This window comes from Suncus etruscus, chromosome 1 (genome assembly GCF_024139225.1).
Source record: "Suncus etruscus isolate mSunEtr1 chromosome 1, mSunEtr1.pri.cur, whole genome shotgun sequence".
NCBI classification, from domain to species: domain Eukaryota; kingdom Metazoa; phylum Chordata; class Mammalia; order Eulipotyphla; family Soricidae; genus Suncus; species Suncus etruscus.
Genome location: NC_064848.1, coordinates 199,048,626 through 199,192,804, shown reverse-complemented (window position 1 = coordinate 199,192,804; position 144,179 = coordinate 199,048,626). Strand labels below are relative to the sequence as shown.

General features: G+C 37.5%; 1 protein-coding gene and 3 non-coding genes across 4 annotated transcripts; 2 read left to right on the top strand and 2 right to left on the bottom strand.

Moving 5' to 3' along the window:
* Window positions 1-27,989: 27,989 nt before the first annotated feature.
* LOC125995477 (U4 spliceosomal RNA) lies at window positions 27,990-28,135 on the bottom strand. The gene has a single exon (XR_007491001.1). It is a non-coding gene; the product is annotated as a U4 spliceosomal RNA (small nuclear RNA).
* Window positions 28,136-43,244: 15,109 nt separating this feature from the next.
* On the top strand, window positions 43,245-123,547 carry ABCA5 (ATP binding cassette subfamily A member 5). Its single transcript, XM_049772794.1, has 39 exons — window positions 43,245-43,268; window positions 53,849-53,965; window positions 56,334-56,538; window positions 59,062-59,223; window positions 61,034-61,122; window positions 62,218-62,447; window positions 64,137-64,278; window positions 66,061-66,249; window positions 68,087-68,234; window positions 68,897-69,065; window positions 69,948-70,006; window positions 76,646-76,756; window positions 77,661-77,836; window positions 78,275-78,394; window positions 79,847-79,985; window positions 82,239-82,329; window positions 82,521-82,660; window positions 83,902-84,021; window positions 87,071-87,272; window positions 90,394-90,563; window positions 94,106-94,233; window positions 94,649-94,786; window positions 103,321-103,434; window positions 105,102-105,272; window positions 107,538-107,651; window positions 108,025-108,159; window positions 109,521-109,592; window positions 110,866-110,957; window positions 114,442-114,568; window positions 114,848-114,962; window positions 115,221-115,312; window positions 116,760-116,935; window positions 117,646-117,721; window positions 117,903-117,997; window positions 119,274-119,393; window positions 120,597-120,746; window positions 121,109-121,188; window positions 122,271-122,326; window positions 123,256-123,547. Exons 2-39 carry the CDS (start codon window positions 53,864-53,866, stop codon window positions 123,361-123,363), a joined length of 4,923 nt encoding a protein of 1,640 aa, XP_049628751.1. The 5' UTR covers window positions 43,245-43,268; window positions 53,849-53,863; the 3' UTR covers window positions 123,364-123,547.
* LOC126031310 (small nucleolar RNA SNORA51) lies at window positions 96,636-96,768 on the bottom strand. The gene has a single exon (XR_007503275.1). It is a non-coding gene; the product is annotated as a small nucleolar RNA SNORA51 (small nucleolar RNA).
* Window positions 123,548-139,950: 16,403 nt separating the features above from the next.
* On the top strand, window positions 139,951-140,080 carry LOC126030862 (small nucleolar RNA SNORA22). Its single transcript, XR_007503196.1, has one exon. It is a non-coding gene; the product is annotated as a small nucleolar RNA SNORA22 (small nucleolar RNA).
* The last annotated feature ends 4,099 nt before the right edge of the window (window positions 140,081-144,179 follow it).

Here is a 144,179-nt window from a genome sequence, read left to right as displayed (position 1 = left end):
TTAGTTCAGAAAATTCTTGAAGGCTGTACTTTAAAATAATACTAGAGCCTGTGTATATATATGTATATATACATATAAGCAAGGTCTTTATATACATATAAAAGCCCATTTTCAGGTCTGAAGCTATAGTACAGAAGGGAGGGCATTTTTCTTGCATGTAGCCAATCTGAATTCAATCACCATCACCCCATATAGTCTCCTAAGCCTCTAAACCTCCCTGGGGGATCCCCAAATGCAGAACCTGAAGTAAGCCGTGAGCACTGCCGAATGTACTCAATCCCACCTCTCTCTCTCTCTCTCTCTCTCTCTCTCTCTCTCTCTCTCTCTCTCTCTCTCTCTCTCTCTCTCTCTCTCTCTCATACACACACACACACACACACACACACACACAGGGCCTACATTTTTCTATGAGGGCCAGGGGGATCCCCAAATGCAGAACCTGAAGTAAGCCTTGAGCACTGCTGAATGTACTCAATCCCACCCCACCCCCCTCTCACACACACACACACACACACACACACACACACACACACACGGCCTACATTCTTCTATGAGGGCCAATGTGATAACCTTATATTGCTTAATTGCACAAATAGCACTTTCAGCTTATAATTATAAATATAGGAACCATATTCATATATGACTCAGGTATCAGGACCCACTCAAGGCCCTGATTCAATCCCAGGTACTGTGAGCTGACTCCAAACACTGCCAAGTTGTGACCTTCTCAACACAATATAAAAAAGAATGAGTATATTCTCTTATTTTTTACTGATATGAGTATTTCTTGGTTCAATAAATATTCAAATGGACAGTCTATGGAAAGACAGCATCAAGTGACACTCTCTTTTTTGGGGTGGGGGATCACACCTGCTGGCGTTCAGGATTACTCCTGACTCTGTGCTCAGAAATTGCTCCTGGTAGGCACGGGGGACTATATGAGATGCCAGGATTCCAACCACCCACCGTCCATCCTGGATTGGCTGCTTGCAAGACCAACGCCCTACTGCTATGCTATCTGTCTGGCCCAGACATTCTCCTCTTTAAGATGTCAAAGCATTTCTTTGCTTGGCTCAGAAAGTATAGGGGTAAGGCATTCGCCTTTCATGTGAGCTGACCCAAGTTAAGTTCTGGAGCTTGCCAGGAATGCTCCCTGAGCCAGGAGTGAGCCCTGAGCATCACCAAGTGTGACCTCCAAAGTCTAAACTACTCCATACACTATTCTCTGCTTTAAAAATACAGTATTAAAAATAATTTTAAATAGACATACATTAATACTTCTTTGTAAATTTGAATGTGACTAACATTTAACACTGATAGCTAATCTTTTTTATCTTTTTCCAATTAAAAATAAATTCATCTTGGGGCCAGAGAGATAGCATGGAGGTAAGGCATTTGCCTTGCATGCAGAAGGATGGTGGTTCAAATCCCGGCATCCCATATGGTCCCCCGAGCCTGCCAGGAGCAATTTCTGAGGGTTGAGCCAGGAGTAACCCCTGAGCTTGCCGGGTGTGACCCCCCAAAAAACAAAAAACAATAAATTCATCTTCAAATTAAGTGTATTTCTATGAAAATATCAGTATATGAATATATAAATATATCAATTATATATAAATATATATCTACACACTCAGATCCTTTCATTAGAGTTACAGTCATTTACTAATTAGGCTACTAAAATGAAAAGGCAGATAATTTCTACAGGCTTATTGGCAAGAGGAGAAAATCCTAGTAAACCCTTGGTCATCTTACTCAGATTGGAATTACCAATACAATGGCAAGCAAACAGAGTCCATAGCTTCCTGGTATAAGAAATAACTCGAGACATTTGCTATGAATAGAGTGCCTAGTTCTTTTCTTTGTCTGGATCCAATCAATGCTTCTTGTCTTAGTCCAGAAGAATTCACTCTGGCCTTAATAGAACATTTCCTCTGTGATCAAAGTAGCAATCAATCAGTCACTTCAGCACTGGAGAAATATTATTTAACTCTTGCATGACTTAAAAGCTGGATGGAGCACATCTGGTGAGCAGGCTCAAGAACTGCAATTTCTCTTTGGAACAGAGCTTGCCTGACATAAAAATCACTTGTTCTGGGGCTGGAAGCAATAGCACAGCAGGTAGAGTTTGATCCCTGGCATCTCCTGAGCCTGCCAAGAGTATTTTCTGAGCACAGAATAAAGTTTGAGTGCCACCAGGTATGCCCCTACCCCCAAATCACTTATTCTACTGATATCAGATGATTTTTAAAACATAACAAAATTTTCTGGGGCCAGAGAAATAATACAGTGTGTAGGATGCTTATCTGATAGGCAGCCAACCCAAATGTGATCTCTAGCATCTCATATGTCCCCTCGTATGATCAACAGAAGTAATCTGTGAGTGCAGAGTTCACTTTTGAGTATGGCCTCAAAACCAAAACTGAAACCAAAACCAAGCAAAACTCCAAAACATGGTAATAAAATTTTCTTTTCAGGTATCAGGTATCTTTGCATTTGAAACAATCAGAAACATAGAATGAACTTTTGTGAGATTTTTTTCAGTCTTTGCACATCACTGCACCTGTACATTAATTGGCTTCTTTCCACCACCCCAAATAAACTTTAATTAAAAAAATTTTGGGGAGTCACACCCAGTAGTACTCAGAGTTACTTCTGGCTCTGCACTTAGAAATCGCTCCTGGCAGGCACAGGGGACCATATGGGATGCCTGATTCAAACCACTGTCTGTCCTGGAACAAATGTGTGCAAGGCAAACGCCCTACTGCCCTATCTTTCTGGACCCCACCCCCAATGAATTTTAGATATCACAATTTGAACATGATTTTGAAAATTTGATGCCTTTAAGAATATTATCATGGGGCCGGAGAGATATCATGGAGGTAGGGCATTTGCCTTGCATGCAGAAGGATGGTAGTTTGAATCCTGGCATCCCATATGGTTCCCCCGACCTGCCAGGAGCAATTTATGAGCATAGATCCAGGAGTGATTCCTTCCTGCTGCCAGGTGTGACCGAAAAGCAAACAAACAAAAGAATACTATTAGGAAAATTACAAAGTTTACAATTTTACAACCTCCTTGCATGTAGGAGATCATGCAACTTATTTTCCCAAAGCTTTCCTTTCTTTACCACACATCTTTATTGTAACATAATTGGCACATACCGTTGTGTATTTTTATTGTGTTGATTTGTTATATTTATAAATTGTAAAATGATTTACCACCATATCACCAAAACAATTTGCCGCTAGCAAATCGCTCCATTTCTTATGCTTAAGTTTTTCTCTACAATATTGCAAACATTTAAGGCAGGGGTATTCCTGGTAGGATGGTAGTTTTCCATTTACCATAAAAATTTGGGTAACCAAAGCACCATATTCTTTGGTTTTCTTTCATATGAAATAAGGCTGATAATGCTTATAAACTTCTAGAATAGTTATGACAATTATAATTTTAAGACAGAGAAACATCATACCACTATGTATAAATTAAATACATTAGAAACATAAATTAACTCCATATTTTTGAGATCATGTTGAAGTCTTTTGGATCCTACTACATAATAAGAAAGTTAGAACTAAGGAAAAGAGAAAAGGAAGAAGCTATGTCACAAAGTTAAAACTCATTCCAGTGGACCCAAAACTTGATCTGCTTGTTACTTACTCTACAAGAAATAAGTCTTGACTTCTCTGGAATCCACAAGTTGAAAATCCATCTTTGCAAAAGATCAATCCATCTTGGTCATGACATTGAAATGTATGGATTTTAAAATAATTTTCCAGTGTGATGATAAAATAGACAAGAAAAAAACAAGTGAGGACAGGGATGTGGAGAAAAGGGAAACCTAATGCGTAATTGGTGAAATGTTAATTGGTACAGTCACTGGAAAACCAGTATGGAGATAGTCAAAATAATTTTTGTTTGTTTTCCAGCCACACCCAACTGGGCTCAGGGCTCAAGGATCATGCTTGATAGTTTTCAGTGCTGCTAGTGTTTGAGGAATGATATGCAATGTTCTGGATCAGAACTGAGATAGCCGCACTAAAAAAGTAAGTACCCTAGCTGCTGTACTATGCTGTACATGTGATCATGTCCACAAAATAACTTAAAAAAAAAAAGAGCAAACATAGTCCCAAGAAACAGGCAGATAGACAGACCAGCAGTAAAGTCTTGTGACTCAGAAGGATCATTTTCACCCTAGGTCACTGTGCTCCAAGAAGAGCATGTCTGTTTCACTCTGCTTTGCTCTACAGCCATGTATTTTTCTAGTCAATGAGCCCCACTGCAATATAAAAAAGTCCACACACTGCAAAGGTCACAATCAGAAAACAACACAGAACCCTACCATGTTTAACCCCTAAAGATGTTAGTTTTGAAGACCCAGCTAGTATTAGCCATCCAGCCTTTCCAATAGGACTTTAGAGAGGAAACGTTGAGGATGTTCTAGGAACTCAAGGTAACCATGTAATGGACAGCCATTAAGACTAAGAGGATGGGGCCTGGAGGTGGCGCTAGAGGTAAGGTGCCTATCTTGCTTGTGCTAGCCTTGGATGGACCACGGTTCAATCCCCCCGTGTCCCATATGGTCCCCCAAGCCAGGAGCGACTTCTGAGCGCATAGCCAGGAGTAACCCCTGAGCGTCACCGGGTGTGGCTCAAAAAAAAAAAAAAAAAAAGACTAAGAGGATATGACTGTAGAAATGAGAAAACTTCAAATAGAAATGACAGAACTGAAAAACTTGGTAGGCAAAATACAAAGCTTATTGGAATGGGACTGGAAAGACAGCACAGTGGTAGGGCATTTGCCTTGCACGTAGCTGATTCAGGACAGATGGTGGTTTGAATCTCAGCATCCCATATAGTCGCCTGTGCCTGCCAGAAGTGATTTCTGAGTGCAGAGCCAGGAATCACCAAAACAAAACAAAACAAAAAGAACAAATAAAAATACAAATAAAAAAACACGAACTCACTGAAAGGCCTTATCTGCCATAATAATAGCTGCTGAGGACAGAATTGGTCAACTTGAAGATGAGGTGCATAACACTAAACATAACTAAAGATGGAAAAAAATCCTCAAAGTAAATGAATAGAAAAAATATAATAAAGAGTCGCTATATGGTATAACTATTCAATTTCTTGGACTATAGCTGAAGAATCTATCTCAAAAAAGAATCTGTACCACCATGTTGATTACAGCAAAAGGCAAATAAGAAAACAACCTAAGTGTTTCAAGAAAATTATATTTGTGGGGAGGACAGAGATAGCATGGATGTAGGGCATTTACCTTGCATGCAGAAGGATGGTGGTTCGAATCCCGGCATCCCATATAGTCCCCTGATTTCTGAGCATAGAGCCAGGAGTAACCCCTGAGCGCCACCGGGTGTGACCCTAAAAAAGCAAACAAACAAAAAAGAAAATGATATATGTGGGGTTGGAGCAATGGCACAGTGGTAGGGCGTTTGCCCTACACATGGCCAATTCAGGATGGACCTTGGTTCTATCCCCGGGCATCCCATATGGTCCCTCAAGCCGGGAGCGAGTTCTAAGCGCATAGCCAGGAGCAATCCTGAGTGTCACCAGGTGTGGCCCATGAAAACAAAAAAACAAAGAAAAAGAAAATGATATATGTATATAATATATATACACATGACTGGGAATATTTAATGTTTTAATATTTCATTATACATGTAAATAATATTAGTAAGATATTAAAACAATTGTAATAATTGTGTTTTATTTCATTCCTATAATTTAGATTTTAATAGCTTATGCCTTTTATAAATTAGTTAACTTTTAACTTTGAGATTGTGGGAAGCCACAACCAGCAGGACTCAAAAACGACTACTGGCTCAACGCTTGGATGTTATCTTTGGAAGTTCTCAGAGAACTGTATGGTGCTATTGCTTGAACCAAGGCCTTCTGCATGTAAAGCATGTGGTCCATCTCAAAGGAATCATTTTTCTCTTTTTCTTTCTTCTTTTTTCCATTTCATTTTATTTGTATAATTTATAAAAACTTATAAAATCCGGGGCCGGAGAGATAGCATGGAGGTAAGGCATTTGCCTTTCATGCAGGAGGTCATCGGTTCGAATCCCGGCATCCCATATGGTCCCCCGTGCCTGCCAGGAACAATTTCTGAGCCTGGAGCCAGGAATAATCTCTGAGCACTGCCGGGTGTGACCCAAAAACCACAAAAAAAAAAAAAAAAACTTATAAAATCCATGATCGCAAATATATATTAACTTTATCACTCACATTATGGTTAATTGCATCTTTCATCATTTTATTGATATTAAATCATCACTCTACTTATTCATAATTTAATATTCAAATACTATTGCATAAAATTATTTATGTTTTGTATAGGGACTTCATAAAAAGGGCTGGAGGCTATTCCTATGGATTCTCAGTCAACTTGGGATGTTGAATCTGAAGGTTCATGGATTCCATGCTAGTCTGGTCATGTGAAGCCAAGGATACATGAGACAATTGGAAGTGCTTAGGGGTCTCCAGAACTGCATCCTGAAATTCTCATGGGACCATCTGCTACAAGGGACAAAACAGTTCTCAGCTGCATGGAAGACATGTACAATAACCCCTGTACAAACTCACCACATGTAGTTTTCTTTGTAGAATCTCTCAAAGTACTCATTCTTATGATCTTTCCCATCGCATTACTTACATTTCAACTTCAATTATTAATTAACTCCCAAACACTGAAGATGACTTTGCCTAAGCATTCCCTTTATCGCTAACCAGTTCATGGGAAAAATTTCTAGACTCACTTCACCTTCCACATTTTCCAAAAATTGGCCTTGGTCATTACTGCTTGAGCTATCATCATCTGTCATTGCAGTAGTTCAATGTATCTATCTGATTTTGGAGGGGAGTCATAACTGGCAGTGCTCAGGTTTATTCCTGGCCCTGTGCTCAGGAGTCATTTCTGGAAGCTTCTGGAAATTATATGTACCAGGGATCAAATTTGGATAATTCTGGACAAGGTAAATACCTTATCCACTGTACTATCACTCCAGCCTCTGTCTCCCTGATTTTTCTGTCTCCTAGACAATTTTCAACCCAGCAAACTAGAGTATCTGGTTTAGGTAGACAGTCAACGAGTGCATGTTTCTGCTTCAAGATTCTCCAGAGGTTCCCTTCTAGGAGTTAAAACAAAAAGGAGTAAAATGAGTTGAATTCTATTGAAATACTTCTAACAGACACGACATTCTTCTTGATTTTTGAGAACAGAATGGAATTAATGGCATCTAAATTTCTACCTGTGATGCTCTCAAAAAGTATTGATTCAAATATTAGTTAATCATATTGTACTGTACCTAAAGTATGAAACTTTGCACTCTAAAAACAGAGCTTTGAAGGTCGCTTCCTCAGTAGACCATTGTCCTAGGTAGAATGATCTATCTGGTCATTCACATAGTACATGCCATACATACCACTGGCAGTTTGTTGTGACTTAGGTATTCCAAATTGACTTGGAATTGTAAATTTCCTATTGAACTAGAAATCTCTGTCCAACATCTCCAGGGAACATGGTGATAGCTCATCTAGGTACATTGGCTCTGTGAAGTTGCATACAGTTTTGTAGAATTTATTTTTAGTATAGATACTAATAAACGTAGGTATGCAGTTACTTTCTTTCAGCCAAACTTATAAGGTAATCAGTTTAATTGGGTTGTATAATTTTGAAGACTATGGTATCTTATTATTATTTTTTTTTTGTGGTTTTTGGGTCACACCCGGCAGTGCTCAGGGGTTATTCCTGGCTTCAGGCTCAGAAATTGCTCCTGGCAGGCACGGGGGACCATATGGGATGCCGGGATTCAAACCGATGACCTCCTGCATGAAGGGTAAACGCCTTACCTACATGCTATCTCTCCGGCCCCAGACTATGGTATCTTGAATGAGAACATGTCAACAAAACTTTTGGCAACTACCCAGAGGTCATGGCTATCAGAACATATCTGAATATGTTGCTAATGTAACTACCAAGACCTTTCCTAACAGAAAGCTGGAGAGGCAATGCTCTTTGTTCCAGACTTGCTTTCACATACTCAGCATAGTAGGCAAAACAACAACAACAACAAACAGCCTCGCTGGTCTTGACTAAATGAAGCTATTTTCAGTTTCATATCCCAGTTCATCTACATTCTGAGATGTAGAGGATGGTATGACTAAGTTTTGAGATAATTTCTATGCAAATTATTGAAATTCATTCCAGCCTTCATTTACAACCTGTCTCTTGTGTTGACATGCCAGGAAATTATAAACCACCACATCAAAAATTATAGAAAAAGGTTTTCTGGGAAAGTTATATATTTAGAGAGGAAATGTGGGTATGTGTTTACCCGAAACAAGTGCTTTTGAAATAGGACAATTTAAACAGCAGCCCTGTTATTGAAGAGATTCAGATTTTTTAAAAAGCCAAATGATGAATTTAACTAAGGAATTTATAATTTTGTATTAAATCAATATGACAGGGTCAGTTGCATTCAATGGAATTAACACATATTAATTGTATATATATAACATGTAATTACATAGTTTATATGGAAATTCTTATGCAACTTGAATAAAGCATTTTACGTCTAGTGCAGTATCATCTGCTTTTTACATGGAATGCAGTATCATCTAAGCTGTATATAAAAAGTATAGATTTTCGTCTTGATTCATTATGTTGACCTGTCTTCCAACTCTTTTTTTTTTGTGTGTGTGTGGTTTTGGGTCACACCCCGCAGTGCTCAGGGGTTACTCCTGGCTCCATTCTCAGAAATTGCTCCTGGCAGGTACGGGGGACCATATGGGACGCCGGGATTCGAACCGATGACCTTCTGTATGAAAGGAAAACGCCTTACCTCCACGCTATCTCTGCCCCCCCCTTTTTTTTTTGTTTTTTGGGTCACACCCAGCAATGTGACAATGCTCGGGTTACTCCTAGCTCTATGCTCAGAAATTGCTCCTGGCAGGCTCAAGGAACCATATGGGATGCTAGGATTTGAACCACTGATCTTCTGCATGCAAGGCAAATGCCCTACCTCCATGCTATCTCTCCGGCCCCTTTTAAGCTCCTTTTTTTTAAAATTTTTTTATTTTTAAGTACGAGAACAATGATGCAAAGAGGACAAAGTAAAGTTACAGTGAAAGAACAATCGCCCATAAACAGAGTTCAAGGAAGAAATCCCCTTGCTGATGACTAAATATTGAACTTACAGTCAAAAAATCATTAAGAAAAATAAGGCAGAACCCATGTACAATTACTTTGTCCACAAGTCCCTAGATTGTAGGACATTATAAAATTTCTTAGCAGTACACAAAGCAACCTAAAGCCATGAGATTTATGTGACTCCTTAACTTTGTAAGCTCCTTTTTAAGGAGAGAGCAATGGTGGCCAGAAGCCTGAGCACCTGGACCTGGCACACAAGAATGTGGCCAATCTTGATACCATGGAGACTTGCTTTTCTCAAAACATATAAGGCTACACAAAGGGGAAGTTCACCTGGAACATTGCTACTGAGGCCTGTGTCAGCCAAGGTATCCCATAAATAATGGGATTACCTCCACCTACCCTTACAGATTCTGCCTGCCCTCTGAACTGCAGGTGCCCTAAGACTGGAAGGTCCCTGGTCCAAAGGTCTGCGAGCAAGTGACTGCAGGACTAACTGCTTGGAAGCCAACATAGATACACACACACACACACACACACACACACACACACACACACACACACACACACACTGCTGTGTCCCCTGCCCTGGTGCAGATTAAGGAGGTCAGGACAAGACTGGGTCAAAAACTGAATTCTGGCTTAGAGGAGGATTTAGATTAGTGCATAACCAGCCACCTCTGTGCTGTTAAATTATTTTGTGTTGAATAAATTCATAGCCAGAAAGTATTCAAAGAGATATATGAATAGTAAAAATGATTTTATTTGATGTAATTATATTTTAATAATTATAATGATTTCTATTTTTATTAGTTTAACAATATTTCTTTTGGGGGGCTTAACACCTGGTGGTGTCCAGGGGTTACTCCTAGCTCTGAGCTCAGAAACTGCTCGTGGCAGGCTAGGGGAACCATATGAGGTACTGGAGATTAAACCTGGGTCAGATGTGTGCAAGGTAAAGCTCCTACCTGCTGTGCTATTGCTCTAGCCTTAATTCAACAATATTTACTTTCTCTTAAATTAGATCATTCAAAAATATACCAATTTCAATTCTTATTTATTTCAGGTTTATATTCATATTGCTGTATTACCTTTTAATTTTAGTATTATTTTTATTTGTTCCTTTTTTTTTTTTTTTTAGTTTTTGAGGAACATCTGGCAATGCTCAGATAGATCTAACTTGGTTCTGGCAGTGCTTAGAGGACCATATGAGATGCCAGATATCAAACCCAGAATAACTGTGTATAAGGCAAGAGCCCTCCAGCAGTACAATCTTTCCAGCCCCTGCTAGTATATTTTAAATAAAAATTTCTGAATTTTTATTGTTTTAAATAATATTTTGCTTTGAATATTTTGTCATTCATATTTGGAGTTAACAGTTGAATAATAAAATTAATGATTTAATTTACATTTCATAGATAAAAACATTGAAGCTACATTGTTTGTTTGGGGTCATATGATTATAATTAATATTTAGAGGGACAGTCTCCTTTATACGTATACTTACAGTTATACTCATTTTGATATATCTTAAATTCTAAATGGATAATTCTTTTTAAACTGTATCTTATATTTTGTTTCAAAAATTGTATGTATTTTTACATGTAAATAAATTAAAAAGTTAATTATATGAAAAGTTCATGTTCATCTATTTTTAACTTTACATGATATACATACATTCTATAATTTATGAAAAAAGTAAGGGTGAGAAGAGAAAAATATTTTTTAATAAAATCTTCATTTAAGCACCATGATTTTAAGCATGATTGTAGTTGGGTTTTAGTCATAAACAGAACACCCCCCTTCACCAGTGCAACATTCCCACCACCAATGTCCCCTCTTCCTTCTTCCCAACCTCTGCTTGTATTCAAAACAGGCATTCTACTTCTCTCACTCATCAAAATTGTTATGACAGTTTGTTAGTGTAGTTATTTCCCTAACTGCACTCACTTTTCTTTGTGGTGAACATCATATTGTGAGCCGGTCCTTCTGGCCTTTATTTCTATTGTCTCTGGGTATTATTACAATAATGTCCTTAATTTTCTTAAACCCATAGATGAGTGAGACTATTCTGTATCCATTTCTATCCTTCTGACTTATTTTCACTCAGCATAATAAATTCCATGTACATCCATGTATAGGAGAATTTCATGACTTCATCTCTCCTGACAGCTGCATAATATTCCATTGTGTATATGTACCACAGTTTCTTTAGCCATTCATCTGTTGAAGGGCATCTTGGTTGTTTCCAGAATCTGGCTAATGTAAATAGCACTGCAATGAATATAGGTGTGAGGAGGAATTTTTTAATTGTATTTTTGTGTTCCTAGGGTATATCCCTAGGAGTGGTATAGCTGGATCATATGGGACCTCAATTTCCAGTTTTTTGAGGAATCTCCATATTGTTATCAAATATGTTTTCCAATGTTTCTAGTATGTTTTCTTTGCTTTCTTTTTTGTTTTGGGGTCACACCTGGCAGTGCTCAGGGGTTACTCCTGGCTCTACACTCAGAAATTATTCCTGGCAGGCTCAGGAGGACCATATGGGAATCTGGGATTCAAATCATCATCCTTCTTTGTGCAAGGCAAATGCTATCTCTCTGGCCCCTCCAATATGTTTTCTATATTGTTTTCCAATAAAGGAAAATATATTTAATTAAAAAATATGAATAGGCTTATAAAAGTATAAAAGTATGTTTTATGTTGAAAAGGGAATGCTGGCTTTATGTTTAAAACATTATAGATAATGCTAAAGTTTATGCATTCATAAATAAGATATTTTAATTAAAATTTTTGAATAAAAATAGAATAGACATAGTAAGAATACAAATGAAATCAATATATGAAAAAATAATTTATTATTGAAAAAGTTTAAAAACTTCTAGCAGGCTAGGAATAGTCTTCTTTCAATTATAAGTGCCATAAGCAAACACCATGATGAACAGTTAAGTGCTGGGAAGTTTATCTTGTCTTTTAAACAAACTCCAATAATATTTCTCAAGGCTATAAATTCCCCAAGCTGTTGACTGTTCATGAAGTTTTGCACTGTTAATATCTAGACGATATTTTAACTGGGTTGAGTATTCTTAGAAAAGTGTTCATTCAATTGGGCTTTTTTTTTTCTTCAAATGCAGCATTCTTTTCTGACTTATAAAGCCTCAGTGCTGCTGTGAATCTTATGGTAGTTCCTTTACATATGAGTTCTTTTTCTGATCTTGCTGTTTCCAGTATTTAAATCTTGTCATTCTGAGCCAAGTACATCTTGAAGTTATCCTATGGATCTTTTTTTTTTTTTTTTTTCAGAAAGCCTTCGGGCCTATTGAATCTGAGCACCTACATTCATTGATTCTGAGAAATACTTATCTCTGATTTCTTTAGTAGTTTTCACTGAGTTCGTCTTTCTTTTCTTTAGAGAATCCAGTGATTATTAGATTTTTCTTATTATCAATATTTATATTGATCCTATAGTTCTTTGGTATGCTGTTCATTTCTTTTCAGGCTGTTTTCTTTTTCTTTTTCTTTCTTTCTTTTTTTTTTTCTATAGGTTTCCTGCATTTTGTTTTGGACTCCACAGATTTTTTGCTTATATGCTGTTATGCTATTCACACCTACTATTGAGGTGTGTGTGTGTGTGTGTGTGTGTGTGTGTGTGTGTGAGAGAGAGAGAGAGAGAGAGAGAGACAGAGACAGAAACAGAGAGAGACAGAGAGAGAGACAGAGAGAGTGTGAATATTGCCTCTTATACTCTTCATTTTTGTCATGTCTGATTGTCGTTTTTTAAATTTTTGGCATCATACTTTCTTGTACTTTGCCAACGACCTAGTTCATCATATCTTTGAGGCCATGAGACATCCTCAACATGGTGTCACTGAAGTCATACTCTGAGAGTTTATAGAGCTGATTGGTATTGAGCTTTTTGTGTTCTCTTTTTCCCACTCATTGAGCATGGTGGGTTTCCATATAGCTCCTCCATGTGTCTGTGTTACTCTGGGACGGGGGGTATTTATAGTTCTCTCCTATGAGAACTCTCCTGAGGAATTGGCCTGCATGTTGCTCTTTTCCTTCTCTGTGCATATTCACCCAGTGACAGGAGGCATAAGTGTGTGCAGTGTGAAGTGTAATGAATAGAGCTGCCCTGCGGTGGCATCCGTGGCTATGTGACTCAAGTTATAAGCAATGGTGAATGTGATTATGAGTGTGAAGGTGAATGTTGGTTTGGAAGGTTTTGTGAGCAAGCTGAAAGTCTGAGATGCTGAGATGATGAAGGTAAGGTCATGTATTTTTTACTAAAGCCAAGTTGCAGTATTTATTTTAAAATGTCACCATTAATACAATACCTTTGGTAAGGTCTTTGTTACAGAATGTACTGATTTTTTTATTGAACCTATAAAAATGACTGTGTTTTTGTAAAAATTGATGAAGTTCAGTAAGAGTTTCTGACTTCTGAGATTATAATAAAAATTATATATTTTAGAATGTACAATGTAAAATTCATTGTTGACTGCAGATAACTTAAGAATAAACATAATGAACTGTCTTATATATCCAGAAAAGGAAGCATTAAGAAGGGTCCAAACAAATACTTACAATAAAATTTTCTCTTGTTCTTCTTTTCCTTCCTGGATTTTGATCTAATAAATTAAATAGGCTATATCCCTCTGGATTGAAATTTCTGAAAAATTGGGGCTGGGGAGATATTCTAGGCGGGAAGAAGGTGCATGGCTTGCTTTTGAGCAATTGAGTTTTGACCACTGGAACTGAATAGGGCCCCAATGATTTACTATGCTCAGGAATTACTCCTGAGCATAAAGCCAGAAATATTGCCAGAGTCCCATTAGAGAGGCCCAACAGCCTCTTCTTCTACACCACATAGTACACTCAAGACTTCTGAAAATTCATAGTTCACTCACAGGCATAAAAAGAAAATTGCGGGGCCCGGAGAGATAGCACAGTGGTGTTTGCCTTGCAAGCAGCCTATCCAGGACCAAAGGTGATTGGTTCGAATCGTGGTGTCCCATATGGTCCCCCGTGCCTGCCAGGAGCTATATCTGAGCCAGGAGTAACCCCTGAGCACCACCAGGTGTGGCCACTCTCCCCAAAAATTGCTTGAATTCGTAAGTCCAGAAGCCTTTATCCAAAAGTTTAATCATTGAAGTTTCATTAGTTTGAAAAATACAAGTAAAATTCTTTTCCATAGAATTGAGATGGTTCTTTTTGTTGTTTTCTTTATTAGTAGAGGTAATTGAGTCTCACTCAACTATGCTTAGATCTTGTTCCTGTTCCCCTGGATCATATGATGTGTTAGGGATTGAACTGGGTTTGACTAGATGCAAATCAAGTAGCTTAATTCCTATACTATCTCTACAGCACCAGTTCTTCTTTTCTTTTTTGTGGAGACAAATACTCTGGCTTTAAATTAATTATAGAAATTTTAAAAATCATTAGAGTAGCCCAAAATTAGCTGCATCTCATAGACTTAATAACAATCTCCTTAATATATTACTTAATGTCTCACCATTAATATCAGTATGAAAGATACTAAATTGATCACTCAGAAAGATTCAAATATCTATTTCATATTATTTTGGGGGGATGTGCACTACATCTGGTAGCATTTAGATGCTATTGCCAACCTAGTGTTCATGGAGTTGTTTCTTGCAGGGCTCAGTGGACCAGGTGTGCAAGGGATCAAAATTAAGGTTCTTATATGGGACCATATTCTCCTGCCCATGGAGCTATCTCCTTGGCTTTTAATTCATAAGAATTTTGATCATGGGGGATGTAGAGATAGAACAGCAGATAGGACATCTGCCTTTCAGCCAGCCAGCCTGGGTTCTATCTTGAGCATCACATATTGTCTCTTAATTCCAGCAGGAATTTTCCCTGAGCATAGATCCAAGCATAAGCCAACTACATGTGGTCCCCAAACTAAAAGCAACAATTTTTTTTCAACTTTTTTTTTTTTTTTTTGGTTTTTCGGGCCACACCCGTTTGATACTCAGGGGTTACTCCTGTTGAACCGCGGTTTGTTCCTTGGCTAGCACTTGCAAGGCAGAACCTTACCTCTAGCACCACCTCGCCGGCCCCAAAAGCAACAATTTTTAAAAGAAATTTTGTCAACAGTATTCACCTTAAGGGTAAACGAGGATGGTCATCTAGGGAATTAAAAATCTCAGGGACTTCCCATGAGGCATTTGATTTCTGAAATGTTTACCATTAATTATATTTGCTTATAAATTAGATTGAGGCCAGGCTGTGTATAATTTATAATTTAATGAATATCCCCATGTAACCTTTATTGCTGTAACACATCAAAGTTAACCTAATTATTTTTAGCTTATCTCCTTGAAAGAGAAATGAACACACTTTTTATTAGTCTTTTCTAAGACTTTCTATGAAATATAACTGATAATTTTAGTATGAAAGCTACCCTACATTTTCCCCCTATAGTTTATCCTCAGTTGGGGAAGGCAAAAGGAACATTTGGGACTTGATTTACATAGGACAATGAGTTGTGCTTGTTTGGGAAATTACCTGATTCTAAGAGGCAATAGAATATTTAAAAATAAGCCTAGACAAAAAGATGACAATCTAAGAACCAGCAAGTGGATTCTCTTCATGCATGGGACATGCCAGTATATTAATTTTGAGCTTCTCATCCAGGAATATAATATTGCTTATGCTATTTTATTTTATTTTTGTTTTGGGGACACATCTGGTAGTGTTCAGGGGTTACTCCTAGCTCTGCACTCAGAAATCACAACTGGCAGGCTCAGGGGACCATAAGGGATGTTGGGGATTGAACCTAGGTCATCCATGTGCAAGGCAAATGCCCTACTTGTACTATCATTCCAGTCCCAAGACTGGCTATTTTAAAAGGAAAATGGGGCCAAGAGATAGCACAATAGGTTGGAGAATGTGCTTTGCATGCAGGTGGCCTAGGGTCTGTCCCCAGGACCAAATGGACCCCTGAACACTGACGATGTAAACATTGAGCACTAATCCAGTAGAAGTCTCCACATCAATAAACAAATAATTACATACAATAAGTAAAGATATAAAATATAAACACTTGAAATAGCAATATTTTAAAGAATCCCAGCTCTTTCCTAATAGCAATTTTTCTCTTTTTCCTAAGTAATCCATGTTATCAAAATTTGAGATGAAGCAAAGAAAATGGTTCTGATAAAACATAGCTTTTTCATATTGGCAGATGACACATAAAACACACAATCAAAGTAGATGGTTATAGGTGAAGTACTCAGCAGGAAACCAAGGGAACCAAATTTTGCTGTTGTTTGGAACATTTTAAAGCTTTTATTGAGACTTAGCTATTTTAAATCAAGGTAACTACATTCACTTTGTGTTTAATTATGTTCTTTCAAATTCTGGAACAAACTGACATTTTAGGATAGTAGTTCTCTCTTGGGTTTCAGTGAGGTCAATATTATGCCTGCACAATAATAACAGGCTGGTGTTAATGTGTTCACCACTGCAGGCTTCAAATCAATGAATAATTTTTCAATTTCCCAATTCCCAATCCATTAATAGATATAATTCACATTGACCAAAGCTCTTTGGAAGACCTACTAGACTAGATCCTAAAATGTAACGTGATTCTGAGTCACAAGACCAAAGATTGCTGTTTTAAAAATAAAAAGACCCTTTCCTGGAAAAAAAAAAAAGTACATTATATTTCTCTGTCACTTGGTATAGCCTCAAACTGCTATGATGAACTTTTATTAAAAGGGGCTGACTTATATTTCATAAATTATAGCAGGGAGTAAGAAATAAAGAACGATGATGCACACAAGCTCATTTTAGCAAACACATGAGGCACATGAATGTTCATAGTATGACTTTCGACAACTGCCCTCCCTGCTTTGGACTGAGGTTCTGTGTCTGTTGGGGTTTGGAGTTCTTGAAATCCTAACCCAATAGGACATTGATGGATGGTAGGGTCTTTGGGAGGGTTATGAAGGTAGAGTCCTAATAAATGGAATTGGTTCTGTTATCCTAGAGACAGAATCTCTGTCTGTCTGTCTGTCTGTCTGTCTGTCACTGTTCAACATAGGGGAGAAAATGATCATCTATGAACCACAAAGCAGTTTCCCAACACTGTGATTTTTGGATTTCTAGTCTCTAGAGCTCTATGAAATAATAATTGTTTAAGTAATAATAGTTGTTTAAGCCACTCATTCTATGGAACCTTTTATTTTTTTAAATGTTTTAATTTTTGGTTTTAGGGTCACACCTGGTGATGCACAGGGATTACTCCTGGCTATGTGCTCAGAAACCACTCCTGGCTCAGGGGACCATATGGGACACCAGGGATCGAATCCAGGTCTGTCCTGGGTCAGCTGTATACAAAGCAAACTCTCTACCACTGTGCTATTGCTTTGACCCCTCTATGGTACCTTTAAAACAACAATTCTTTCATTTGTTAGCCTTTAACTTTTTTTTTTGGGGGGGGGGTCACACCCAGCAGCGCTCAGGGGTTACTCCTGGCTCCATGCTCAGAAATCGCCCCTGGCAGGCACAGGGAACCATATGGGATGCCGGGATTCAAACCACCATCCTTCTGCATGAAAGGCAAACGCCTTACCTCCATGCTATCTCTCGGGCCCCAAGACTTTAACATTTTTATAATTTTGTTTATTTAAAGAAAATGCATCACATAGTTGACATAGTTGATCATAATATACTTGTTTCCAGATAAGTGAAAGCAGAGTTATTGAAAAATTGAAAAGAAAAAAATAAAATGCAAGAGAAGTGAAAGAAAGAATAGAAAGAACAAAGACAAAGTACCATGCAAGATTATTTGTGAAAATTACTGTACCACCAATGAAGTCACTAATATAATGACAGAAAGTTTATTAAGTTCTTGTTATATGTCTGGTCCGTTAAATTGGGGTGTTACTTTAAGGATGGCGGCATCAAACAAATGAACTTGTCCAGAAATTTAAAGCTACAATATTATAAATTTTAGGGGCATATACTCCGCTGCAGGGCCTCCTGGAAGTAGACCCTGTTTGAATATGGTGACTACTTGTCTGTTTGTTTTATTTTGTTTTGTTTTGTTTTGCTTTTTGGCCACACCTGGTGATGCTCAGGGGTTACTTCTGGCTATTTACTCAGAAATTGCTTCTGGCTTGGGGATCATATGGGATGCTGAGGGATTGAACTGTGGTCCGTCCTAGGCTAGCACATGCAAGGCAGATGCCTTACTCCCTGTGCCACTGCTCTGGCTCCTGTCTGTTTTTATTTTTTAAACATACTTCTACAAACGTGTCTTAAATTTCTCTCTCTCTCTCTCTCTCTCTCTCTCTCTCTCTCTCTCTCTCTGTGTGTGTGTGTGTGTGTGTGTGTGTGTGTGTGTGTGTGTAAGGGGGTAGTTTCTGGGAACCAAGAGTGCTCGCTTAGTGCTCAAGGGATCACTCCAGATGATACTTGCATGTATGTGAGAAATTGAACCTGGACCTCTTGTATGTGAAACATGCACTCAGGCCACTGAGCTATCTCTCTTGTCCTTTACAACATTTAAAAATAACTATCCACACAAAACATTTAAAATATAGTGATTAATTTTACTTAAAGCTGTAGCATACAGAATAGAAGGTAAAGTCATTATGAACTGAATATTAGTTCACCTCTGGAATAATCCTATAGTTCAGTGTGATAGTCCAGTCCAATAGAGTGAATGGACATTTCCCAAAAGGAAAATAGATAAGAATCAATGTCAGCAGTGAGAATTTGTATTTGGGTAGTCCCAGTGTAGTTCTGGGAATGTGATGACTTTGCCTCAATTGTGACATATCATTATATTGAAAAAGTCCCATTCTTAGTTCTAAAGCTCCATTTAGGAATCCCCTATTAAAGAAAACAAAGGAAAAAAGGTTATATTTTCCATCATTTTATTTACACCATTTTTGTATTTATAGAAAGGAAGAGCTGGGGCTGGAGAGATAGTACAGCTAGGAGAGTTCTTGCCTTGCACATAACTGACCTGATTTAACCTCTGGCACTCTAGAAGATCCCCTGACTACTACCAGGAATGATCTCTGAGCATAGAGTCAGGAATAAGCTCTGAGCACCACTGGGTGTGACCCTAAAATAAACCAACAAAAACCAAAATTAAAAAAGAAAGAAGAGTTAAGAAAGGGAAAGCTAAGAAAACCATTGCAATTGCAAAGGTTGCAAACCATGTCTTGGTGAGAACAAGTCAGAAGGGTTGGAGAGAAAGTATAGGAGTAAGGTGTTTACCTTGCACATGACTCAGTGAAGTTTGATCTCTGGCATCATCTAGCACTGCCAGGAGTGATCCAAGAGTACTTCCACATGTGGCCCCAGATCAAAAAAAATCAGAGTTGTGCTACAGACTCCCTTAAAAAGAGTTTCTTGACCTATTTTGCATAGAAAATGCCATTTTATTTTGTTTTAGAAAGCAGTAATAGGAGCTGGAATGATAGCACAGTGGTGGGGTGTTTGCCATGCATGTGACCAACCCAGAAAGGAACTGGGTTTGATCCCCAGCATCCCATCTGGTCCCTGAGCCTGCCAGGAGTGATTTCTAAGCCCAGAGCCAGGAGTAACTCACGAGCACTGTCGGGTGTGGTCCAAAACCAAAACCAAAAAAAAAAAAAAAAAAAGCAAGGCAATAATACAGATAAATTGCTATAGAAAAACAATGAACTCCTCTTTAATAACTTTGTCCAAGGCTTTTAAATAAAGCCTTGCTGGTAGAGCCCTCCCCACCCCTGGCCTGCTCTCCACATGATCATGCTTTGTTTACCACAATTTCCTCTCCTTCATAATAAAACAGAAATCAGTGCCTCAGGAGATAGGATGGAATCAGGAACGAAGCTCCACGTTCCCTTCTCCTTTTATTCTAGGAACATTGCTCCAAGGGCAAATAATGCCTAAGCTAAAATGAACCAGTAAATGGGAACAGTCATAGGCCAATTTTCACCACTGACAATCACCTTGAGGACAGATTCATGACATTGTGACTTTCTGTCTGAGTCACCTTTCCATTCTTATTCCATTCAGCCGGACTTTACAGCACAGTGTGTGCTGTTTTCCTAACTTTACCCTGAGTTGGCACCAAGTGAGTGGAAATGAAAAGCTCCTCGCGTCAATCTGTCTTGCCTCAGAACCTTCTCAAGTGTGTCCCCCATTTTAGCTAGACAAGGTCAGTTCAGACCTACTGGGTCTTCTTGAAGTGGGAAGTTGATTGGATTTCTGGGAAAGAGGTACCCACAGAGTTGATAATGGAACAAAGCGAAGAGAAAATTAAAATCCTCTGTGCTGGCCAACTGGGCCAAAGAGGCAATCCAATTTGAACCAAAAGATATTTCAAAAGTCACCCTTGATAGGCTTTTGTTTTATGGGAAACTCAGACAGAAACACCCTCAATCCACAAAGTGTTTCTTATAGACTTTAAATTTAGAACTTAATGTTATTTTTACAGCATCTAAGTTGGTTTTCTACTCCTAAAAATAATTTTTAAAAAACCCACATCAAACCACCGACTTGAGGAATTGGAATGATCATTTGAGCAGAGTGATGAGTGGGTAGAGTATGGCATAAAAATACCAGTTCTTCATATAGAAAAATGTTATTCCTCAGGGGGAAAAATATATCTTGTGAGTCTAAAATAAATCATTTCAGTGATGCTTGTTTTGTTCAGTTCAGAAGTTCACCTATGGTGATTCAAGTTCCTTATGCATGCAATATTTTTTATATTGAACAAAAGGGATGTAATTAAGTGGCTATATCATACTGGGAATCAAAATTAGTTTTTTAAAAGTTTTTAATTTCATTTTTCCTCTGTTCCCATTGTTGTGTGGAAATGCTGGCATTTTTTTTTAAATTAAAGTGACATTGCATTATAATGAAAATATTTTGCCTGCCTTATAGACCAATGTTATTTATTTATACTGAGATTTCTTATAATTGAATGGCTGCTGGAAAATCAAGGTACATAGTCTCAATGAAGACTTTTAAATTTATCTTTCCCCTAGGAATTGTTAGATTGAGTACTTTTTTAAAAGTCTTGTGTGGAAGTTAAAGATTTAATACTTTTAGAAAATCATATCGTATCTCATCTTTCTGTTAGCATCAATCCCTATGATAAATAGTGTAGCCCAGAAAAGATAGAGCAATTCTGTGTGACTATTTCTTCAGTCTAGTTCTAGAGAGTTAAGTATTGCCCCACAGAGGAAATTCTGGCCTGATAGAATAATATAGAGATTATGGTGCTTGCATTACATTCCACTGAATTCAGTTCGATTTAGAGCACTGCAGATAGTTCTTGGAGCACAGCTAGGAGTGATCCCTGAACAGAATAAGTCTTAGAGCACTGCTAAGCATAACCCAAAGTTTCTCCCCTCACAAATAAAAAACAAAGAAGAGAAGAAAAGACAAAGAATTATCTCTAATAATAGAGAAACAAAGCAAGTCTGTCTTGAATAAGATAGGCCATATGAAGACTGTCTTAAATAATAGTTTAGACTTTTTTGTTCACTTTTGTTTTGGGGCCACATCCAGTGGCAGCTCAGGGGTTATTCCTGGCTCTGCATTTAGAAATAGCTCCTGGTAGGCTATGGGATGCTGAAGATCAAATCCTGGTCTACCCCAGGTTAGCAGCGTGCAAGGAAAATACCCTATTGCTGTGCTATCACTCCGGCCCAATTTAGACAAATTTGAACAAATTAGAGGTTCTCTTGTTCTAATCTAAAGAGAATAATCTGTACTGTGATATTTTTTAAATCATCTAACTCATAATAGCCCAATGACTTAGTTATTATTTCCACGTAATAGATGAAGAAATTGAGATTGAATGATGCTAAATGACTGTCAAAAGCTCTTTAGTCAGTTTCACTTTTTATTATTTATTTATTTTTGTTTTTTTGGGTCACACCTGGCAGCTCTCAGGGGTTACTCCTGGCTCTATGCTCAGAAATTGCTCCTGGGCCCGGAGAGATAGCACAGCGGCGTTTGCCTTGCAAGCAGCCCATCCAGGACCAAAGGTGGTTGGTTCAAATCCTGGTGTCCCATATGGTCCCCTGTGCCTGCCAGGAGCTATTTCTGAGCAGACAGCCAGGAGTAACCCTGAGCACTACAGGGTGTGACCCCAAAAAAACAAACAAACAAAAAAAAAGAAATCGCTCCTGGCAGACTCAAGGGGGAGACCATATGGGATGCCAGGATTTGAACCATCGTCCTTCTGCATGCAAGGCAAATGCCTTACCTCCATGCTATCTCTCCAGCCCCTGGCCCCAGTTTCACATTTTAATATAGTGGTACTCTAGCTTTATTTCCAAGTTGAAGGCCATAGGATTCTTCATTGCATGGCTGTCACCATTTCTGGGCCAAAAGCTGATTTAATTCCAAAGCACTTGCTAATGGATTGTTTTCAAATTATCCAAAAGACTACTATTATGAATCATCACTTAGGAACCCGAGAGAAGTATAGTCGGGAGGGTGTTTGCTTTATAAACGGCCATCCTGGGTAGATCTTCAGCATCCTATAAAGTCTTTTGAGTTTATCAGGAGTAATTATTTCTTTTTATTTATTTATTTTTTTTATTTTATTTTGGGCCACACCCAGTGATGCTCAGGGGTTACTTCTGGCTATGCACTCAGAAATCTCTCCTGGATTGGGGGACCATATGGGGCTACAGGGGATTGAACCATGGTCCGTCCTGGGTCAGCCGCGTGCAAGACAAAAACACCCTACCATTGCACTAATCACTCCGTCCCCTACCAATAGTAATTTCTAAGCATAGACCCAGGAGTAACCTTTAAGTGCCACAGGTTGTACCCCTCCCAAAATACCCAAAAGAAATAAAGAAAAAAAATCAATTCTATTTTTGATTCTCAAAATTTTTGATGAAACATATCTGGAGAGAGAGAGAGAGAGAGAGAGAGAGAGAGAGAGAGAGAGAGAGAGAGAGAGAGAGAGAGAGTATAGGAATAATGCAGCTATCTGCTCTGCATGAGTCTGATCCCAATTTAGTATCCAGAATTATCTGGTCCCCTGACCACCACAAGGTGCAACGCTGGTGGGTCCCAAGTGCAACTGTGGTAGTTCAGGTAATCCCTGACACCACAGAGTCCCCAAATCACCACCTTCTTCAGTCCTCACACCAACCCACTGGCCAAATTGTCAGGGAATTATTTTGGTTTTTCTGGAATGGTCATACCCGGTGGTGCTTAGGATTAACTCCTGGCTCTGCACTCAGGATCCTTTCTGTTGGGGCTCATATGTGAGGCTGGGGATCAACCCTTGGTCATCCACAGGGTAAGTTTTTAGGGTAAATGTTTTACCCACTGTGTTATCGCTCTGACAAGTTGGCAGAAAATGGATGGAAATTGGCAGAAAATGCTTGGCCCTTCCAAGAACCACATGGGAAGCAAAAAGAAATTCTTTAAAAGAAGTTCTTTTAAATTTTGACAATGATTTTTATGAATATTGTCATTCCAATCAACTCCATAAATAATAGGGTGCTAAATATTTCAGAAAATATGAGGATGACAAACAGGATGACTTAAGAGAAAAATGATATAATACAGAGATTAAGAAACCTTCATTAATAGTCATAAGGCAGAAGAGCCTGAAGTGCTAGAAAGACACATGTAGCATTAAAATAATGCTGGAGTCAGAGGAATCACAAAAGTTAGAGCCTTTGCCTTGCAAACATACACTTATTATGTATACAAATCCCCAGTGTCCCACATGTACATATAAATCCCCAGGGTTCCACACATACCCAGTGGGATCCTGGCAGGTCTACAATTCAAGTCTGGCAACCCTGCTGTCTGCAGTCCCTGGCACTGCAAGAAATGTCTGACTGCACCATTGCTAGATATGCATGAGCACCAAAAATAGGGACTTAATCACCAGTGAGTACTGTACCTAAAGAATCGTGTGAATCAGACACAGACAGAAAACCCAGCCTCTGGGAGACATGGTTTCAAATACCACCATGACACCCAGCAAGGACATTATGATAAGAGGAGCTCCTCCACCACGATTGTATGCCCCAGCCAGCAGGCATGCAAGCAACACAATAAAAGGAGTGCAGGGGCCAGAGAGATAGTACAGCAAGGAAAGGGTTTGCCTTGCCTGCAGCTGACCCCGGTTCGATCCCTGGCAAAGAAGTGTACATATTGGTGAGTACCACAACTGAGTGTTGCAATCTAATGTGTAAACTCTGGGTGAGGACAAGAGCTGAAAATGCGTGAGGACCACAGCCAATCTCCTGTGTGCAATTCCCCCAGCGGTATCAATGACAACCATCACAAAGGGAGGCGGGAAGGAAAAAGAATTAAATAGGAGGAGACAAGTTTTATTGATCATTAAGCGGGTTGCTTGCTCCTTCAAAGAATGAAAGGGAATTGGTAGAGAGCATTTTCTAGTGGCAAAGCCTTTGTGGGAGGGATGCTCGTAGATGCCTGTCTTGCAAGGTGACTGGGGTTTCTGAAAGTCACTAGGGCGAAGTGTTGAAAGAGACGTGGCACCTCCTTTCGGTTGGGGGCGGCATCCACACAAGCGTAGGTGAGGACAGGGGTGATGAGAGAAAGCCACAAGTCAGCCAATTTGCCCTATTACTATAATTAGATCAACAGTATTGATCAAAGGCAAAACTAAAAGGAAAAATAAAGAGAAGTAAGAGGGCTGGAGAGATAGCACAGCGGTAGGGCATTTGCCTTGCACACAGCAGACCCAGGATGGACGGTGGTTCTAATCCCAGCATCCCATATGCCCCCCTGTGCTTGCCAGGATCGATTTCTGAGCACAAAGCCAGGAGTAACCCCTGAGCGTCGCTGGATGTGACCCAAAAACCAAAACCAAAACCAAAAAAGTGGGCATGGTATAGAACAAGAGGAACAGAATTTATTTATTTATTTATTTATTTATTTATTTATTTATTTATTTATTTATTTATTTATTTTTCTTTTTTTTAACGTAATTTTTATTTTGATCATAGTGGCTTACATATTGTTGACAATAATATTTTAGGTACATATTTACATAAAATCAGGGGGGATTCCCATCACCGGTTTGTCTTCCCTACTCCTCCGTTTTTGTCCTACCTCCCATATCCTCTTCCCTCACCCCCAGGGCTGCTAGAATATGTGGTCCCCTCTGTACCTCTCCTCTTACTTCGTAGTCTTACACCTGTTTGGTCCTGATGCCTCCTTTATTTCCCCCTCTAATTGGGGGCAGGACTAGCTAGTTCAAGTTATGTGGTTTTGTTTGAAGAGGAGAAAAATAAACTGGGGTAAAAGTCTAAGATGCCGGAAATAAGCAGAATTCTTCTAGAGGCTCTCGTCATCGGTTTGAGAGATGAAGGAGAAAAAGAAGGTGAAACACTCCACCCCTACGAAATGAAGTGTCAAATATCTATTAAGAAGTCCAACAATAACGCTAAGCACCACAAAAACAGAACAAAACAAACAAACAAACAACCAAAAAACAAACAAACAAACAAACAAAAAAACGCCGTGGTCTTGAGATAGGCCCATGAAGAGGGAAAAGAAGGGGCCAGAGAGATCACATGTAAGACTGTGGTTACAAAGTTGTTCATGATACAGTTCTTTCTTTCTTTTTTCTTTTCTTTTCTTTTCTTTTTTTTTTTTTTAGTTATAAAGTTGTTCATGATTGAGTTATGGCCGGGACACTGTCCACACCCTTCAACAATGCATTTTTCTCCAACAATGTACCCCAGTTTCCTTCCAGTCCCCCCATGCCTGCCTCTGGCTCTGGGCAGACATATTCTCTCTCTCTGTCTCTCTCTCTCTCTCTGTCTCTCTCTCTGTCTCTATCTCTCTCTCTGCCTCTCTCTGTTTCTCTGTCTCTGTCTCTCTGTCTCTCTGTTTCTCTGTCTCTGTCTCTGTCTCTCTCTTACCTTTTTAGATGGGGTATCATGCTTATCCCTTTATTTCCTTTCAGCACCCAGTTTTTGTTTAGAGTGATCATTTCCAATTCTCAGTGTCCTAGTGGTCCCTTCTCTGCCATAACTACATTCTCCGAGATTTGTGGCAAGCTATCTACCCTGGACTGGTCCTCTTGGCCCTCATCCTATTGTTGATGAGTATATTTTTAGAGATTTAATTACATTTTCTTACTTTCCTGTGTATCTTAAAAGGGAAAGGCATTTTGTTTGTTTATTTGTTTGTTTTGAGGGTAGGATGAATGGTAGACCTTGGCTATGCTAAGTGTTACTCCTGAGTTACTCCCTATGTTTAGAGATTATTTTTGTTTGTTTGTTTGTTTTTGGGCCACACCCGGTGACACTCAAGGGTTACTCCTGGCTATGTGCTCAGAAATTGCTCCTGGCTTGGAGGACCATACTAGATGCTGGGGGTTCAAACCACTGTCCGTCCTAGGTTAGAGCTCTCAAGGCAGACACCTTACCTCTTGCACCAACGCTCCAACCCCAAGGGACCACTTTTGATGAGGCTCAGGGGATCATATATACAGTGTTGTTTGCCTAGTTTATTTATTTACTTACTGGGGAAGTTTTTTGGGTCACATCCAGAATTGCTCAGGTTTTATTCCTACTGGGGCTCAGGGAACAATTGTGGTACTAGGGATTGAACCCAATTCTGCTTGGTGAAAGGTACATTGTATTACCCACTGTCCATCTTTTTGGCCTGCTAACTTTATTATTATTATTATTATTATTATTATTATTATTATTATTATTTTCCTTTGGTTTTGGGGTCACACCCGGCGGTGCTCAGGGGTTACTCCTGGCTGTCTGCTCAGAAATAGCTCCTAGCAGGCACAGGGGACCATATGGGACAGCAGGATTTGAACCAACCACCTTTGGTTCTGGATCAGCTGCTTGCAAGGCAAACGCCGCTGTGCTATCTCTCCGGGCCCTAACTTTATTTTTTTAAGGTATGTATAGGAACTAAGATCACTTAACATTTGTTTTGGAATTTCAGAACTCGTCTGTGATCCTCTTATTGGTCGGTTTCATTTGCTTCCAGCATTTTGTCTCTCAGGCATAAAAGTACCATCTAGTGGCAATAGAAGGTAACCACAGGAATAAAATCCTCCACGTGGACTTGTTTATATTTCTCTTTTCCACTCTAGTCTTTGAAATATATGACATTTGATGATGACAGGATCATAATTACAATATAAGAAAGCCACATTCTAACTACATAGGGTAATTAGTTTCAAACAACATTGCTTGGTCATTGGCTTAAGAGAATGTGGGTCTGATGAAAAGGTACATAGACGACCAACTTATTAACTAACTGTGAAGCATTTGAATGTAAACATCAGCACTTTATCAAGACGTTGTACAATCATTGGCAGAGTGAAGACTGCAACCAGAATCCTGAGAAGCTCGACCACAAAGCTGAGGTTTGTTGTAAGCTACCCTAGAGATATGCAGAATTAAATGGTGGCATTTGAAGACAGACCAAATCATCTGATGATGGAAGAGTGCTGTTAAGTGGTAGTTTGAAATGAATTTTGAAGCAAAATCTTTTTGACTTTGGAGGGAGGAGGGAGAGGGAGAGAGAGAGAGAGAGAGAGAGAGAGAGAGAGAGAGAGAGAGAGAGAGAGAGAGAGAGGTAACGAGGAAAGTTGAGGTAAACAGAGTAAAGGTAAAAAAAAAAAACAACTCCAGGTAACACTTTGATACCAGAATCTTCTTTCTCTTTTGCCTTTCTTCTCTAATTAGTCTTTAGATGTTAATAGGCAGGATTTCCTCTCAACAATGTTTCCTTGACCTTCCAGGTCAGGATTACATGAATTATTGATGTCTTCCACTGACTGCCAGCCTCTTAATGTTCCTGACCACACTCCACCGACAATTTCATTTAGTTTGCAGTCTGCATTACAGCTGAAAATCTTTGGGGAAAAGTTTTCAATTAGCAATAATTGTGCCTCAGATAAACCTCATTGACTCCGATATTGCCACTATGCAAAGTTATAGCTGAAATTCCTTCATCGGTGGTGGTAACATGCCTGCTTCCTTTACCATCTTGGTTGTATTGTAATGTAAAATAGGCACACCACAAATATTATCTGTTGAATGAGGGCATTGAGCACCGCGGAGAATAAGTGAGATGGAATTGTGCAAGGAAAAAAATACTGAAAGTTAGTCATAGTACAGTGTAATTGAACAAAGAAATATTTGGGGGAAGATGACATAGAAGACGACTTTTTTTTTTTAGCTTTGTATGTAGTTTTCATAAAAGGGCCATTTATTTTTAATAACTGATTTTTTTTAAGCTATACCTGGCAATGCTCAAGGCTTACATCTGTCTGTGCACCCAGAAATCGCTTCAGGCAGGCTGGGGGACTATAGGAAATGCCGGAGATCTAACCTGGGTCCGTCCCAGGTCAGCTGCATCCAAGGCAAATGCCCTACTGCTGTGCTATTACTTCAGCCCCATATGTGAGAATTTTTAGCATTCAGAATACTTGGTTTCTCTCTACCTTGGGGAAAAAAATGTAGTCAGAGTTCACTCTGTCATTGTGATGATTACATAAGAAACTATAAAAAAATACCAATGATATGTAAGAATACTCTGTGGTTAATGATTGATTTTTTTTTATTATTTCACCTGTCTCATAAAGTCCTTGAAGCAAGTCAGAGAATTAAAGAAAGCAGTTCTTTTTCAATCTTATTTAAAAAACATTAGAAAAGTGGTGATTATACAAGGCTAACTAAGCAAATGCAATTAAGGAGCACAATTATTAAGTTTCTGAACTCTCACAGCTACACTATAATTCATTGTCCTTTCTAAGGCACCAAAGCAGAGAAGGAATGTAAGGACATTTGTTTGCTACATAATCTCAGGGTTACACTGCAGGCAATGACTGTAAGTTGTAATCAATGCGTTATTTTCCTACTATGGCTATAAAGACTATATATAGTCATGCACTTAAGGACTTTTAAAAATCCACACTCAGGAGGCTGGAGAGATAGCACAGTGGGTAGGGCACTCATTTCTTTCACAGCGAAGATTTGATTCCTGAGGCCTCAGAGTTGGGCTAGGAGTGACTTCTGAGCACAGAGTCAGGAATAAGCCCTGGGCATAGACAAGTGCAAGGCAGAAGATAGTGTAAGGGACAATGAGTTTGCCAGGCATGTAGCTTATCTAGTTTCAATTGCCCATAGTTCATATGATCCCCTGAACACTGCCAAAAGTGATTCCTGAGTGGAGAAGCCCTGAGCACTGCTGAGTGTGGCTCAAAAACCATAAATAAATGAATAATATTCATTTATTGTCTTGTAGGCTTAGAAGTCCAACTACAGAACTACTTATTCTTGTTGGCAGGACTGTGTTTTTATTTTTTATTTTTGGAAGGTCCTAGGGGAAGAAGCTTGTTTAGTTGCCTCCTGCAGTTTCTAAGGCTTCCTGTACTGGCAGCAAAGGTGGCCTGACCCCTTCTCACATTTGGTCATTCATCAGAATCCTCTTCTGCTTTTATTCATTCATTATATTTGTAAATATATATATTTTTTGTTTGTTTTTGTTTTGTTTTAGGACCACACCTGTCTGTGATTGAATGCTTATGCTCAGCTCTGCAAGGATCACTTCTGAGAGGCTTGAGGGAGCACTTGGGGTGCCTGTGATGGAACTCAGATTCTTTTTGTTTGTTTGTTTGTTTGTTTTGATCACACCTGGCAGCGCCCAGGGGTTACTCCTGGCTCTATGCTCAGAAATTGCTCCTGGCAGGCTCAGGGAACCATATGGGATGCCGGGATTCGATCCACCATACTTCTGCATGCAAGGCGAACACTTCACCTCCATGCTATCTCTCCGGCCCCGGAACTTAGATTTTTAAGGCAAACATCTTACTTACCCTCTGTATTATTTCTCTGGCTTCCTCCGATTTTTATTTGTTTGTTTGTTTGATTGGTTTTGGGCCTCACTCAGAGGCGCTCAAAGGTTACTACTAGCTCTACGCTCAGAAATCGCTTCTAACAGGCTCAGGGGACCATAGGGATGCTGGGAATCGAACCCGGGTTGGTCCTGGATCAGCCGCATGCAAGGCAAATGCCTACCATTGTGCTATCGTTCCTACCCCACTTTTCTCCGATTTTAAAGGTCTTCCTGATGACCATGAATGCATCTGCTTATCCAGGATAGTTTTCCTATTTTAGGTTTGCTGCTGAATAAATTTGATTGACTGCTTTTTCCATATAAGGGAACAAATGTATTTGCAAGTTGCAGGCACCAGGATGTACAGTTTTTCCTGTACAGGACATTATTCTGCCTATTCCCAGAGAACAGTAAATTTGCACAAGCAAGGAATCCCCAAAATGAAAGGAAAGGGGAGGTGCTTGTGTTTCAAAGGGAACACAATGTTAACAATAATACACAGAGCCAGTTACCTGATATATATGTATATATTATTCATTCCCATTGATTTTTGAAAGACAGGGCCACCACCAGATATTTCATTCCAAGACCAAGCCAGAATCTGTCCTATTTTCTGTTCTTCTCCAATATTTTTGGTCTTCTATTTTGACCAAATGGAATTATCACATATTTTGCTTACATTTTATCTCTATCAATGTGTACTTGAATCTAGTTTCATGGTTCTGTTCTCTATAGCTTTTTGTTTCACTAGAATGATTTTGATGTTTTCATTTATCTAACTTAGGGTGAATATACATAACATTTTTGCATATTTCTCTACTTAGCACAAGGTTTACATAGTCACAGTTGAAATTATACTAACCCCTTTAATATAGCATCATCCACAAATATAAAGCATTGAACTTAGTATTTTGTTTAAATTAATTTCTATTATGCCCTTATACTTATATGCTATAAAGATAGCACAAAAACAGAGATGGAATATGACTTTGTTTAGACTGAGTCATAATAACCACCAACTAAATGTCCGAAAACTGATTAATTTAGTTGTGTATTTAGAATTTTACTTTTCTATTTTCAACTCTGTCTACCTAAATTTTTTCCTTCCAATTAGTAATGATTTTATTGTATTATTCTTTTCTAGATTAATCTTTTGTTTGTTTTGGCCACACCCTGAGGTGCTCATAGGTTACTCCTCTCTCTATGTTCAAACATCACTCCTAGCTGGCTTGGGGACCATAGAGAATGTTGGGGATCAAATCCGGTTGGTCACATGCAAGGCAAGTGCCCTACCTGCTGCACTGTCCTTTCAACCAGATTTTTTAAATCTTTTTCAAACATTTTTAGATCCTGACCTTTATAGAACCTAGCTTGCAGAAATCGAAATACCTTTTCATAATTTTTTAAAGCAGCGTTCAACCTTTTATTTTTTTAATTTCTCTGAATTTACCAGCAAAGGAATTGGTTTTAGGTTACTAGTCAAACAGCTGTGGATTGTCCTTTGTGCCTGGAAACTTGAGCTTTATTTGCCTCAGAAGGTATTTGTTTCCTATCACTCATCTTTCTCAAGTTTCAGTTCCTGATAGACATTGGTATTTTATCTTTACCCCTTTGTAATCCAATTTTCATAAGTATGCAACATGGATGCTTCATTTTTCATACTGAAGGTTAAAAAATCAGATTGAGTTAAAAAATGTCTCTCGATTAGCTTTTACGTGATTCACTTTGGAAACGTTATGATTTTGCATTTATGGAAACCTATGCAGATTATTTCTCTGTGCTCTCTGATATAGGCTCTCCTCTGGCTAAATGAGCTTCAACTTTTTTTTTTCAGTTTGTTTTAATTTTTTAATAATATCTTTATTTAAGCACCTTGATTACAGACATGATTAAAGTTGGGGTTCAGTCATATAAAGAACACCCCCCCTTCAATGGTGCAACTTTCCCATCACCAATGCCCCCAATCTCCCTTCTCTACCTACCCCCCACCTGTATTTGAGGGATGCATTCTACTTCTCTTACTCAGTAACATTGTCACCATTGTGTCAGTGTAGTTATTTCTCTAACTGCACTCACCACTCTTTGTAGTGAGCTTCATATCATGAGCCAGTCCTTCTAGACCTCATCTCTATTGTCTCTGGGAATTATTAGAATGATGTTTTTTTTATTTTTCTTAAAACCCATAGATGAGTGATACTATTCTGTGTCTATCTCTCTCCCTCTGACTTATTTCACTCAGCATAATAGATTCCATGTACATCCACGTGTAGGAAAATTTCATGACTTCATCTTTCCTGACAACTGCATAATATTCCATTGTGTATATGTACCACAGTTTCTTTAGCCATTCATCTGTTGAAGGGTATCTTGGTTGTTTCCAGAGTGGCTATTGTATATAGCTGCTATATACCGTATTTTCCGGCATATAAGACGACTTTTGAAATGAAAAAATGTCAGCCGAAAATCGGGGTCGTCTTATATGCCGAGTATATCCTGAAAAACATTTTGATATGTCACTAAACAAAAATCGTCTGGATATTGCCATCAAACGAATTTCCAACTCGATCCTGCACCAATCACTGCCAGGCTGCTCAGACCGCCTCTCTAACTCAGCCAATCCAAGCAGGCTTTTGATGCATGCAAATTAGACAATGTTCTGGACCCGAATCAACACTGTCAAAAGCCTGTTCAGATCAGCCAGAGTCAGAGAGGAAGTCTGACAGTAGAACCTCGGAACCTTTGCTTGTTGTGATTGGCTCACTGTGGTATATACAGTTGCAGCACAGGAACGTTCTGTCTTATACAGTGAATATAGGCCTAACCCTATGTTTTAACTGTAAAATTAGGGGGTCGTCTTATACGCCGGAAAATACGGTATATGTATATGGATATACATGTATATATGTATGTATATATATATATGTATAGCTGTAATGAATATAGGTATAAAGAAGGGATTTTTGAATTGTATTTTTGTGTGTCTAGGGTATATCCCTAGGAGTAGTATAGCTGGTTCATATGGGAGCTGAATTTTTAGGTTTTGAGCAATCTCCGTATTGTTTTCCATAAAGGCTGGACTAGACTGCATTCCAACCAGCAGTGAACATACCCAAACACTGATTGTTCTTATTCTTTGTGATGTGTGCTGATCTCTCTTGCACGAGATGGTACCTCATAGTTGTTTTGATTTACATCTCTCTGATGATTAGTGATGTGGGGCATTTTTTATGTGCCTTTTGGCCATTTGTATTTCTTCTTTGAGAAATAGTCTGTTCATTTCTTCTCCTCATATTTTGATGGGGTTAGATGTTTTTTTTTTCTTGTTAAGTCTGTCAGTACCTTGTATATTTTCGATATTGGCCCCTTATCTGATGGCTATTGGGTGAATAGTTTTCCAAAGCTATAGTCATTAAAACAGCGTGGTACTGGAATAAAGACAGACCTTCCAATCAGTGGACTAGACTTGAGTATTCAGAGAATGTTCCCCAGACATACAATCAATTAATTTTTGATAAAGGGGCAAGAAATGCAAAATGGAGCAAGGAAAGCCTCTTTAACAAATGGTATTGGCACAACCTGTCAGCTACTTGCAAAAAACAAAAACAAACAAACAAAAAAACCCAAACTCAGACCTTCATCTAACACCATGGACAAAGGTCAAATACAAATGGATTAAAGACCTTGCTATCAAGCCCCAAACCATAAGGTATATAGAACAACATGTAGGTAAAAGACTCCATGACATTGAGACTAAAGGCATCTTCAAGGAGGAAACATCACTCTCCAAACAAGTGGAAGTGGAGATAAACAGATGGGATTATATTAAGCTAAGAAGCTTCTGCACCTCAAAGGAAATAGGATACAAAAGCAACCCATAGAATGGGAGAAACTAAACTATTCAACTTTTCTTGAGCTTACTGGATAGTTACCATTTTAACACCTGATTTCTTGAAGAAATTTTAGAATTTGGACCATGCATCCTAACAGTAGAATGAATATCTTCTTCCATTTAAGTTTTATGGTTCTTTCATTTGTTTCCTTTTAGAATAAGGGTTAGTTTCTTTTCTTAGCTCATCTTCAAAGTTAGAGCTTTGCTCGGAATACCAGGCACTTGATAAAAAAAAACTATTGGTTAGTTGGGTTTCTGTTTTATTTTTTCAGTGTGCTCATGTGGTTCACAACCATTTTTTTGCTACTGCTTTATAGTTGCAAATGCTAGTTTACCATCCCTGCAGCCAGGCAGCACGTCAGTAACTCTCCACCACTGTCCTCTCTTCCTTCCTTCCTTTCCTGTTTGGTTGCCACAGTTTGTGTTCTTTTGGCACCATCTCAAGCTTAGTTTCCACTGGGGACTATCTTATCCCTTGCTGTGTTACTTTATATTCTACAGATGAGGGAGCTCATTGGGTGATTGCTGTTTTCCTTCAACTCTGTCCTGGTTGCAGTAAGATGTATGATTTCATCTTTTCTTATAGCTGAGTAGAATTCCAATATGTATATACATGCATGTAAATATATTTCCAATATTCTATTCATCCGTTAGGCATGTGGGTTGTTTTCAGACCTTTGCTATTTTAACTAATGTATATGTGAATATAGGTGTGTGTGTGTGTGTGTGTGTGTGTGTGTGTGTGTGTCCTTGTACTTTAACATGTTAGTGTTCCTGGGGTAGAGGTCCAGAAGGAAATCACTGGAAGTTCTTTTCTTTTTTTTTATTTTGTTTTGGTGGGCTACACCCTGCAGTGTTTAGCATTTACCCCTATGGTGATTAGGGGAACAAATGGGACACTGGCATCAAACCTGGGTTGGTCTCATGCTAAGCAAGCCTTGAAAGTTTTATTTTTAGATTTCCAATGAATCTTTCAAGGACTGGGTTGTACACCGTTTAAATCAGTAGTAAATGAGGGTCTCTTTTTCGTGTGTGTGTGTGTATGTGTGTGTGTGTATGTGTGAGTTGTGGTGCCTTTTCACCCGAACTCTGATGAAGATCTCTTTTTCACTATATCACAACAACACAAGTTTTTCCCCCTTTTTTTACACATCAACTATTGTCATTTTGATTTAAATTTACCTGATATCAGTGATGACAGTTTTTCACCCATCTGATGCTCATTTTCTTTGAATAAGTGGCTATTCTCCTAGTTCCCATTTATAAATGTCCTTATTTATTTTTCGTATAGAGTTTTGTAAATAATTTACTTATCTTGGAGACTAGTTCATTGTCTAATTATGGTATGTGAACTTTTTCTTTTATTTAGCTGAGTGTTTTATTTTAAATTTGGGGGCATCTTTTTTTCCCCCAGTGTTCAGAAGCTTCTGAGTTTAAGCAGTCCTATTTGTTTATTTTTTGCTTTTGTTTTCTTTTTCAGTGGAATCTTCTTGAAGAATCAGTAACCAAGAGAATTATACTCATGTTTTTTCTCATAGATTTATGGATAAATTTTTGATACCAAGCCTTTGTGCATGGCATACATGTGTGATAGGGATCTATTTTTGTTTCTGTCTGGGGTGGGTGCAGGTTAGCCAGTCTTTCCAGTATGGTTTGTTAAAGAGATTATCCTTGCTTCCCTTCATGGGCTTATCATTTTTTGTTGTAGTACCTATATATCTGAGGCTTTATCTTTGTACTCTCAATTCTATTTCATTGATCAGAGTCTATCTTATAGTGCCAAACAGTTTTGATAATTATAGCAGTATAGTATAGTTTTAAGTCTGGAAGGTAACATCCCTCATATAATTTTTCTCAGAAGTGCTCAGGTTATTCTAGGAATAGTTGGTTGAGATTTTAAATGTCAAAAGTGGCAGAATATTTCTTTTTTGTTTTATTTGGAGAGGCACAAATCAAGCATCTAGTACTGAACTTATTTTAGTGTGATAAGTAGAGTAGTAATGGCAGTCGTAAAATTGAAATCGAAGAAACTAACTTTAGAAGTCATCTTCTTCTCGAACCCTCCACCAATTACTAATCATTTATAGAATCCGGTTAGGAATAATCTCAACTACATTTGAGATGGTAGTTTGCTATTCTACTGTTAAAAATTTGAAATTTACTCTGTATTTTATCAGAGCTCTATTTATGTTTTACCTTGTTCAAAAATAGAGCAATTTGTCATTTAAACACTGAATTTAGAAGCCATACCACTTCTTTTGGTACTGTTTCTTAGCTTGTAGAAATGGTAAGTGCTTTAAAAATAATCATGGGGGTTGAGACACTGTACAAAATTAAGGTACTTGCTAAGTAACCACAGCTGCAAATTTAACCCTGATTCAAATACAGACACCACATGTAGCTCCCCCAGCTGGAGTTTTTATCTTCCCAAGACCTAAAAGAAAGACCCTTTGGGGTTAGGCATATTAAAAGACTGTTTTGAAGCCTGCAGTTAAAAGTATGACCGAATGCTTCCTGGGAAAGGCCACCTTGCTCTAATCTAAATCTAGATGAAAAATTACTATCCCATTCTCCAGATATGCAATTAGTCTTTGATAAAGGGGCAAGAAATGCAAAATGGAAGAACAAAAGCCTCTTCAACAAGTGTTGCTGGGACAACTGGTCAGCCACATGCAAAAAAGTGAACTTGGACTCCATCTAACACAAAGGTCAAATCCAAATGGATTAAAGACCTTGATATCAGACCCAGAACCATAACATACATAGAATAGAAGAACACATGGTAAAACACTCCATGACATTGAGACTAAAGAAATATTTAAGGAGGAAATACCACTGTTCAAACAAGTGGAAGCAGAGATAAACAAATGGGACTATATTAAACAGCAAAGCTTTTGCACCTCAAAGGAAACAGTGACTAGGATACAAAGGCTACCCACAAAATGGGAGAAACTATTCACCCAAGACCCATCAAACAAGGGCCTGATAACTAAGAAATACAAAGTACTGACAGAACTTAACAGGAAAAAATTCTAACCCTATCAAAAAATGAGAAGAAATGAACAAGCAAAGAAGAAATACAAATGGCCAAAAAGTATGTAAAAAAGGTTCCACATCACTAATCACCAGGGAAATGCAAATCAAAACAACAATGCAGTACCATCTCATGCCACAGAGACTGGCACACATCACAAAAAACAAGAACAATCAGTGATGGAGTGGATGTGGGGAGAAAGGAACTCCTGTCTAGTCCAGGCTTTATAGAAAACAATATGAAGATTCCTCAAAAAAAAAAACAAACAAAAATTGAGATCCCATATGATTCAGTTATACCACTCCTAGGGATATACCCTAAGAACACAAAAACACAATAAAAAATGCCTTCTGCACACCTATATTCATTGCAGCGCTATATACAATAGCCAGAAGCTCTACAACAGATGAGTGGCTAAAGAAACTGTGGTACATATGCACAATGGAATACTATGCAGCTGTCAGGAAAAAGGAAATTTTCCCATACATGGATGGACATGGAAACTATTATGTTGAATGAAATAAGTCAGAGGGAGAGAGATAGATACAGAATAGTCTCACTTATTTTTGGAATTTAAGAAAAATAAAAGGCAATAATAATAATAATAATAATAATAATAATAATAATAATAATAATAATAATACCCACAGAAAATAGAGATGAGGGCTGGAGGGACCAGCTCACAATATGAGGCTTACCACAAAGAGTGGTGAGTGCAGTTTGAGAAATAACTACACTACAACTAGCATGACAATGGTAGTGAGTGAGAGAAATAAAATGCCTGGGGAGGAGGGGGATCGGGGGACATTGGTGGTGAGAATGTTGTACTGGTGAAGGGGGTGTTTTTTTTCTATAATTGAAACCCAACACAAACATGTTTGTAATCATGGTGCTTAAATAAAGATATCATAAAAAAAAAGTTACTATCCTAGTTCTTACGGCATCTATGCAAAATAATAGCTACTTATACTAAAGACAAATGTAGAGAGAAAAACAGGCTTTATTTCAAGGGCATGAATGTCCAGATGGAAATGAAGTTGGTGATGTATGTCGGATACCAGTTGAGTTTACAAGCAGGCAGCTTATCATGGGGTGGGATAGCAGAGCATGAACTCATGAGGATTCAAACTATCTGGGAGCAACTTTGGAGAGATTACTTTGTTAAGTGCGGGATACTTATACTATGCTCCAGCCAATCAGATTAGAGGTTAGAGGAAAGTAAGGTGTGAGCTCTGTGTGTTTAGTTATATCCAGCATTTCCTGATATGACTCAGGAGCACAAAGCCAAGAGTGCTGGGCATGCCAAAAAACTATACGGTCAATTAATTGATTGAAAAAATTGGGATATGCGAGGCCAGTGAGGTGGCGCTCGAGGTAAGATGTCTGCCTTGCAAGCGCTAGCCAAGGAAAGACCGCGATTCGATCCCCCAGCGTCCCATATGGTCCCCCCAAGCCAGGGGCGATTTCTGAGTTCTTAGCCAGGAGTAACCCATGAGCATCAAATGGGTGTGGCCTGAAAAAACAAAAATAAAAAACCAAAAAAAAAAAAAAAAAAAGAAAAAAAAAAGAAAAAATTGGGATATGGGGGCTGGAGAGATCGATAGCACAGTGGTAGGGCATTTGCCTTGCATGTGGCTGACCTGGGATAGACCTGGGTTAGATTCCCAGCATCCTATATGGTCCCCCAGACCTTCCAGGAGCAATTTCTGAGTGCAGAGCCAGGAGTAACCCTTGAGCACCACCAGGAATGGTCCAAAAACAAAAAATCAAACAAAAAAAGGGCATATGTCATTTCCAATGTATTGACAATCTATCAAATAAAGCACCAATCTTACATTAAATTTATCCTAACAATTTATCTCCTATTTTACCTCTTACTCTTTGTTGTTGTTTTTTGTTTTGAGCTACACCCAGCAGTACTCAGGTGTTACTCCTGATTCTATGCTCAGAAATCAATCATTTTGATTGCCATCATTACTGGCAGGATTGGGGGATCATATGGGATGCTGGGGATGAAACTCAGTGAATTCAGGTGGGGCACATGCAAGGCAAATAGCTATTGTTCCAGCCCATTTATCTCTTACTTTTAAGATAACACAAGGACTTCATTAAATAAGGCCCAAGTTTCTAGTAAGAAAAAAAGAATAACCACCACCACCACCACAACAAACCCAACATAAGTAGAATCCATTATTCTCCAGCAGGAGGCTAGGGCGTTGGTTGGTTTGAGGCAGAAAATGTAGATGGCCTACATTAAATATTAAAAACTTTATATTAATTTCTGTCAAGATTTCTGTTTACTATTTCTTATTCAGCTAGACAACTTATTAAACCTGTCTGTAACGCCTGTGATCTATGTATTCCCAGATGATTTATTGTCTAAAAATCTATTAATGAGATATGGGGATTTGGGTTGCCACCATGACAACAGCCAGGCAATGAGCGGCTTGTTTGCTATTTCCTAGATACAGAAGCTCAGAAAGAAAGATCTGCCCCGCAGCTGCTTCTTTAGTTCTGTGAACTAGTAACTATGGAAATGTGGATTGAGATAGAGTGGTGAAATAATATACAAGGTACAAGCAGTTTGATAAGTAGCTCTCTCATGACAGACAGCCAAACATGTCAAGGCCAAAACATTTCCTTGTAATAGTCTTTTATTTTTTTAATTAAAATATATTCTTTAGGATGCTTCTTCTCCAAACAGTGTTATCACCATTATTTTGTCCTCGATCCATAAAGAGAAGGTAGTGTCTTCTCTTTCTTTCATTTGGTAGATTTTGCTGAGTGACTGGTGATATTTTATGGGAAAATAATGATGGTGTTTGCACACTCCACTACATGTGTGTCTCGTCAGTAGATTTATCAGCATTTACTATACAACCAGATGCATAAAACCTGGCCCTTTATATTAATGTCAGAAAAAAAGTATTTTGGGGTGTGTGGGGGAATTACACCTGGCAGTGATCATAACTCAGTCCTGGCTCTATGCTCAAGGGTCACTCCTGGTAATACTAAAGGAAATGTCAGGAATTGAACCCAGGTGAACTGTACGCCATGCATGTACCTTACCTCCTATACTATCTCTCTAAAAAGTAAAATATCTTAATTCCAGATACTTCCAATTTAATTTAAAACAATAACAGTACATAAGTAAAATGATATGAGCCAGAAGGCAATAGGGAGGGCTATGAGATTTTTTTTTTTTCCTGAAGTAAGGAAAGTTTTAGAGAAGAATTGGTTTGGGGTATGTTCTCTTGAAGCAAGAGAGGAAACCTAAGGAGAAAGAAGAGCAAACCCTACAAGGATAAGGAACTCAGAAAAAAAAGTCCAGAATAGAGGAAGAAATGACTGAACTCCTGAGGTTAAAGCAAATTAGATTTACTATAAGTAGTATTGTACAGTTTGGGCAAATGCATATTTCGGTAGCACATTTTTTGTTTGTTTGGGGGCCACACCCAGTGATGCACATGGCTTACTTTTTGTTTTTGTTTTTGTTTTTTTTGGGGGGGCCACACCCGGCGGTGCTCAGGGGTTACTCCTGGCTGTCTGCTCAGAAATAGCTTCTGGCAGGCACGGGGACCATATAGGACACCGGGATTCGAACCAACCACCTTTGGTTCTGGATCGGCTGCTTGTAAGGCAAATGCTGCTGTGCTATCTTTCCGGGCCCACATGGCTTACTTTTGGCTCTGCAATCTGGAGTCAGTCCTGGCAATACCGTATGGGACACAGGAGATTGAGCCAGAGTCAACAGCATGCAAGACATTCGCCATACCCTCTATTGCTCCAGCCTCCAGTAATACATTTTTTACCAAGTTTATTTAGCCATAACTTCCTTTTGTTTGCTTGTCTTTAGATTCTCTATCACAAAGGATGCATTCTTCTGAATTTACAACTAAAATGTTCTAGATATTTCAAACAAGAGCAAACAATCCAGTTAAATTATCTGCCTTCTTTAATTTTCTGGGGTATGTATGCATGTATGTATAGACATACATATTTATTTATATGTATTTTGGGCCACACCAAGTGGTGCTCAGGTATTACTCCAGGCTCTGTGCTCAGAAAATTGCTCCTGGCAGGCTAGGTGGATCACATGGGATGCTGGGGATTGAACTGGGGTCAGCAGCATGCAAGGCAAATGCCTTACTTACTATGCTATTGATCTGGTCCTTATATCTCCAGAATTTAGAAAGCAGAAAGAATTTTTGGGAAATTTAATTTAAGTTTCTCAAAACCAAGAACAGGTTTGAAAAAATCAAAACTATAATGCATACAGGTTTTATAGAATTTAAATTCTTTCTATTAATTAAAAATCTCCTTATGCAGGATCAAACCTAAACATAGACTGCTAAATGTCATCACCAGCAATAAAAAAGTCTTCAAATTGTTAAATTACCAAACCAAAAAATTGTGCAAGGTGCAAAGAAATTGTGCAGACTATAGGAAAATCTGCTAAGCTAGGGTCATGAGTTTTGTGAATTTGTTTTGGGGTCCCATGTTTGATACTTGGAAGAATAAAGTGCTGAGGATAGAAATAGAATCCCCCCGGTTACGACATGCAAATCTTTTCTAGCCCATTGGATCTTTTCTCACTCCTGCTTTAGATTACTTAGGGGGTAATAAACACAGATAGATATGCATATATATACTATATATTTTAAGCAAAATTAATTGCTGGATAAATAGCTATGGAACAAAGTCCTCTACAGGGGCCCTATCTCAGGCTATTGAAAAGTCAGGATCCATCCCATCTCCACTCTCATGAGGAATGTCCAGAAGTCTCAGATCTGTCTCTGATGTAAGAAAGCAGTCATGAAAATGAGGATACCACCCAACTGGCTGTGGCAGGTAGCAGAAAGGGAGGTGGAGTGAATGAAAATGCAGATTCCCTAAGAGAGGATCTTTCAAACCCCAAGAATCAGCAAGAAACACATTCCTAAAAGTAGACATGGTGCCGGTAGGGTGCTTGCCTTGCACACTGCCAATTCTGGTTCAATTCCTGGGTGCAGTCAGGGGTAAGCCTTGAGCACTGCTAGGTGTGGCCCAAACACGAAAGAAGAAAGGAAGAAAGGGAGGAAGGAAGAAAGGAAGGAAGGTAGGAAGGGAGAAAGGGAGGGAGGGAAGGAAAAAGGAAAGGAGGGAAGGAGGGAGGAAGGGAAGAAGCAGAGAAGGAAGGAGGAAGGGAGGGAAGGTAAAAGGAAGGGAAGAAAGGAGGAAGGAAGGGAAGGAAGGAGGGAGGGAGAAAGGAAAAGAGGGAGGGAGGAAGGAACGCAGGGAAGGAAGGAGGAAGGGAGGAAATGAAGAGGAAGGAAGGTAAGGAAGGAGGAAGGAAGGGAGGGAGGAAGGAAAGAGTGAAGGAAGAAAGAAAAGATAGGAAGGAAGAACAAAAGATAGGAAGAAAGAATATAAATAAAAAGGAAGAAAGAAAGAGGGAGAGATAAAGAAAGATAAAGGAAGGAAGAAGGAAGAAAAGAGAAAGGAAGATAGAAAGAGGGAGAGAAAGGAAAAAGGAAGGAAGAAAAGAAAGACGTGAAGAAAGGAAGATAGAACGAGGGAGAAGAAAGAAAAGAAAAAAGAAGGAAAGAAAAAAGAGAAGGAAGAAAGAGAATAAAGACAAAGAAAGAAAGAAGGAGAAAAAAGAAAGAAAAAGCAAGCAAGCAAGCAAGCAAAAAAGATTTAACTACAAGTAGCTGTGACAGGTGATGCAGAGGAGCAGGTCGTGGGCAAGATCGCACCCCTGCCGCAAACCCTGCCGCTTCCTAGCGCTGCGACCCCGTTGTTTTTGCCCTGGCTTTGGAGGGAGAGCGACGCGACATCTCTCTGGAGAAGGCAGATAGATCCCCGGTGCCCAGGCAGGCAGGCAGGCAGGCAGGCAGGCCGTCCCCTGGGGCGGGAGGGCGGGCAGGCTGGCAGGCTGGGAGGGCAGCGGGGCTGGCGCGGGCACGCGCTCACTCCCTCCGCCCCGCCCCTTTATGGCCCCGCCCCTTCCTAACCCCGCCCCCAAGGCGCTCCCGCCGCCTCTGGCGCCAGGAGCACGTTCGCGAACGGCGGGAGCGCGCGCGCTCTCCCGCGGCCTCGGCGCCCCGCCCACCATCTCAGGTGCCTTCCGCGCGCGACTTCCGGCGCTCGCCGCGCGCTCCCGAGCCTCGCGGGCGCGCTGCCAAGCCTGCGCCGACGGAGCGGAGCCGAGCGGCGGGAGCGCGCACGCGCGGGGCCGCGCCTTCTCCCAGCTTCAGCTGCTCCGCCTGCAGCCTACGGGGCATGCAGACAAGACAAGAGCAGCGCTGCGGCTGCGGCCCAGAGGTGAGGGGGCCCCCCAAAAAAGACAGCGGCTTTGGAGGGAGGCTGAGATCCGAGGGGGATCTCAGAAGGGGGTGCAAGAGAAGCTGCAGGTGGTGGCCGCAGAGGAAAAGTGGGGGTGCATCGAGTAGGGGGCGGGGCCTGGGGTGGAGATGGTGGTTTTCAGGGTCTCAGATATTGGGGTGCAAGGTCTCGGAGGGTGCAGGGCCTGCCTGGAAAGCTTCCTCGGGTGGGGAGGTAGGTGACAGCCCTGGGGGGGCCTCTGATCCTCCTGGGTGCACGCGCGATGCACCCCGAATATGGGGGTGCAGAGGTGGGGGGACCCCAATTATGCGTGTTGGTGGGTGATGTGGAACGCGTTTGATTGTTGGGGACCCCCCCTGGGACATCGATCGAGGGGAAGGCAGACAAGCACCGGGGGGCTCCTTTTTTCCACCTTCCCATCCTGCCATTTATTCTCCAGGGGAAAGTGGGGTTCGGGCTCTTTCTTGGTTAAGGGGCTGCTGAGTTTGGGTGCAAGGAAAATGCGCAGATCTCATGACATGAAAAAAAATTTTTTTTTGGGGGGGTGTTTGTTTGATGCTGGTCGGGTTTGTGAAATGCAAAGAAAAGCAGCTCCAAGAGGGACAATATTTAATATTTTTTTAGCAGAAGGCTTTGGAGGATTTTTTTTTTGGCTAGGGGATTTTGGGGGTGATCCCTGGAGAAATCAGGGTCTGGGAGGTGATGTGGCCCCCCCAGCTCCTGGCCTTTGCCTTCTTGCAGAAACTCTTATGGGGAGGCCACTGGAGCTGGGTCTGGCTCTGGGTTTCTTCTTTCCAGCTTCACCCCCAAACCGCTGCCTTCTCAGCTGAAAGGAAGGTGCTTTGCTTCCCCCAGTCAGAGGTGGGAAAGTGGGTCGCTGCTGAGGTTAAGTAACGCCTGCGGGGCTCCCCTGGCCAAGAAGGGGCGAGCTGCGAGTTCTAGCAAGGATGCTTGTGTGTCTTGTCTGTATGTGTGTCTGTCTGTGAGTGTGTGCAGAGACTGGCATGACAACTTTTTTTTTTTTAGGAAAGGAGAACTCGGTGCAGGGGAACATGGTTAGGTCTGGAGGGGAGGGGGTGCATTGGAGACACACACCCTGCAAAGGAGGTATCAGTCCTTGAAATCATGCGGCCTGAGTAGTGATCTTCCTTCATCCCAGGAGTAGGAGTAGCGCAGAGGGTCTTGCATGGGGTTAAAAGCTAAACTATTAATCTATTGCATGTTTTTTTTAATGCCCTCTACATGCCAGAGGCTATGTGTATGCTAAGTGTACTAGTGTGCTAAGTATATCCATCTCTCTCTCTCTCTCTCTCTCTCTCTCTCTCTCTCTCTCTCTCTCTCTCTCTCTCTCTCTCTCTCTCTCTCTCTCTCATTATGTTTGGTGCATAAACCCCGCAGTAAATGTGAAAAGGAAGGCCCCTTTTCTCTTCTCCTTCCTCCTTGAAGCAGAAGGGCTCAGTAAACTTTGTCCTATAAAATGCCAAGTAATACATGTTTTAGGTTTTGCAGACCATATGGTCTCCCTTCCTAAATTCCGCCGCTGGTATGCAAAAACAGTCACAGATTAAGATTACACAAGAAAGCATGAGTAAGGCTGTGTTTTAATAACACTTTATAGACATGGAATTTGAATTTCATGTACTCTTTTTACATTCCACAAAATGTATGCTATTCATAAGGTCTGAGTGGCAGCACAGCGGAAGGGCGTTTGCCTTGCATGTGGCTGGCCTAGGACAAATGCGGGTTTGATCCCCAGCATCCCATATGGTCCCCAGAGCCATGAGTGGGGTTTCTGAGCACAGAGCCAGGAGTAACCCCTGAACGCTGCTGGGTGTGGCTCAAAACAAACAGACAAACAAACAAACCAAGGATATTAGGGGCCAGAGTGATGGGGTGATGCAAGCTATAGGGCATTTGCCTTGTACAGGGCTAACTTTGGGCAGACTGCGATTCAATCCCCTGGTGTCCCATATGGTCCCCCAAGCCAGGAGCGATTTCTGAGTGCATAGCCTACCCTGAGCATCACTGGGTGTGGCCCAAAACCCCCCCAAAAAAGGGGGGGATAGTATTCTTAAGGGGGATTGCCATTTGAAAAATGTAAAACACTATTTTATTTCTATTTACTTATTTCTTTTATTATTCTAGTTATTTCTAGCAACTCTATCAAACAGACTGTGGGTAGATTTTTAGACTACACTTTCTGCAAGTCTTTGCGAAGACTCTTGGTAAGTCTTGGTAAAGAAATTTTCACAAAGATAAGGTTGATTGTGGTCTGTGCTATGATAGTAAAGAAGCAGAGAGAGATATATAAAGCTATATTTCAGGTCAAGGAGCTTATGGTCAAGTTCAAGAACTAGGCAAGTGAGCAAACCAATAGTTATTTCACCTATACAATTACTATTAATCTGTTGGCTAGAGATGTGGAAAGAAGAAATAGTAGTTGATAGTTTTGCTTGGATAGACTAGAAACAATCTTTTCTTTTTGTTTGCTTAAGAGCCATATCTGGAAGAACTCAGGGCCGAATCCTGGCTCTGCACCCAGGAATTACTTCTGGTGGGCTTTGGGCACTAAATAGGGTGTTGGGGATCCAATCTGGGTCAGCTACCTGCAAGGCAAACAAATACTTTACCACTATACTATCGTTCTGGCTTTAGAAATAATCTCTGACAGTCATTGACAGCAGTGTCCACACTGAGGCCTGTCTCAGTTGTCCAAAGATGTAAGAACACTGATGGAGAGCAGATAAGAAGTATTTTCAGCTGAGAGAAAGCCTTTGAGGGATTCTTTCAAGCATGCCGAGGTGACAGGCGACATCTCTTACCAGGATGGCTGGGAGCAGAGTTAACTTTATTGTAGAAGATACTTATCTTCATTCAACCCGCTCACAACTACAAATCCTACATTCCTAAATCATTGCTAAGATCGTTCACATTTAAGAAATTGCCTGGCCACCTGGGAAGTGAGTAAATGTATTATTGTTGACTTTTGCCTTGTGTAATTCAGACAGTCCGTCTTTATCTTGGACTGAGTTCTTTAGAACAGAAAGTCTGACTCTCCCCACACCCTTCCTCCACCCTGATTTCCCCATTGTAGAACAGGTTGTGGAGTGGTGGCAGTGAGAAACCGAGACATGGTGACAGGCCAGTGGGAGTTGTAGGCTCTCTCACCTTTTTTTTTTTTCCCTCGGTTTTTGGGCCACACCCGGTCGCAGTGGTGATAAGGGATTACTCCTGGCTCTGTGCTCAGAAATCGCTCCTGGCAGGCTCTGGGAACCATATGGGATGTCAGGGATCGAACCTGGGTCTGTTCTGAGTCGGCTATGTGCAAGGCAAATGCTCTACTGCTATGCTGTCACTCTGACCCCAGGCTTCCCTTTCTTAATGATTTCTTTTGCTTCCTGTCAAGGGCAAACATTAATTTTCAGAGACAAGTTGGACTCAATGCTTGGAGAGGAAGCAAAAGATTTTCCTAAGCCTCTCATAGTTTGTAAGTTATCTTTATTCATCGAGTTAATACATCATCTTCTCAGGCCAATAAGTACTCATGGGTTTGGGTTATTTCCCAAATGTCCCTTCAAATGGGGGCCAATGCAGACTTGTGAGAAGGGCAAAGAAATTCATGTTAGTCAGTCTGCAGAGCCAGAAGGTTTCCTTTAAAGTATTTGAAGTATTCCTTTTGTATTTAGATCTATGTTTCCCAAAGTGGGTGCTCTCTCCCCTCCTGGGGTCCAGCCATACATGCAGTCAGAGTGTACACCATCTGTTGGGGTTTTGTCTGTTCCTCTCTGGGAGAATTGAGGTGCATACTCAGGGATTGCAGGCTTCATTTTGGGGTACTTGCACACAAACCTTTTGTCACAGTGCCCAGGTCTATTTTGGTTGTATTGCGATGCAGTCCCCACATGTGCTCTTGGCATGTTGGCCTGCCTGGCAGTACTCCCCATGCATACATACCTCTTTGAGTTCCAGTCATTGCACAAGCCTGGCTGTGTGCTCCAGCCAGCGCTTTCTTTCTCCCAGGGGAAAGTGGTATGGTTTTGGGGTTCGCAAACAATAGAGCCACAGGGACCATGTAGGGGTGCACTGGGAATTGAAATGGCAACCTCGAGCTTTGCAGGTTTGTTTATTTGTTTGTTTTGCTACTTTGACCTATCCCTACGGAATAGCTTTAATAATCCTACCAACCCAGAGAAGTAGGTTACTTCTAGTAACCTACTTGTAATTCTAGCAATACCTAGTAATACTATTACTCCATATTTATAGGTAAGGAAAGTTGGACATAGCAAAGTGAAGGCACTTATATAAGCACTTGGAGCCAGTGATGTGTCAGAGACAGGACTTTTGTTTGAGGTCACTCTCTTAACTATTTGCATTCTACTTGCCACGGTTGGTTAATTCCTATGGTAGGTGATTTTGGCCCCCCCCCCCCTTTTTTTTTAAGTTTCACATACAGCTTTCCCAGAAATGCTAGTTTCTAGCTTCAATTCTAGTTTATAGTTTCTAGATTGGACTGTGTAAGAGCCCTTTCAACATGGTTGAATGTGCTGGCCAGGTTCACAGTAGCTGAATGTTGTGTGTGTGCTAGGGGAGGAGAAGATTGTTCTGGGCTGCTGGAAGTCAGCCATTACCTCAGGGTTTGCTTTTGCTTCTCATTTCGCGACTGAGGTAGATGTGAAGAGCTAAATTTGGGATTTTGCTTAGAAGGAAAAGCTCTTTATTTTATTGTTATTATTATGATTTTGAAGTGAGATATTCTCAGCGATGCTCAGGAATTAGCCTGGCTCTCGACTCAGAAATTGCTTCTGGCAGTACTTGAGGGACCATAGGGGATGCCAGGGATTGAACCCTGGCCAGCTGCTTGCAAGGTTAATGGACACCCTCCCTGCTGGTACTATATCGCTCCAGCCTCCAAAGGCTTATTTTCGTTCAAAACAGAAATCTTTTAAAAAAAAAAAAAAAAAAGAAAATAAAGTTTTCTTGAGGTATGTCGTTTTTGGTCAACTTTAAGTAATCTCCTTAGCTCTTGGTTTGTGTTTGATTTTATGGTGATGAGGAGTCTTTTTGACTCTCAGGAAAAGGATATCAAAGGAGGATAGATGTATCTCTCAGACCGATGAGAACTCTGTGTTCTCCTTAAGAGACCAGTAGCACAAAGTAGTAAAGGACATTTTCATGAAGGGCAAAGATTAGTGAGAAAAACCTACATAGAAATCAGAAGCAGAAGGAAAGTGACTTGAAACAAAAAATATCACCAGCCCTATGTGAGCTGATCAATTTCCTTACATGCTTGAAGATCCCCTTTTTTCTTTGAAAATAAATGTGTTTGAAACTTTATTTAAACACCATGTTTTACCCAGTTGGCTATAATATAGTTGTTTCAGGTGTTCGCTGTTCCAGCATTAATCCTACCACCAGTGTTGGCCTTCCCTCCATTCAGTGTCCCCCAGTTATCTACCTCCCACACCCCTCAGCCTTCCCTCTTAGCAGGTCCAAAATAATTTGCTTTATATTGCCAAGGGTAGCAAATACCTCGTGATGGTATTGCTCAGGTCATTGAATATTTTCTAAGCTGATAGGTACCATTTGAGCTTTATGTGTGTGTTCATTGCTTTCTCTCACTGACTTTAGTGGGCTTCTGTAATTTTCCCATCTCATTTTTGGGTCAGTACTGTAAAATTTGGGGCTGTCCCAAAGTGATTGGGCATCAGAGCATCTCAATTGCAATCTTTATATGCAAGAGAAAGTCAGATGTGTGTGGAGCACTGGGCCTTGTACTTGGGTGGTGACTCAGTCTGTCCTGCATTTCTAGAAGGCTCCAGAAGCCTCTAATGCCCTGGAGACTGCAAATGCCTGGGCTGGCTCATTGTTGTGACTCTCTGATACCTGTCTCAAGGTCAATTTTAGGATCAATGCACACTTATATGACCCCAGATTCTGGTTTGACAGGCCAGGCCAGTTGAGACTATACAGTAGGGTGCCCCTTGATTTCTAGAGTCCTTGTAACTATTACTAAAAAACAAACAAACAAAAAAAAACAAGAAACAAAACCCAAAACCAACAAACACCTGCCCCCAGATGTTACTTTGCTATTTTTGTACATGTTATGCATGTTTATGGTATTGTTTTCAGTTGTATGTGCTTGTCAGTTTTTTTCTCCAAGTGAAGTCAGACAAAGCTATGAAGACTCAACCCTAAGAGACCCCAAAGCGATATATTACAGCTAATGATAGTACAGGGTGTTTGCTTTGCACAGGGCTGACCTGGGTTCGAAACCCAGTTCTCCTTCTAGTCTCCTGAGCCCTGCTGTGAGTGATCTCTGAACATAGAGCCAGGTAAGCCCTGAAAACTGAAAACTCCCTCCCTCACTCCGCTCCCCCCCATAAAACCCCACAAACCCCAAAACTCAAGGCTGAGTTCAGAGGGCACATCCCAAAGAAGGAAGAAGATTGAGTTCATCAAATTACCCCCTGAGTGGTCTATTTTCGAAAATTGAAAACCTGAGCATTTGGCATTCAATTTGAATGAATAATTCATCGGTGCCCACGAAATCAATGTGTTTTGGCAGATAGCTTGAGAATGTTCTTGCTGTGTTGGTTAATGTTTAATGTTTGTTTAGAGTAAATCATCCATTGAATGAGTATTTGTTTTTCTTGTTTGACCCAGAGATGAGTATTAGCTCTTTTTTATTTTTTTAATTCACTTTCCTTATTTTGTTATTGTTGCATTGACATGGATGCTTGAGCACTTGTTTGTGGTTCTTGCTGGTGCTTTAATTGGGGGGGGGGGCGTGGTGACATTCCGAGAGACTCAGTAGGGTTGGGAACTCATTGTCAGTTCTCAGCCAGTCTGGCCTGTGGTTCATTGCAAAGTTTGAGCAGATGCTTCTGTTGAGGGCCTTTGCTGCCAGGAGACTCCAGCCCACCCTCGAGGTATGAGGAACCCCTAGGACCATCACATCCAATGGGTGCATCCAGAAGCCATGGGCTGGGAACCTTGTAGTGCCAGGAATCTCATGACTCTCTTGCTTCCTAATGATGTGGTGGCCCCGGGGAATCCTGAATCACAGTGCTGCTAGGGACTGTGCTCAGTGCCAGGGTAAGGATCCGTTCTGAGACCTGAGCCCTTGGCTTGTTTGCAAACCAGATGCTTCACCAATGAGCTGCCTTCCTTCCCCGATGACCAATTCTTTTGTTGGTGTTGGTGGTGATATATTGTTTGGGGGCCTCAACTTCTGGTGCTCAGGGCTTAGTCCTGGCTCTTGTTTAAGGATCACTCCTAGCAGTGCTCAGGGGATCATTGGTGGTGTTGGGGATTGAATTTGCCCTAGCTGTTTCCCTTTCAAGCTCTTTTCCTGCTGGATTCTCTCTCTGGACCCAGGTGATCAGTTCTTGATGGGGTAAATCATGGGTACAGTTTCTCCTCATTCTTGTCTCGCTGGCAGCACTAATATGCATTCTTAACTTTTCTAGAAGTTTCTAATGAGTCTAATTATGTCATATTTGATCTTTTGTGTCAGGTTTCATTGATTTAGCAGCCGTTCTGGAGTTTTATGTTGTACATAGTATTGTATTATTTTATTTTGTTAAACTTCATTATTTTTGGGTTTTTTTGGGTCATGTCCAGTGGTGCTCAGGGATTACTTCAGGTTCTGAATTCAGGGATTACTTCTGGTGGGTTCAGAGGACCATCTGGGATGCTGGGGTGCCTTACCTGCTGTACGATCTCTCTGGCCCCTGTATTGCATTCTTCTAAATATTTAATTGTGTGTATCTAAGACAATTTGTTCCTACGTTCATCTGTTGATGGACATTTGGGCTGTTTCTGGTTATTGGCAGTTATGAGCTAGAGCTGCTATGAACATGCATGAACATGTACTTGATCTCTGTTTTCAGTTCTTTCAGGCCTTTATAGAAATGGATCATATGGTAATTCTATGCTTAAATTTGGGGGGAACTGTTAATCTGTTTTTTTTTCTCAGCTGTACCATATTGTTGTCCACCAGTAACTTCTGAGTATTTTAATTTCACCTCTGAATTGATTTTAAAAAATATACTCATTCAATTTATTATTTATCTTCTAGTTTACTCTCTCTTTTTACCTTCATTTTGCTTTTGATCCTGCTCCATAGGGATTATTTGTTACTGTGTTTTTCTAGTCCAAAATTCCTATTGGTTCTGTTATGTTTTGTTGCTTTGCAAAGATTCCTTCCCTCCTTCCCTCCTTCCTTCCCTCCTTCCTTCCCTCCCTCCTTCCCTCCCTCCCTCCTTCCTTCCTTCCTTCCTTCCTTCCTTCCTTCCTTCCTTCCTTCCTTCCTTCCTTCCTTCCTTCCTTCCTTCCTTCCCTCCCTCTCTCTTCTTCCTTCCTTTCTTTCTTTCTCTCTCTCTTTCTTCTTTCTTTCTTTCTTTCTTTCTTTCTTTCTTTCTTTCTTTCTTTCTTTCTTTCTTTCTTTCTTTCTTTCTTTCTTTCTTTCTTTCTTTCTTTCTTTCTTTCTTTCTTTCTTCCTCTCTTTTTCTTTTTCTTTCTTTCTTTCTTTCTTTCTTTCTTTCTTTCTTTCTTTCTTTCTTTCTTTCTTTCTTTCTTTCTTTCTTTCTTTCTTTCTTTCTTTCTTTCTTTCTTTCTTTCTTTCAGCTTCTTCTTTTTCTTTCCTTTTTTTTTTTTTTGGGTGCCATACTTAGCAATGCTCAGGGCTCACTTCTGGCTCTGAGCTCAGAGTTCATTCTTGGTAGGCTTGGGGGACCATACATGATGCCCGAGATCGAACCCAGGTTAGCCCCATGCAAGGCTAACTTACATTCTCCTTACCATACTGTTGCTCCAGTCCCAGAATTTTCTATTTTTAATTAAGAGTGTTTGCTTTATTTTTTTACACACAAATACTGCTCTCAAGATTTTTCAAGATTTCAAGGTTTGTTTTTTCCAAATAATTTCCATATCTGCTATCTTATGTTGATTTTCTTTTCTCAATAGAACTAATATTTTCTACTTGCTTACTTTAGTAAATGATTTTGGATTATATGAGACTTGGGGCTCTGTTTTCATTCGAGGGTGAGAGTTGATCTTTGCTTTCAGCAGGTTGTCAACCTAGCCAGGTTCAGCAAGTTTCCATTTACATTCTTCCAGCCGGGGATTTTATTGCAGTTTAGTTTCCAAAAGCCTTTACAGTACAATTGGAATCTGTCCTGTATGTGTGACCCAGAGCCTAGTTGGGATCTGGGCAGTCATTGAATTGCTTCAGTTCCTGAAGTTTTGGGTACAGAATTGGACCAAAAACAGAAAAGCTCAGTTTGAGGATTGGTTCAAGAGTAATTAATGTGGGGTACTCTTTCTTCCCTCCCTCCCTCCCTCCCTCCCTCCCTCCCTCCCTCCCTCCCTCCCTCCCTCCCTCCCTCCCTCCCTCCCTCCCTCCCTCCCTCCCTCCCTCCCTCCCTCCCTCCCTCCCTCCCTTCCTTCCTTCCTTCCTTCCTTCCTTCCTTCCTTCCTTCCTTCCTTCCTTCCTTCCTTCTTTCCTTCCTTCTGCTTTCCTCACACACTTGTTTATGGGGCACCAGAGATTGAGAGGTTGCCTTCTAGAAATGGTACTAGGGTAGTCAATGATTGGGATCACAGCTTCCTGTGGGATGAGGCATGCTGCAGAGTAGCTGCTGTCTGAGCCGCTCTCCCCTGGGCCTCCCCTGAGCTCTTGTTTGTTTTCCCTGTTACTTTCTGATTCCCTATAGTTCTTCTTTTCATCCTGCAGCCCCAAGCCAGGGTTTAGTTGCCTCTGTGGGCCACACATTCCTGCTGCTAAATCCATCCCATTTGGGTCACAAGGTTGCAGGTGGAAAAGTGATGTGGGATGAATCTGGCCCCACTGGCTTGTAATGGAGTGGAGAGAAAGCTTCTCCACCGTGCCTCCAAATTTGAGCTTCATTTAACTGTCTGGCTTTACTCTGCTACAGTGAAATTGCTAGATGGATATAGTACAGGAGACTTCAGAGAAAGTGGGGGAGGAACCTTGGGTACCCAAGTTACCCAAAGTTAGAGCTGCATACTCCCCAGTCTACAAAAGAATAAAAAAGTTATTTTATTTTCTTCCAGATAGAACTAGAATCTTCCTATCTTCCTTCTGGATCTCTCCCTCCCTCCCCCCTATCCTCTTTCTCTCCCTCCTCTCCCTCTCTCTTCCTCCCTCTCTCTTCCTCCCTCTCTGTCCCTCCCTCTCTCCCACCCCCCCCCTCATTTTCCTGTTTGTGTGTGTTTCTCTAAGCTAAAACTAGAGTCTTCTCTCTCTCTTTCTCTCTCATATTCCTGTGCCCAATTACAAACACTATCTTCAGTTTAGGGGGAATAAACACAATAAGCTTGCTTGAACTTGAGTGATAATTTGAATTATAGCCCCTTTTATTTCACATGCTGTTACCTGCTCTTCAGATTGCTCTTTCCTGATGCATTCTGTCTAGGTTGAACAACTTGTAGAGCTTGAGATCTGCTAACCAACTCCTTTAAACCTGAACCTTCTTTGTTTTTGCCATTAAAAATAAAATGACCCATGTTTGTCATCTAAAAATCTCCTTTAACAGATTGATCCAGAAACTATGGCTACAGCAATCAGGGAGGTGGGAGTTTGGAGACAGACTAGAACGCTCCTACTGAAGAATTATCTAATTAAATGCAGAACTAAGAAAAGCAGTGTTCAGGTGAGTTGGGCTGCCTTGTTGCATTTTAGTTTGCATCAATATATTATACTTTTAAGGTATAATTTATTTTGATGAGGCATTTTAATTATAATTATTTTTTGTTTGTTTTGGGCCATACCCAGCAGTGCTCAGGGGTTACTCCTGGCTCTGCACTCAGAAGCTGCTCTTGGCAGGCTCAGGGGACCATGTGGGATGCTGGGAATCAAACCCAGGTCCTTCCTGGGTTGGCCACAAACAAGGCAAACACCCTATCACTTTGCTGTCGTTTTGGCCCCATTTAATTATAATTTTTGGCTTTTTAAAATAAAATCCAACTTACATGTCATGGAAGCCATGGAAAAAAAAATCACCAGAGTTACCTACTGTTCGTTTTCCAATGTTAAAAATGAAAACAATTCCTAAGTGTAATTAAAAATTAATTTCTTATATCAGTGCTTAGGCTTTGAATGTTTAATCACGCATCTTCTGTTTCATGGGCTAACAGTTTACTGAAAACTATGTTAGGTATAAAGTTGACTCCTCAAAGCTTTTCATCTGTTGCACAAGATTATGACAATTGTGCTGCATGTTTGTACATAGGAGGATTTGTGACTTTCAAAAGAACATGTCATGTCTGGCTAACCAGTTCATAATTTTTTAAAGAATGAATTAAAAAATTTTAAGGAGAAAGTTATATTATTTATCATCTCTTGGAACCAGTAGTATGATTAAACAAGATGAAACAGTAATTGTCTTTATTCATGGTATTAAATTAATCTAAATAAAGTTTTAGTAGTAGAAGTGTAAATATAATTAAGGACTATGGTTGAACTCAGAATTATACAAAGATATTTTCACGGTAATCTGTTATGGATGCTTGATAGGGCTTTTGTTTGTTTTTGATTTTGGGGCATATCCAGTTGTGCTCAGGATTTATGTCTGATGTTGTGCTCAGGGATTACTCCTAGTGGGGCTTGGAGGACCATATGAGATACTGGAGCTTGAACCATGGTCTCCTGAATGCAAGGCTAGTGTCCTGTCCACTATACTATCTCTTGGGCCCCAGATAAGTTACTTTAAATAAAACTTTATGAAAATAAATTGTATGCTATTATTCACATCTGATATTATCCAATATTGATATATAAGTGAAGTCATTATGAGTCACATGAATCACATTTTATATTAGTAATATCAGATGTCTAAATACTGGGTTTTTATTTTTCTTTCTTTCTTTTTTTTTTAATGATCATTTTTTTTTATTTAAACACCTTGATTACATACATGATTGTGTTTGGGTTTCAGTCATGTAAAGAACACCCCCCATCACCAGTGCAACATTCCCATCACCAATGTCCCAAGTTTCCCTCCTCACAACCCGACCCCCGCCTGTACTCTAAACAGGCTCTCCATTTCCCTCTTGGAGGCACTGAGTACTAGATTTAGCAGTGCTTGAGAGTCATTTTTGGAAATGCTTGAGTGATCAGGTAGTGCCAGGGTTAAACCCAGAGCTCCTGTGACCAAAGTATGAACTACTCCTATCTTTTGAGCTATCTTCTTTGTCTTCATATACTACTTTTATTGTCATCTTTACTTGTTATATGATGTGTGTGTGTGTGTGTGTGTGTGTGTGTGTGTGTGTTTGGGCCACACGTGGCAATACTCAGTGCTTACTTCAGCCTCACTCATGGATTACTTCTGCATGCTCAGGGGACCATATAAGGTGCAGGGGATCAAATCTGGATCCCAGGTAGGCCCTGTGCAGGCTGGCCCTATACTTGCTGCTGCATTATGGCTCCAGCCCTGATGAATTGAATTTTTATGCTCATCAGCAAATCAAACTATAAATAAAAACAGATCTAATACATCAATTGGGTTAAGTGAGATATTCAACACAGTATTTCTTTTAGGATAGAATTGCTTCTTTCTTTTTCTGCTTAAGAAGGAAAAGTGACATAAAGACAGTGGGAGTACAGAGGGATAGCCAAGCAGTTGGGCATTTGCCATGCACACAGCTGACCCAGGACAGACCCAGACCCAGGTTCAATCCCCGGCATCTCATATGGTCCCCGAGCCTGCCAGGAGCTATTTCTGAGCACAGAGTCAGGAATAATCCCTGAGCACTGCCGGGTGTGGCCCAAAACAAAAACAAACATTAAAAAAAAAACAAACTGTTGAGGATGGTTTTTGGCACACAAAAGTTGTGGAGGGACACAAATTTGTATACTAAAATGATCAAATATTAACATCATTGTGACAGATGACAACAAAGAAGGGAGATACAGTCTCTAGTTTTCTTCTTAGCAGCAGGTATGCTAATTTGCAGAGAAATCTTGGTTAAGTTTGTTGTTTGACGCTGTAACCATGACATTTTTTCCCTTTATTACAGGAAATACTTTTCCCGCTATTTTTCCTATTTTGGCTAATATTAATTAGCATGATGCATCCAAATAAGAAATACGAAGAAGTGCCTGATACGGAACTCAGCACTATGGACAAATCTATTCTTTCTAACCTTGTTCTTGGATACACTCCAGTGACTAATGTTACACGAGACATCATGCAGACGATTTCTACTGAGCATCTTCCTGATGGTACCCTGAGATATCATATGGTTTCTCTCTGCTATGGAAAGAACACAAAGTGGTTTTTGGTCTGGCCTGTTTACTCTTCCTTCCCTCCCTCCCTCCCTCCTCCCTCCCTCCCTCCCTCTCTCTCTCTCTCTCTCTCTCTCTTTTCTTTCTTTCTTTCTTTCTTTCTTTCTTTCTTTCTTTCTTTCTTTCTTTCTTTCTTTCTTTCTTTCTTTCTTTCTTTCTTTCTTTCTTTCTTTCTTTCTTTCTTTCTTTCTTTCATTACATATTAATATTCAATATCATTATCAAACTTACTTAACTGGTATTTTATCATGTTGAGTACGACTGGCAGAATAACAATAAGACTTTATCATATTATCTCAAAAACTGATAAACGCTAACAACAAAATTCGCTGATAATTCTGGGACTTTTTCCATTCTAGAAAAAAACTTGTTATCTTTTTTTTTTTTTTTTTTTTTTTTGGTTTTTGGGTCACACCTGGCAGTGCTCAGGGGTTATTCCTGGCTCCAGGCTCAGAAATTGCTCCTGGCAGGCACAGGGGACCATATGGGGCGCCGGGATTCGAACTGATGACCTCCTGCATGAAAGGCAAACGCCTTACCTCCATGCTATCTCTCCGGCCCCATGTTATCTTTTGATCACATAAGTCTCTCCTACCTTTTGCCTCTCTCTTTTGCCTTTTATACTCTGGAGAGCCTGTATCTCTCTGAATTATCTATTTCTCTTTTTCTTTTCTCTCACACTTCTCTAAGTAAATTTCTTTCAATAAAAGCTATTTTTCTTTTTTTTTTTTTTTTGGTTTTTGGGCCACACCCGGTGATGCTCAGAGTTTACTCCTGGCTATGCACTCAGAAGTCTCACCTGGCTTGGGGGACCATATGGGATGTGGGGTGACCAAACCGCGGTTCATCCTAGGCTAGCGCAGGCAAGGCAGACACCTTACCTCTAGCGCCACCGCGCCGGCCCCATATTTTTCATCACTTAAAAATCATTGATAACTCTGAATAGAAGGAAGCATCTACACCAAAAAAAATATCCCAGTTAGTGTGTGTTAACATAGATATCAAAAGCATATAATTTCTTTGAAAATCCCATCTCCTTAACAAAGATATATATATACATATAATATATATGTGTATATATATTATGGGGGCATATTGATCTCAGTAAAGATCATAGTAAGTCCATGAGTCATATTAGTATTTATATATGTGTGTTACTATGCTGTATAATAATGACAATTGACAATGAACTAATATTTTATGATTTAGAAAATATTTTCATGTTGTAACTTCAGTTGATCTTGGTCATCAGTGTGACCTGCTAAGAATTACAGAGTTCAGAGAACTAAGTTGCTTATGTATATAGTTAGTAAGAAATAAACTTGAGTAATAATCCTGTGCTCTTTCCATTTGCCACATGCTCTGAAACTTCTCTAGTAAAAAAGCTGCTGGTAAATCAAGCTTTGAGACATTACTTAAACAGTAAGATTATATGATGTCAAGAAAACTGAGTTATGAGGCCGGAGAGATAACATGAAAGTAAGGCATTCGCCTTGCATGCAGAAGGACGATGGTTCAAATCCCAACATCCTATATGGTCCCCTTAAGCCTGCCAGGAGCGATTTATGAGCATAAAGCCAGGAGTAACTCCTGAGTGCTGCCAGGTGTAACCCAAAAACCAAAAACCGAAACAAAACAAAAACTAAAACAAAAAAAGAAAGCTGAGTTATGATGACATACTTTCTTCAAATAGTTCCTAAGCAGAAAAAAAAACTTGTCTAAAATGGCAAAATTAATTCCAAGAGAAGTTAGATTATAATGATAAAACTATAACTTTAGTTTTGGGGGGATTTGGAACTTTTCCTCCCAAGAAGTATATAAAAACTAAAATTTTCATTTATCATAAGATAAATGAGAAAGATAAATGAATTTCACTATTCTTTTTGATATTATACTTTTGATATTACTACTTTTTTTTTTTTATTTCTTTGGCTTATGAGCTACACCCAGCGTCACTCAGGGTTTACTTCTGGTTCTGTGCCCAGAAATTGCTCATGGCAGGCTCTCAGGACCATATGAAATGCCATGATCAAACCTGGGTCGGCTGCATGCAGTGCAAATGCCTTACCTGCTATCACTCCAGCCCCAGTATATTACTACCTTCTGTTATTTAGTATTTTATTAGAAGGGCTATGTTTATTTTCTTTTTTGGAAGAAGTTGGGGAAGTCACTCCCATTAATGCTTGGGACTTATTCCTGTCTCTGCACTCAGGAATTTCTCTTGTGGGGGTTTGGGGACCATATGGGATGTTGGGGATAGAACCCAGGTAGACCATATGCAAGGTAAAGATCTCTATCCCTCTGGCCTCTGAATTCATTTTATAAGATGTTAAGTACTAGAGCAAAAGTTCTTATAAAACATTATAATCAGCAAATAATAATGTTAAATTTGGTATTTTGTATTTTATTATAGTACTTTATGAGATGGTTTTTTAATTATATCATGATAATGCTTTCCAGTTTTAGTCACTGAAGAATATGCAGACGAGAAAGAACTGGTAGCCGCCAGCCATTCTAAGCCCAACAACTTCGTAGGGGTAATTTTCAAAGATTTCATGACCTACGAACTTCGTTTTTTCCCTGACTGGCTTCCTGTGTCCTCCATTTATATGGATTCAAGAGGTAAACAGCCCTCAATAGGAATTTGAAAATAAATTAAATGCATGTATTTTCTGCTTACTTCTCATGTGGAATTGGATGGGGTGTACTCATTGGCCCATTAAAATATATTTACTTGTTCAGAAAAGTGTCCAGTGTAGAAAAAAAACCTTTTTTTTTAATCACACCTCTTTTTATATCAACATGTTATACAAAATAATTGATATTAAATCTGTTTTAAAGGTACTTATTTTATTTGGAAGGTGGGTGTGTGTTCTGGCCTCAGTGGCTATTCTAGACTCAGCTCAGGGTTCGCTCCTGGGGGAGCGTAGAGGGAGATATGGAATTCCAGGGAACAAACCAGTGTTAGCTACATATATAGCATGTGCCTTACAGCAGTATTATATCTTTATTGAAGTATGTATATATTGATTCAAGAAACATAAAGTAAAATTCTCAGGGCTGGAGAGATAGTACAGCAGATAATGTACTTGCCTTGCAAGCTGCTGACTTAAGTTCCATTCCTGGCATCCCATATGGTCCCTCAAGCACTGCCAGAAATTATTCCTTAGTGTAGAGCCAGGAGTAATCTCCAAGCTTTGCTAGATGCCCCCCAAACACCAAAACAAAACAATAAACTTTGAATCTCTATGACATTCTCAGTCTATTCTTTTTATTGCCATGTAATTGTGTTTCATTGGATATGGTATGTGTCTTTAAAAGCTCCAGGTTTTCTACCAGCCAGCTTTATTTGTTTCATGTTTGAAACATGGAAAACAGATATTACCAGTCACAAACGCATTGAACAATGCTAAAATCTCTAAGCTAGGTGTTGAATTTGGGATTTAATTCCAAAAGGCCCCGACAGAGATATATATGTTTTTAATTTGTCTCTGAATCTAGATTTGTCTTTAAATCAGAATGTGCTTGAAGCTGTTAAATCATGATAAAGTGACTTATGTACTTATGTTAAAAAAGAATAGTTGCCCCGTCTCCCCTCTTGAGCTGTGTCCCCACCTGCGGAGACACCTTCTAACGTGGATTATTTCTCAGAGGGAGCACGGAGTCAAAACATACAGACACAGAACACACAAGACACAGAGACCGGGAAAATGGAAACCAGTAAAGGTTTGCTAGCTTCAATTTATTGCAGAAGGGCAGATCATTATGTCATAAATGGCGGGAAAGCAAACAAAAGGATTGTAGAATAAGCACTTCATTTGAGCAACTTCTCAATGAAGTTATTCCCCGAGACTCCCCAAGATGGTCTGGCTACATAATTAACAATAGTTCCCTAACATAACTCCCCATGGCACCTGGTTACATAGATAACAAAAATTGGATCCCCCAACCCACGGGATGTGTCTAAAATATGTTCTGGCAAGTAAATATGTTTTCTCCCAAGGTTACTGGAGCCAGAGTTCCTTTTGGTTTGTCACACTGCCTTACTTATTGATGTAAAACATAACTTTTAGGTTGATCTTAGTAAAGGTAGGCTGCATCCTTGTTCAGGCATTTTGAGAGACTGTCAGGCCTCAGTTCCCTACAGCACCTCTCTCTCTCTCTCTCTCTCTCTCTCTCTCTCTCTCTCTCTCTCTCTCTCACTAAACTTCTCAGAACCTCCAAATAAAACTTGTTTTCACTTAAGAAACAAAGAATAGTGACTTATTTTGAATTATATTTTTAATAGCATTTGATCATGATCATTAGCATTCATTATAATTTGATAGTCGATCACATGTGGCGTCACCTCGTGAACTCTCCATCTCTTACCTGCCCAAGAAAGCTCTTGCATATGTACAGAAGCAAGTGACTCCTGTTTTCCACCCCACAGCTGGCTGTTCAAAATCATGCGAGGCTGCTCAGTATTGGTCCTCAGGATTCACGGTTTTACAAGCTTCTATAGATGCTGCCATTATACAGGTAAATATAATAAAGGAATAAAAAAATGGAACCAAGCCATATTTTTAATAACTGTGTCCTAAGGGTTATAGTTGGATTTGTTTTGACTGTAATCAAATGGGCTAAATAGATAACATAACTTTTTTTTTAGGAAAAATGACAAGGCACGTTTTATAATGTAATATTTTTTTTGTTTTGTTTTTTTGTTTTTGTTTTGGTTTTTGGGCCACACCCGGCGGTGCTCAGGGGTTACTCCTGGCTGTCTGCTCAGAAATAGCTCCTGGCAGGCACGGGGGACCATATGGGACACCGGGATTCGAACCAAGCACCTTAGGTCCTGGATCGGCTGCTTGCAAGGCAAACACCGCTGTGCTATCTCTCTGGGCCCTTATAATGTAATATTTTTTTTTAAGTTTTTACTCTTTTTTTTTATTTGGACCACACCTGGTGATGCTTCACTCAGGCTTATTACTCTTGGCTTTGTACTCAGGGGTACCGCTGGTGAGGCTTGGGGACTATGTGGGGTGCCAGAGTTCAAATCCAGGTCAGCAATGTGCAAGGCAAGCACTTTACCTGCTTTACTATCTTTCTGGTCCCTTGTAAATCTACTTTTCTTTGATGGTTTTAAAGCATTTTTAACATTCTATATGTATGCCATTTTAGTTTCTGACAAATTGTTGAGTCAGAATTCACAGATTTCCCAACTTCAGACTTTAAACTTCCTGTTATACTTCCATGGTGGATAATAGCAGTACTATAACCTCTAGTACTATATTAGAATTTGTTTGTTTGTTTGTTTGTTTGTTAGTTTTTGGGTCACACCCGGCAGAGCCAGGGTTACTCCTGGCTCTACACTCAGAAATTGCTCCTGGCAGGGTAGGGGACCATATGGGATGCCAGGATTCGAACTACCATCCTTCTGCATGCAAGGCAAACCCCCTACTTTCATGCTATCACTCTGGCCCTATATTAGAATCTTATCACAATGTTGTTAAGTCTGTTAGATTTTTGAGAATTGTGTATGGACCAGGTGATTGGCTAACACTTGTGCTATAATAACATTTGGACTGCTGTCAAAGATTAATTAAATGTGTTTACTTTTTTTTTTAATTATAGTTGAAAACCAATATTTCTTACTGGAAGGAATTGGAGTCAACGAAAGCTATTATTATGGGAGAAACAGCTGTGGTAGAAATAGATACCTTTCCTCGAGGAGTAATTTTAATATACCTAGTTATTGCATTTTCACCTTTTGGATATTTTTTGGCAATTCATATTGTAGCAGAGAAAGAGAAAAAACTAAAAGAGTTTTTAAAGATAATGGGACTTCATGATACTGCCTTTTGGTATGTTATTCAAAGCTTATTATTCAAGAGGATTAATGTTTGTGTTAAAGATGCAACTCTCGAGACTCATTTTGTTATTTATCTGACCTGATGAAATATAGATTCTGGGTATTTTTCCCCCATGATTGTGTTTGTTTTGGAAATAGAAGTCATGCTTTAGCAACTGTCTGACTTGTTTTAACATAAGGAAAGTGGGAGTTGCAAGACTTAAATTGAGCTAACATCTTTAAAGTTGAATTTGTATTTCATGTGAAGCAATGAGTTATATTTCATACATTTCATTGTATTGTAGATAAATCACAGGAAGTCAAAATTACCTTTTAGTCTTTTCCCAATATTATAAAGATACATTAAAATTTGATTAACATCAATGAAGTTTGTATATATATAGTATTTTATCCATTGGAAAAAGTTATTTGTCTGAATTAAGAGGAAATCATATAAGTAATTTTTAGAGAAATTAGGGAAAATATTTTTATAAGTAAGCCTTACTATATTAACATCATTTTTATTTATTTGTTTTGTTTTTGTTTTGGGGCCATACCTGGTGATGCTTAGGGGTTACTCCTGACTTATGCGCTCAGAAGTCGCTCTTGGCTTGGGTAACCGACCATATGGGACACCAGGGAATTGAACTGAGGTTTGTCCTGGGTCAGCCACTTGCAAGGCAAATGCCCTACCACTGTGTTATTGCTCCAGTCCCTATATAAACATCTTAATGCAATGATGATTCGAGTGCTTTCTGCTTACTTTTTCTACTGCTTAATTAAAAATTCGATTTTGCTTTCACTTGGTTCAGGAAAGACTTAATATTCTACACACAAGTTATTTTTTTTACCCTATTTAAATAAAACTCAATTCTATTAACAGTCAATCACAATACTTAATGGATTCCTATGAAAACATATTTGTTTTATTTTGTTACCCTTGCCTCTGCACTCCACAGTGTTATTTTTCTAGTAGTGAATTATTTTTAAGATGCATTAGGTTCTTAAATATTTTTGAAGAAATCAGTTGCTGAAAGATTTAGGTATATCAGTTAATCTTTTAGTGATTTGCTTCTGCATCATAATAGGTTCAATTTTGGTAGGTGGTATTTTTAGAATGCAATTTTTGTAATTTTATTATATCAACTATTTAATCTGGATATGTTAACTTGAAAAAGTAAAAATAAGTATAATAATTCCATTGAGCTCTGGTTTTGAGGAAACTGAATAAAATCATGAACCCACAGTTTATGTTTTTATGTCATGCTGTGTAAATTTATTATTAAGTTGTTGATTAGTGAGGAAGCCTTTATTTTTATTGTTTAGAATATCAAAAGCCATCAGAAATGGCTTTTTTTTTTAATGTACCATGCCTTGAAAAAAATTTACTTATTAATCTCTGTTTTCAGAAAACAAGGCCCTTGTATTTTGGACAGTTTCTGAGTATTTAATTTAAATTAATCATGGATTGTTATTAATTTGTTTATTTGTGGAAAGATACAATTATATCTCTATATCCAATTGCATATTTACCTATAATGCAACCAGTACTGTATGTTAATTCCTTTTAAGAAAGTTAATTTTCAGTGCATAAGCATACATAAGAAATGAATAGATTGACTTAATTGAAATGATCAGAGTTGATTTTGTAACTTTTTGAGCCTCAGTATTTACCAAAAATGTATTTGTATTTTAATTTTAGGCTTTCCTGGGTTCTGCTGTATACAAGTTTGATTTTTCTTATGTCCCTTCTTATGGCAGTCATTGCAACAGCTTCTTCATTATTCCCACAAAGTAGCTGCGCTGTGATATTTCTACTTTTTTTCCTGTATGGATTGGCATCTGTAAGTACTTGAACTTGAGATGGAAATAAATGAACTGTCAGCATAGATGATGAATAATGCGAAGTCTTAGTTTTTCCATTTACTTCTAGTTGATTTCTCTTGAACGATGAATAATTTGAACTATATTTTTAGGATTCCTCTAGATTATCTCAATGCCAAATTCACTTGTTTAAATATAATGTATCTCATCTATAATTCCTCTGAATTTCTTTTATTGTTTTCATATATATGGTGAAGATTGTCTTGTATTAGATTTTCCCCTTTCATTTTTATGAAATTCCAATGTTTAAAACTAATTTTTTATAGGATGATCATGAGTAAAAATGTCTATAAATTTTGCTTTTTGTTGCTAAGCCTTTCCTTTAAGTGGTTCCAGTATCTTTTGTTATTGTGCTGTATCATTTACTAAACATTTCGCCTAATAACCCTGCTCTTTACAAGTAACTCATAAAGTTCTTTATATAAATGGTTGCGTTTTTTAATTTTTTATTTAATAATTTAGACCATTGTTTACAATAGTCTCAATATTTATGGTTTTGATGTACGTAGTTAGCATATCTCAAGACTCTCCACCAATGTCCTTTGTGTTACTTCAAATCTCTTCATTCCTCTCCATTCTCTTCCCCCACTGTTTGGTAACTTCAGTTTTGTAATTCATGGCCATGAGTCTGTCATTGCTTGATCTGAGCTATTGCCAGATTCACAAATGAGTGAGGTCATCTGATATTTGTCCTTCCCTAATTTATTTCACTTAATGCGATAGCCTTGGGTTTTATCCAAATTGCTTTTATTAAAATTGCATTGTATCCCATTATGCATGTATACAACCAACTTAATTTTTTTTCCGGAATTTTTTTTCCGGGGAGGGAGGCAGGGAAGAGACAACATTTGGCAGGGCTGAAGGCTTGCTTATTCCTGAGTCTTCTGTGCTTAGAGCTCACTCCTTGTGTGACTCTGGAACCCATAGATGGTGCCAGGGATTGAAACTGGGCCTTGTGCATGAAAAGCAACTGCCTTATCTACTTTTCACAGCAACTTTTAAAATTTATTTTGTTTGCTGCTGGACATGTGCATTGTTTTTATATTTGGCACATTATACTAAGTGCTGAAATGAACATAGGTGTGCATATATCTTTTGGAATCGATATATTTGGGGGTTAGATATCAGAAAATAAAATTTCTGGCCTGTTGGTCCATATGAAAGATATATTTTTACTTTTTTGGAGAAAATTCCATACTGTTTTTTTTGCATAGGGGCTGAATCAGATGCCATTCCCAGCAGTGAATGAAGGCACCTTTCCCACATTATCTCCACTACCATTGGTTGTTCTCACTGAGAATCGCCTGATTTTTAACTAATTTCGTATCATTTAACACATTAAGTTTTAGAGATGGGTTCTGTACTTTAAAACTTACAGATTTATTGCTTTGTTCATCAATTTTCATATCTAAATATGTCCATTTATATATAATATACATTTTAAGGACATGACTATGGTTTCTGTAGTATAAATTTATCTTTACATAGATAAAATATATTTTTTTCTTTCAGTTAATTTTATTACTATTTGTATGAAATTATAATATCTCCTGGCTGTTATAAATCAATTTTATAATTTAATAATGTATAATTCTCATATTTAATTATAACATTTAATTACATTTTAGTAAATGTCCAATGAAAACAATTTGTTCTTTAATTAGAAAAATTTACTATTTATAATTTTTATTTATGTCAGCATATATGGACGTCGTGTTAATTTTAATATTTCTATCTTATAGATATTTTTTGCTTTAATGTTGACACCTCTTTTTAAGAAATCAAAACACGTGGGAATAGTTGAATTTTTAGTCACTGTGGCTTTTGGATTTATTGGTCTACTGATAGTCCTCATGGAAAATTTCCCAAAATCATTAGTGTGGCTCTTCAGTCCCTTTTGTCAGTGTACTTTTCTGATTGGCATTGCACAGGTATGTGATATTATTTTTCCTTGCTTTCAAATGCTACATAGCATTTTAAATGAACTACCAATAGCATCTTTGATTGCAAAGAAACGAGTTAAATTTTTTCAACATAAGAAATGACTGACATTTGAATATTGGAGTATATTTTATGAGTCTTTGATTTATATTTTCTTAGTATTTAAGTTTTTCATTTATATAATCAGCTTAGAAGTTCCCTATTTTTATTTCACTGTATTTGTTTTATTTCAATAAGTTAGTTTATTAGAAGCCATCTCTGTAGGCTTCTAATAATCTAAATTGCTCTATAACATGATTTTATTACTACCTATTATGAAATTTTTTATATGTGTGCCTGGAAGAAAATTGTAAGTGGAACAGAGAAACTTTTTCATGACTATAGTATCAAAACAGTTAGGCCCAGTGAGTTTTATTGTCTTAGATTCATGGAATTGTCTTATTTAGGTATTCACATTTTATTTTTATTCTTTACAAAAACAAACAGTTCAATGGGAAAATTCTTAGAAGAAACTACTTTATAAAAAAAGAACAAAAATGTGGGTATGGTATAAAGAAAAACAGTACAGGGTTATTCACATTAGATGGACAGAATATTTTGTTTTGTGAGGCAGAAGAGATTATTAATGAATATGGAGTGAAGTTAATTTTAATTATCTAAGACCTAAATAAGAGTTGTTGTTACACATTTTGAGAGTGTATTTTTCACTCACAAGTGTAGAATTAAAGATATGTAGATTTTGGGGCCAGTGAGGTGGCGCTAGAGGTAAGGTGTCTGCCTTGCAAGTGCTAGCCAAGGAAGGATCGTGGATCGATCCCCCAGCGTCCCATATGGTCCCCCCAAGCCAGGGTCAATTTCTGAGCATTTAGCCAGGAGTAACCCCTGAGCGTCAAACAGTGTGGCCCAAAAAATCAAAAAAAAAAAAGATATGTAGATTTTTCTGTGTGAGTAGGAAGAACTCAAAATGTCATTTAATTCATCTTCAATTTGAAATACGATATGGTAAGATTGAACTACAGTATTTAATTGTATATAATTAAGGCTCATTAACTTATTGAAAGGCTTAGGCCTAATTAAGGCCTTAACCTCTAGTTGATTCTGCAATGTCACGTGTATCTACTGTGAATACTCGAAATAGTTGAGTTCATTGGAGTGCCTTTTCCCTTTTAGTATTGAAAAGGTGTGGAACATACTCTTTTCTCTACGACTTTGATTTCCGTGGGAACATTTTGACATCGTACTTCATTTTTACTTTATTTGATCATCAGCCATTGTCATAGTACTAGTGTTTTAGAAACAGAACATATAAAAACATGACCTAGGGTCGCCCAGAAGATGGTTGAGTGGTTTGAGTGGTTGAATGGTTGAGTGATTAAGTGGTTGAATAGTTGAAGTAGTTGGCCAGGCAGGCACAAAACTATAAGTTTAAACCCAAATGCTGACTCTTGAACTGGAGTGATCCTGACAACTCTTGGGATTCCCAGAGAGAAAAAACTGGGAAGATGGAGATGATTTAAGAAGAATTCAGGGCAACATAAGACTGAAAACTGAATCCCCAATATGCTGAGGACTTTCTACCAGCACCATTGTCTAGGATGGTTGGAAAATAAAACAACCTGACCTGAACCAAAGGGTTTACTGTGCTAATTGCATTTTGGTAAAATTTCATTTGTGAAAAATAACTTTGTAAACTGTTTAATCATCTAAAAGGCCCAAATTGGATACCATCATTCTGACTGTGCTGAGGAACTGTAAGATCAATAGTATTAACTTGTACTTATTTTTTTGTCATTTTTATATAGTAAAGCTGGTGTCTCTGTTTTTCAGGTCATGCATTTAGAAGATTTTAATGAAGGTGCTTTATTTTCAAATTTGACTGATGGACCATATCCTCTACTTATTACTATTATTATGTTAACACTTAACAGTATATTTTATGTCTTGTTGGCTGTCTATCTTGATCAAGTCATTCCAGGTATGCAGGTAGTTATTGGATTTTACTTTAAGGCTTTTTTTTTTTTTTTTACTTTAATGCATTTTTGGGGACCTACGTATTGTCAACTTGATCTTAATTTTTTTCTGTCTTGAGTGTCCTTTGTTTTAGCCACTGTTAGTTGCAGCCTCACCTGGCAGTGCTCAGCGGCTGTGTTGGCTGGCTAGTCTGTGCTCAGGAGTGGGCCCTGGTGGTGCTCAGGGGATCTTATGAGATGCTGGGGATTGAATCAGTGCTGCCACAAGCAAACCTCCTATGTTATCTCCCTAGTCCCTGGTTATAAACTTTTCCTCTTTTATTTAGTTATTAGTAGTATGTGTGACATACCTCATAATCTGCATTGGGTTCTAGTCATCTAGTGTATATGTGAGCCCATTAGCTCTAAGTCCCTTTAGTCCATACAACTATTCTTCTTACCTTTTTATACCTGTGTGCATTATCAGCAACTTAAAAACTATCTGTGAGCTAGAGTTATTTGCCAATAAGACTTTTTTTCTCTTTACACAGTATTAATTTAGTACTTTGTACCTAAACTTCATGTCTAGGCTACCATATGTTTTATGTACTCTATCTATGATTTAAAAACCGATGATAAGAAATAATTTGTTATGATAACTCAGGTATTTTTTTTTTGCCTGTTTCAGGGGAGTTTGGCTTACGGAGATCATCTTTATATTTTCTCAAGCCCTCATACTGGTCAAAGAGCAAAAGAAATTATAAGGAGTTATCAGAGGGCAATATTAACGGGAACATTAGTTTTAGTGAAATTGTAGAACCTATTTCTTCAGAATTCATAGGAAAAGAAGCAATAAGGTATGGTCGAATCTTTGACAATATAGGCATACAATATAACTGCTGGTGGGATCTGTCTCATTCAAATTGTCTTTAAACATGTTTAAAAGCAAGAGTTTTATTCTGAAATAAGTAGCCAGCGATCTTCCTTCTCTAGGGTAAAATTCAAACTGGAAATGAAACTAGGAGTTCTTTTCAAAAATGCTGTCAAGTATTTGTAATTTGAGGAATGAACACTTAACACCTATAGGTAGCTTGATATGTGCTCTGTGAAATAACAGTCTTCTTCCTTTCACTGGTGTAAATAGCAGTTGATTCATTTAAGAAAGGCAGGAAATGAAAACTTGAAATTGCCCAAGCAAATCTTTTGAGAAACGGGTTATTTATTTTTTAAATTAATGAGTGATGCTTAAAATGAGGAGAGAGAATTTTGAATTGGGTCATAAGCTGACACGGAAGAGCATGTACCTTGCTTGTGAGATCCCCTCTACCTGCAGGCCCATATTGCCTGTTACATGTGGCCCAAGGCCTCCTAACACTGCTGTGCATTATGGGAGTTAATGAGCATCCCAGAATAGGGCTCAGTGACTGAGTGTTGAGAAACTGAATGCATACCTGGGTGCAGTCCTTAAGCATCTGCAAAGCTGTGGCCTTAATCCTTGTTTCTGCACATGAAAAGACTCCTATAGTCTCATCAACAGCCAGGAAAGAAGAAAACAAGGAGGAATATTCTAGTTTTTCTCTGAAGGTTTTCCTTCATTTCAACACTTCATTTTATTGTTTTAAAGAGAATGTCTTTTCTTACTAGTCTTACTAAATCTGAACACTGTAAAAAATTGTACATGTAGCAGATATGTATTGATCGTTTTAAGTCCTTAATATCAAAAAATGGTATTTTTTCAGAATCAGTGGTATTCAGAAGACATACAGAAGGAAAGGTGAAAATGTGGAGGCTTTGAGAAGTAAGTAGTCTTCCTCATATTCAGTCAGTATTATCAAAGTACAATTAGTCTGGTTTTGTAGAAAATTTAAACTTTTGGGGGGGGCACACTGGCAGAGCTTACTGCTGAGTTTGTGCTCAGGGATCACTCCTGACAATTCTTGGGGGGACTTGATGTGATTCTGGGGATCAAACTCATGTCAGCTGTATGCCAGGCTAGTGCCCTTCCTGTTCTACTCACTCCAGCCCTAAACTTTTAAAATATAATTTCCTCTTTCTTTTATTGTGATTAACAGTCAAGAAAAACTAGTAATAGCAAAGCAATAGTAAAATACTTTTTGTGCTTTTTCTTAGTTCTGCTTTTCCTAGTATCTTAATATAGAATCATCCGTCCATTTCTTCTCTGTCGATTTTGCTTTCTCTACCCTGAAGCTTAAAGGATTTTTTTGCTGCTATTATTGTACTTTGGCTAAAGAGTTTCTGCTTTGGCTGTGGAGTTTCTTCAGTTAGCCTATGGACTAGCTGAATAGTCTGATAAGGTTTTATGCACTGACAGCTTGGCTAATGGACTGCAGATGGGATGACAGACCTCTGTTGCCTATTGCTACTAAGCTAGTTGAACTAGAAGCAGTTGAATACTTTTTATCATACAGTTTTCATTCATTCTTCTCTTAGAAATTAAAGCCTTTATTTTGATTAATTTTCATGAATCAAAATATTAATTATCCTATTATTTTTATTTATCTTTATTAACAAGTGCTCAGGGCTTACTCCTGGATCTTGAAACTGGGTCAGCCGTGTGTAAGACAAGTGCAGTACCCACTGCTCTGGCCCCTTGATATTTTTGTTTTTGTTTTTTGTTTTGGGATATGTTTGTTTGTGTGTGCATGGGTGTATGTGTGCATGTACATCAGTGTTCTGGACTTACTTTTGGCTCTGCTTGGGGATCACTACTACTGGCAGTATTTGGCAGACTGTATGTGGTGCTGGGGATCAAACCCAGACTCACCAGCTCTATGCAGGGCCAGCATCTAACTACTGTACTATCTGGCCCATGTTTTTATTTATTTGAGGCTAAGTCCAATTATATAATTGCACTGCACACATCCATGTTTTGAGTAAAGAGTTTAGTAACACAAATATGAGATTCCCTGATAGAATGGTTAAATAATAACCATAGAAGTGAGATGCCAAGACACGTCATTGATGGGTAAAACCATCAAGTCCTTCAGTAAGTGCTAATAGACTACACATCCGACCCTTTCTTCATGGCACTCTTCTTCCGGTGATATGGTAGTTGGCATATGCCAGGTGAAAGACAGCGGCTCTTTAATCAAGAAGCCCCCAGAGATGCAAGCAGACAACACCAAGGTTCTAAAGCATTCTGCAAATCTGTTCAAAGTTCTTTTCGCCCTTGACTGCCAGCCACATGCCACAGAAACCATTTTCCATTCTGCTCACTGCTCCCTTGCCCTTTGGCTGGCAAACCCGAGGCACTTCCTATCCATTTCTTGGACTGGTGCCTTTGTTAATTGATCATCTACATAGTGTAAAAGCTCTTTACTCCCAAATAGGGCGCCACTGATGTAACTGGACTCAAGCTTGATTCAAGTCCCAGACCAGCTATACAGAACAGACTATTTACTGATAGCCATTTTCATCCGCCCAAACTCACTTTCCATTAGTGGGGAGAAAGAAGAGCAGTATCACCTTAGGAACTCTCTCTCAGTATATTTAACCCCCCCAACACCGCCACCCAGTGTGTTTTCTTTCAAAGAACACTTTCATTGGAATGATTTTCTTTCTTTTTATTTTAAAATAAATTCTATTTATTCTCTATTATAAGAGAGAGCTATGGGAATAGCTCAAAAGCTGGGGTAAATCCACATGGGATCTCTGGGTTCCCTCTTTCTCCTTCAGGGTCCCTTACTCCCAACTAGTAGCGGCAGGTGTGACCCCCCCCCCCAAATGAAAAGAAAATAAAGTCAATCAAGAAGTAAACTGGAAGATATTATGTTAAATGAAGTAAGGCAGAAAAAGAAATATAAATATAAGTTGATATCATTTATATGTAGTATTTAGGAATAACTGCACAAGGGAATGTAATGATTTAAATGAGGATTGTCAAGAATACTCTTGGCCCCAGAGAAGAAGGAAAGAAATTGAGTGGAGGAGAAAGACAAATGTGAATAATGGGGGGACGGGATCAAGGGGACACAGGCATATTGGTGGTGTTAAGAAAGGACAGAACTAAATATCTAAGCCACAGAGCCAACAACAATGAAATCAAGAGATCCACATTTGAACAACCAAACTTAAAAACAGGCCTGATATGATGACAGGTTGGTTAGGGGTGGCGGCATGGGATGGACTCTGGGAATATGGGTGGAGGGAGGTTGACACTAGTAGTAGGATTAGTGCTGTTGCATTTTTATATCTAAAACCCAACTATGAATAACTGTCAATCACAATTCTTCAAATAAATATTTTTAATAATGAAAATGAAGATGAATTTTAAAAAGTGGAGAACTGCAAGGGAACAATTGAGAACAGGTAGTCAAATTATTATTGGAGTCTTTCATGTTGATAGCAGGTCATGTAAGTAAATAGACCATTATTAGTGACTTCTATACAAGTGTATTTCCTTCTTCAGGAGTAAAGATTTTGAGGTATTTCTGTAAAGTATTGCATACAAATGCATCCAGTAATCAGTTGACCTGTGGCTTTAATAATCAGTGTGTAATGCAAGTTTGTTTTGGGGTCACATCTGCTGGTGCTCTGGAGTTATTTTCTTGCTAAGTGCGAAGGGTGGTGCTTGGGGACCAAACCTATATCTATAAATCTTTCTTAGAAACTTGGAAACATGGAAACTTCCTTTCTTTCACCCTAGTTATCATAGGGGAGATTGAGACTACGGCTGGAGGGTCACGTACTTGCCTTGATTGGAACTGACCCAATTCAGTTCCAGGCAAAGCACCCCAAATGATCCCCCAGCACCCCAAATGATCCCCTGAGCTTCATCAGGAGGGATCCCAGAACAAAGATCCAGAAATATACCCTGAGCACTGTCTGGTGTGAGAGAGATTTTGGGAGGATTTGGATCCCATTTCTAGGGATCAGTTTTCAAAGAAATAGCCACATTCTCAAAAACAGCACTTGTACCCTTGTGCTCCTCCCAAGGGGGAAAAATAAATCTATATAGCAATATGGCTACTTGGGCTCCCTGGACTAGAGCCCAATCAATGCCCTGGTCTGGGTGGTGAGCTCACCATATCAGAGACTAATTAAGGCTTTGGAAGAAGTTACCCTAGACTTGATGATAATTGATGTATTCTTGCTAAAATTTATGTATTTCTAGTCTCCAAGTAAGGAAGTCTGTATTTCACTTGTATCCTTATTCCAGTGTATTTTTTTTTTATCGATTTCATGTATTTTAGTCCTACATTTTTTAAACCAATGATGATGTAATTGATGCATGTATTTAAAGACATTTCACTTACTTTTTCCATATAGTTTATTCATGAAACTTCCTACATTTCTGAAGGGCTATCAAGGGACAGACATCCTGAGCCCCAGAGTTTGAGGAGTTTGTCTGAGTAGTGGTATGGTAAAAAGCATTTACTAAAGAAGGAGACATTGGAGAGCAAAGTTAATTGAGAGAGAGAAAAGAGAGACAGAGATTTGGCAGGAGACATTTATGAGCAAATTAATGCTTATTAGACTGAGGGAGGGGAGAGACAGACAGACGGACGGACGGACGGACAGACAGACAGACAGACAGACAGACAGACAGACAGACAGACAGACGGGATGGTGGGGAGGAATGTCTGGCAGGAAATATGCATTGGTGAAGGAATGAGTCTTAGACATTGCCTGACTGAAATTCAATCATGAACAACTTTGTAATTGTATCTCATGGTGATTCAATTAAAATTTATTTTTAACAATTTGAAAAAGCAAGTATACTAGTGAGAGACACAGTGGAGACTGCAGAGGGAAGATTGCAGGGAAGAATTTTGGGGAACCTATTATTTCTCTTAGGTCTCTTGGGAATATGTAGGCAGGGAAATTTGGTAATAATGATTTTTACAGGCCAGTAACTGGATGAAGGCTGGGTGTGGGTCAGTGTGGTGGGGGAGCTTAGGTACAGAGAGTTTTAGTAGAAGGAACACAGATTATTTGGGGACATGCATAACTGATTGTTTTTATTGAGCATTTTCCTGACATGAGCTGAGGGAAATAGCCCACAGATTGTTCCATGGGAGTTAGTTAAGTCTAGCAGAGTTAGAAATTGACCATTTCAATTTCTGATCTTCCATCTTGGATAATTTTCCTTTAGCAGATTTCAGTATTTCTTTTACCATAAAGCTTGTCTACTAATGATAATTCTCTTGGTTTTTATTTTTAATTTTATTTATTCCTTTCAGTTTTAAAGGACATTTACCTAGATATATCATTGTTAGGTTGGCAGTTTCTTTCTTATAGTACTTTAAAACATTATTCTGTTGTTTCCATTGTTTGGATTGCAAAGAATATGTTTTTTATTTCTTTCTTGGTTATATCTGTCTCTATATTTCCTTCTGACTATTTTATCTTTATAATTGTAAAAATTTCTTTGAAATTATGTCTTATATCAATTTATATCACTACTTGATTTTTTTAGTTTGGGTTATTATAGTTTATTGAAGTTGTTTTATAATTGTAAAGAGCTATACCAATTCCTCTCCCAATGTCTCAACCTGCTTTTAAAGATCTGGTTTTGACATTCAGAAATTTTACAACATGCTTTAGTGTTGTTTTTGTTAGTTTATTTTTTTTATATGTCAGTTGCACAGGACTTCTTCGAACTTTGCCAGTTTTTATTCCAATACTATTTCTGTTGTTTTCTCTTTTCTTTCCTCAAGTTATTTTTTATAGATTTTATGGCTTTTTGGGGGACTTTGTTTTTTGTTGTTGTTGTTTTGGGGTCTGACCTGGTATTTGGGGATCACCCTCAGGGGACCATGTGATATCATGAAATTGGGGTCAGTGTATGCAAGACAAACACCTTCACTTTTATACTCTTTTATCTTAAATTTTTCATTTTTTATCTTGTTTGCTTTTATTCTCTTTTGTGAGTTTTTTTTTTTTTTTTTTTTTTTTTTTTTTTTTTGCTTAATCTAGAAATTTTCCTCTGATTTTTGTGTTACTAAGCACTCTTTCAGTTGGATGCCATTTGCTGGGAAATGATTTGGCATCTTTTTCAACCATTATTTCTAGTTTTTATTTCCATATTTTCTTGTATATGGCTTTTCTTCACATATTTCATATAGTTCTTTATATATCTATATATATTAAATTTTATATCTATGAAATATTACATATTTCATATATCTTTATATATTTTCTTATATGTGATTTTTAGTTCTTTGACAACATTCTCTTGTTTTTTTTGTTTTTTTTTTTTTGTTTGTTTTTGTTTGTTTTTGGGCCACACCCGGCGGTGCTCAGGGGTTACTCCTGGCTGTCTGCTCAGAAATAGCTTCTGGCAGGCACGGGGGACCATATGGGACACCGGGATTCGAACCAACCATCTTTGGTCCTGGATCAGCTGCTTGCAAGGTGCTGTGCTATCTCTCTGGGCCCGACAACATTCTCTTGTAAAATGATAGCAAGACTTTACTAATACCTTGTTATATATTATCAAAAATATTTATCTTTTCTAGATGTATGTAAAATAAAAATCCATGGGTTGTGATAGTCAGATAGTCACCCCAGACACTGGGATTTCTTAACCCCCACACAGATGGGTCTGAAAAAACAGAGTAGTGGCAAAGAAATAATAAACCAAGCCAGTCATAAAAGGAGGATCAAGGCTTCCATGGCCTTTTGCTTCGTTCTCTCTGCTTGAGCCAAAAGCCACACTTTCTCTTTATTAAATCAATTCCCAATAGCAAGAGTAGGGAAGAGAGAGAGAGAGAGAGAGAGAGAGAGAGAGAGAGAGAGAGAGAGAGAGAGAGAGAGAGAGAGAGAGAGAGAGAGAGAAGAAAGAGAGAGAGAGAGAAGAAAGAGAGAGAGAAGAAAGAGAGAGAGAGAAAGAGAGAGAGAGAGGAAAGTACCTATCCAATGGGCTTAAATATCAAAAGAAGAGGTTTAAGGAAGGAGGAAGTTTCGGTAACACCTTTATTTTGGGTTTATAGCTGAGTGTCATCTTACATGTGTATTTCTTTTTTTTTTTTTTCTGTTTGCAGTTTTATATTGTTTTCTCCTGCCTGTTTACACAAAAAACCATTTGTACAAACACACACTTTATCTTTCTCATCTATTAACAATAATCATTTTCATACATAGGCCTGTCATTGTTTTTAACTTTCCTGAAAAGATTTTTGAGAACAAATTTTACTCCTTTGTTTAATTATCTTCAAACTCCCACTTTTTTATTATCACAAAAAATAAGTTTATTTTATGTTGTTTATTGTTCCATTCCATATGGTCATTCCACTGATTGTAACCAAACTTCTGTTATCCTATAATATTATATCATATGTAGTTAAATATGCTGTTAACTTTATATCTCTTTTAGGGTGTAGTGGCTTCTTTGCAAATTGCTCTCATTTGATGAATCGTCTTTCAGAGTCAAACAGAAATCAGAATTTTATTTGCACCTTCTCTCTTGAACTAGGTTTGTCTTTTGACATTTATGAGGGTCAGATAACTGCCTTACTTGGCCACAGTGGAACAGGAAAGAGTACATTGATGAATATTCTTTGTGGACTCTGCCCACCTTCTGATGGTGAGAGGTGTTTTAATTTATAGCAATCTCATATTTTGTTTTATTAATGCATTAGCGAAGGTAACACCGGATAATTTTTCTTCAAATATGGTCTCATTAATTTTTATCAATGATCTGGGACTAACTTGTCTCCAAAGAGGTGTTTTTAACTCCTTTTTATGGCATATATTTATTTCTCAGTAGAGGATAAAAATGACATCTGTTTTAATGAAAAAGATTGAGTTTGGCACCTTTTTTCAGGAAAGGACCCCATTTTCATATGTTTTATGTGCTTCTCTTAAATACAATTTTAACTTTCAAATATTGATTTTATACTCCTCTGCACTTGATATAAAATTCATGTAGGAATTTATGGCTGTTATGATTTACCATACAGTATTACATTGGTTTAAAAGTGATGCAGGGAGGTATATTTGTATTAGGTTATTGAAGAGAAAACTGGGAATCAGATGAAATGAATTTCTCAAGACCACACAGCCCAGTTGGAAATAAAATTTTAATTCTTTATATGCCCTTCGCTCTTGCATAATGCCTGGAAAGGAAGGACAATTTGTTACTGAAATATAAGTATAACAACAGATAATTATTTATTTAGTGTTAAATTTCCAGTTCCTTTTTTCTATTATGTAATAGGACCCAAAAGTGAAGGAAAATAATATTCAATATAGTGGAAATGAATCACCTGTAATATAGAAATGAAGATGTATTAATATTCTGTCTTCTAAATTTATATTTATAAATTATATATAATTATATCTATTTATATATATATTTATATATAAATTATATTCTGAACTTGTGTCTGTTATGTGTGAAATAGCTGTTACTAGTATATTTTAAAGCATGCATGCTTTTTAATATTTACTCTCCTTTAATATAAATTTAAACATGTTTTGCTTTTTAGGATTTGCATCTATCTATGGACACAGAGTCTCAGAAATAGATGAAATGTTTGAAGCAAGAAAAATGATTGGCATTTGTCCACAGTTAGATATACATTTTGATGTTTTGACAGTAGAAGAAAATTTGTCTATTTTGGCAGCAATCAAAGGAATACCAGCCAATAATGTAATACAAGAAGTATGTTATTTATTCATCAATACCTTTGCTTCATTCCCTGTAAATAAATAGCCTTTTGTGAATAGCTTAATAAGTGAAAATACACTTGAAAAGCTAAATAAAAGCTTGCTCTAAGTTAGTAAACCAAGTTCATTATAATTAATTTAAATGTAATATAAAATTACCCGTATTTTATCTACTCTCCTCCCCTCCCCCCACACACTCTCACACCCTACCTTTAACCATTTATTTCCCTCATCTTCCTCCTTTTCCCTCAGACCCTGGGCATGAATTCCTCTGGAGGGGTTTTATCTGTTATTTCAGAATTGTATATACAGTTTTCAAGATTAAAATCTAGTAAAATAATTCAATTTGATATTCAAATGTATTCACTTTATACCAATAATGATATAAATGTGTGATTTGAAAGATAACTCTGTTCACACTTTACTTTTATAGGTTCAGAAGGTTCTACTGGACTTAGACATGCAGGCTATCAAAGACAATCAAGCCAAAAAGCTAAGTGGTGGCCAGAAAAGAAAACTGTCCTTAGGAATTGCAGTGCTTGGGAATCCAAAGGTAAACAAACATTAGCATCTCAGATGCAATTTATTTTAAATTGTATAGGTACATATGTATGTAAAACACATGAATGCTGTTACAGTAATGAGGTTTGAAAATGACTGAAAAGATAGCATTTTTGATAATGATTGCCTCTAGCCTGGAAAATGCCAAGGATTAACCCTCCTTAGATGTGCAGTGTTTGTTTTGTGTCTCTCTCTCTTTTTTTTTTTTTTTTGGCTTTTGGGTCACAACGGGCAATGCTCAGGGGTTACTCCTGGCTCTACTCTCAGAAATTGCTCCTGGCAGGCTAGGGGACCATATGGGATGCCGGGATTTGAACCAATGACCTTCTGCATGAAAGGCAAACGCCTTACCTCCATGCTATCTATCCGGCCCCATGTTTTGTATCTTAAAAAGAAAAAATCTAAGGGAAAACCATGACCAACAATAACACTTGTTAAATTTTAATAGTAGTTCTATTTTAAATAATTATTGAAAATATATTGAAAACTATAGAGCATAATATTTACTCTTATAACTACTATTACTAGAATATAACTATTTTTTTTTTTGCTGGTCTGGTGATTTCATAATGTGTAATCCTATTTTGTATTGTTTAGTTTTGTGATATTCTATAGACTCTGGGCCAGCAGATAACATGACTTTGACTTTGACTTTGCCTTTGCCCAGTGTTAGAAAGCTCCCAGAAGAGTGTCTGAAGACAAAAACCTGACTCATCCTTACCATCTTGCTAACTTTCTTCTGGCTGCATTAATTTGGGAGTGACTCTGGCTTCCGGTCATTATGTTAATTTCTTTTCCTCCTGACTCCTACCATCAATGTCTTTAAAATTAAAAATAGTTTTCAAAGAAATTATTTCCCTTGAACTAATAAAAGGCAGACTTTTCAAGCAATAATTAGAGCTACAAAATAGTTGTTAGGGTGAAAACTATAGACTGAATGTTTTATTTTTATTTTATTTTATTTTATTTTTTGAGGTTTTTTTTTTTTTTTTTTTTTTGAGTGGGGGGTCACACTGGTGGTGCTCTGGGGTTACTCCTGGCTCTGTACTTAGAAATCACTCCTGGCAGGCACAAGGGACTATCTGGGATGCTGGGAATTGAACTGGGGTTCGTCCTGTGTTGGCCTCGTGCAAAACAAATGCCCTACTGCTGTGCTACTGCTCTGGTCCCCAGACTGAATGTTTTAAAATGTATTCATTGGGATTTGAAGTTTTTTATCTTTATATGATAGATATTAGAACACTAAAACTTAACCAAGAAAAGTATTTTCATCCTAAATTGATAATGGTAAAAAAAAGTCATGCTGATTTTTACTTGTAATGATAAAAATATCCAGATTGAATATTACTGATTGGAAATAATAATACTTTGGTGCCCATGGAAATTTGGTAGATTTTACTTTTCCTGTCTATTTCCTGGGGTTCCTTCACCCCATTTCTCACAGATACTATTGCTAGATGAACCAACAGCTGGGATGGACCCCTGCTCTCGTCATATTGTCTGGAATCTTCTAAAATACAGAAAGTCAAACCGGGTGACAGTGTTTAGTACGCATTTCATGGATGAAGCTGACATTCTTGCTGGTGAGATTTTTACTTGATTTTTTTTTTTTTTTTGGAAGGATAAGTCTGGGGACCAAATAGGAGATTGTACATCAAGATGCTAAATCTTAAGAAATCTGAAAGGATCTGTGCTGTCTTCATAAAAGCTGGTTTTAATTTAGTAAGGATGAGGGAGAGAGAGAGAGAGAGAGAGAGAGAGAGAGAGAGAGAGAGAGAGAGAGAGAGAGAGAGAGAGATGTCATGCAGACTAGCTGTGCTATCTTCATAAAAGCTGTTTTATAATTTTGAAAAGATTGCAGAGAGACTGTGTGCGTGTGCGTGTGCATGTGCGTGCGTGTGTGTGTGTGTGTGTGTGTGTGTGTGTGTGTGTGTGTGTGTGTGTGCAGAATCTAGTCTTACTAGGCCTCATGAGAATCCTGAGAGTTGAACTCCTAGGTACGAATATTAGAGTGAAATCCAAAGGATATGAAAAAAATCAGCAAAGGGGAAGGGCTCTAGGACAGTCTGTGGGGACCCAGAAGGCAGCTCTCTAAGTCCTCTCCCAATGGGATCCAGAGGATGTACATAATTTCTCAAACAATAAGTTCTTAACTTGTATTCAATATTGTCTCCCAGGGAAACTCCCTAGAGACTTGTTGCCCAGGGTTTTTACTGGGAGCTGAGCTGCTCAAGCTCCTGGTGCTAGCATATGCCATGATTCTGGATTCCCAGAAGGAAACCCAGAGTTCAGCACCATCTTTATTATTTGTAGTATAGTGGTATTAGCGGACTTCATCACTTGTACTATAGAGGATTGGAGAGTCCTCCTAACATTCAGACTTGCAGATACGAGTCAGAGATCAACCTTACAAACACACCTTTCTAAGAATACAGTCTCAGTTGTGGTACAACTGAGACTTACAAAATCCATTTTTGTGGGGCAGTTAAAAATTTTTTTTTTGTTTTTGGGCCACACCCAGTGGTGTTCAAGGGTCATTCCTGGCTCTGTGCTCAGAAATCGCTCCTGGCAGGCTCAAGGGACCATATGGGATTGAACCCTGGCCCTTCCTGGGTCAGCAGCATACAAAGCAAATGCCCTATCACTCCAGCTCTGAAGATTAATTTCCACCTTTGTTGTTGTTGCTGCTGCTTGTGTAATTTCCAGGGGCCATTGTTTTGGTTTCAGTTTTCTAAGAGTCACCTTCACTTGTTTTGGATGCTCCTGAACATGGTGGTGATGAGATTCAGACCCCATGGCAGTGTCTTTTTTTGCACACACAATTGTTGAACAGTGCAGTGGATAGAACTGGCATACAAGGCATGTGCTCTGGCACTGAGCTATGCCCATAGACCACCTTTTCTGTGTAGATTAAGCAAGTGCATGTAGGACTGAAGAGGCAGAATAATGGTTTGCGATGCAAACCACCAAACTGGGTTTAATATCTGATCATATAGTTTCCCAAGTACTGTCAGGAGGATTTCTTGAACACAGAGCCAAGGCGAAAGGCCTGAACATTGCTGCGCATAGCTCCCAAAATACAGATATACAAACCAAAGCAGATCTCCAGAACCACAGGAACAATAGCAGCACAAGCAATTCAGTTAGAAGCAGCCTCATGATCTTTAACCACTGAAAAAGAAACAAGAAGGAAATTGTAGATTGTGGTATTTATAAGATAATAGATTGGGTGTGTCCTTCATGTTTTTTTATAGCATTTTTGTCTTACAAAATCTATTTTGTTGCTTTATGTCTTCTCATTTGGCTATAAATGGAATTATGGAAGTATGCTGGCAATAGTAAGTCCTTTAGAAAAGAGTCTAAAATAGTTGTGTTTTGATTTATTTATTTTTTGGACCATACCCAGCATGCCTAGGGCTGATTCCTGACTTTGATTACTCCTGTCAGGTTCAGGAGACTATATGGGATTCTAGGGATTGAACCTGGGTTGGCTGCTTGCAAAGCAAGCTCCTTACCTGCTGTGCTATCTGCCCAGTTCCCAGAGTCTAAGATAGTTCTAGCAACGTTTTCAAGAACCCTCCATAGTAAGACTGCCTATGGATATATGTCTTAGCTTTATCCCTTGATTTTGTGAAACAAATTACATATTTTTTGTTTGTCTCTGTCTTTTCATTAAGTAAAAAAAGAAGTGGGGATAATCTAGCACTTCCTCCTATGTTATAATAATTGAATTAGTTAATAACACATTGGTGTTTTCTAGTAATCTCAAACTCTATAAAGGACAATTCTGAATGCTGCTCAAACTTGAACATTGAAATGCAAATCTCTGTTTGCAGATAGAAAAGCCGTCATATCACAGGGAATGTTGAAATGTGTCGGCTCTTCAATTTTTCTCAAGAGTAAATGGGGGATTGGCTACCGCCTGAGGTATCAGTCATTCTTTCTTGCCTTTATTCCTTGACTCTTTGATCCATTGTAACATGTCTGTGCTTTACTATAGTGTTGTGTGGCAGTTATGTTTTTATGGTCTTAGTTTAAATGTAAAGCATTCAGAATTTGCTTTTTGTTATTCCTTCAACAGCTCTAACAGCGAACAATTTTTTTTTGTTTTTCTCTAGCTTGCACATTGACAGATATTGTGCCACAGAATCTCTTTCTTCTCTGGTTAAACAACATATACCTGGATCTACTTTATTACAGCAGAATGACCAACAAATTGTATATAGTTTACCATTCAGGGACATGGACAAATTTTCAGGTATTGTTTGTTTCTTGATGGTTGATCTAGATCTTGCTGTGCAAATAGGTTTTTATGTCTACTTTGTTGTTACTTTTCTGTGTATTTTATCCATATTAGGACATTTCCTTAGTGTTCAGAATTAATATTTTTGTTTCTGATGTTGAAAACTTGACTTGGAAGCGAATGTTTCTCCTTACCTAATTTTATTTTATTTTTTAATTTTTTATTGAGACCATTGTGAATTAAAAGCCTTTTATAGTTGTATTTCAGGCATATAGTGACAGTGAATTAGGGCCATTCCCACCACCAGTGTTGATCTCCGTCCACCAGAGTTTCCAGCATGCATCCCTTACTTCTCTCTACCCTTAGCCTCCTGGTCTACCATTGGAACACGTCCAATGAATTATTTTAATTGGGAATTCTTATAATTATTAATGACCATTAATAATTCAATGATTAATAATTGCATTTTTTTTGCTTTATGATTTCCTAGAAATGCAAACTCAAACTTTTCTCCTTTTTTAAGTAATCTCTTTGTAACTGAAAGGATGTTTGATGTAGATACAATAACACCACAGCATTTTTCCCATAATTAGAAACTTTATGTATTGTTTAATTGGACTCTTTAGAAAAAAAACAGAATTACTAATTAACTACATTGAAGTACATATGCTAACTTAATGTGTCTTGCCTATTATTCTATCTATAACATGCTTCTTAGTGTTAATTTATAATAGAAATAGTTAATAGATATATTCCAGAAAAAAGAAATCCTTTGTAATTCATAAAAGTGGCAAAGAGACACTGAGATCAAACATTTAAGAATGATTGTACTGACAGAATAAATTTTTAATAGCCAATTTTTACAGGGCATTTATTTCTAATTTTTTTCACAGGAATCTTACTGGACAGTGATTTGGTCTACCAGGTTCACTCCTAGCAGTGACCAGTGACCTGGATAGTTAACCCCTCATATCAAACCGGGGCCTCACATATTCTAGACTGTATATGTGACCCTTAAAATATATTTCAAAATAGGGTGGAGAGCTTTACATGGTTTACAAACTTGCATGTAGCTGATCAGGGTTTGAGCCTTGTTCGATAAATGGTCTCCTGAGCCCTGCCATGAGTATACCCTGAGTGCAGAGCCAGGATTAGCCCAACAACACTGCTAGGGCCCAATCTTTTTCCTGATAATTTCAGAATAATTTATAATTATATGATTAACTCCATAACATATTCGTCTGTCATTATTTCAGGTTTATTTTCTGCTCTAGACATTCATTCAAATTTGGGTGTGATTTCTTACGGTGTTTCTATGACAACTTTGGAAGATGTGTTCTTAAAGCTGGAAGTCGAAGCAGAAATTGACCAAGCAGGTAAAAACAAAACTAATCAAACATTGTAGGCAGTGTGAGACAGTTTATGGGAGAAAGTTTATAAGCAGATAAAAAATAAATGTGGGGGGGAAACAGGTGAATGACTAATTAATGGAGATATTTGTGAATAATGAGATAAATTAGGAAGGAAGTGATGGATAGTCTTGAGACATAAATTGGATCTTCAGGGAGGATTTTATGGAAGTGAAACATAAATGAGACTGTGCTAACAAGAAGGATCTTAAATAGATCTTTTATGCTCAGGGAACTGTAGCGGTAGAGCTTTTCTCTGAGAAATGAGCTGAAAGTCTGTAATGATGGAAAAATTGCTTCTTGGTTGCAACAGAATGAGTCCAAGAGAAAGTAGTATGTAATGAGATTAGAGGCACATATGAAAGGCCAGATATTAGTTTTCTTTTAATATTTTGAAGATAATCTGGATTGTTTCCTTAGTACATATATGAAGCTGCCAAGAATTGTCAAACCAAATATTGACACGACCTGATTTTCATTTAAAAAATGCATTCTAGTTGTTGAATAATGACTGATTTATAAAGGAATGGTGGGAGGCAGAAAAACCAGCTTTTCATGAGTAGTGTTTGCTGGAATTAGGGAGGTGGCAAAAAGAGGAGAAGCATGAACAAACTTGGATTATTCTAATTATTTTATAACAGCTATTTTATAATAACTAAATACACTAGTTATTCTAGTGTAAGTGACTTGCTGATAGACTGTTCAGAGCAGGAGGAAGGGAAGAATGAAGAAATTCAACTCATTGACTGGATAACTGGGGATAGAATTGGCATCTTCTGAGCATGGAGAAGCACTTTATTAGAAAGAAATTAATTGAGGCATGACTTTGGGTCCTATTGTTTCAGAATGTTATTAAACATCATGTGGTGACATATTACACACAGTTAAGAGTAACACATTTATGGTTTAATGAAAGTATAGGTGTCACTCAGAAAGAAGATGCTATATGATTCAGTGACATCACATATAGACCATGGACAAGACTTGTGGTAGAGCAATTGAGGGATAAAAATGGTTGGCAGAAAATAAATCACGATTTTTTTCTTGTAGTATTAAAACCAAAGTAGTGTTTTTAGAAGAAGAAAATAGTCAAATATTTGTTGACAGTTATGAAGAATAACAAGAACAGAGAGGCCGGAACAATAACACAGTGGTAGGGCATTTGCCTTGCACACGACCAACCCAGGGAGGGACCCTGGTTCGATTCCTGGCACTCCGTGTGGTCCCCTGAACCTGCCAGGAGTGATTTCTGAGTGCAGAGCTATGAGTAACCCCTGAGTGCCTCTAAGTATGGTCCAAAATGCATAAAAACAAAACAAAACAAAAAACTAAACAAGAACAGAAATGATGGTTTTATCACTAGAAGACAATGAGGCTTTTGGTATTGAGAAAGCCATTGGGATCTTGCTAATACTCCTTTCAGTGGAATCAAGTGGTGGTTTTGGGGAAGGGGCCTACGAAATACAGCTCAGGCTGTTTGGAGGCCATGACTAGTGATGCTTAACCCTGCCCTATGAGTTCAGTGCTTAGACAAGAGACAGAGCTATTCAGACCCAGCAGTGCTGGGTGATGTTCAGGAACCACTGATAGCAGAAATTAAACCTGGGGCCTTATGCATGCAAGACATACATTCCAGCCCTTTGAACTAGCTTCTTGCAGAAACTCTTCTAATTGAGGGTTGGTATTGATGGAGGTAGCATTAGAGAAGGAAAAAAACAGGGATGCTCTTCTCAAGCGTGGAGAAAAGTCAAGTTTATGAGGTGCGTGTTTCATAGGAGAGTGTCTAGTTGGCAGAGTTCACATAGAAATGTTGGCATTTTTAATTGCAGCTGTAGAAAAAACAAGACCTTGCATTGGACCCTGTGTCCATTTGCAGAGGAAATAAAGGAAGCTGGAGGTCAGAATGCAAAATCATTATCATTTATATCCATTTATCCATTTGCATTACTTAGGATACCGGAAAGGAAGGAGATGCAGAAAATGTTTGTGCGTGCCTAAGTCTTTTGAGGTATACCATTTAGGTATTTTTTTCTATAGTACTGTTAAGGCCGCCACATAAAATAAATTTATTGCTAACATGGACTTGCTTTCCATTTAGAAAACTGAGTTTTCTTATTCTAAAGTTAGGTGTAATGAATGATCACATCCTGCAGAAGGAAAATTGGTGTTCACTGAATATCTGACTGGGCAGTTGTTTAGTGTCTATTTTTAATGAGCATCTGGAGAAGAGAAATATCCATTGGTTCATCTTACAAAGTCATTTATCTAAAGTATTGAGTTGGCAAGAAACCAGAACAACCTTAAGCCTTCTTTCATTTATTAAGCCAAACCACTCTGGAACACATGAATATTCACTTAATTTTAAAACAGCAGAAGCCTCTGAAGTCATTGTTTGTGGCTTTTATCATGCCAATTTTTTTTATCTCTTTAAGGCTAACTTTATGATCTTGATTTTTTTATGGCCATTAATTAGTTTCCTTTTACTTTGGTTGAATGGAATCAGTCAACAGAATGTCCATATTTCTGCCTGTTTTTTTCCTTAATATTATGCTTATAGAAGTCAGACTACCATATTCGCAAATAGTTTGCTGCACAAATTTTATACTAGTCTGCTACAATTGTACTATTTTAATACTGCCCCATATTTTCCTAATCTTAGACTATTTGGTACCAGGAGTATTTTCACAACCTCTGCATTCACCAGCAGATAGACATCTGGATTCCGAAAAGTTTGTGAGGGTTTTGATTAGGTTCTACCTATGTTTTGGTAAACTCATCTACCCACCTCTGTCGTGTTTATACCCAATAGAGAGTTTCCTGAATCCTAAGTGCTGGACCTGTGTGTCTAATTTCAATAATATTGCACAAGTCCAAGAGAGTTTTTTCATCATCTCCAGCTATTTGGAGGTGATTTCCTACATACCTCCAGATATCTATTAACTTCTTCACAGAGGTTTTCACCTTTTCAAGTCACTGCCATAGTTTTCTCTGTTTTTCCTTTTGCCTCGACCACCAGACTATAGCATTTTTACTCAGAAGTCACAGGAGGAAGAAATAGATTCCAAATCGTTTGATGAGATGGAGCAGAGCCTACTTATTCTTTCGGAGGCCAAGGCCTCCCGGGTGAGCACCATGAGCCTTTGGAAGCAGCAGGTGTTGACGATAGCCAAGTTTCACCTCCTTTCCTTGAAGCGGGAAAGCAAATCGGTGAGATCAGTGTAAGTATAATTTCTCTTCTGCCTGATGAATTCGTTTTTTTAGGATGCAAGTTAGATTTGCATGCAATGTAAATAGTTGTTTGTAATATCAGTTAGGATTTCACAATATCAGAAAATTATGCTTCTAGTAATTTTATCAAATGCCATTAGAGTCTTCCTCTGTTTGTGAAAGCTTGCATTAAAAAAATCAACATAAAAGCCTCATCTCATGCCCATTTTGGCTGCACACGTCATTTAAAAATTCATCTCTAAAATAAGGGAGTAACAGATATTTTAGTTTGTTTATACTTGTTGAGTTATTGTTATTCTGTTTAGTATTTTTATATTTGTATTATTTTTATCACTAATATTAATTAATTTTTAATTATATTATATATATTTTAATTATATTTAATATTAATTAATTTTTAAATATACAAAGAATAGGTTTTCTCCTTATCAGATGAAGAAACTGAAATACAAGAAGGCAAGCTTTATAGTTAGTTGGTAGAACTGTGTTGAAAATGAACTCTCTTCATTGGAGCTTTTTCATCTCAATTGGTTGTTTCTATAGGATTGTAGACATTGAATTATTTGGAAAACACCATTAAGTTTAATATGTCACATCTATTTTATTTGATCCAAAATGACAGAAGTACAATTTAATTATCAAGAATATTGTTACCTGTTTAAAATGTGCTGGATTGGGGCCAGAGAGATAGCACAGCGGTAGGGCATTTACCTTACACACAGCCATCCCAGTACGTACTGTGTGGTTCGAATCCTGGCATCCCATATGGTCCCATGAGCCTGCCAGGGGCAATTTCTGAACACAGAGCCAGGAGTAACCCCTGAGCGCTGCCAAGTATGACCCAAATATCAAAAAAAAATACAATTTGCTGGATTTATTTGCTTTGTTGTTCAAATTTATTCATTATCAAAGAAATATCAACCAAGTCAAGTGTCTTGATACTCCTGTGTATTACTGTTAAAATATTCACTTATACATGTTTCTTTTTACTTGGGCTGCCATATAATGAAATAGAACATACTGGGTGGCTTAAAAACTAGAAATTGATATTCTCACAGTTTTAGAGACAGTAAGCATAGCCTGCTTCTGATTAAGGCTTTTCCTGGATTGAAGACTGCCATCTTGTCTGCTCAAGTGCACTGTTCTCTCAGCATAGATCTGAGGAGAGACATAGAAATCTCTTTGATATTTCTCCTTCTAAGGGCATTTATCCTATCACAAAGGAACCCTTTTGGCCTGATCCAGCCTGAACACTTCCAGAATTTTATTTCCATCTAGACTTAGGGCATTAGTACAAGCATTTGGGGAGAAGGTGAATCCTCCATTTAGTCCATGATGCACACATAATTGCATATGTTACTAATATATTGCATACTTTTTTTTTTTTTTTGGTTTTTGGATCACACCCGGCACCGCTCAGGGGTTACTCCTAGCTCTATGCTCAGAAATCACTCCTGGCAAGCTCAGGGGACCATATGGGATGCCAGGATTCGAATCACCGTCCTTCTGCATGAAAGGCAAACGCCTTACCTCCATGCTGTCTCTCCAGCCCCATATTGCATACTTTTAATAAAATTTATTTAAACATGATGCATTTTAGAAACATTGTTTTCTCCCTTTAAAGGAGTTGCTTGTTAGCATATAAAGTACTAGGAATTTTACTGTAAAGAATTTATGTAATCAAATTTTGTTTAGTGTTTCCAAATAGCATTTAATCAAATACTAAGACTGTTTTTGGAACCTTTCAAATAGTATTTAATCAAATACTAAGACCTTATAGCTGTTTTTGGAAGTTTCCAAGTAGTATTTAATCAAATACTAAAACATTATAACATTTTTGGAAGAATATACTATAGAATGCTTTGGAAAAATCTGATTTAGATATAATTAAGATCAATTTAAATGTAATTTTTAAAAGTAGTAATTTCTGAAAATTTAAAAATGAATGAATAATCTAATCTTTCTATTGACTTCTACTTATCATTTAATTTATCAAGATAGTTACAGGCTAAATTAGCATGTCAACCTTACAGATAGAAGTAGATTTTGAGTGAGTAATATAATATTTTTGACTGGTTTGCATACAAATGGTCAAATACACTTTATGTGGTGTGTGTGATCATAATTTATTTTGCTTTGCCTCAAGAGGAAGAGTGGATCTTAATGTGGTAAAGATGATTTTTAAAAGGTGTCAGTTTTTCAGAATTTTACTTTTTTTTTTTATACCCTATAGCTAAAATGTTTTCATAATATATTTTCTAACACTTACAGAGAACAAATAGAATAGGTGCAGGGCAAGAAATACTTCCTTCAAGAACATAGATATATAAATGTGACATGTTTCAGTTTCTTCGAAAGGTGGACATACTGGTTTACGGAAGGGATTCTATTCTGAAATATTTAAATAAATATATAATACTAAAAATATTTTTTCCCAAAGATATTGAGGTTTTTGTTTTATTTTGCCTTTTTTTTTGGGGGGGGCACACTTGGCTGCACTCAGGGGTTACCCCTGGCTCTGCACTTAGAAATCACTCCTGGCAGTTTTGGAGGGCCATATGGGATGCCAGGAATTGAGCCCGGGTTCGTCTTGGGTCAGCTGCGTGCAAGGCAAAATCTCTACCACTGTGCTATCTCACTGGCCCCAGATAGACTTTTTAAGTGCTCTTGTCATGAGATTAGTTATAGGAGAAATTCATCTCCCAAATGTTATAATTGTTTTTGTTTTGGTCTCACCAGGTAGTGGTGTGGCTCTGTGCTCAGTGATCACTCCTGTTGGGCTTGGTTGGCCATATGAGGTGCTGGGGATCAAACCTAGGTCAGTCGTGTCTAAGAGAGATACCTTATCCTCTGTACTATCTCTGTGGTCTCAAAAGTGATATAATTTTAAATTTTTTAAAGTTTCTTTTAAAAGTAAGTATTCTTTTATTTTCTTTTTTTCTCTTTTTATAAAATTGAGATTCTGTGGTTTACAGTGCTGTTAAATAATGGTTTCTCATGTACATAATTCCAACACTATAACCATGAGGAATATAAGATGAGTATCTTTGATATCATCAGGCTAATGAAGACATATTGATATGCCTTGAACTATCTTTTTTTTTCTTTCAGGTTGCTTCTGCTTTTAATATTTTTTGCAGTTCAAATTTTTATGTTTTTGGTACATCACTCTTTTAAAAATGCTGTGGTTCCTGTCAAACTTGTTCCAGACTTATATTTTCTAAAACCTGAAGATAAACCTCATAAATACAAAACAAGTTTGTTTCTTCAAAATTCTACTGGTGAGAGTGTGTGAAGGTCTGTGAATGTGTGATGGCTGGGGCATGGGGTGATGGGAACATAGAGATCAGAGATGTGGATTTTAGAAATATATGCAAGGTAAAAGCATGGCCTCTCTGCAGAAACTTAAAACTTATTAATGCCAAGCAATATAGTCCAGAAATAAAATTTGGTTTGTCTAGATGATATAAATATATAGACATGTATATGCATATATATGTTAAGTAAACAAATATATTTATATATAAATATATAATATATATAAATAATTTATATATATTATATATATAATATATATTATATAAATATATATAAATAATTGTAAATTATATATAAAATATAATATAATTATTTCTATGTTATATAAATATCTATATTTATACATAAATATAGATAAATTTGTATTATCTATATTTATAATTATTTAAATATAGATATGTTTATACATAAATATAGATAGATAAATATATACACATTATAAATGTACATAGATATATAAGTTTATATATAAACATAGATATGTATATAAAATATCTATATAATTTATATTTTATTTTATATATAATTTATAATTATTTATATAAGCATTTATAAATAAAGGTATATCTATCTATCTATCTATCTATCTATCTATCTATCTATCTATCTATCTATCTATCTTTGGGTTTCAGGGCCATATCTGGTGGTGTTCAGGGGCTACTCCAGTCTCTACACTCAGATATCACTCCTAGTTGGGTTTGGAATGCAGGGGATCAATTCAGGTCACCCCAGGCAAATTGACCTAGACAAGCATCCTATTAGCTATACTGTTTCTCCAGCCTGAAGATCTCAAGATGCTTGAGGAGAAAATCAAGTTTACAACACAAGGAGAAACATTTGCTTATCTCTGTAATGTTAGACAATGACATTTCAGTTAGCCCTTTGTATACTTAAAATTTTTTGTTGGGGTTATTTCAACATTGTTTATTTCTGATATATTTCTCTGGGGTTTTTTTTGGGGGGGGGGCATGCACACCCAGTGGTACTCAGGGTCTTCTTCTGGCTTTGCACTCCGGAATCACTCTTGGCAGGGCTCAGGGGACCCTACGAAATGCCAGGGATTGAACCAGGGTCAGCTGCATGCAAAGCAAGCTCCTTTACCCACTGTATTGTTGCTTCAGCCCTTATACTTTGTTTTTTTGACTCACTATTAGATTTTCCCTTTCTAATGCAGTAATAATAATTAGGAATGATCATGTTACTCTTACAATCTTTTATGTTAAATTCTGACTTTCCGTTTTATAGAGCTTTATTCTTTTGAAGTAAGACTGCATTTTGGTAGAAAATATTCTTCCTTTTCTTATATTTTTGTTTTTTCATTTAGATATTGCTTTCATGTTGCTAAGATATAGTACTGCATAATGCTTTATACTCATATTATAATGTGACACCTTTTTGTGAATTTGGGGAGTTATACAGATATCAAACATCTTTCAGCTTTCAATTATCTATATATAGTATGTTCAAAGCTTTATCCCATGATTTTTTTTGGCATTTCTAAAATTACTTGCGTCTATGATTGCATATTTTCTTAAGTCTTGCTGGTCCTAAATCAAACCACATTCCCTTTAGCAATCATTGATTCCTTTGTATGTGCATTTTTGTGGGCTCTTACCCTCCTTGCAAAGCTTTTTTAATGCTTTCAGCCATAATATAACTGTTAATGCAAAGTTACCCCAGCAAACTTCAGATCAAAAAATGCATTAGATTTGTTTTGCAAACAAAAAAGGTGATGTTGGAAGCCCCCTGTGATGCTCTTCCCAAACCACCCTGCAAACCCAACCATGTAGACCACCTGTTCCTGGTGAAACTATAGAGCAGCTGCTCTGGGGATTCTCCTTAAGGCAAAAACTTTGGAGACACCACTCCAGAGATGGGGAAGAACAGCACAAAGTGGGGATGTTTACTCTCAGGCTTGACTTGGGGCCTTCCCACTTCCATCACAGAGAGCTCTCCCTTGAGAGATTACCTATCACCTTACAGGTCAGTTTTATTCCCCACTGTGTTGCTTCCGAGACATTCCTAAGCCTTAGTGTTTATCTTTTCTCTGGCGCCTCACTTAGCCCTGGCTATCCTTCTGCTATGTCTCTGGCCCTGCCACCGTGCATGTGTCCCAGTTCCTTTTGTCCTATAAAAGCAGTGCTAGAATGGAATAAAGTGTATCTGGTCATCAGGTTGGGACCTATTCTTTCTCAGCCATTTGCTGTGGAGAATATCCTCAGTTCCAACACACTGGGAGTCTAAATTGGCCATCACTGGTCGACTGGGTCAACACAAGATCAGGAACCAAAGTACTACCAAACATGTACACAATAGAATAGTATGCAGCCGTCAGGAGAGATGAAGTCATGAAATTTTCCTATACATGGATGTACATGGCATCTATTATGCTGAGTGAAATAAGTCAGAGGGAGAGAGATAGATGCAGAATAGTCTCACTCATCTATGGGTTTTAAGAAAAATAAAAGACATTCTTGCAATAATTTTCAAAGACAAAAGAGAGGAGGGCTGGAAGTTCCAGCTCACTACATGAAGTTCACCATAAAGAGCGATGAGTGCAATTAGAGAAATAAGTACATTGAGAACTATCATAACAATCTGAATGAATGAGGAAAGTAGAAAGCCTGCCTAGAGTACAGGCGGGGGCGGGGTGGAGAGGAGGGAGATTTGGGGCATTGGTGATGGGAATATTGCACTTGTGAAGTGGGTGTTCTTTACATGCCTGAAACCCAACCACAATCATGTTTCTAACCAAGGCGTTTAAATAAAAATATTAATTAAAAACTTTTTTAATAATAAAAAATACTACTAAAAGCATTATTCTTACTTTGATACTCAGGTTTGATGCTGACTGTAACCCCACTTTTCGTATAACACAATTATTGGTGGTAGTTTTACTTTGGTTTTGTTTCCTCTAAAATTCAGTTATCTTTCCTAGAAACCTGGCTTTTATGATAGTGGAAAAGAAACTGTTGTTAAACCTCAGGAAAGTTGGTAGAATCTATATCACAAGTTAGCATTCTGAAGTAGTTTCCTTGATTCCAAAGAATTCAGTGTAGTCGGAGCCTTGAGGACGCATTTCAAAACCTTTAAGTAGTTAGGCAATTGGCATTTATAAAACGACTTAGTTCAAAGAAGTTCTGCAATCAGTGGTGTTATCTAACTCCGTGGAGCTGCCTGATTCATCTGGAATATGAAATTGGAAGAAAGATTTTTAGCCTCACAATCAAATTTCACATCTCAGAGAGAAATAATAATAGTAGCTGCAGTTGCAAATAAGACTTGTACAATTACTGTTGTGATAAATTCTGTTGGAGGGCCAAAAGAGTGCATGACTTGGATTTGAATTTAGACTAACTGACTCCAGAGGCAATGTTTTTAATAAAAATCTTCCCTCATCAAGATAAGATTTTTCAAGAGAGTGTTCTTTCCAGTGTGATTAAAAGCCTATTTCTGTTTCTCGTTTAAACTAATTTGGCATTCTTTGCCTGTTTTCTAATTGCAGACTCAGATATCAATGATCTTATTAGCTTTTTGACAACCCAGAACATAATGGTGACAATGTTTAATGACAGTGACTACGTCTCTGCTGGGCCACATAGTGCAGGCTTCAATGTGATGAATTCAGAGACGGTAAGAGTCCAGGACGTGAATGAATGGCTGTCCATTTGTGCGCAATCAAGGCTTAATTGTCCCTCTAACTTAATCATGTCCTGGCCTCCCCTCACTTACTTTGAGATTAGAATTTGCTTTTGGAAAAAGCTAGCCCTAGTGGGTCATCAGTATATACAGTTACAGTGAATTTAGTATATGTGCTGCCGAAGCGAGCGCTGGCTACAGTGAATTTAAATTTCGGTTTAGGATATCAAAATAGGTTCTGAGACCGATAGAGGGTCTCTTTATGTCTTAATTTCTAGAATACTCTTTTTATTATTGGCTGAATCAACTTTAAGAACAGTTAACGAGAATTAGAATTGGTTCTTAGCAACAATATATCTTTCCATATTGATAAATATCTTACAATAAGTTTCTCTTTTTTAAATTGTAGGAATATGTTTTCACGGCTGTTTTCAACAGTACTATGGTTTATTCTTTACCCATCTTGATGAATATTATTAGTAATTACTATCTTTCTCGTGCAAATATAACTGAACGCATTCAGATTTGGAATACCCCATTCTTTCAGGTAAGGAAATTCATAAAAATATAAATATGTGTTTTTGCATGCATGCCTTTGTGTAGGAGAAAGAGTGATTGTATGTGTGCATATACAAATGATTCACATTTAAGTGATAATAGCTAATAAAATATTTACCCTTTCATCTATGACATCTTCTAGACTTCTTAAAACTTGAGTTGGGGACTGTTTACATCTGGCTTTCGGAGTTGACAGTAGTATTAGCTTTGGGTTCAAGGAAGTTCTGCTTTGGTACATGTTTTTTTTGTAAAGTATACTTCTTATATTAATCATAGTAGAAAAATTAGGAAACTTACAAAATAAATAATGTTCATCTCAAATATAGATAATATAGATATTAATCTATTGATAGAACCTTGGGAAGTCTCCCAGACCATATTTTTACACTGTGGAGAGAGCTCAACAGTCTGGAGCAAGTACTCATAGTGAAGGTCTGGGTTTCATCCCTAGCACTGCATGTCCCCTAGATAATATCCGGAGGAACCCACAGTACAGAGCCAGGACTATTGAATTCTGATGGCTATGACCCAAAATAGAACAATTTTTCCTCTTGATATGAATGACTATTGAAGTCTCAGGATTTTTTTATTGTGAACTAAAATCAGAATTTTCTCAAACATTAGTTCTTCCTTCATATGTATATCAGATATATCAATTCCTGATCATTCTATTCAGTGATACATAACTTTATGGATATATTTCTGTATTTTTATCATGTTTTTTGAGGGCTTAGGCCATACCCAGCAGTATGGAGTAACTAAGGGGTTACTTCTGGCACTGTGCTCAGAAATTACTCCTGGCAGGCTAAGGGGACCATATGGGTTGCCAGTGATCGAATCTGTGTCAGCTACATGCAAGGCAAATGCCTTACCTGCTGTGCAATCACTCAAGCCCCTATTTTTTTTTATCATATTAAGTCCTTAATTGAGTCTGCCACATATTGTTATTTTCCCCCTGAATGAATAAAATAATATTTTTATATTTTTCTTTACTTTTATGAAACCATAGATTTTTTTTAATAATTTACTAAATTTATGATATTCTTAACTGGTTGAAAATTTTCTTTATATTTCAAAGATTTTCTTTTAATTCATAGCTTCTTTGAGGATCTCTTAGCACATCTCCATATTCACTTAGATACATTTCTTGAGTACTTTTAGAACCTAAATACTTCACTAATGTTAGGGATATAACAGTCCACAATGACTAAGAAGATTTCATTATGGAGTAAAGATTATAGAAAAAAACAGATACATGCACAGGCAATGATAATACTCATGAGATTCTCTACACTAATAAAAATTAATACAGAGCATTGTTTTAGTATCTGAAAAGATTACTTAGTAAAAACCTACTTGTGATGGGAGATTGGGGATTAAGTATGGGAAGCAATTAGGGAAGATTTCAAGCGCAACTGCTAATTAACACTGAAGTGAGGATAATGTACTCAGAGAGAAAACAGCAAGTACAAAGCTGAAGAAGTGAAAAGGAAGTTACTCATAAAATTGTGATGTTATATGATAGAAAGAATTATGAGTCATAAAACTTTGTATTTCAGCACAGAACTGATTAGGAAAGACTTTCTGTATTGCTGTGAGGAATTTTCAGTTTCTTCTGACTAGATCAAAGGAACTACTACATGGTATTAAATAGATCAATGACATGGATTTATTTATGCATTAAAAGACCATCTATGCAGTGAGTGTGGAAAGCACGAGAAGAAAAGGAATGAAGGCAGATGCCAATAGTAGGTTGTTGAAGTAACTCAGTTGAGAAGTTGTGGTGCTTGATATAAGGTTTTTAGTAAGTAGTTACAGTAAGAAGTGAATAGATTTTTTTTTGTCCCGCAATTCACAAAACAGACCAGGCAAAGGGCCTGAGTTGAGGTGTATATGGGGTGCATTTACTGTACCTCCTCTTTCTATACAGTCAGTGTAAAGAACACAGCCTGTGGTAAGAATTGGGAGGCCTTATCTTTTCTTTTCTTTTTATTGATTTATATATATATATATACACATACATACATACATACATACATACATACATACATACATACAAAAAAATGTCCCAAGTGCCCTTCCTCCCCACCCCACACAGGCCTGTACTCTAGATAGGCTTTCTACTTCCCTCATTCAGTCAGATTTTGTTATGATAGTTCTCAGTGTAATTATTTCTGTGACTGCACTAACTGATCCCTGTGATGAGCTTCGTGTCAGGAGCTGGACCCTCCAGTCCTCTTCTATTTTGTCTCTGGGAATCATTATACAATGATTAGATTTTAAAAGTTACAAAACAGAGATAATCCGGATTGTGTGGTCTTATCACTCTGAACATGCTCCATCTCATCCAATTTCAGAAGCTAAATGGGACCTGACCTGGTTAGTACTTGCCTAGGAGAAGCGTCAGGACTTGGTGATTCTTAAGGTGTTGGTCATAGATAAGGATAACAGTTTGTATTTGGTGGAAACTGAGTAACTACAAAGTGTAGTGTCAGTGCTATTCACCCAGATTAAAACTATGGAGGAGGGTGTGGTTTGTTTCAATGGTTTATGTGTAGGATAAAAATTCTTAATATCTGTTGCCTTTATAAACAGGATGGTTAGTCAGGCTTTGGGTTAGCACTGCAGAAATATGGGCATGACTCTATAAACAGGTGATAAGAGCTGAGCCAGGAATGGATGGTGAATGAATAAGGAATGACAATTGTCAAGAGTGTTTGCTGTGAAGGTTTGACAAAGAGAAAGATAATTGGAAGGATCATGGAACTCTCCTCTGTCTTCCATTCGCCTCCTTTCCTTCGATTTCTCTCTCACTCCTTTTTATATTTAGGGATACTTGAGAGTGAGGAGGGTATATCATGCAGAATGAAACTAATCAAAAGGAAAAGGACAGAAACAGAATGACATCCTTATATGTGAGCTCTAAAGAAACATAGTATGAGAATAGCAGATGGCCAAAGTCAACAGAACTTGAGAAATGATCAACAAAACTGAGCTTGCCAAGGGCAGGGTGGTGTGAAAATGTCCCACACGCTGTATTTCCAACCCCTAGTGCGCAGGTCTGAAGCAGGGTCTCTGCATGAATTAATAAACCAAGACAGTCATGAGTGATCAAAGTATGGAGTCAGGTGGCTTCTAGCCTCATGGTCTCCTGACCTGCCAATTTGAAACTTATCTTTTTTGACCAGGTCAAATCCATTTGGGAGGGAGGGTTGGTTGAGTGAAGCACCTATCAAGCTAATCTAGTCTAGATGGACTTTTACATGTCAAAGGAACCTGTGAAAGGGAAAGAGGAAGCTGGGGAATGCTTTTGTTTTGGGTTAAATACAAAATGTTCCAACAGGGGTAGATGGGCAGAAACCCTGAGATAATGGTAGAGGGACATGTATACTCTGTTCTGTTGGAACACTGTCTGCATGAAACCCTGTCTTTAACAGTATTGTAAATTATGGTGCTTCACATGTTAAAAAAATAAATACAAATAGAGGAAAAGAGACCTGAGAAGATAGTAGTGGATAGAGGCAAGACATCTCTTATACTGTAGCATGCAAGAGTTTTTATCATCACTGATAACAAGGAAAATGCAAAACCAAATGACAGTGAGTTATCAGCACAACACTAGTGAGAATGACCTATCTAAAAAATGGCCAGGAATAACCAGTGCCAGAGGCAGTGGAGAAAAAAAAAATGTTCTTTCATTATTTGCAGGTTTGTGAAATGTCTTTGGAAAACTTTCTGGATCCTTTTCCAAAAAGTTAAAATAGAAGTTCTAACCATATGATCTAGTGCTGCCCATCCTTGTTATTCCAAGAACACAAAACCATTAACTTTTAAAGTATTGTGTGTGTCGCAGTGCTATTTATAATTTCCAGGGTCTGGAAATGACTCGTGTTCGATTACATAAGTTGATGTGCATAAAGAGTGCATAAAGAAATCGTGTGGTATGTATACAATGACATATGTCTCAGCTATAAGAAAAGGTGGAATGCTGCATTAGACTAAAACATGGATAGAGCTAGATTTTTTTATAAGTTAAGTAAATCCAAAGTAGGAAGACTTAGAGAAAATGATTCTACTCATAGGTGGGACATAAAGAACAAAGCAAAGGACCAGAAAATGATAAATACAAATAAATCTCTAGGGGATATGTAAGGTGGAAGGGAGCAGATCAAAAGGGTCCCAGGGACAGTGATGTAGGTATGGTGACACTCTGGTGTTAGTAGTAGATGTGATGTAGTGATTTATGCCTAAATCATAGATATTAACACAATTGGGAAATGTGCTTCTTCACTTGTAATAAAAATTCCCAAACATCATTTTGCTATATTTACATCTATCCATAACTACTATTTCTGTCAAACATGGACATGACAGTATCTTATTTGAAAATCGGAAGGAAGGAATTGAGCTATTTTTTCTAGTTTTTATTATAACACTGTGATTTACTAAGTTGTTCATCATACAATCATTTCAGGCACTAAATATTCAAACACCAGTCCCACCACCAGGGTGACCTTCTTTTTTATCAGTACCCCAAGGATGGAGTTTAAAGATAACTAGTCTTAGGTATAGTCATTAGTGTTCACTTTTATTTTTAATCTCCCTTCATCAGATTCTGTGAGGATAAAGCTAAATATAATCTTACTTTCACACTTTGTATTACTGAACTTACATCAAGTGTGTATAAGCTTGCCTTGTTCTATTTGGGTCTTCCGGTCTTCATGGACTGAACTTTGGGACAAATTCTATAGTAGCATTTTATATGAAGTAAGAAATTGTTTATTGCTGAAACAACTCAGAAACCAGGGTCAAGAGACGCACTTTTTCTCTGATATTTTATGGAGAGTAATACTGATACGGTAAGGATTCTCTTTTCATGCTTGGTATTTTGTCATTTGTGTATATTCTCTTACAGAACAAGGATAATAAAAGGGACTTGGTAAGGTTTGAGAGTGATACCTGGTCCAGGCTAGTTTGTATTTGACTCTTAGTTATCTAGAACAAGTTGCTGTTTGTACCCAGATCCTGGGGAGTAGCTCAGGAATCTTAGTAGTATGTGGCCTATGGGAATTCAAAGTTCCTTCTTTCTAGAAGTATCTTCTACTTCCCTAGGAAACATATTTTTCCCAGTGGAGAAAACCCTAGTTCCTAGTCTTTTTATAATCCAGTGAAGTTATCTAAGGTCACATGTAAATTATCATGATTGTGTAGGGCCACTAGGGGATGTACAGATATTCACATATATTATTACTTATCTTCTTTTTATTTTTTTTAATTTTTATTGTGACTGAAGTTCATTACACAAAATTATTTACAGTACATAGTGACAATGAATGAAGGGCATTCCCACCATCAGTGTTGTCCTCCCTCCACTCCTGTTTTCAGCATGTCTCCCATATCTTCCTCCTTTACCCCCAAGAATACTAGTGTAACTGGTCTCCACTTTACAGCTTGTTGTAGGTTGGGTATCTATTCTGTTTGGTATTGGTCATTTTTTATTTACACTACATGTTCATATGACTGGTCCTGGTACCATCCTTTTCCCCCCTCAATTTATGAGGCTGAATGATTCAAGTTATGTTCTTCTGTTGGAGATAAAAAAAAAGGTTGAGGAAAAGAGAAGAAAAAATTTGGTGTCAACTACTAAAAAAAAATGAAAAGAAAAGAAAAGAAAAAAATCACCGAATAATATCCATACGAGTGAAAAAGAAAGAAAAAAAAGAAGGAAAATAATATCAAAACAAAACAAAACCAGAAAAAGTGCTGGAGTGGAAGGGTTTGGTGTTATCCCACCTTCTTCTTTTTTTTTTTTTTGGTATAGGCACAGTAAGTATAGGGGAAGGAAGGAAATTCCCGTGGCCTGAGAGATTCAGGGTTTCTCTACTCTTGAAGCATATTGTCATGGGAACAAACACTGGCTCCATACCTTCTCATTGTCATATCCCAGGGTTTTTTTTTTTTTTGGTGTCAGGAACCTTTCCTCTCGGTTGTGAATGAGAAAATCAGGCCACTGTAGCAAGCACTCTTGGTGCCTAGGATAGAGTAAGGTTCTAGAGGTTCTGTTCCAACATTGTTGATGTGTTCAGTTTTCTGTATCGTGTGCTCATGTTTTTGCTCGTTTCCTAAGCCGAAGTCTAGGAAATTATGGTTCCAAAGGTTCTGCTCAGTCTCTGTTGTCAGAATTAGGCTTCTGTACTAAGAAATCTTGATTTTTGTAAGAGACCTAGGGTAGGGTTTTCCTTAATGGTCTCAATGTAAGTTCTGCCCAGTCATGGTTGTCAACGTCAGTTTTCTGTCATTGATACTCTTATATTTCATAGTTCAAAGGACAATATATCTTCTGGTTTCCACCTAGTGTTAGGTGATGTGAAAGGACCTCCTGGTCTTAGGTCAAGTTGTCATTTCCTCCCTGTCCTCCTTGTCATATTAACATTGGCACAAGTATATCTCCCAACGGAGCTTAGTTCCTGGTGTTGTTGCAGGGAGTTGTTTCCGTTCTAAGTCTGGGATCTGGGACTTGAGAATGGACTAACATTGTCCAATCTCGTGGAGATTGAGTTGTATCCATATGACATATGTCCAGGATGGGAGGCACCCTTGTATAAAAAGTGTGTGAGTTCTTATCTTTAGAAGATAAGATCTTGTGTCTGAGACCATGATTTCCCCTTATTTACTGTGCCTATACAAAAACGTATGGTGTCCTTTTGTATTGCTGGTGCTATTACAGGTAAGGATGACAGGCTACACGTACAGTATCTGTGGTGTGGTCTGAGCTTTTATCCCAGGCAAGACGTTTTCTTGGTTTTTGTACCAAGTAGCACCAAAACTGGTGAGGATAGAGGAAATATGTATATATAAAAAATAGAACATATAGATAAAACTGACGTAAAAAAAAGAAAGTAAATAGAGAAAAAAAGGGGGGAAAAAGGCATTTGAAAAAAGAAAGTGATGGGGAGTCTATCTGTATGTTTAGGAATACATATCTTAAGATGTATTATTATAAAGGTATTAAGCTTATGTAGGCAATATAGGCCTCGCAATTAGGTCTTCTGAGATATTCTTGTGGGGAGTGAAAGCCAAGGCAATTTTTCGTATCACAGAATTTGGTCTAGAGTTTAAGATATGATTTGCGGCATTTCAGAGTGCTGTAATGTCCTTGAGCTGGGGGTTTTGCTGCAGCTGAATCCAGTATTATGCAACAGTCCACGATTTGATGGGGGTGAAAGGGGTCACAAGCTTGAGTCAGCAGGCGTGTTGGTTGTGGTTTCTTGCTGGGACACGAGATGGGGGATCAAGAGGGTGTCCTTCTTGAGGAGCTGGATGGTGGTCTATTGGGGAAGGAGGTCAGGTCGGTCTTGGTGCCTAATGAGTTAAGAACTGAGGGTAAAGAGGGTTAAATAAGGGGGAGATAGCAAATCCGGGTTGGGATATGGGGGAGTAGAAGGGTCTCTGGGTGTGGAGGGCAATATATAAGAGGGGCTATATCCATTGTATAGATGAATTGTTTAAGGATAAGACGCAGCAGTCAGAGAGAACAACTGTATAGAAAGTAAAGTTCACATAGACACTGATTTCAGAGATCTATTTGAGTGCTATCCTCCATGTATAGGGGATTCCATTTCCTTTCCTATAAAGTGTCAAGGATTAGAATATTTTTGGATGATGTTAAAAAGGGTATTCGCACCTGCGCGCTTTTGAAAATGGTTATCAGTAAGAAAAGACACTCCTATAAGGGGTCTACTATGGATGAGAGAATTTTCCTTTGGCTAGCTGTCCTGGTCTGTGGGGTCTCTGAGCCCAGCTCTCACCTCTGCAGTTTGTGAATGAATGCATAGGGGAGGGATTTTCCTCCACCCTTCCCATCGCCCCGGACCAACATTACCGGATCTGGCCGTGAAGACCATTCTGGCATGGGGGAATCTGGCCCCCCGGACTAATTGGCAATCCGGGGGTCTTTGGCTAGCTGTCCAGCCCAGTGCCCACCACATGCCAGTGCAAGAGGGACAGAACTCCTGGCCTGTGGGGACTCTGAGCCCAGCTCTCTTATCTTGTTTTTCTAAATAGAGGCCTCATTCAGCTGTTTTGTGGGGTGTGCCACTTTCAGATCAGAGATGCAGACATGAAGGCCTAATGCTGGGGTCCATGCCAGAGTGCTTGGTGCTTGGCAGTGCTGGGAACCATGTAGAGTTGTGGGTGCAATTTGGGGTCTTGCTCCACCTCTTTGACTCATATCACTGACTCAGAAGATTTATTTTAAGTTAAATGACAAAGTTTAATTTATATGTGCAGATTGTTAGGTTGCGGATAAATATAAGGAATACAGTGATTTAAAATAATCACATAGCTATTTAATCACGTGTCTTATTGCTGTCAGTAACACCACCACTGGTGCTTTCATGGACACTATGCTTTGGGTAGAAACGATAATGGGTTTCTTCACAGGCTTCAATACAGTCTTTTAGAAAATTGTAAGTTAACACCAAGGGATTCTCCATTCTATTTCTTTCTGTGATTGTCTTTTAGGAAATCACAGACATCGTTTTTAGAATTGAGCTCTACTTTCAAGCAGCTTTGCTTGGAATCATCGTTACTGCAATGCCACCTTACTTTGCCATGGAAAATGCAGAGAACCATAAGGTATTGACTCCATTTAAAACAAAAAAAAAAAAATTGCAGATGTATTTTGCTAGAAATAAATCCCATGTAAAGAGTGACTCATTTTGCATAAGTGGTAGTTATCACTTTTTAGGAGTAAGTAAATATAATATAAATTACATGGATTGTAGAAGTCGAACAACAAACTTTATTGTTCAATACTTTTTTGTGTGCTTGAAGTTATACCCTTTGGGCCCTATTATGTTGGAAGTTTAGATACCCACTTTAAGGCATCAGTAAATTTGAGAGTAAGAATGTTTATATTATGTGCTGAAGTTGACTCAGCTTGTTTACAATAATGTATCTAATATTATAATCTAATTATCTAATAGTCATGATTAATAAAATATTAATCTAATATGATTATAATTATATTCTCAATTGACAGAGTAGGTGACTTTTTTTAACTTTTTACATAATGTATTTCATTTCTCAGGCATTTAGTTTTTGTTGAATGAAAAAACTTCTTTGGTAAATGTAGAAAATGGTCATCCTCATCCAAACCCTACCTTGGTGTGTAAGAGATGTTTGCATGTCTTATTTTATAAGAAATTTTTATTTATTTTATTTTATAAGAAATTATTGAACTCTTTACCAGACTTGATACACTGTTTTTACATTCTCACCAACAATCTGTGAACAACACATTCATTGGATTATGAAATAAATTTATGTGAAATAACTTTATTTGGATTGGTTTATGTTTTCATACTTTAGGAAGTTGTTCATTTTTATTATGTCTTTCCATTTTCTTAATTATTTTCACTGGCTAGTTTTTTTACCTATTTAATTATTAGAAGTAGATCTTTTATAGATGACATGAAATGTGTAAAATGTAAAAAATAATAAAATGTATAAAACTGTTAGGTATTTGAATGTGTAAAATAATTTTTTGGGGTCACACCCGGCAGTGCCTAGGGGTTACTCCTGGCTCTGTGCTCAGAAATCACTCCTGGTGGGCACGGGGGACCATATGGGATGCTGGGATTCTAACCACCATTGGTCCTGGGTCGGCTGCTTGCAAGGCAAACGCCCTACCACTATGCTATCTCTCCTGCCCCGTAAAATAATTTTTTTAAAATTCAAGTTTAAATAATAAGTATGAGAAGAAAATTATGGTCATTTTCCTATGAGTACATAGGTGAATGCTATTTGCTTATAGTAGAAATGACAACTTTTATGCATTTTATATAACTTATTTTACATTATCAAAAAAATATAAGCTAAAAGCCCTACATAAATCCAGGAAGTACTGGAAGTTAATTAGTGTCTTAATGAAAGGTTTCTTTTTTTCAAACAGAATATTTTTCTGTTTAAACGTGTTTCTTATTTCCAGATTTAGAAAAACAGCTTTATATTAACTATTGATTATTTGTATAGCTGTAATCCAATTATATCTTTCACTTTAGTTTTGAATTTCATACAGCATTGCTTTAGTCTGATTTAAAAATATATTGAAGCAGTTACATCACCAAAATAATGAGCTAAATGGAACTTATATTTAATTTTCAGGATGACTTTTATTATTCATAAAACTGTAATACGATGCAAAATTGATGTTCGGTTCATGTGAAATTGAGAGTTCTATAATAATTTGGTAAGGTTCTTTATAAATTGCAATCACTGTTTTTCCCCTTTTCCCTTTCTAGATAAAAGCCTATACTCAACTAAAACTTTCTGGTCTTTTACCATCTGCATATTGGCTTGGACAAGCTATTGTTGATATTCCTTTATTTTTCCTTGTTCTTATTTTGATGCTAGCAAGTTTGTTTGCATTTCATTATGGATTATATTTTTATGCTGCGGATTTCCTTTCTGTGGTAAGTTAATGACTATGTTGTTTATGAATAGATTGTTATTTATTTATTTTTGGTTTTTGGGCCACACCCGGTGGTTCTCAGGGGTTGTTACTCCTGGCTGTCTGCTCAGAAATAGCTCCTGGCAGGCACGGGGGACCATATGGGACACCGGGATTCCAACGAACCACCTTAGGTCCTGAATCGGCTGCTTGCAAGGCAAATGCCACCTTGCTATCTCTCTGGGCCCAGATTGTTATTTATTAAAAAGTATAACTTGGCATGCTAAATTGTATAATTTGGATACTAATTTTTAAATGAAAGGAGACCTGGCATCTATTTAGTTATAATAATTACTGTTAATCATTATATTTATAGGATTTAATAAAATAATATAAACAATATAAATAATCAAATTTTATTATTTGATTAAATAATATATTCATAATATTTCATTAAGTATCTTTAATTATCATGCTATAAATTACAATATAGTACAATTATAATGTATTATGAGTATTATATATGTCATAGTATATAATTATAAATATATTTATATAATATGTACAGTCTATATATCTATTCATTATTGATACAATTAATATTAACAGGGCTGGAGAGATGGCTAGTGGTAGGGCATTTGCTTTGCATGTAGAAGGATGGTGGTTCAAATCCCGGCATCCCATATGGGACCCGAGCCTGCCAGGAGAGATTTCTGACATAGAGCCAGGAGTAACCTCTGGGCGCTGCCGGATATGACCCAAAAAAACAAAACAAAATCAAACCAAACCAAAACAAAACCAATTAATATTACCATAGGCAATATTTTTTAAGATTTCCCCAATTTAATATGCTTATGCAAAGAGGAACAATGCCACAAGATGTTACTGGTGCATATGGGGGTAGAGGTAAAAAGCCCAACAATCCCTATAACCTGGTTCTAACATGAACTCTAAACACTAGAGAAATTTATCTACTAGACTTCCCTACTCAACAGATCCCCCAAAATGGGGGAAATTGCTACTACATAGAAGATATTCAACAAGGATTATACCTATTAAGGAAATACATCTAAAGAAATATTCGAAGGAGATAGACATGTCCCATTAAGTCTTTTGAAATAGTCTGGGTGGGGGGCGTAAAATCCAGAGCACAGCTTTGATGTTAATGATGATAACAGTGCTAATATTAGAAGCTAATTTCTTGAAACTAAGGTCCTCCAACTACAATCATGTAATCATGGTGCTTAAATAAAGAAAAAAAATTAAACAAAAAAAGGACAAAAATAAAAAGAAACTGAGGTCTTTTGTATAGGTTGTTTAATCATCTTTTAAATGATTAATACAATTACAAATATAGCTTAAAATCCAAGTAAGGGTATTAATTGCATTTCTGTTTACTTGTGAGTTACAGGTAAGTCTCTTCCATATTCATGATTTATATTTATTATAAAGGGAGAACATCTAAGTGATGTTGGGATCTCTGATATGAAACTTAGCAATTTTTCTAGAGAGAATGCTGAAAATTATATGTTAATTTTTTTGTTTGTTTTTGGTTTTGGGTCACACACAGCTGTGCTCAGGAGTTACTCCTGGCTCCACGCTGCTCAGAAATTGCTCCCGGCAGGCATGGGGGACCATATGGGATGCCGGGATTTGAACCAATGACCTTCTGCATGAAAGGCAAACGCCTTACCTCCATGCTATCTCTCCAGCCCTTGCATGTTGATTTTTATAAAAATTTTCAAAATTAAATACTATAGCTAATTAAGAAAAATGAAATTGTAACTAGCTAGTTAAAAATAAGAGGTAGTATTTTGTCATAAAAATAACTACAAATGGCATTGCTTTTTTTGTTGAGCTTTTTTTAGAGGGGGTTCACACTCATTGGTGTTCAGGGCTTACTCCTGTCTCTGCACTCAGGAATCACTCCTGACAGGCTCATGTGATCATATGGATGCTGAGGGTCAAAGCTGGGTTGGCAGCGTGCATGACAAATGCTCAACCTGCTGTACTATCACTCCAGCCCCAAAGGCATTTAGTTAAATGACAATTAGTATTATATTACATTTGTTTAAAGTATGAGCTTTGTTGATTTAAGATAAGTTTTTAAGATAAGAGTTTTGTTGATTTAAGATTTAATGCAGATAAACATGATTTCAGTTTTCAGTGTTTTGTTGAGCAGTAAAATTGGAAGAGAATCACTGAATATTTTAGCACTACCAATGTTTTATATTACATCTTTTGTTAACTTCTTATTTTGACATAAAAATGCATTTGTGTTTTACAGGTGTTTTGCCTAATTGGTTATGTTCCATCAGTTATTCTGTTTACCTATATTACTTCTTTCACTTTTAGAAAAATCTTAAATACCAAAGAATTTTGGTCATTTATCTATTCTGTGGTAAGTTATATTTTATATTCTTTTGTCTCACATGTTGAACATCATAAACTCAGGATCATACTAAACATGGTACTGTGTTAAATAGATGGCTGACTGACTGACTCTGTGTGTGTGTGTGTGTGTATAATTTATTCCATGAGGAGATAATATTGAGATTTCTTTACTACATGTCAAGAATGCCAACTATAGGCTATCTTAGCATCCTTAGCATCCTGAGGCTTTCTTGGCTAATACATTTCTGGATCCTTGTTTTACTAGAGGAAACATAGTTAATACTGAAGTCTAAAATTAGAAGTAATTTTCTAGGAAATTTTCTAAGCACTTTTATATAATTTCTCACTTCAACCCCCCCCTTTTTTTCCCTTTCCTTTAGACAGCGTTGGTTTGTATTGCAGTCACCGAAATTACTTTCTTTTTGGGATACACAGCTACAACTGTTCTTCATTCTACGTTTTGTGTAGTCATTCCAATCTATCCACTTCTGGGATGTCTGATTTCTTTCATAAAGGTAAGTGTTTGGGTATTTAAGTTGTGTAAATTCTTCCTATTTTGATGTTTTAATTCTTGTACTAAGACTTGTTAAAAAAAAAAAGTGAAACCTATAGTCGCCGTGGTTCACTTGAAATTATATTAATTCAGAAATTTAAGATTTGTATAAAGCCTTTGAAAGCATGTCTCTGAATCTTAGTCTCTGGGGAGAAGCTTTATGATATATTATTTGATATCCAACATGATAGTCATGAATTACAAATATAATTTTATTTTCGTGTTTGATGTGGAAATGGTGTTCAAGAATTAAATCAGGTAATTTATCAGGGAAGGTATGAAAGAGAATGAAGAATAACAAGCTTTTCTAAGAAAAGATCAAATAAATTAGTTTTATGAAGTCTAGACATGGAAAGGAATTTTCATGTGATAAGAAAAATAATGTTACTGTTTAAGAAGTTTTTTTAGTCACCCACTTCTTAGCTTTAGTGTAAAGTGTTTAATATATACATCTCAAGATAAAAATATTTGGCAATTGGGATTCTAAAAAGGATTTTTATTTATGGAGAATAGATGTTTGCTAAATAAAATGCATTTCTTTCATTCTAATCCTGATATTTCTAGACATTGTAGCTAAAAGAAAATTACTAATAACATTCCAGATCCCCAATGTGCGAAGTTTTTTCCTACAAAACAATTCTGACACTAATTACCTGGAATTAGCACAAATCTCACAGATTAAGAACTGCTTTTTCCAAGACTGCCTCCCACTTCAGATGCCAGTTGGAAGTAATGAGGTGCCCAGGACACCCACGTTTTTTTTTTTTTTAATCTGACTTGCCTACAGCCCAGTGTCTAATGATTCCTTTCTCAGATTTAATCTGAGATGGGCTGTCATTGCTATGCCACTTTATTAGACAAGTTAGGATACTTAAGGCAAATTCATAAAGAATCCAAATGCTGGTTGGAGCATTGGACTGATATGTACTATCTTCCCAGCTTATGGATGCTGTCACTCGGGAACTCTCCAAACTAGTCTTGGATGTTTATGAAAGTTCCAGTATGTAGCACTACATACTAAAGAGCCCCTAAGCCATGTTCCCTCCCTGGCAGGCAGTAGATAAGGCTCAAAGTTCCAATCCTTTCATCACTTGAGTAGAAGTTGGTTCCACTGGCAGCCTACAAGAATTAGCCCACAAGAATTACCTCGAAAAAGTCAATTGAGCTTTACTCAAAAGGGACTTGTCTTAAACAAGGGAAGAAACTCCTGTCACCCTGATCACTCAGAAGTCCTCAGAGAATTATGATTCTGACCCAAGAACCAAACATTATACCACAGTATCAGCAACAGATAATTTTTCAAAAACATTTTTTTTGTCTTAGATTTCTTGGAAGAATATTCAAAAAACTGATGACACCAATGCTTGGGCTAGAATTGTTGTGGCAGTTATAGTGGTAAGTTTTTTTTTCATATGTTAGCAATAAGAGTCATTTGGTTTAATGTGTGTGTGTGTGTGTGTGTGTGTGTGTGTGTGTGTGTATGTCTGTGTGTCTGTGTGTTTTAAAAATAATGATGCATTGGGGACCTGGAGAGATAGCACAGCGGTGTTTGCCTTGCAAGCAGCCGATCCAGGACCAAAGGTGGTTGGTTCGAATCCCGGTGTCCCATATGGTCCCCCGTGCCTGCCAGGAGCTATTTCTGAGCAGACAGCCAGGAGTAACCCCTGAGCACCGCCGGGTGTGGCCCCAAAAAAACAAAAAACAAAAAAATAATGATGCATTGGGGCTGGAGAGATAGCACGGAGGTAGGGTGTTTCCCTTGCATGCAGAAGGACAGTGGTTCGAATCCTGGCATCCCATATGGTCCCCTGTGCCTGCCAGGGGTGATTTCTGAGCATAGAGCCAGGAGGGACCCTTGAGAGCTGCTGGGTCTGACCCAAAAACCAAAAAAAAAAAAAATTCTGATACATAAAAGTGAAGGTGCTTGGGGACTAGAAAAATAGTACAGCAGGTAAGGCACTTGCCTTGCATGCAGCTGGCCCAGGTTTGATCCCCTGTTTTCCCTATGGTCCTCCCCTGAGCCTGGTCAGGAGTGATCACGGAGCACTGCCAAATGTGTCCTTAAAAGAAAAAAATAAATAAAGGTGCATACAAATAAAGTGTGTTCATTTATGTAGCTAATACACATTTTGGTAGTCATACTTTTATTTATTGAATGTTTGACTTTAATAACTTATTTTTTCTTGTTACTGATTCTACTATTTGCAAGCAAAAAGAAAAGGATTATTGTCTTTTAAATTTTGATAAAGCTAACAACTAGTTAATTTTGTGTTCTGCGTGGGCACTGCTTGTGAGACCAGATCCTACATCAATTTTCCTTGGTTTATATAAATCAGTTTTTAACATTATTATTATTATTTGGTTTTGGAGCCACAGCCAGAAATACTCAGAAATTACCCCTGGCTTTGCACTCAGGAATCACTTCTGGTTGCTCGGGGAACCATATATGATGCTGGGGATTGACCCTGTTTCAGCTGTGAAGGCCAGTGCCTTACCCGCTATACTATCTCTCCAGCCCTCAGTTTATTTTTAATTTATATGACATACAAAATATTGATTAGTTTTATTTGTGATAATTTTCTTCTGTTGGAGGCAAGAAAGCTACTGTATGTGCTCTTCATTCTGTTATAAAAAATGAAGGTTGAACTCCCCTTGTGTTTTCTTTTAGCCTTATATGCAGTGTGTGCTATGGATTTTCATTTTGCAGTACTATGAGAAAAAATACGGAGGCAGGTTGATAAGAAAGGATCCCTTTTTCAGGTCAGTTCCTTTTTTTTTTAAGTTTAAATATTTTATGTATATTGACAGAACTGTGCAGCAGTAACCATAATCTAATTTTAGAGGATTTTAATCAACCCTGAAAGAACCTTGTGCCTATTAGTCAATATTTCCTTATATCCTTCCTTTAAACCTCCCAACCCTGTATGGCTGTTTATATGATTTTTATGAAGACTCTATAGCCAAGCGTGAACATTCATATAAATGGAATTATGTTCGATATAGTCTTTTATTGCATGACTCCTGATTTTTTGTGGTTTTGAAAAACCTATGTTATGGCTGTGAGGGAATAAAAATAACTTTCTCTCTACTCATTTAGAGGTTCTTGGTAATTTCTAGGTGATTTTTTTCTCTACTGAAAATTTCCAGGACTTTTCTAGGTCTCTTTCTAGGTCCTTCAAATAAAAGCTTAATAGGAAATGTAACCTAGAAAAAAGCCAAGTATCATTTCTAAATGGCTGTCAGTGCATTAAATATCCATTTTCAGATAAGGACAAAAGATAAATATTGTAAGATTTAGAGACACCTGGGGTGAGGGTGTGTGTGTGTGTGTAAGAGAGAGAGAGAGAGAAAGAGAGACAGAGTCAAGAGACAGAGAGAGAAGAAAAAGAGAGAGAGAGAGAGAGAGAGAGAGAGAGAGAGAGAGAGAGAGAGAGAGAGAGAGAGAGAGAGAGAGAGAGAAAGAGAATAAGAGTTATTTACTTGGGCTTTCTAGAACATCTGTTTCTTAGAAATAATGAGCTCAGAACAATCCTATGAAAGAGGCAGATTTTGGGGGTGGTTCAGTCTATTCCTTTTCATAGTGTGCTAAAGTATTTTATTATCATTATTTCTCAGAGCAATATTATTTTATGAACATCCCACACTTTACTGTTGACCTCAGACCAAAAGAACTATGAGTTATTTCAAGGACAAAATGGTTCTATAAAGAAACAGCTATAGAGAGATCTGGAAAGTGCATGCCTTTCATGTGAGATAGATGCTAGATGCCAGACACCTCTGTAAACCTCTGGGGGTCCCCTTCTTCTGCTGGGAATGGGGTGTTGTAGTATTCCCTTCTGTCAGGCATGAAGCCATTTTAGTGGGTATGAAGTTGGGTTTTACTGTTGTTTTTTTTTTCTTCGATTTAAACACTGTGATCACAAAGTGGTTAATAGTTGAGTTTCAATATTACTGCTTTTATTTGCATTACCTGATGATTCATGATATCATGTCTTTTTATATGTTATATATAAATAAATATAAATATGTTATATCTATAATTTACATTTCCCCAAACTTGTGATTTCTTTCTCTCTATATATAAATATATACGTGTTTTTCTATTAAAAAAAGGGATCAGGGGCCCGGAGAGATAGCACAGCGGCATTTGCCTTGCAAACAGCCGATCCAGGACCAAAGGTGGTTGGTTCAAATCCCGGTGTCCCATATGGTCCCCCGTGCCTGCCAGGAGCTATTTCTGAGCAGACAGCCAGGAGTAACCCCTGAGCACTGCCGGGTGTGGCCCAAAAACCAAAAAAAAAAAAAAAAAAAGGGATCAGACTGTCCTTATATTCTTGAATTATTATTCAGAATAAAGTTTCTGATCAGATTATTGATTTGAAAATATTTCCTCCAAGTCTGAAATTTTTACATACAGTTTCTTTTAAATTTTAGGAAAAGGTAACTTACTGAAGGATAGATTTTGGTATAAAATTAGTCCTGAGTTTCTCTTTTATTTTTATCACACACAAATACACACACACACACACACACACACACACACACACACACACACACACATTTTTTTCTTACTTATTGCTGAATTTTAACATACCAGAAAACTAAGAAAGTAGAAATAATTGGGTGTTCCTCACATACTTTGCATTGAGCTCTTCTTCCTTTTTGCCTAATTAGTGAATATTTTAGCATTCACATTGGTGCCCATTTTCATAGACTAGCTTTTCAATTTTGGATTTTATGTAAATCAGAATTTTTTTTATCCCACTGAACCTATCTTTTGGCATCAGAGATCTTATTGCTTGTCATCTGTAAAAATTCTATCTTACTTTCCTCCTGTGATTTCACGCCCTTGAGATTTTTCTGTTCTCTTGAATGTATTAGCTAATCCCCAATTTTACATTTTTCCCTAACCTAACATTTTTTCCACACAATTAATCACTATCATAGGCTTTCAGCAACCTCATTTTCTATATGTTTGGCTCTGTCAAAAAATGAAAATCACAAATTTTGGGAAATGTAATTATAAGCAGGAGGAAAATAACATTAAATGCAATTTATTTATCCCAAAAATAAATTCAGCTCTTTCTTTTTAAACAATGTTTGGTGATTCGATCCATTGTTTTGTTTTGTTTTGTTTTTTTTGGTTTTTGGGCCACACCCGGTAATGCTCAGGGGTTACTCCTGGCTATGCGCTCAGAAGTCACTCCTGGCTTGGGGGGCCATATCGGATGCCGAGGGATCGAACCGCAGTCTGTTCTAGGCTAGCACTGGCTGACACCTTACCTCTAGCGCCACCGTCCCAGCCTCTCGAACCATTGTTTTATGTGATATCTTCCAATCTATTTTTTTTTTCAGTAATTATCCTGTCTTTGTATCCCTTACTTTACCCCACCTTATTTCTACTGCTGATGGATGTCCTTTCCATCTCAGGAAACAATCATAAATTCTACATTTTTACACACATATCTATAACTTTCAATAATTTTGTCTTTATTCCCTCTTCCATTTACTTTGTCTAGTTGGGGATATTGTTTAGCCCTTTTACTTTCTCTTTTAATATCTTTCCCTTTGGGATGTTAATAGGACATCTTGGAGATGGAGACCACCCAAATTTGTCCAAGGCCAGACTCATAAACTTTATTTTATGAGATTCATCTTTTTTTTTTTTTTAGTTTTGTTTTTTTGGGTCACACCCGGCAGCGCTCAGGAGTTCCTCCTGGCTCTACACTCAGAAATCGCTCCTGACAGGCTCGGGGGACCATGTGGGATGCCGGGATTCAAACCACCAACCTGCTGCATGCAAGGCAAACACCTGACCTCTATCTTGATCTCTGTCACTTTCCTGTCTCTTCCTTTCGTAGCACAAATCTTGTGTCTCCTCTAGTGTGCTTGGGCAAGCTCATTCATACCCAGACTGTAAATTCTTTGAGGGAATAATCCTTATTTTTTTTTAAATCTTGAGAACTATATGTGTGTGAAAATATTGCTTGACATATATTAGTCAAAAAATTTGAATGAATGAGTGGATTTAGATTATTTTCAAATGGTGTCAATAAATTAAATATATTTAATTAAATTAAATTAATTAATTTAATTAAATATATATAAATAAATTAAAATAGTCTAGCATCTACCTTTCAAACTATAGATTGTATATTTGTCCTATTTTCAATCTTCTCTTAATGTGGGACTTACATTTTTTACTATTTCATTGCTGGGAAATCTACTGCCATTATCTCTTTAGGGCGCTGTCCAAAAAATCCAAAACTAGGAAGTTTCCAGATCCCCCCATCAATGAGGATGAAGATGAAGATGTCAAAGCCGAAAGACTAAAGGTTAAAGAGTTGATGAGTTGTCAGTGTTGTGAGGAGGTAATTCAAATTTTTATCATCTTTATCATTGCATTAAATGTGAAAAGAGCAGCCCCACACTTACAGGTGTTAAAATGAACATTTTCTAAGACAAAACAAGATTTCTTTGAAAAAAAATTATTTTGGTCTACTTCTAAATAAGCATTATTTTATCATAAGTCAATAAGTGCATGACACCTTTTATTAGCAGATTAGTTCTTATAGTTATGAGTTGTATGCAGCCTATCACTTTATGATAGATCCCTTATTTGTAATTATCTTTTTGTATTTCCTTACTAGAAACCTGCTATTATGGTCAGCAACTTACATAAAGAATATGATGACAAGAAAGATTTTCTTACAAGAAAAGTGAAGAAAGTGGCTACTAAATACGTCTCTTTCTGTGTGAAAAAAGGCTGGTGTTTAATTACTATTTTGGGGGGATTTTACACTTGGTGGTGCTCAGGGGTTAATCCTGGCTCTGTGCTCAGGAATCGCTCCTAGCGGTTCTCAGGAGACCTTATGGGGTGCTGGGGATTGGCTACATGCAAGGCAAACACCCTTTCCACTGTGCTGTCATTTCTGCCCTTAATTTTTTTTATTTTTTAAATCACTTCCAAAAGATTAATTTTCAGTCTGACATATTCGATGCTTTTTATTTCTGCTCTTTTAGGAGAGATCTTGGGACTGTTGGGTCCAAATGGTGCAGGCAAAAGCACAATGATTAACATTCTGGTTGGTGATATCCAGCCAACTTCAGGCCAGGTAATTTACAAGCATGTGGGATGTCATGTTTTTTTAAATTAAAGTAAATTAACTGTGATGTGTTGGGATTCTAGATTATGATTTAACTTTTTAATCAAAGCAAATTTATCATGATGTTTTGAGATTCTGATGCTGTGAAAATAACTTACATGGTTAGATTTTTATAGACATATGCATTTACCTATGAATACTTTTACAATTCACATATGGATATTTTTTTTGTTTTGTTTTTGGGCCCCACCCAGTCACGTTCAGGGATTACTCCTGGCTATGTACTTAGAAATCGCTCCTGGCTTGGGGGACCCGATGGGGTGCCAGGGGTCGAACTGTGGTCTGTCCTAGGCTAGTGTGTGCAAGGCAAACACCCTACCGCTTGTGCCACCGCTTCAGGCCCCACATATGGATACTTTTACAACTACAATTATTTGTTTGCAAACTCAATGGAAGGAAATTGGATAAAGTTGTGCGAATACAGGAACTAGTCTCGTCCCTACCACCAAATAGTCCTTATGAGTGTCTCTTCCATCATATACAAAAGTGCTCTGTTCCCATTTTCTGCCCCTCTCTGGCCTAGCTTACTTTATACCAATAACAATAGAATAATTGTTTTTTGGAGAATAACCAGGCAACCAGGCATATTTTTTCTTTCACTTTATATTTGGTGTGTCTTACTTCACAAAAGACTGAAAGGACTTTACCTCTTGTCCCAAATAGTACTTGTAGAAAAACAGATTAATTATGAAGTGCTGGATGGAGGTGGATGATAGTGGGACGGATGGAGGGCCTTTCTCCTTCAGCCCGGGCCACCCGCCTGCAACCCCCTCCAGCTGGAGAGACTGAGGTTCAGAATAGTGGTGGAGAAAAGACTCACAGTAATCAGGTTTTAGGAGACGTGAAGCTTTATTCAAGGCCCTAGCCATCACGTGTGACTCCTAAGCTTTAAAACCTTTTATGCTGGGTCAATAATCAGCCTTGCATTCAACCTTGTCTTTCCTAACTCTCCATCCTGCCAGCACCCCTTCTGCTTCTCTCTTGCTGAATCTCTCTCCAACTCCCCTCCTACCTGTCAGGCAATCCTTTTGTTATCTTCCAAAGACCCCTCCCAGAAATGGGCAGGTCTTACCATCAGGTAGGGTCATGCAGGAAGATGGGGCTGGGGTGACATTACTTACCAATGACACTTTCTTGCTAATCTGAGTTAAAATCTGGGCCCAGGAATGTCCACACAATATTCCCAATTACCCATTCTGACCATGTTATTTATCAGACTCGGTTATAGCTATGTTTATCCTTTATTTGTGAATAGAGTAAAATACTGACCTGCTGTTACTCTTGATGTAAGAGGGCATCTGTTAGAATCTACTCATTGTTTCCTTCATAATACAGAGAGAGCAGAAAAACAAAAAAAACAAAAAACTTCTTTTAAAATTTATTTTTGTTTCTGTAGGTATTTCTGGGAGGTTATTCTTTAGACGCCACTGATGATGATGATTCCACTAAATGTATGGGCTACTGTCCTCAGATAAACCCTCTGTGGCCAGATCTCACTTTGCAAGAACATTTTGAAATTTATGGCGCTATTAAAGGAATGAGCGCAAGTGACGTGAAGGAAGTCGTAACTCGGTAAAATGTAGAACCCTTTGTTTACCTAGAGAATGGTTTATGTGTTGTGTTTTAAAATTGGGTAACAAGCATTTCCGTGGAACATAATTTTCATAGATAATGGTAATTTATTTATTTTTTATTCTTCACAAAATTATAATAGCTGTGACAATAAAAAGGTAAGTTAAAACTTCAAACTGTAGAATTAATGGAATGTATCTGTACTTAATGTTCTAGAAAGTACCTAGTACTAAAAAGCTAATATTAACTGACCTTTTTTTTTTTAATTTTATTTAAACACCATACTTTTCAAAATTGTATCTCCTACAGTTTCGGGCATTTAATATTTGAATACCATTCCCTGTGCGACCTTCCTTCCACCAGTGTTCCCACTTTCCCACTCACCCCCTCACCAGCCTGCACCACATAGTTTCTATTGCTTGTTAAAACACACACTAACTATAAAATTACTCTTTCATTAATTATTCCCTTTGTAGTGGGGGTTGTTGCTGGGATAGAGGAGATGACACACATGTGCTGACTCTTTGGATGTTTCACAATCACACTGAGTCTTTTTCCCTCATCAAGTTATTAATTTGTTCAAAGCAGTGTAAATTAGAGGTCTAATATAGTAAACTTCAGTGAAATGTGCTAGACAGCAATCACACTATTTATATTCACCACACACTCATTTGTGTGTATGTGTTTTTTTTTTTTTTTTTGTTCTGCAGAATAACAAATGCACTAGATTTAAAAGAACATTCTCAGAAAAATATAAAGAAACTACCTGCAGGAATCAAGCGAAAGGTACTTTTGTTAAGTACATAGGTGTATGTTTTATGTTTTATTGTATTTATTTATGTTTTATTATATTTATTTATGTTTTATTTATTTGTATGTTTTATTGAGAATTTAGTGCCTGATACTTCCTTGGTAGGTTACTTAGATGACTTAGTGCTTCCTTCCACCCTGTTTTCTTTCCATTTAGTTGTGTTTTGCCCTAAGTATGCTGGGAAATCCTCAAATTACTCTGCTAGATGAACCATCTACAGGTATGGATCCTAAAGCCAAACAGCATATGTGGTGAGTATGACATTAAAAGACATATAAGACACATGATAGCTTGTATTTAGAATTTAGAGAAAGAGAATCAGGTATATATTTTATGGTAATGAATGGTTTTATGTTGGTTAAATATACATTTTTAATGTAAAATCTTATGGGAATTAAAAATGATGAATTTTAACTTCCCATAAACATTTTTAAACTTTATATTTATCCATGAACTGCTAATATTTATTTATTTCAGGAAAAATTTAATATATATACAGTTATTAAAACAGAGTACATTTGTCTCAAAGTTTTTCTCTTTTCCATTCTCTCTTTCTCTTCCATTCCTTTCCCTCTTTATCCCTTTTTTTTTTTTTTTATCTTCTTCGATGTGATTCTAAGATATCAAATCCAGGGCCTTGAGGTGTCTTATACCATTGAACCATATAACAGCTTTGAAAGTTTTATAGAGTGTTATCCCCCAAGCCAGAGACCTAGTACAGTGAGTAAAGCATTTGCCTTGCATACAACAACCCAGCTTGAATCCCTGACACCCCACATGATCTTCTGAACCTTGCCCTGGGCCCAGAAACAGGACAAAAGACCATCAGGTGTAGCCCCCCCAAAAAAAAAACAAAACAAAACAAAATTTTTTCTCTAGTCACTTAACATATTAAAAAATATTACTCATAGTATTATCTTCAGTTTTAGTTAGACTTTCTCTTAAAAATTCAGTGTTGGGGCCGGCGAGGTGGCGCTAGAGGTAAGGTGTCTGCCTTGCAAGCACTAGCCAAGGAAGGACTGCAGTTCGATCCCCCGGCATCCCACATGGTCCCCCCAAGCCAGGGGCAATTTCTGAGCGCTTAGCAGGAGTAACCCCTGATAATCAAACGGGTGTGGCCCGAAAAACCAAAAAGAAAAAAAATTCAGTGTTAATCAACCCTTTGAGTATAAATTTTTCATATCTGAAAATATAAGAGCTGTTCTTATGTGCACATTAAAATTTTTCTATGATTCTGTGGCTTTTATTTTTATAATACAATATGTAATCAGTTTTTTATAACTCAAATAACCTCTTTTTGAATTGATTTTCTAACATGGGATTATATAAAAATCATGGAGCCACTGTTTGATCAGTTTTCAAAGGGCAGGGTTAATAACTTAGATGAATCATAATTTGCTGGGCTATGATAACTGTAACAATTGGGACTTGGATATTTTAAATTAATCTAATAAAAGATATGGCTTTTTAAAAATGCAACTATTTAGATTAAAATTCAGATGCCTCATGTTCTTACTTGATTTGCAGGCGAGCAATCCGAACGGCATTTAAGAACAAAAAACGGGCTGCCATTTTGACCACTCACTATATGGAAGAAGCTGAGGCTGTCTGTGACCGAGTGGCGATCATGGTGGCCGGGCACTTACGGTATGTGGTTGAGCAATGAACGGCAGGTGGGAGATAGATTTTTGAATAGCATTTCAAAAACTTATTGTAATGCATCTTAATTGAAATGTTTAAAAATGTTTCAGTGAAATGTTTAAAAATAAGTGTTTCCTTCTTGAGTCTTCAAATCACTTAGCCTTCTAAATATTACTTAGCAATTTATTCATTCTGTGCTCCAAAGTAGCTGGTTGATTTTTTGCATTTGCAATTGGCTTCATTCAACAAGTTGGAACTTTATTTTTCAAAGTTGTTAAGTTTTGGAACTGGAATAAGATAGTAAAGCTTTGCATGTAGCCAGCCTGGGTTGGAGCTCCCATATCCCATCTGGTTCCCTGAACCCTAGCAGAAATGATCTCTGAGCACAGACAGAGAAAGAAATAAACCCTGAGCACCACCTGGTGTTTCCCCCCTCCAAAAAACCAACAAAAATAAACAAAAATTGTGGAGCATGATGTTGGATCATAACCCAAAGCTATTAGTGTATTTTGACATTTATAATATATGATCATATAACAAATGAATGTGGGAAAAGGCAACTCATTTGTACCAAAAGTAGAAATCCCCATCTCCCAAGAACACACTTAGCAAGTCTCTACTAACATATGGAAAGGGGAAAAGAGTAACTAGAGGAGAGAAACTTGAAAATATTACATCTGCCCAACAACATCATATGAATATCATATAATTCTTGATACAGTGCAATGAGAACAGCGCTTAATTCTAGTTCTTCACAAACCTGTAATCTCAGTGAAATCAAGAAAAAAAATAGTAGACTATTCTTAGTGAGAGAAAACAATCTACCAAAAACCCAACCAGTTCTCAAAACTGCCCAAGTCATAAAAAAGAGGAAAAGAGTAAGAAACTGATAGACAAGTAGACTAAGGAAACATAACAACCAGTGTAGTTGCCATCTTGGTTAGATCCTGGCCCAGAAAAAGAAGCATTATAGAAAAACCAGGGAAATCCAATGAAAGTTAAATTCCGTTCATGGCATAAGATAACCATATTAAGGAACTGAAACTGAATAAGGGATAGCAGGAGCTGGTCCCACTATTTTTGCAGCTTTTCTAGAAACTTAAAAGCATTCTGCTAAAATTTTTCTTCAGCGCATTCTTTAAGTGAGAAATCTTTATTTAGCATTGACAAGTAATTTTATGTGGAACTTCCTTTTAAAAATGACTACAGATGTATCGGGACAGTCCAACATCTGAAAAGTAAATTTGGAAAAGGCTATTTTCTGGAAATTAAATTAAAGGACTGGATAGAAAACCTCGAAATTGACCGTCTTCAAAGAGAAATTCAGTATATTTTCCCAAATGCAAGCCGTCAGGAAAGGTAAAGATTTTTAAATTTCAGTTATATTTTTCGGTATCGCAGTCATAAAGGGCTTATTAAAGATTGAAGGAAAGTCTTATTGTTATTAATCTTGGGCTCATGTAGTCTGATGAGTAAAATTTTTTATGGAAGTTAGTTTTCTATGTTAATCTTTCTATATTGGATAATACAGTATGGTTAAGTACCTATTCATGAATAATGTAAATTACTACGTTATACATAAAAATATTAAGCACTAAAGCCAGTACTTTCTAAATATAAATAAACAGAACTTACTGAATTTTATTTTGAACTTCAGCATTAAAAAAAAATAGTGAATTAAAATTTTTTCTCATGCATTCTTTTTGTTTGTTTGTTTTTAGTTTTTCTTCTATTTTGGCTTATAAGATTCCTAAAGAAGACGTTCAGTCCCTTTCACAATCTTTTTCTAAATTGGAAGAAGGTAATTGATATTTGAAAAACCATTATAAGGAGATTTTAAAATGCCAAAATAACTTTATTTACAAAGTTTAGAAATTGGAAATCAGTTTATCAGAGAAACTAAACTCTTGTAAATAAAAACATATCATTCTACAAAGTAAGTCTAATAGTCTAAGATAAAGGTAAATGTTCATACTGTAAGGGATTGTAGATCCACTGTGAGAATCTTTTATCTTTAGTGGACAGCAGTTTTACCTCCTGCATCTTTGAGGTCGTTCAGCTTTACCTTTCAACTTTACCCATCAACTAGTTTAGTTCCAAAGTAGGAACATGCATTTCTTGAATCCTTATTTCTCATGGGGCTGTGGAAATAGCAAGGATTTCAAGACTACAGTGACAGCAGGAGAGAAAAATTCATAGTGGAAGGTGGTGATCACTCTTCCATGTTTCAAAGCTTTTTAATCTGGCATTGTAAGCATAAAAAAGATAACTTTATCCCAGTACTTACCATATATACAGGCTGATACAGTAGAAAGAAGCTCCAGGATGAGCCAATTACTCATTTACAAGTTATTTTATGGTAGTTATAAACTATGTATCATGTATATTTCCTGAGGATGCTTTGAGTGGTTTAGAAGAAAGCTTGCTCTTCTAAGCCAAGAGCAATTGAATCAAAAGAGCAAATAGAAAACCATCAATTTGAAGATAGAATAGACTGAACTAAATACTCAGGTCGATGACCAGATATAGGATTGACATCCAGAAGGTAGTTTGAAAAAGTCAAACACAGACTTTGTTGGAATGGGGAAATGGGAGATAGGAACCAGCAGTCAAGAGACACGGGAAAGAAAAAATTAATAATGAAGAAGAAAAATAAAGCAGGTTAAAGATGAGAGGCACAAGAGAAGGTGGAAAAAAATTCCTGGTAACATTAAACATATTGAAAGGGAAAGAAAGCAATGAAAGGAAAATGTTTGGGAAGCTTGGAGTTGAAGTGAGTGATGACTGAAATTGAAAAAAAATTATGAATTACCTAGTTGGTTATTGCCATTATTATTATTTAAAGATATTGATAAGTAATATACTGTTTTTATATTTTAATAGCTAAACATACTTTTGCCATTGAAGAATATAGCTTTTCTCAAGCAACATTGGAACAGGTACATTCAATATTCAATAACATTCAATATTTTTTAAAGATTCTGTGAATAAATAGAATAAAGTACATATTCAGGCAGGAGAAGAAGAGCAGGCATATTTTGTTCTAGGTTATTTTTAAATCAGTGCCTAATTTAAAAACATTATGATCCCTATTATGAATAGCTCTGGGGTTTTTTTCAGCAAAAATATGGTTTGTAATAAAGATATGTATTATTAGCATATTTAAAATTACAGTTGCCCAAGTATTTATACTTAATGTTTTATGAAAATCCTATTTCAAGTATATATTCATCAAAAACCATCTGTTCTTGTGTGACAGTGGAGATGATCCCATTTAGATAATAACAGCCACAAATCTTTTGATACTTAAATATTTATAGATACAGACTAACTTTTTAATCTAGTTAAAAATTATGCTGATTGCTACTGGTGGCTATTGTTTTTAAGTAAAAGCAGATTATTTTATTTGGAGGTACTGAGAAAGAGGATAAAAAAGAGTAAATGCTGTTAAGAGAGAGTATGGGGGCTGGACTGATAGCACAGTGGTAGAGCGCTTGCCTTGCATGCAGCTGACCTGGATGGCCCCAGGTTCAAGTCCCAGCGTCCCATATGGTCCCCCATGCATGTCAAGAGTGATTTCTGAGCACAGAGCCAGAAGTAAGCCCTGAGTGATGCCAGGTGTGCCCCCCCAAAAAAACAAAAAAGCAAATAAAAAAAAGAGAGAGTGTGGTCTTTTACAAAGGTGGGGAGAGCCCCAATACCTAACCTGCATGAAAGTAGCTAAGTCTATATATCAGGAGAGGAGATGCAAGTGACATGCTGCCCAGGCAGTATTGTGCTAAGTTTTTATTAACTAAATTTTTATCTATTTAAAATTGCTGCTGATTGCTCTACAGAATCCTGTATTCATATATTTATTTTCATTTAGGTTTTTGTAGAGCTCACTAAAGAACAAGAGGAAGAAGATAATAGTTGTGGAACTTTCAACAGCACACTCTGGTGGGAAAGAACACAGGAAGACAGAGTAGTATTTTGAATTTGTCTGGTGTCATCTGCTCACTATATTTATTTCTTTTTCACTCGATTTTGGTTGGGAAAACTTATTTGAGTGATCACTGAAGAAACATGAAAGCAGTTGTTGTTTTTTTTTCTAATTTTTCTAATTGAATATTGTGGTTGTTTATTTTGCTTTTCTTTAAATAAAATTTCTGTATAATTAATTACACACTTCATGTTCTTCTCTGACACAGACTGAACTGTAGTATATTTGTAAAGCAACGTATTGGCATGTTTTGCTTTTCTAATTTACGATTTTAGGAAATTTGCCCCAGAGGTAACGTCTTTTTCTAAATAGGAAAATGAGTACACAAAAATGCAGATAAAAGAAACCAGACTCGTTTTTGGTTCTCTTTAGGTTCTAAAATAAATGTTCTACTTAATGAAGTTGACATTCTAGAATACTGAAGCATAAACTCTAGACATGCAATACGGCTAAAGTTTTGCAGGAAGTTTTAGGCAACACACATCAGTCATAATAAATGGATTGGAATCTTGTTTTATTTGATGACTTCAGACATCGAGAAGTTAAGTCGAAAGGTTATATTTCTTTAGTTAATAGCAATCCAGGGGTCTTTTAATTATTCTAATTAAAGAAAGACTATGGCTAGAATTTTATCAGTAGCAGTCTGATTCTTTGCCTGTGACCAGAAGACCAGACATCTATACAGTTGAAATAATTAAGCTATACCTTTCAACCATTCATGGAAGATAACATTTTTTTGCATCTTCCTTCCAAACACATTTCATTTTAGTCCCAAATAAAATAATCTTTATGGCAGTACCCTTTTTTATTGGCAAAACTTTTTAATTCCATATCCCTATAGAATTGTATCTCATTGTGTAGATTTATTTAGTATCACCTTAGATTCACTTTGGAATATGGAACCAGTGTAAGTTAGGTTTTGGGGGCCCAATTAAAGATTAACAGTCAACTTGATAACATTTCACTTAAGTCAGAATTTCACTCTGTGGCATAATTGAAGATTATAAAACATATCATCTTAGAATTACTTCTTATAGAACACATATATGAGTGATAAGATTAGAATAGCATAAATAATACTAGTTGGCATTATATTTCAATAAAATAGAATGAAAGCCAGTGCTTCAGGAATGGAATTATTGTATTACAATAGAACAGCAAACCAAAAGATCTAGTACTGAATTACTACAAATAAGCAAGTCCTTTCAGGAGGGTAGGGACTACTTAACAATGGTAAAATTTAATGAACTTTTAAGTCTGATTTATAGTAAGATATATATGATTTTGTAGTTTCAGTAGCATTTGGGAACAAGACAAATAATACTAAAAAAAAAACCAACCTACTTTAACAACTATCTCAGTGGTTTGCTAAGCTATTTAAATCAGCTGTCTTTATATCTTTGCTTGGCTTTTGTAACCACTCCCTTCAAACTTATTCATGCAAAATGTAGTTGGTCCTAGGTTTTAATCTCTTCTATCAAAGCCACTTGCCTCCCGGTACCAAAGTTCTGGTTCTTGCTCTAAGAATTTCATGTTTACATCTTGATTAAAAATCCCAACTTGTACTTAATTTTAAGACTGCATGATGACATTTGATAGACGTCTTTACTGTTGTAGATTAATAAATAGCACATTGAATTCTCTCAGCAAGCCATTGCTAAAAGGTGATGTAAATTTACAGGGCTGGAGTGATAGTACAGTGGGGCAGGCAATTTGCCTCGCAATGTGGTCAACCTAGGTTTGATTCCCTCTTACCCCAATATGGTCTCCTAAGCACCACCAGGAAGGATTCCTGAGCCCAGAGCCAGGAGTATGCTCTGATAACTACCCCAAAAACTAAAATGTAAATTTACAGACATCTTTTAATGCCTAAGATAAATACCTGGGGCTTCTCTCTTTTTTTTTAGTTATCTTGACTACTAAAAATAATAGTATAGAAAACAAATATAGTATACTAGAGTATTCTATAAAAAGATATATTTTTAGAAACCTGGCCTATAAAGAAAGATGTGCTATTTTTGGATAAGAGCACAACGAATATGGAACATTACCTGCTTTTTCACATTTATTTGTTCACCTTTACTTTATATCTGTGAATATATAAAAGGCATAAAAAATTTTTATTCTACAAAGTGAAATTTCAGGTAATACTATTCCAACTAATGTTTTCATTTATCTTTCTTTCCCATTATGGTGCCTTTGTTGGTAGACATCTTGAGTTAATTTAGTCTTTTTTTTTTAATTTATTCAGAGTGAATATATTTAATCATGTTTTTACCATGATTACTAGGAATGTTCTGTTCTGTTTCCTATCTTCCCTATTTAGAAGTGCAATTTTACTTAATATTTAGGAAAAACAAGAAACATGGAATGATAAGAATATGAGACAGAAAGTCACATATAATGTAGCATTTAATCCATACTTTATGTGTTAATTTGTTTAAAATACCAAAAATTAATTTTCTCATTATTTTTCTATATAATTAGGAACCAACATAAATGCAAAATATTAGATAAAGTTGGAAACAACAGTTCATACTTTCATTCCTGATAAAATTTAAGGTAAATACTGGAATTTAAGTGACTGATTACTGATGGTAGACAAACTTGTCTCTGCACTGACTAGGATTTAGGCACTTGGAAAAAAACAAAATATTTTATGAGTTTGAACAATACATTTCACTATGGGTTCTTGATTTTATAATTTGTTCTTAATAAGATGCTGTAGATATATTTAAAACCATTTTTTCTTTAAAATTGACACACACGATCAGATCAGCATTTTAATTTTAATCATTAATCATACGTTAAGTTAATTAAAAAGACATTTTAGTGATTATTTAGAACACTGGGTTCTTTGAACAGAAAGATGACTATCAGTTTTGGTACCGTCACATTTTATGATATAACGTGAGGAAGGCAGATGCTTATATAACTAATTGGATTATATGGTACATGCTTTGCTAAAGCGATTATACTAGAAGCACAGTTCTATTATGGTAGCTGTTTGATTTTTCTTGTTCTGAGATTGGTCAGACAACATTTTATTTTGGATGTATCCTGAATTTAATAAACTGTAATTATTTTCATGTAACACATAAATGGCCATTAATTTTTGGAAAAAAAATAGATATAGTTATCTTAAATTATTTTTAATATTGCTAACATTAATTTTTTTATTTTCTTTCCTGAAAGAACACATTGCATATAATGAAAGACTTTTTTTCTCAGGGGAATAATTTTTATATCAGCAAAATTGACTTATTTTTATTCATAACGTGTTACATGTAAGTAATTCTCAATGCTACGTCTTAAGCAAAATAAATATTAGTAATAAGCTTTAAGAATTGAAAACTGAAGACAACTCTTCGTTTTGTATATTGAAATGAATTCTTTGTTATTTCATATTAATAAATAATGAGCTCTCATATTAAAAATGAAGAAAACAACTAGCACTAGTGTTAGTAAATTTTTTAATTCCCAAGGGATGTTTTAAAGCGTCAAGGGAACAGTGGCAGTTACTTGCATTTGAGTTTGTTTTGCTATTTTACATTTAATTTAGGTATTCGTATAGGTTTTTTTAATCTCGGATCTATTTTGTGCAAATATAAAGTACTTTAACTTACATTTTATTACATGTGGGAATGATGTATTCATTCCCAAGTATTTGATGTTACCTTTTATTTAATCAACTTTATTAGAATGTTTGAATATATTTGATGCTCTCAGGCAAGATTTTTTATTTGCCTATTTTAGAAAAACTTATTGTAGTAATATTGGTTTGAATATTAAATGAGTTTCAGACATAACATTATAATTCAGCATCATCAGTGCACACTCCATTATTGGTTGCTTCTAAAAATCTACTTTTCACCCACCACCCTAGAGTTGATGCCCTTTATCTACTTTGCCCACTTCCTCTCTGGTTACCACCATTTTGTTCTTAGTTATCTATCTATAGTTTTGTTCCATTGATGTATTTGGTTTATCTTTTATAGGAATGAAATCATGTCTTTTTCCATCTGATTTATTTCACTTAGAATGTCTTCCGTGTCCCATCCATGTGTGCAAACAGCAACATTGAATGCACACCCACATTACTCATGTATTCCCAAATGTAATTCTTTTTTCTTTGTCTACCACAACTTCTTCATCCATTCATTATCTTTTAAAGGACACTTAGATGATTGCCCTGTTTTGACTATGAAAAAAAATTGCTATTATCAAGCTAAGGTGTATATACCTCTTTGCTTGAGTGATTTTGTATTTGTGGGTAAATACACAGAATTGAAATAGATGGGTCATATGGTATTATTATTGCTAATTTTTTCATTTTTTCATAATACTTATGTTTATTTATATTCCTACCAACAAAGTATAGGGGGTTCCCTTTTGCCCAGACCCTCAGCAACATTTATTTTTGTTTGTTTGGGAAGTCTGAGGTAGAGGGTTTCACTTCTTTATAGAAGCTATTATTACAGGTGTGACATGACATGAGATATGTGACAGCTTTTCTCTGTTAAGTGATGAGGATTTTAAAAATGTGCTTGTAAATTTTTTGCATCTTTTTTTGAAGTATATATTCAGATCTACTTTAAAAATTGAGTTGTTGGTTTATTATTGAGTTATATGAGTTCGTTTTGCATCATACCTATTAATTTTCCGTCTTGAGCGAGAGGCAAATCTCTTCTCCCGTTCATTAGGTTGGCCTTTTGTTTTTATGATAATTTGCTTGGATATAGTCCCACTTGTGTATCTGAGCTTTTTGTCCTTTGATGTTCGAGATGAGTCTTCAAAGACATCTCAAGGATAATATTAAGGAATTTATACCGATGTTTTTTTCTCATGTATTTTATGATTTCAGGCTTTACATTAGAATATTTTGAATTCACTTTTGTGGATGATGTTCTAGTTATGTTGTATTTACATAATATATACATGTTTGAACATATACAACTGTATGCAAACATTCATCATGTATATATACAGAAGTATGTCATCATGGTATGAATTATATGTCCTATAGTTGTATTTAATTTTATTATCTTGTACCAGCTGTTGACCTTTCCTGACATCATTTATTAAAGTAATTTTTCTTTCTCTGTCTTAAATTCATGATTTCTGAATTGCATACTAGCTAACATATGCTTATAGGTTTACTTTTTCCTTAATTTTTCTCTGCCTCTAATTGGTGTGTTTTTATTCCATGACCATGTTTTCATTACTATTAGATTGTAGTACAGTTTGAAATCAGAAAGGATGATATTTCTATTTTCCCCTCAGAATTTAATTGATTATTTGGGGTCTTTTGTGGTTTCATACAAATTTAATTATTGTTTTATTTCTATGATAATTTTTTCTGATGGATATTTGTATTAAGTCTGCATATTGATTTAGGAAATATGACCATCTTCTGGCAATCTTTTAGACCACAAGCATGGACAATCTATTTCATTGTGTCTTCTATTTCTTCGGGATTTTTTTGGGGGGGCCACACTGGCTCTGTGCTCAGGTATTACTCATAGAGGGATTTGGAAGACCTTTTGTGCTGGGCAACCAATCCAGGCCAGCCACACACAAGGCAATCACCCAGCCTGCTGTATGGTCTCTCCAAACCCTCTTCAATTAATTTTTAACAATGTCTATTTTCACAGTACATGTCTGAACCTCTATTTTTGTTAGTTTGTTAGTTTTGTTTATTTGGGAGCCAGACTTGGTAGTGCTCAGGGATTATTCCTGGCTCTGTATTTAAGGATCACTCCTGGCAGGGCTTGGAGTGATATGAAGTTCCAGGAATTGAACCGAGTCAGCAACATGCAAGGCAAGTGCCTTACTTGTACTATCTCTCTGGTCCCTACACCTCCCTTGCTAATGCTTTTCTAGGTATTTTATCCTTTTTTTTTTTTGTAACAATGGTAAATGCTATTGTTTTCTTCATTTCTCTTTCTGTTAACTCATTGAGTATAGAAACACAATAGATTTTTGTATATTGATTTTATCATCTGACATTCTAATTGCATATTTTTACTATTCTAAACAAGTTTTTGGTGAATGGTTAGGGTCTTAAAACATATCATTTTTTTTTTCATCTACAGCTAACCATAACTTCATATCTTTCCTTCTAATTTGGATTCTTTTTTGTTGCTTTTGTTTTGGGGCCACACATGGCAGTGCTCAGGAGTACTTCTGACTGCACTAAGAAATCACTCCTGGTGGGCTTGAGGGACCATATGGGATGCTAAGGATCAAACCTGGTCAGCCATGTGCAAAGCAAGTACCCTACCCTCTGCTATGGCTCCAGCACAATATAATATGGATTTTTTAAATTCTTTTTCTTTCCTAATTGCCCTCACTAGAATATTATGTTGAATAGGAATGACTAGAGTAGACATTCTTATCTTTTTCCTGATCCTAACAGAAAAGTTTTTGTTTTTCACTATTGAGAATGATGGCAGTGAGTGTTTATTGTATGTCTTCAATTATATTGTGATTCAATTCTTCTATTTCCATTTTATTGAGAGTGTGAAATCACAGATAGCTACTATCATAAAATGTATTTTATGATTTTTATTATTTTGCTGTTGTTGGGATTTTATCAATAAATTTACACAATTTGAATTATTCATGAATCTCTGGAATAAATTCAACCTGATTATGATGTGTGATCCTTTTTGTGTACCATTGAATGCATTTTGCTGATATTGTGCTGAGAATTTTTTATATCTCTGTTCATCTATGTCTATGTTTCCTGGTTTTGTGATGTACCTGTATATTGGGGATCAGGGCAATAAAATGTGTTTGGAAACATTCCTTTACCTTCAGATTTGTGAAGAATTTAAAAAAGATAGGTATTAAATCAGATTTGAAATTTTGGTATAGTTCACTAATGAACTATTCTGATTCTGTGCTTTGGGGCCTTTTGGGGGGTGGATGGGAGGAAGCAGGAGCTTTAGTTATTGTTTAATTTTTTTTTCGGGGCTGGAGAGATAGCATGGGCAGGGTATTTGCCTTGCATGCAGAAGGGCAGTGGTTCGAATCCCGGCATCCCATATGGTCCCCTGAGCCCGCCAGGAGAGATTTCTGAGTGTAGAGCCAGGAGTAACCCCTGAGCACTGCCAGGTGTGACCCAAAAACTAAAAAAATTTTTTTTGGATTCAGTTCTGGAAAATTGATAATAAGACTTGTCAATTTATTATAGATGTACCCACTTAGATATTCATGGTAGTCTCATTACCCTTTGTATTTCTGTGGTTATCTATTGTAATTTCTCTTTCATTCCTAGTTTGGTTGAAGGTTTTTCCCTCTTAGCAAAGCCTAGCCTGAGATATCTTTTTAAAGAAATATCCTTTTAGTTTTATTAATCTTTTATCTTGCCTTTTATTTTTTGTTTGTCTGTTTTTGGGCCACACCTGGCGGTGCTCAGGGGTTACTCCTGACTATGTGCTCAGAAATCGCTCCTGGAAGGCACGGGGGACCATAAGGGATGCCAGGATTCAAAACACCGTTGGGCCTGGGTCAGCTGCTTGCAAGGCAAATGCCCTATTGCTGTGCTATCTCTCCAGCCCATTATTTATTTCTGCTCTAATTCTCCTTATTTTTATTTAATGGTAGATTAATTTTCCTTTTTTTTTTAATAGTTCTTGTCATGGATGTACATTGAATCTATTATGCTGAGTGAAATAAGCCAGAGGGAGAGAGATAGATGCAGAATAGTCTCACTCATTTATGGGTTTTAAGAAAAATAAAAGACATTTCTGCAATAATTCTCAGAGACAAAAGAGAGGAGTGCTGAAAGGTCCAGCTCATGACATGAAGCTCACCACAGAGTGATGAGTGCAGTTAGAGAAATAACCACACTGAGAACTATCATAACAATGCGAATGAATGAGGAAAGTAGAAAGCCTGTCGAGAGTACAGGTGTGGATGGAGTGGGGAGGAGGGAGACTTGGGACATTGGTGATGGGAATGTTGCACTGGTGAAGTTTTTGCATGACTGAAACCCAACTACATCATATTTGTAATCAAGGTGTTTAAATATATTAAAAATAGTTCTTGTATGTATAAACTTAAATGGTTTATTTGAGATGTTTTTTGAAACATGCCTATTTTCTATATGCTCCTTCAGTAGTACTTCTTTTGTTATACCCAGTAAATTCTGGAAGCTCAGATTTTTAATCTTATTTGTCTCCAGATACTAGATTTTTTTACATTATTATTTTTTTATTATTAAGGTATTTAGTTTTGGTTTTTGAGTCACTTCCAGCTGTGCTCAGGAGTTACTCGTGGCTCTGCACTCAGGGATTACTCCTGGCAGCCTCAGGGGGACCCTATAGGATGCCAGAAATCAAACTCAGGTTTGGGAGTCTTGCAGCTACTTAACTCTAGTTTTATCATGTGGCCATCTTTGTGAGTCTCTCTTGTTCTCTCTTCAAAGGACAGCCCTATGTTTTTTATTTGGACCCAAAATAATGCAATATGACTTCACTTTAGCTAATAATATCTGAATAGATCCATTTCTAAATAAAATCATACTGATGTTTCAAAACTAATGTGAATTTAATGGGGTGTGGTTGGCTCTATTGAATCAAATAGAGTATGAAAAGACTAAATGGAACATCTAAAACTTCAGCCAAGATAGGAAATAAAAACATTATATTCTGGGAAGGGTGATGTAGGGAAATTAAGAGTTTTAAAAATTTATTTTTTAATAAAGAAATATTTAAGCATCATGATTACAAGCCTGTTCATAGTTTGGTTTCAGTCATAAAAAGAATATCCCCCCCCCCCCCTTCACCAGTGCAACATTCTCATTACCAATGCCTCTCCCTCCCCTGCCCCTGCCTGTATTCACGATTGTTATGATACTTTGTCATATTTTAGTTTTTGGTTTGGGGCCATACCTGGCTATGCTCAAGGCTTACTCCTGTCTCTGTGCTCAAAGATTATTCCTGGTATGGCTTGAGGGAAGTTCGGGGGTAAGAGGGATCAAAACCCAGATCAGCTTCAAGCAAGATACATACCGTCTCTTCAGCTTCTTTTTCATATCTTCATTTTTTTTTTTTTGGTGAGAGTAGGCTTAAAAAAAAAAAGAAACAAACCTATCAGAGTGGGTAGACTGCAAACTTACTCCAAATGTCTGTGATGATAGAAAAATTCTGTTCAGTGTGTCATTCATTTTGAATAATATCTTGATTCTATTGTTACATCTCCCTTCCATGCCAAGATATCTCTCGGCTATTCTTATTCCTTTATTTTTTGTTTGTTTTTTGTTTTTTGGGTCACACCCAGCAGCGCTCAGGGGTTACTCCTGGCTCTATGCTCAGAAATTGCTCCTGGCAGGCTCGGGGGACCATATGGGATACCGGGATTCAAACCACTATCCTTCTGCGTCTAAGGCAAACACCTTATCACTTTGCTATTTCTCCGGCCCCTATTCTTATTTCTTAATGAATTTCCCAGTTTGGTACTGGACATATTAATGGGACTGTCACTACTTGGAAGCCTAAATTGTGAATACCAAAAATGAATATCAGAAATGGGCATTCTAATTTATGAAATACCATGGGGCTGTCACTACTTCCAAGCCTAAATTATGAAAACCAGAAATGGCTGCCTGAACAAAATCTACTGTGCATAAAAACAGATCCACAAGTATATTAACACATTCTTGTCACTTTTTGAAATTTAAGGTAAAGTATATGTAAATAGTCCTGCTGGTATTATTTGACTTACCATTATTAAAAACAGATTTCTCGTGGGTGGTGCTTGAAGAGTCAGTCTATCTCATAACCAAACCACTGAGAAAAAGGTAAGGAGTTTCCATTGTCTGAAAAGTCATTGCAAATCTCTTGTTCATTTTACTCTATTTGAAAGTCAAAAGAATTTGAGTAACAATTTATAATTTAAATACACATCTCTATGCTGTGAGATCGAATCTCAGGTGGGAAATATGGAAATCCCAGGGACAATTTTGAGGGGACGAGGGAAGGAATGAGGGAGTGTGGAAAGTGTCAAGTGAACTAGCCAAGCAACGGTAAGGAGTCTAGAGTCCACTCCCGGAGATACTCAGCAGCTGTGCAGCCATGATGGTTCGGTGCTGGGTTCCCATGATGCAGTGCCTTTGAGACCAGTGATACTCGTGTGCATTTCAGATGGATTGCACGGTCTCCAAATTTTAATGCCAAAGTTTGAGTATTCCAAAACATTTATCTCCAACAGTTCAGGTCCACCCTCCCCTTTACCCCACCTCACTGATCAAGAGCTAATTTCCTTCTACCCTTCTGAAAGCAGCCTAGTAGTAGATGCCCAGGGATAGAGCACAATGTGAAAGCTAAGACCACCAGATGGCAGCAGTGGGCTATTGAAGGGACTGCTCCAGGAGGGTAGCAGAAGGGAGAAAGGGTAAATAAGACTGCTTGGGCATTGGCCCAAGTGGAGAGGAAGCTGGAAAGGGCCTGAGACTGAATTCTATTCTCCAGAGCCTAAGGGTTATCGTGGTGCTAATTGACTTGGGAAAATAGGAAGTAGCACTCAGGACAGCAGAAATTAAGATCCAGTTCGAGTCATTCCTTATATCCAAGAAAGTGGAACACGAGAATTTACGAAGGACAGCATGGTTGATAGTAGCTTGATGCTGGATTTTATGTCACCAGCTTCAAATCCTTCCTCTGTTTTTATTGTGAAGCCACACAATCAACCTTTTTAAGTTCTTTGCAAAGATGGGCAGAGAATCATTAACAAAAATACTAGAGTCATTCTCCAATTTGATTTTTATTTCTTTGATATTTAACCCAATTGTGAACCAAGTAATTGAGAAAACCTAAGTTTCTTTTTAGACCACTTAAATGCTTAAGTCTTTTAATGGTAATTTGCACTGAGAGAAAGCATTAAAATGAGTTGAAAGACTCATGGGGCTATGAAAAATATATATATATATATATATGTATATATATACACATATATATGGCATATATTTGGCATACCATATATATTACTGAAACCACTGTGATTTACAAAGTCCTTCATAGTTGGATTTCAGACATAAAATGAATCAGGGCCAATCCCACAACCAATGTCGACCTCTCTCCACCGATGTTCCCAGAGTGTATCTTATATTTGAAAAGAAAAATTCCAACCATTAGAGGAAGCACAATTCAAAACCACTGTGAGCAAAGGAAAAATTCTTGTACATAAGAAGGAGAATAATTGGAGGATGGAAAACTACAGTCCACAAGACAGGAGGCTGAAAACTGGTCAGTTTGAAGAAGAATATTTTGTTTACTTTTTTTAAATATCTTTATTTAAATACCTTGATTACAAATATGATTGTAGTTTGGTTTCAGTCATATAAAGAGCATCCTCCTTCACCAGTGTAATATTCCCATCACCATTGTCATTTTAAAGCAGGGTCCAGAGTGATAGCACAGTAGGGAGGACACTTGTCTTGCATGCAGCTAACCTAGATTCAATCCTGGGCATACCATATTGTTCCCTTAACCTGCCAGGAGTGATTTTTGAGTGCAGAGTTAGACATAATCCCTGAGCAATGCTGGGTGTGGTTCAAACACCACAAACAAAAACACAAAAAAGAAGGAAACGGATAGACACAGAATAGTCTCTCATAGATGGACTCAAAGATGCTCATCAAGGTAGCAACAAAGAGCCAAAAGCAACACCATGGGAAATTGCTCCAAAAAACAGTTGTTTGAGGGAGTGGGGGTTGAAAGGGAGGGACATTAGGAATCTGGGAGGGAGGGAAGTTGGTGCTTATTATGGGTTAGAATTATGTGCATGGGAAAGCCATCATTAAAGGTATTGTAAATCAGGAACTACATCTTTTTCTTTTGGGGAGGGGTGTGTGTCACATCCAGCAACGCTCAGGGGTTACTCCTAGTTCTACACTCAGAAATCGCTCCTGGCAGGCTCAGGGGACCATATGGGATGCCGGGATTCAAACCACTGACCTTCTGCATGCAAAGCAAATGCTTTACCTCCATGCTATCTGTAGGCCCCTTCTTTTTTCTTTTTAAAGGAAATTTATAGGCAGAAAAGGAAAGGGAAAAATTACTTTGATTAAATGATATTTTTGACTTTTCTTTGAATTTGATGATGTTTTTCACCCACAGAAGTCTGCTGCATTTTGCTTCTTGAAGCAGGCATGGAGGAGTCCTTTAATTCCAGACGGGTCTTTTAGTTGCAGACACATTGGTAGGTACCTGAAATACCCTTAGCTATGACACTTCCCTTTCCTAATGTCAATGCCATTTCTGCTTCATATCATCCAATGATCACATGTAAAACCATAGACCCACATTCTTCTCCCATCACACGCATAAGGGAAGTTTCCAGTTTCCAGATGGAAAGAAAATATTGAGAACATATCTGGCCTCGTTAACCATTATAGTAGTCTGAAATTTTAGAATGCACATTCTACTATCATTCCCATCCAATAACAAAAGGACAATGAAAAATAAAACATCTTATTCAAGAAAAGTGAAAATAAAATAATCTCTTGACTTCTAGAAACTTTAAAACAAAATTATCTGTTAATTGCTATAGGGTCCAAAAAAAAAAAAAAAAGAAACGGGCTGTATTATGGATTTATGAATGTGTAAGCGTGTATAATCAAATTGAAAGCATTACCTTAGATGGGGTACAGAGAACCATTATTTATGATGTTTTTATTTTTAAAAACATCTTATTTAATTTTTAATTGCATAATTAAAACCTACAAAATGTATAATTTTCATTCGAGAAGGCACTTTCTATCCCTGGATTCCCACAGTGCTTGAATTGTTTTACTTTAATAGTTTTTCCCAGAGGGCAACCTTCTTCCCATGAGACATTTGATATTATCTGAAGTAGATGATTTCATCTAGGACAGCTACTGATATCCAGAAAGCATATGCAAGTAATATTGCTAAACATCGCACAATCCTGAATGCCTACAACAACAAATAACTATGCAGCTCAAAATACCATGCATGTCCTTGTATTTTGAGTATTTATGCACTTGATTTTGTTGGTTATGAGTTCCAAACTTTAATAAGTCACTATTAAGCATTTGAAATGGGTTCATATTTCTATTATAGCCCATGATTGTCCAGGGACTTTTTTCTAATCAGTCTTTTCTTTCAGGTCTAAAGGTTCAATCAAAGATGAAGGTGGTAGAATTTAATAAATATGTCATTTATAATGATCTAAACACAGCTCAGGAAAAATAACACCTTCCACAATCCACAAATGTTCTCAACTGTTCTCTAATCCAATTCCACTCTTTTCCTTACACCCTGAAGATTGATGCATTGGAGTATGTTGGGGACTGACTTGTTTGAGGCCATTTTGCTATTCTTTCTGCCATAATCCAGCCTTTCACCTAAAGGCTACATGCAGTCTTGCTGTAAGTTCTTGGGCCAAAGAGAAAGGAAAATGCAGCTGCAAAGTATAATTAATCTTTTAGCCCGGAGGAGAGCAACACAGCCCAGTACCATTCCCAGAAAAGAGGCCTTACTCCCTTAACCATATCCCTGAGTTTACAAGACATTCATTATTGTGTATATGCTACATTGTCTGTTCAAGATCACTGAGGCAAGCACATCTTGCACCACCTCCTGATAGTCAAGCAATTAGGAATGCAGCTAGAAGGTCACAAGATGTTTCCATGGATACTGCAAGAAGTATTGCCCACTTGCCTTATTTGGAATAATGAAGTAATTTTCATGCCAAAAGTGTGATTGACATCACCCTTGTACTGCCCCCTTCTCCTTCTCTATATAAGAAGGAGCTGTAGCCAAATAAAGTGGCCCTTGAGCAGTGAGACATTGCCTTGGGTCTTTATTATTAACCTCTCTCAGATTTTTTACAGTGTGGTTGTGCTTCTACCCAGCAAAATAGGAGTGCGGTTGTCTGAGAAGTCTTCCCAGCTAATTCCTGCTGGCCGGGCCCCCCTGGGGGGCTTCAGGACCCCGCATTTTGGCGCCCAACGCTGGGCTCGAAGACCACCGCCACACTCCGAACGACTACGGGTCGGCGAGTCCGGAGCTGTTTCGTAAATCGCAGGATATACCCCATCCGGGTAGGCGTTGAAACGAGTTAGCCTTAATCAAAAATTTAAACTGCAGTTTTTTCAGTCGTTCTGATCACCGCCCCTGATTGGCTCTTGGGGCTTCGCCCGTTGGCTTCACTTCCATGGGTGTTTCATTGAGTACTGAACTTAAATTCATTATTGATATTCAGTCTGAGTTGAAAGCCAGACATGTAGAGGTTACCAAAAAGAATATTTGTAATTTTCTTATGTTTATTCATAATGTATGTCATTGGTTTATTATTACCTGTCCAGAAATTGTTGCGTCCACTTGGGACAAAGTAGGACATGAAATGAGTGATTATTTTGTAAATAATGATGATTCACAGAAGGAAAAAATTATGTTCCAATATTGGAGCCTGTTAAGAGATATCATTGTAACTAAAAATGCCGGAACCGCCAAAGACATCATCCATGCCGTTGAATCTCATGTACAACAAGTCTCCCGTGAGTGTTCCAGGACTCCCTCTCGTTCTAATTCTGTCTCTCATCTCCCTTCTCCCTCTGAGAATACTTCCCCTTGTCCTCCCTCCACCACTGATTCTTCTACCTTTGTCTCCAAAGTAATGCTCTTAAAGATCTCTCTAATGCTTCTCATTTATATCCCTCCCTTACTTCTGTCCATGCTTCTGCTCTATGCACCCAGACCCCTACAGAAGAGGCCGCTGCACCCTCTGTGCAAAATCCTAAACAGCCCTTCACTTCCCTAGCCTCAGCTCCGTCCCTGTTCCACCAAAACCTTTACTCCCCTCACCACCCTCCCCTCCTTAGCCAGCAATTGCAACAATACAAAGCCTTTAATTGGAAAAGCCTCAAAGAGCCGTTTCAAGCCGTAACCTCCTATGGCCCCCAAGCCCCTTACACGCTCTCCTGCTTAGAATCTAAAAGCTGAACTCTTTGTCTCTTGAGAAGTTAACTTTTTTTTTTTTTTCATTGCAAAGCCCCTGCAAATAGGCAGGAATCCTAATCTCTAAGCTCTTATAGCTGGCCTCGCCTCTTTTCATACCTTAAAGGTACAGCACACACTTTCCAGGTCCCAGCTTGCCAACATGGCTCTTGCTGCCCTCCGTGCCTGGAAGTCGCTCCCCAAAGCCAGCATTCCAGCAGCTCCCCCACACCGGCAACAAACTGTTGCTGCTTTCTCCTTCCCCCCCCCCCCCCCTTTTTCTGACTTGAGTTCCCAACTCACCACAATTACATCCATGGTCTCTCACCTCTCTAACAAACTTGATAATGCTCTTGGCTCAAAAAACCAGCGCTACCTTTCCTGTCTTTCTCCCTAATGGAGAAAGTCTTCCCCCGCCTGCTCAGCAGCCTCCACCGCGGAGAACACTCAGTCCCTAACCATGGCAGATTCCCTCCTCTCACCGCTCCCCCTCTTAAAGCTATAGAAATGAAACTACTTAGCCAAATTAAAAATCTTAAACAAATCTTAAGCCTTCAAAAACAGGCTGCTTCTCTTAATTCACAGGTTTCTGCCTTTCAGGCGTTCCCCCCCCCTCCTAAATCTATAGTTGTCTGTCCTCTGCCCACTGAATTCCACGGCCAGGCCCCCCCTCTTGAGAACTCAAAGAGACAAACTAATGAAAGTGAGGCTAAGTGCCATAAAACAGAAACTGCTGCAGTGCCTACAAAAAATTCTAAGGGCACAGTAAGCAGGATAATTACAAAGTATCATCTGCTAAGCCATAAAACCTTGCGATATCTACACTTTGCTGTTAAAACTTCTGAGCCTAATGTACCTTTTACTCAGGACAATTTTGCTCAAACCAATCCTCAGCCTCCTTCAGCCTCTTTCCTGCCAGCCTTGGAAAACAGCCAGCTCAAACCCTGCCACTCCCACTTTAAGCCTTCCAATTCACCTTGAAATACCCAATCTTTGTTATTCAAAAGAAATCTGAAAAGTAGCATCTCTTGCATATTCTCAAATCAATTAATAAAACCATGATCCCCATGGTGCTTTTGCAACCCAGACTCCCCTCTTCAGTTGCCATTCCCTCTAATTCCAATAAATTAGTAATTAATCTTAAAAAATTGCTTTTTTTTTCCTATATATCATTACACCCTGCTAACTGTAAATAATTTGCCTCTAACCTTCCTGCTGTTAACTGTGCTAGCCCCTCCCCAAGTTATCAGTGAAAAACTCTGCTTCACCTTGTCAGCCCTACACTTTGTCAAATATGTGTTATTAGGTTTAGTGCATTAAGTAGTGTAAAGTAATTATTAAAACATTAAAAAGCAACAGAAAGATAAAGGCAATAAATTTTTTTTCATGCCTCTCAGAAAATTTTAAAGCAAGGTCATAATTCTGTCACTTTACAGATAACAAAATATTGGTAAAAGAAAAACTTCTTTGTGTTTTAAAATCCAAACGAACACAAAAGTGTTAAAATTAAGTCTTATATTTCTATTAAAAGTTTTATTTTAATTTTTAAAGTATTTACAAAATTATGTAAAAAATAATGTGGTTAGCCTTTTTAAACAATATAGTTAATTTAATGCACAGTAAACACCTAGGTGTGCTTTATAGTACCCTTAGTTTTAACTTTGTGCTACAGCAATGGTTGTTCTTTATTTCTGCATTGAAAGAACTATTATTTTAAGTGCATTCAAAATATCAGCACATTATACAAATCTGTATATTTGTGTCGCAGTAAAAAAATAATATAAATGAAAAAATATATTATATATAATTTTATAAGAATATATAAAAGTAACTAAACTTTATAAGCAAATTAACTAGTATTAAATACAATTTAGGTCTTAAGTTCTAGGTGTGTAAATGTATCAGATGTCTTTAACTATATTTTATAATACTCTAAGCATTTAGTTAATTTAGTATGTAATATTTTTTACAAATTATTCACATAAAGTCTTCATAGTAAAAACAGTTGTTTGTTTTTTAAAATCAGTTTTTATACCTTTAATAATCATAGTTCATGCTATTGTGTTTAATCATAAAAATTTTAACACTTTATTGCAGCTGTCTTACTGTTCTACTGCAAAACCAATTTAAAGAAAACCTATTCATTTACAGCAAATGATTTCATACTTCAGAGTAAAGACTCCTTCTACAGTGCTCATTAACCATTTTACTTAATGTTTTAAACTTCAAATTAAAATTGTTTTAAAAATGTTTTGTGTTAAATCTAAACCTTAAAATTTATTTTCAGCAAAGTTCCACTCCATCTACATTAAGTACTTCTCAAAACTAAAAAAGTTTTTCTACAAAATTTTTTTTTCTTCTCACAAACATGCTAGCTAAATATTTAAAAGCGCTTGTCAATTTTTTATAAATCAGTCTTAAATCAATCCTTTTGTCTGTTTATGTGTCTGTTGTGATGAATAAAAGTGGCCACAAGTGTAAAATGTTGTGTTTAGTGTTGTTTTGTTTTGTCTGTTTATTTGTTATCTCTACATTTTATAATAATACAATTTTTAAAGCCTTATCCATTTTTCAAATTTCAATTAATTTTTTCAACCTGGTTCAGTCTGGTCAGTTCACAAACTGGCATCTTGCAACTAAAAATCATGTGTTAAAAATTATGTATTAAGCTAGCTTTGTCCTTCTAAAAACATGGCGGAAAGTGTGAGGGATGGCAAACCCCAAATTTCTCAATGGCCATCGGGGATAACTTTTCCCTGGAGAATTTCTGGACTTTGCAGTCACCCAACTTTCCTGCTATGTGTAAGTTCAGGCCTATAGAATATGTATTTATAGCTAAAAAATAGCATCTAGCTTTAAAATAATAACTAAAAAGTTTAACAAAAATCATTTATGTTCAGTTTAAAAGTTTTTGATAAATTGGCGATTGTTAATTATAAAAATTTTTTAAATGCTGAAGTCTAACAAAAAATTTCCGCAGCCTTCCACAGTCCTGTCTTCATCCACTTCAAAAAAGCCTGTCACCCCTCCTGCCAGCCGCCTTTCCTGCAAACCTGTTTCTGACAAACTCCACCTTTAACAATGCTGAATTGAGCACTCTGCCTAGCTGCCTTGGATGCCCACCATTGCCACCAACAACCTCCATTGTAAACAAGTCACGGTCGTGGAACTTTGCTTGCTCGAACCATATATGTGCCCGCCTGTTCAACAATCACACATTTGCAATCAAACCATTATTGTTAACAACTCTTCCATCTTCATTGAAGCCCCCAACTCCACTTATTTTGTTTACTCCACTGCATTTTCTCCCCATATTGTTACTGAAATGTTTCTTGCTTATCATAATTATTATGTTTTAGCTTTGTTAAAGCCTACATTAACCATCAAACCTGTTGGTCCGGTTTCCACCTTGAACCTCATCCTGCAAATGGTCAATGCCTCTGCCCAAGCGCTCTCCAACACCAGCTATGAACACTGTTAAATCTGCAATTCACCGGTTTCGCCGTTTTATAAAAGCATCACAACGTTTAAATCTCCTATCTACACCAATAACTCTAAACTTCTTCTCTGGAAAGTTCAGCCTCAGCGTCATCAACTCACTATTAAGCAAGTTGTAAGCTACGAACTCTGCCTTCTAGCCCATCCTTCTCCTCTCAAGTTATTTTAAATATTATAAATGCCTCTGCTCTAGCCCTCACAAAACCATATTATAAACGCTGTTAGCTTAGCTTCTCTCCTCAACCCCTACGATACTGTTAGTTCCCTTGCTGATGTAGTTCTTCAAAATCGTCGTACTTTATATTTTGCCCTTATATAGGAAGGGGGAGTCTGTGTGGCCCTTAAAGAACTATGCTGTGTATTTAAAGACAAATCTGGATTAGTTAGGGATAGTGTTCTACGTATTGGTAACGGTATGAAGGAGTTCCAGAAACGTTTTGACCAAAAACAAAGTTGGTAACAGGGTTGGTTTTTCTCTTCTCCTTGGATACATACATTACTGTCCACTATTTTGGGCCCTCTTATTAGCCTCATGCTGCTCTTTTCTCTTGGCCCATGGATTTTCCGCAAAATTACTGCCTTTATTAAGAACCAGGTAGATGAACAGGCAAAAACCTCTATTCAGGTTAACTACCAGCGTCTAACCCCACGTGACTCCTGTGAAAACTTGGCTTTAGTCACCAAGCCGCCTTTCCAGCCACTAAGTTTCCAGGAGATAGAGCGCATAGCTAACAAACGGAGCTCGCTCCGGTACTTGTGCTCTCGGCTGTGGAGATACCTACGACGGGATTAGCAAGGTCCCAGTTAGGACACGGCCCTAAAAGGCTACAACACATAATTCGGATCTCTGTGCACACCCACGGCGCTTGTAGCCACCTTTTAAATGCGGCTTTGGCCGTGTCCGACCTGGTCAAACCTTGTAGCCTAAGACACGGTTCTTCCACCCGCTCACGACTTTCCTTCTTTTATTAGAAGAGAAAGGGGGAGATGTTGGGGACTGACTTGTTTGAGGCCATTTTGCTATTCTTTCTGCCATAATCCAGCCTTTCACCTAAAGGCTACATGCAGTCTTGCTGTAAGTTCTTGGGCCAAAGAGAAAGGAAAATGCAGCTGCAAAGTATAATTAATCTTTTAGCCCGGAGGAGAGCAACACAGCCCAGTACCATTCCCAGAAAAGAGGCCTTACTCCCTTAACCATATCCCTGAGTTTACAAGACATTCATTATTGTGTATATGCTACATTGTCTGTTCAAGATCACTGAGGCAAGCACATCTTGCACCACCTCCTGATAGTCAAGCAATTAGGAATGCAGCTAGAAGGTCACAAGATGTTTCCATGGATACTGCAAGAAGTATTGCCCACTTGCCTTATTTGGAATAATGAAGTAATTTTCATGCCAAAAGTGTGATTGACATCACCCTTGTACTGCCCCCTTCTCCTTCTCTATATAAGAAGGAGCTGTAGCCAAATAAAGTGGCCCTTGAGCAGTGAGACATTGCCTTGGGTCTTTATTATTAACCTCTCTCAGATTTTTTACAGTGTGGTTGTGCTTCTACCCAGCAAAATAGGAGTGCGGTTGTCTGAGAAGTCTTCCCAGCTAATTCCTGCTGGCCGGGCCCCCCTGGGGGGCTTCAGGACCCCGCAGGAGTAGTTGCTCATAATCTCTTATTCACATCATGTGACTGCCTAGAAAACACAGAATAATAAAGGAATTTCGAAACTAGTCATGATTGTTGTGCAATAATATCACCAAATTGTGGATTTTAAATTATCAAAATTGGGATCAAAATCTCAGTATCAAGAATAAATGGACACATTGTTGAAAAAACTCAGAATCTTTAGAGAATTGTGTGTGTGTGTGTGTGTGTGTGTGTGTGTGTGTGTGTGTGTAATTTTTCTGCTTGTCTTGGGGCTGTACCTGACAGTGCTCAGGGTTTACTCCTGGCTCTGCACTTAGAGTTTCCTTTTGTGGGGATTAGAAGAACCTTTGCAGTACCAGGGATTGAACCTGGGCTAACCATGTGTAAACTAAGTGCCTTATTGACTGTTTTCTTTCTGGTCCCTGGAGGAAGATTATCAAGATGTGTAATATCCCAAAGATAACAGTCCTCTTCATCTGCCTCAAGTCTAAAATTGCAGACTTTTATAAGGGATCACATCTTGATGCAGAAGAACCAGTTAAAATGGAGAAGCTTGCATCATGAAAAAACTCCCAAGAGGACCAGGATGATCACAAAGCCATTTCACAGTCACTCATCATGTATCAGTGAGGATGTGTTGTGAGGATGAGAGTCTGTGAAACATAACAGTGTGACACACAAACCTGTGTGGTTCTGACTACT

Bases quoted from the DNA above. Each gene is read 5' to 3' on its own strand.
- ABCA5 (XM_049772794.1), top strand. From the start codon at position 53,864: ATGGCTACAGCAATCAGGGAGGTGGGAGTTTGGAGACAGACTAGAACG. The intron at 87,273-90,393 runs GTAAGTATAATT...TTTTTCTTTCAG, and splicing joins AGCAAATCGGTGAGATCAGT to GTTGCTTCTGCTTTTAATAT. The intron at 90,564-94,105 runs GTGAGAGTGTGT...TTCTAATTGCAG, and splicing joins GTTTCTTCAAAATTCTACTG to ACTCAGATATCAATGATCTT.